The following is a 143,851-nucleotide window of genomic DNA, read 5'->3' on the forward strand; positions in this document are numbered from 1 at the left end:
GTCCTGTTTTTTTCTTTCGACAATCCCGTTTTGTTCGGGTGTGTAAAGAGTCGTTGTTTTGTGAACTATACCATTCTGTTCACAAAACGCCTTAAGAGTGTTAGGGTCATACTCACCACCCCTATCACTCCTAAGTCTCTTGATTTTCCTGTCTAGCTGATTTTCAACTTCAGCCTTGTACTACTTAAGGAACATCTCCTCAGCCTCATCCTTTGACATGAGAAGATAAGCCATGGTAAATCGAGAGCACTCATCAACAAAAAGTAATATAATATCTTTTACCACCCCTGCTCTCATAATTTCTAAAATCCCCAAAGTCACTATGAACAAGTTCTAGTACTTCTGTCTGTTTGTCTATTGATTTAAATGGTTTCTTTCCAAATTTTTGTTCAACGCATACTTCACACTTTGAAAAGTCAGTTTTAGAAAAACTCGGAATCATATTTAAGTGTTCAAGTCTTTTAATTGAAGCAATATTAACATGACCCAATCTAGCATGCCATAAATCAATAGACTCAACAATATAACCAGAAGAAGTACTAGCTTTCTTATTCATAATTTCAATTGAAACATCAAGAGTAAGCAACCCCCCGTTACAAAAGCCATTTTCCACAAATTCCCCATTGTGAGTAATAACTAGTCTATCAGAATCAAAGGAAAGCTTCAAACCAGCCTTCATGAGTAAGCTACCAGAAACCAGGTTCCTACACATTTCTGGAACATGCAAACATATTGGTTAGAGTAAGAGTTTTTGCAGAAGTGAGAGTGAGAATGATCTTCCCTTTGCCTTGGACAGTTGCGAAAGCAGAGTTACCCATGAAGACATTTTCACCATCAATCTTCTCATAGGCAGTGAACATGTCTTTGTTGGTGCAAATGTCCTTAGTTGCTCCCGTAACAACGATCCATTCAGCAACATCAAATCTCAGGTTAGCTTCAGAAACAACAACAACAAAATTGTTAGGATCAAGAACAATTCAACAAGGTTGGATTGGTTCTGATCGGGCTTCTTCTTGACCCTGCAATCCCTTGACTTGTGGCTAGCCTTCCCACATTCAAAACAATTTCCCCTAAACTTATACTTCTGAATTTTCCCTTGAGGCTTGAACTGATTACCCTTCCCCTTAAACCTACCAGAACTGAAATTACTCTTAGGTTCAACAAGATTAGCTTTAGCAGAACCTGAAAACATAAATTGACCCTTATCCTTAACTTTACCATGTCATTTTGGAGGGTGCGAGGTGGGGTGAGTTTATGAAATTATTTGTTTAATAGGATGGTGGGTCATAGGGTAAATTAGATGTATTATAATTAGATGGTGGTGTTGATAGGTTACTAAAATGACAAGTGTATCTCTTAAATAAATACGGCCGAAAAAGGCAAGTGTATCTCTTATATAAACACGGAGAGAGCAATACCCCCGTTCATCTTTACTCGCAACGTTGTCACTTTCACGCATTCCAAATTTCCAATGCACAACTTTGAACATTAATATCTGTAATTCTCTTTAAGCAAAAATTAGATCATTAATATTTTTAAATCTCTTTAAGCAAAAATTATAAAAATTTAATATTTTGAAAATACACATTAAGAGGAATCTAACAAGATCCCATGATTATGTTTAATATTACGTACAATATACATCATTAACAATGGTCAAAGTATAATACGGAGTATGTAAATAGTTTAGAAATCAGAAACGTTGCGACGTTGCGAGTATGAAAAATTGTACTCCCTCCGTTCCAAAATGTTTGTTACGTATTCCTTTTAGGTTGTTTCAAAATGTTTGTTACATGGAGAATCTTTCCTTTTATAAACTTATTATAATATTATTTTTTGTGCCAACTTTTAATTTTAATTGGTCCAATTTTTTCAACTCATTAAATTTCTTTACAATTTCCCAAGTATGTTAAGTTAACAATCTTTGCGCTTTTAATTTCCATTATTGGTTCATTTTGATAAATAAAACAATCTTATTGGTTGTTGTAATTATTAGTGGATTGGGGTTTTACTTGGTTTATTTTTTTAATAAAATCAAAAGAATCTTTATTATACGTTAATAAACGTGCAAAAGTCCAAACGTAACAAACATTTTTGAACGGAGGTGTAGAAAGTATTAATTGTTTTTTTTTTTATAACGAAATTACCATCCTCTACACTTTCCTAGTGAACTGCGAAAATCCCTTTACACGCAGTTTGTTCTTCGGTTCCCCTCTTCATCCACCTGAAGCTGCCTTCTCTCTCTCCGCTGAAGTGAGGTCAATCAAATCCCAAATACCCAATTAGGTATTAATTCCCTTCCCAAAATCCCCAACTATTTCTTCACCATTTCACCATTTTTCTTCCTAAATTTCTGCGATTTGTTGTAATGGGGTTCCTTCTAATTTTTTATTTCTGGGTTTTCGTGTGTGTATGTTCAAATTCAGATGGCAGCAAATGCATCAACTGTGGAGCCGATTCCCACATCGGCGGTTTTAATGGCGGCATCAAAGCACATAGCAACAAGATGTCGCGATGAAAACGTCGCTTTTTTGAAGTGCAAGAAGAAAGACTCTAATCCTGAGAAATGCCTCGACAAGGGTCAACAAGTCACTCGTTGTGTCTTTACCCTGTAAGTTTCTCTCTATTTCATATCATGGGTTTTTATTTTTTTATTTTTTGCAGTTGGTATTAATACTTTTTTGTCAGTTAATATATTGTTTTGAGATTAATGGTGGTCGGTTTATTATTTGATTGAGGAATTATTTCACTTTTTATGATTTAGGGTTAGTTAGGAAATTTTGATTTGTGGGTTATAGGGTAAATTTAATTTGTTGGGTTTATGAAAATGCTCAAGTTGTAAGATAAGGAATGTTGAATACGAGGGTGAGTACTATGACCAGCAGACCAGGAGCTTTAGTGTTACAAATCGTTGTGTTAAATGGGAATTTGGGTGATTTCAAAAGATGATAGCTTTGCTGCTCAGAATGTGGTCGTTTGGAATTTGGAAATGTGTATTGGAGCATTTTGTTTCTTAAGCTTAATGATTTCACGCTGGATTCGGAGAGCTCTTAATGTTGTGGGAAAACGGTTAAGCATTTAGTTGTGCTGTATTGATGTATGTTGAATCAGTTCACATGGGAGTAGTTTGTATCCGGGTTTCAGCCTTTCCGGAGTGCGAGTTTTAGGTAAAATCTTTGTTGCAGTAGTTGCTTAAGGAAGCTAACCGCTCCACGTCTTCCTCATGTAGTGGGAAGCAAGCTTACACATTTCCCCAAAGTGTTGACATTTGCTTGAGGAATGCAGGTGGACAGGGTTAATGAGGCGGATTCCGTGTTTTAGATGAGGTTTTACTTGGAAACGGAGAGTGTGATGTATCATGATGGATGCTATTTTTAAAGGGGTAGTTGTGTGTAGATCAGCCCCATGCTAGATGTAGAGATCGTCCTGGCAATACTTTGTAGTCTGTATCAGAATGAGCTGGAATATCAAAATAAATATGTATAATGCAGTGAGTAAAAGTATTGCAGTTGTGTTTTATTTTGGTAATTTCTTAAGGTTCCGGTACTTGTCACTGCTAGTATACTGTTGAATAATGGAATAAGATTGACTTCTTTCTGTCCCAGTGATCTTTTACCACTATTAAGGCCAGTTTAAGTCTGTGATTTCGACCTTATATCTCCTTGGATCCAAATTAAATTTCTCATTATCCTGGGACAAATACTGAGGAAATCGAAGAAATGTGAGTATATGGATGGGTGAGTGGGCCCAACTTTTGTCTAAAGTAAAGACTGTCCAGGTGTTTGGAATTTATTTTGGGACATCCTTATTTGGTATAGGGTAACTTATCAACTTATGTTTTGGACTGATGGAGGAGAAGATAAGTGCTTATTCGCTTTGTGGGCTTCAAGAGAGCTGTTTTACAGTTATAGGATCTTTATTGTCTTGATTTGATGAGCTGCTAGCATAGGAGTTCAAGTTAAGAGAATGGTCATTTTATGGAGGTGATGATCTACAGGGTAGATGCATTAAAAGTTTTGCTTTTTTTTTTTGGTTTTAATCTCTAATATTACGTTTTTACCTGTAGAGGTCTCAGATGATCAATTTTGTGTAATTGTGTGTGAGTGAGCTCAGAGCTACAAATGAGAGTGCATCTCTTTTTCCGTGTGCTATGTGGAGTGTTACTTGATTTTGGATGGCGATTATGCTGTATAAGATGTGTTGGTCATTGCTAGTATGCCGTGCGTATTAGATATGATTTGAAACGTGGATGAAAAACACCTCTGTCAATAGCTATAACTATAACACGAGTCTCAAGTCTCTCAAGTCTCCGAATTCAGCTGATATGCTTTCCTGCTTTATCTTTACATAGAAATGTAATTATCGACCACTTGAAACATGTTTACCCTTGTCAATGCTTCTTGTCACTGCTCCTTGGTAATGCATTGCTCAAGTGCCCTTTGAAATTTTTAGCACATGGGATCTGTTTGTATCACTCCGGACAACCAACTAAATCCCGAGAAGCTTTCAATTGGTTTTGGAAGTTTAAGGCCATTCAGTTAATTGATTGACAGTGAAAAACTCTTGTTAGCGTTTATTCTTAATATATTATATTGGATGGTCTTATCGCACTGGATTAATGTTTAACAATACACCGTTCTTTAATGAATTTTAAGGAATTTAAAGAACTATGCCAGCTAGTTAGTATCAAGGGAGTCCAATGAATGCAATGCAATGCCTGTGCAAACTTAAAGAGGTAACTATCATCATAAGAAACTGTCTTTTACAGGACAATGTTAAGGTCTCAGTGAATTATTGGATGAGTTCTGGGTAATTATTCTGTGAATAACTACATGAACATTTTGACTTTTGCTAAGGTTTCATAGATTTATTGGGTAGTATATCAAGACCTATCTAAAGCATCTTCTGTTAACTATCAGGTGTACTCTCTAAAGAATTTGAATTGGAATTTGGGGTTGAGTAATATGACCACGAGATTTGGTGTTGCCAATGATTGAATCAGTGGGAGATCGGGCGATTTCGAAAGAGGATAGGTTTGCTGCTTTAATGTGGTGTCTTAGCTAAGGTATCTGGAGCACATAGTTCTTTTATCGAGTTTTACCTCTTCTTCCTCATTAAGTGAAAGTGAGGAAAACAGACGAACAGGGGAAATTGTGCGCATTCCGTGTTTTTGATTGGATTTTACCCTTGGAAACTGGGAATGTGCTATATGATGTTGATAAGCCTTTAACATAGTCTGTTACTTATTTCCCACTGTAAGAGGGATATTTGAGTTTGGATCAGCCCCATGCTACTTTTATATGTCCCAACATTAGTATCTAGTCGTAGTCTGCTCTAGAACAAATTTCAATATGACATTGGTCATGTATAATCTGGATAGGAAACAAGAGATTGTCTGAGTTTTTCCCCTGTTTTCTTTTACCCCTATTAGCCCCAGTTGAAGTCTGTGATTTTGACCTTATACTCCCCCTGTCCTAAGTTTAAGGTCCCGTTCACTTTTGGCACAAATATAATGGTAAGAAAAGAGATGTGAGTAGATAAACGGGTGAGTGAGCCCAACTTATGTCTAAAGTAGAGAGGAAAAAGGTAAAATGGTACTTAATTTTGGGACATGCTTTTGTGGTATATGGAAATCTAATATAGACCGAAATTAGTAGAAGACAAGTGTGCTGTTATGCTTTGCAGGCTTCAAGATTCTTCTTGCTTAGTTATTTGAATCTTACTTGAAATGTCTTGGTTTGACTAGCTCCAGGCGTAGATGTTTAAGATGAGAAAATGTTCCTTTGAAAGAAATGGTCCATTGAGGGGGTGAGGTTCACCAGAAATATGCTCTTGTGTCCCTGATATTAAATTTTCTGTCTGTAGTCCTGTAGAGGACAGGTTTCAGATGCTATATAATTTTTTAATAGTGACCTTACAGAGCTATAAATGAGAGAGCTTCTCATATTTTCGCTTGGCTGGTGGCCTTGTGAGTGCTGCTTATTTTCAGGGCAACGATTTTCAGCCTAAGTTGTGTTGGTCAGTGCTAATATGCTATGGGTATTAGATTTGATTTGGAAAGGTGGCTGAGTAAATACATCTATTGATATGTGATAGCTATCAGATACTTAGATGACTCTCAGGCTTTCGGTTGATTCTGCTTTGCTAATTAGTTTTTACATAGGCATGTAATCAGTGCTTAACCACCTCAGAGGCTCAGACATCTTTGCAAATTTTCATTCTTCTTGTCACTGCTTTCCTTGGGAATGTATTGTTTGACAAGTACCCCTCGAGCGTTTTTTTAATATAGAATGATCACACTGGCATACTGGACAACCTATAAGATATCGAGAAACTTCTAAATGGTTTTTGTCTTTCGAAAGTGTAGGGCCATTCAGGTTGACATGCTACTAACCTCGCTAGCATTTATCTTAGTAAACACTATTCAAAATGGTCTTATCCCATTGCAATAGTGTGTAAAAGATACAACGTTCTGCAGTGTATTGGAAGGACTATAAGAAGTAAAAGCTCAAGCTAGCTTAGTATCCTGGAGTCCAATGGATGCAATTCTATGCCAGTGTAAACTTAGAAATAAATTCCATCTTAAGAAGTTGCCTCCTTATGTAAAAGGTTTTTGTGAAATGTTGGATGAGTTATTGGTAGTTCTTCCATGAAAAACTACATGAAAACTTTTTGACTTTTCAAAGATTCTGTGAAATATGTTGAGTAGTATATCAGGACCTATCTGAAACATCTTCTGTTAGTTATTACTCCCTTGTACACTCTAAACAACATGAGGTCCATATGGATGCTTATCCTGCTTCTGCTATAGGACTTCATAAACTACATGAACTTTTTGACTTCTCTAAGATTCTGTGAAATATGTTTAGTATATCAGGACCTATCTGAAGCATCTTCTGTTAATTAGTACTCCGGTGTATACTCTAACAACATGGGGTGAATGCCTATCCTGCTTCTGCTATAGGACTTCAAATTTTAGATGTAGGTAATGTGAAAGAAAATATGGTGTAGGGTTGATTGGGGTGGACCGGTGGAGGAAAGAAACTCAGTGCGAAAAATGCTCAACTGTGATGTAATATCCCCTTTATTGACTCTGGTTAAAAATTAGATGCTTTAGGATATCTTTTATTTTTCTGGCTCATACTTTTTACTTGCTGCACTTGAATAACGTCTAGGGAGATTTGAAGCTCCCGCTTGTAACTTGAAAAGTCATATCTGACTTGCATAGTTGATATTTCTTTATTTCGAGATTGTGTGATGATTTGTTTTGCCTTCCCTCTTCTAGTCCCTGTGTAATTTATTTATTTTGATAATAGGTTAGCTTTTATTAACAACAGGAGGAAGTTTTTGCAGGCAACAACCCCCTCTAAGAAAGGGGAAAATCTGTACTCCTCCTTGGAGGGGACTTCCTAATGGAAGCATTTCATTTGATCTTCAAAAGAAGATGACAACCCCATTGTTCGAAGTAAACCTCCACCTACAACATTGTTTCCATCTACCTAAGGCCTCAAATTACCTGAAAACACTAAACAAATTACAACTGTTTAAACCAATACCTATTACTATTCACTTGTATAACACTTGTTAGGTAATAGAGTATTAATACACTTTCAAAGTTTCAAATACCTTCCCTGATTCTCTGGATTACATTATCAGGAGCCTCCACTTTCCAGTAAGCACAGTTCTGAATTTCCAGATCTCATATACAGCAGCAGCTTAATGAACCTTCTTCTGGAAACAGCCGTCTTGATTTCATATACCATTTCCAAATAACTTGTATATGTGAGCTTGTGCAGGCAACATCCAACCAAGTAAAAATATCAGATAAAATTCTACTACTATAATCACTCTGATGAAAGAGACGAATGATTGACTCATTTTTAGTACTTCTGATTGAGGACCAGCACCTACCCCATATGACTGGAGAATCATGGTAGTCCTCAGTTTTTCCTTGCATAACCAATGAACCTATGCTTAGTGTTAGAATCCAACCTTCCTTTACTTGTATTTCTCCTTTCTATTGCTTTCTAGGATCTTTCTAATAGTTTTCTAGGCTTTAGGAAGAATTATTATGTTACTGTAATTCCAGTGTTCACTGGGCAGATTTAGCTAATTCAAAATAAACCTCTATGAGGGGTATGGACCAATACCTCTCACCAGAAGTTGCCTTTGCTTAATTCATGTGTTGTTGCTAGCCTTTATAGATATTGTGCTGTCGCATGCTTTTAAGCTTTCCAAGACCCATCAAAATCCCTTGCAAAACAGATACACTCTCGTCGTCGGTCCCGCTTGTGCCTGCTGTGCGCACACAAGCGCCCCGATCGACCCTCGACCCTCGCTCTTGTCGCCAATAGGCAAGAGTGCCCATTCTAAAGCAGACCTCCGCTCGTGCCCCGAGCCTTGAGATTCACTTTCCGCACAAGGCTTGCGCCCTTGCCGTCCCATAGGCAAGAGCGCGCCGCACGGATCCGGTGTCAAAACACTCGGACCGTGACAGTTGGTATCAGAGCCAAGGTTCAAACCTAGGCATCGAGAGACCCAAGCAAGCAATTTGAGATGGAAACGATCGAAGAAAGACTAGCCTGGCTAGAAGGCAAGTCTGAGAGCTGGACCCGACTCGAGGAAATTGTGATTGGCCAAGCCAAAGAGATAGAAAGACTCGAGGGTGCGGTCGATGAGCTCATGCAAGAGAAAGAAGCGCTTCAGGAACAACTCAACTTTGTCCAGAAGCAAGCTGAAGATGCCCAAGACAAATGCGCGACACTGATGCGCGCTGCAAGGACTGACTCGAGTGGGGGTGGTGCGATGAAGATCAAACCTCCAAAACCTCGAGACTATAGTGGGGCTAGAGACTCGAAGGAAGTTGATAACTTCCTCTTCGACATGGAGCAGTATTTCAGAATTTTTCAACTGAGTGACAATCTAAAGGTGGATACCGCGACCATGCACTTGTCGGATGATGCGAAGCTGTGGTGGCGCACCAAGCACGCCGACATCGAAAAAGGGGAAATAAAGATAGACACCTGGGAGGAGTTCAAGAAGGAACTCAAAGATCAATTCTACCCCGAGAACACCGAGTTTGTTGCAAGAATGAAGCTACAGGAGATCCGCCACAAGGGCTCCATACGCGACTATGTGAAGGAATACTCGGCCTGCATGTTGGACATCCGAGACGTGAATGAGAAAGATCGGTTGTTCAACTTTGTTCACGGGCTGCAAGAATGGGCGCAGCGCGAAGTATTGAGGGCGAAAGTGGACACGCTTTCGGCCGCTATGACTGCTGCAGAGCGATTGATGGACTACTCCGCGGGAAGGGGTCATCGCTCGGAAGAAGGAACAAGGGGGACGCCTACAAGCTCGGAGGGCCCGACTCCAAGCTCACCCAAGAGTGTGAGAAGTGACTCAAGGGTGTCGTCCAGCTCAGTCGGAGGATTCAAGAAAGGAAATGGGGGAGGAGATTCACAGAAATCCTGGTCATCACCTTCCGTATCAACAAAGGAATCCAAGATCAGCACGCCCTCGGGAAACATCAGTAGACTCAACTGCTTGCTATGTCGAGGCCCACACAAATGGTGGGAGTGCAAACACAAAGGGGAGATCGACAACCTACAGAGGAAGTTGTCGGCCATGTCCGTGGAGGAAACCCCAAAAGAGACAGAAGAAGAAGCATGCCATGAGGACGAAGAACCCCGCAGGATGAGTTCCGTCTATATGATGTATGCAATGGGGAAAGAGGGCCCGAAGACAAGAGAGGAATCCACAAACATGATGTACGTGGACCTCGTGGTAAATGGGAGGAATGCTCGAGCCATGGTAGACACCGGCGCCTCTCACAACTTTGTGACCGAAGCAGAAGCCCGAAGATTGGGGTTAGTGCTCAAGAAAGGAGGCGGTAGCATGAAATCCGTCAACTCTAAAGCCAAGCCGATCCTCGGTGTGGCAGAACAGGTGGAAGCAAAGTTGGGAGACTGGGAAGGAAAAATGAACTTCACTGCCGTCAACATGGACGACTTCAACCTTGTGCTTGGATTGGAGTTCCTCCGCACCAGCAAAGCAGTTGTAATGCCTCACTTGAATTCTTTGCTTGTAGCAGGTGGACAAACTTGTCTAGTTCGAAGTACAGGTACTCCCACAAAGACAAAAGAGAAGGGCCGATACCTTTCGGCAATGCGAGTGATGGAGCCACTCAGAAAGGCGACATCTCAGATACCCCCTCGCATCAGAAACAAGAGACAAGATGCAAGCTCAAGCCAAGCCGCTCCGAGCCAGAAACCAAAAACAAGGAAGACTTGGATTCACAAGACTCACCAGCCTATCAAGACACAACAAGATTCAAGAAGACTCCAGCAACCGCCATCAACCACCGGCGCAGAGAGGACTACAGAGTTTAGAATAGGAGCTTTTTCTTTCATCTTTTGTAACTTAAGTGGGGGAGGATGTTAGAATCCAACCTTCCTTTACTTGTATTTCTCCTTTCTATTGCTTTCTAGGATCTTTCTAATAGTTTTCTAGGCTTTAGGAAGAATTATTATGTTACTGTAATTCCAGTGTTCACTGGGCAGATTTAGCTAATTCAAAATAAACCTCTATGAGGGGTATGAACCAATACCTCTCACCAGAAGTTGCCTTTGCTTAATTCATGTGTTGTTGCTAGCCTTTATAGATATTGTGCTGTCGCATGCTTTTAAGCTTTCCAAGACCCATCAAAATCCCTTGCAAAACAGATACACTCTCGTCGTCGGTCCCGCTTGTGCCTGCTGTGCGCACACAAGCGCCCCGATCGACCCTCGACCCTCGCTCTTGTCGCCAATAGGCAAGAGTGCCCATTCTAAAGCAGACCTCCGCTCGTGCCCCGAGCCTTGAGATTCACTTTCCGCACAAGGCTTGCGCCCTTGCCGTCCCATAGGCAAGAGCGCGCCGCACGGATCCGGTGTCAAAACACTCGGACCGTGACACTTAGGCACACTTAGCTTATTCATACCCATCTATACCAAGAAACTCTAGGAGCGGTACCTTAAAGCCAATTGTAACTCATTTTGGATGAAATAAACACCTTTAGCACTTGGGATCCACTAGAATAGCCATCTCTGAGCCTGTCCTTGATTTTTCCGATTGTCTTCCATTACCAACTGGGGTACTTCCATACACAATTATGGATATCCAAACTCTCTTCTTCCTTGGATCTACATAAAGTATCGCAAGCTACAGAAAGCATTCTACTACTCTGTTTATCTTGTTCAAGCTGGATATCTGTAAAAGACTGTTTTGTCCTGATTGAGCTTAGTGGTGTTAAGAATTTAGGAAAGTCATTTGGCTACGAGGTATGATAATTGTTGTTTATTGCTAATTATTGTATCGTGAAATAGTTGGTTACCAAAACTGTTCTTAGAAAGTGAAAGTTGAAACCTGGTGGCACTTGAGAGAACATAGTTACACATCAACTCTAGATGGATTGGTTAGTCAATGATCTCTCCTCTCTCCAAATCTAAGAATTAGTCAATTATGTTTACCCAAGGACAACAACCACGGTAGTAGTTGCGGAACTACTGGGCCGGGTCTTTCCATCTTCATGTTAAGAGAGAAGTTAGCGGAAGATGAACAATTGGAAAATGATGTCTAATTGCCTAGCGTATGACACCTTTGCTTGACTGTGTTATTTACCAGGTAATAAGTAAAGCACTTATCTGGTTTAGCTTAACAATCAACATTACAAAATCAAAGGAAAAAGAAAAAAGGACTTCAATAGAGAAAACTTCGGATTGCGAACGAGTTTTTAATTCTGTGATTGCATCATTTATCTGGTGGTTGTCGTATGGTAACATTCGTGGCGCTATGCCTTCTTTATTTGTGTATCACTATCTACAAGTTTGTAAATTAATATCTTATGTTGGATTTGACATAATTAATTTCATTTTATTGCTATCCTGGTGCATCTCATCTTGCTTCAATGCACATCGTTGACCTGTGTCTTGCTCTGTTTTTTTTTTTCTGTCGAGTTGATTCCTTATGAGTTTTGTTATTATGTGAAGCTATGTGCGGATCAGAGTACAATTGTACAAAGCATTCAGTTCTTTGTCAGCTAAATTTCGTTTTGGAGTTATTGTTGAGGATAGGAGCAAATGCTAGTTATTCTCGAACAAAATCATCAAAAAGAATTTCTGAGTTATTCTCAGACAAAATCATCAAAAAGAGTATCTCAGATGCCCTGAAATCATCAAAAAGAATTTCTGAGTTATTCTCAGACAAAATCATCAAAAAGAGTATCTCAGATGCCCTGAAACATCTGTTTTTACCATACAATATATTTTCAAGGCGAAGCAAAGGGTAGTTGAACAACTAGCAGCCAATTAATTTCAGTTTTGACATTGTTGATATTTATTAACTAGCCTTGACGCAGCACCATCTTCTGACATGACCAAATCTACTGTTCCCCTGTTTGCTAATAAGTGAAAAACATTAGGATTTGGAACACAAACTGAGGAGACCTATGTGATAAGCAAGACGATACAGATATGGACGAAAGTGTCCATGTGATGTGAAAAGGGAGGGAGAGAGAAACAATAGACCTAAAAGAAGAAATGTTTCATTCGTTTCAAAATAGCAATAAAACAGAAGTGTTCCACGTATTGACAAACAGATGAGTAATAGTTTTGATTGTGTTTTGCTATTTTCATTGAGAAGCATGCTCCCAAGTATCTTTAAGCCTTTCTGTGCCACAAGAAATTTGTCCTCGGGGATCTTATTGTATTTCAAACTTGCATTTAATTGAGAAAGCTTTTATGATTCCCCTGTCATCTGTATATCAAAGAGTGCAACCTTTGGTGGCTTGTAGAGTTGTAGGCATCCTTTAGAAGAGCCATCAGTTGAGATAAACCTATTCACAACCGCGGGGAAGGGATACCAATTTGATAAAATATCCCATTATCTTCATTTCCTCATTGCAAGCTTCTGCTGTTTCCTCTTTCATGTCCATAAAATCTGTAGCTCTTGCTAGTAAAAGTCGTGTCTTTTTTCCAGGATGGTATGATCGGTGGCCTCTAGTGGCCATTTTGTTCTTTGCTACTGCAAACACAGTCATGTTTCCCAAGGGGTTATTTGCTGACAATTCATTTTTGTACTATAGGTTGGTCACAGTACACTCAGCCAAATAGAGAAGCATATCCTAGGATTTGTGTGCTCTCCAGTACTGCTTCTCTCTTTCTACACGTGTGATTGTTTTCCAATAATAGTAGATCTGTATATACAAAGCTTGTTGAGCACAAAGAATCCAGTTATCCAGGTTAAGTTGCTTATTGTAGTGTAAAGAACTACTATGAAACGTTAGGTTGTTGTTTCCCGAGGTGTAGTGTCGTCTTCTCATGCAAATCATTGCTGCTGGTTGTCATCCTTATATTTCGTAATATAAAAGAACATTTTCCATGGTCCGAAGTGATCGCTGACTTACAGTCAAAGTCCTTGCCAGACTTTGTCATACTTGAATATTTCTGTTCTCAATATCCTGAAGTGCTAACAATTTTGGGGAAATCTCAAATCCTTTTGCCTTCTCTCCATTCATGCAGATGGAAATTGGAAAGGGGAAGAGGAGTTGACAATATTTACATAAAGTTCTGTTTCTATTCTATCGTTCAGTGTGTGCACATATATTCGTTGTGATGGATGGATTGTGCAATTTATCATCAATTTGATAATATTTTATTTGTATTTTAGTTGCTGTGTTGCTTATCAAACTTATTTGACCCTTCAGATTTTGTGTTTGATATGTTGTAGACCCATAAAAGGGCAATTGTGGGAGTATATGATCTTTATATTATTGGGTATGCAGGCTGAAAGACCTTCACCAGAAGTGCACAAAGGAGATGGATGCATATGGAAATTGCATGTATTACCACACAAATGAATTTGAGCTGTGCCGCAAAGAGCAGGAAGCATTTGAGAAAGTATGCCCTCTGGAATGATAGAGATAAGCTTTTTTATAAAGATAAGCTGATTCCTGCTAGACTGCTATAAGCTCTGTTTCTGTTGTTCATCATGAAAAGAAGTTGATGCATCTATTCTCCAAGGAGAAGTGCAGAACTAATAAATATTGTGGTGTTTTTTCTCTAAATCATGAAAAATAGTGGTGCCTTTTGAATCATCCATCATGTGTTGATTGTGGAGAATACAAAAATTGTATGGTTCTTTGACATTGATTGTAAGCATGAGATATCCTACCCTTTGCAATTAATTAGTGAAGGTATCGGCATTCATTAATAAATGTGTAATCATTGGGTTCTTGCGTATCTGTTTGTTTGTTTGTTTGTTTGTTTGTTTGTTTGTTTGTGTGGTGTTTGTTGAAGAATGCTTGAAACAATTAGACATTGAACATCCAACATTGGCCTCAAACACACAACTCATTTGGAATATGTGAAGCACTAATATTGCAGGCTGACTGCGTCTGCTGTGCAATGCCCTCGCAATTCATTTGCTATAATGGCGTTATTTGTTCAAGTAATGGTTTTACAAACTCCATTCGTTCACCCAGAACTATGCGCGTTGTTCTTTGTTCTTCTTCGGTTATCATGCTCACTTTTGACGCTCCCTCTAATTCTTAGTGTTGTGCTTGCATACCCTAATTGACTAAGAGAAGAACCGTAAGAAATTTGGAAACATAGTAAAATTTTATCTCTCTTCATTTCCAAACAGCCACCAGCTTCAACATCTTCATCAGTTGCTAGTTTGCTACAGCTGCCTCGGCATGACCCTCACCCTTACCCTCTCCGTCTTCAACACCATCAATCAACGTTTCACCATCACTCAATCCAGCTACAACGGCCTCATATTCTTCAGAATTATTACTATAATCTTGTTCATAATTATCACCCTTTTGTTTTTAACTGAAACTAGGATGTTAGTTTCTAGGGCATGCAGTAGACTTAGTTCGATACTTCGATGTACTGGGGTTGATGCAGTTTGTTCTAGTGGGGAATTTTGGTATTACGGTGGAGTTCTTTTTTTTTTTTTTTTTGGACATATACGGTGGAGTTCATTGGATATTAGTTGTGTGTTTAGCTCCCCTAATTTTGTAATGTGTAATATAGTTGAAGTTAATGGAATAATATCGTATGTAATGTTCTTTTATGGAGCTCCTCTTCTAAGTGATAGAAAAGAGGTTTAGGATTACATGTTATATTTGCTTAATTTGTACCCAAAATGTTTAGTGATAGGAGATTTCAATCAATTAGAAAAGTATGAGCATAAATTAGGGGTTCTAATTTGATTCAAGGATGGGACGACATGAATTGGCGGTAAAAAATCACCTTATTGAAGTTCCTTTTTCGGGACCAAAATTTACTTGGACATATAAGAGGGATAAACAGAATTAATTCAGAACGTTTAGATCAGGCAAATGATTGGTTTCATTCGTTCCTGGGTAGTAAATTGTTTAATCAACCCTTTATTGCTTCAGATCATGCAACAATAATTTTTGATAATAGTGTTGTTAAAAGGTCGAGACCTTATCAAATTGAAAATCGGTGTCTTCAATTTGTTGATGTTTGTAAATTAGTTGATGAAGTTTGGAGGACTTATAATCAAGGCTCAACAATGTTCTCTCGAGGAAATTAGTGTCCCTTCAAATTAGGATTCGTAAAAGGTGCCTCCAAAACAAAAATTATGGAAATAAATTGGAGGGATTTACATGACACGTTATCTTTGGTTGGTACAAACGTTATGAACTTATCTCAAGGTGCGGAATACATTGATAAGGTGAATGATGAGATTTCCCAAACCTCTATTAAACTCTAGTACTGGAAACAAATAATGAAGGAATGATGGGTAGCGGAAAGAGATCTACCAACAACACTTCTTTATTCCAGAGTTTAACTTCGGAAAAAAAGGAATGAAATTATAACCTTGAAGGATCAAAGCGGAATATAGATTGAAGGTCAAGAGCAAGTGCATGGATTAATGGTAAACTCACTAAAAAAATATTTTTTGTTGAAATGAAATTCTAAACACAACGAGGATGTGGAAATGGTGTTACAATAACTAGACCTTCCTCAAATCTCAAGTGCCAATTTGACCTTGTTAAATAGCCCTTTTATAGTTGTTGATATCTAATGGGCAAATCAAAATCTCCAGGTCCAAATGGGTTAACTGTAGGTTTCTTCAAAAAACATTGGGATAGGGTCGAAGATTCAATCTGTAAAGTCGTTAGGAGTTTTTTTAACTACGGGTTACTTGCTTAGGGAATGGAATTACTCCTTATTTGTTATGACTCCCAAACGGGATGTGCCTCAAGAAATTGGAGATTTAAGACCAATCAGCCTATGCTATACGGTGTAAAAATGTGCCTCCAAGTGCTTGGTTTCTAGAATGAAAGGTATGCTCCTAGGTATTATTTCTCTTTCTCAACACACTTTTATTTCGGGAAGATTCATGGCGGAAATGTTTTGTCATTTCATGAACTTGTTGAGAAAATTAATACTAGGCGAAGGGAAAGTGGTTATTTGACGTCACTCAAAATTGATATGAGTAAAGCTTATGATTATGTTCACTGGGATTTCCTCCTCCGGGTGCTTAGGGAATATGGTTTCTCAGGGCATTGGATTCAACTAATAAACCAGTGTGTTTTTATGGTGTCATATAAGGTTCTTTTAAGTGGTAATACTTCAGAGCAATTTCGACCATACCGTGGAATTCGACAAGGAGATCCTTTAGGTCCTTTTTTTTTCTTTTCTGCATGGATATTTTATCAAGAATGCTGCAACTTGAAAGTGATATGCATCTCTTTAAAGTTATTAATATGTGTCGGGGGTGTCCCATACATCGCACCTCTTTTTCGCGGATGATTCTCTCCTCTTCTTTACTGCTGCCAGAGATAGTTGCACTCAAGTTTCTCACATTATCAGCTGATTTTGTGCTATTTCTGGCCAGCAACTGAACTTACAGAAATCGTATTTTAAGGTTAGTCCTAATGCACACGAGGAAATGATGCTTTTAAGGAAATTTTGTAAATGCAACTGGTTCCATTTTAGGTTTCCATCTTGGAGTTCCGATTGACTTGGTAGGGAAGAAATATCTGAACTTCCAATTTCTTATTGAGGAGGGGGCTGTGAAAGAATCAGCATGGACCTCTTGTTATTTATCACAACCCTAGAAGCTGATCCTCATCAATTATGTACTTATTACAATGCATCGCATGCTCTCAGCTGTATGGAGGTTCCTCTTTCCATTTCTTTGAAATTGGATTCTATTGACCAGATTCTTCTCGGCATGGAAAAATAAAACGGGGATGCACTGGGTAAACAGGAAAACAATCCAAATTCCCTATGGATTAAAAGGTTTAGGAATTAGGGGTACAAAATGTTTAAATAAAGATTTACTGATGAAGCAGGTTTGACGACTGTACAATAACCCACATTCAATGCTGGCTGGGGTCGTAAGTCATAACTTTCATATGCCTCTAACAACAGGTATCCTAGCAGTGCATATAGGGAGGAACATTTCTTGGGGTATGCGTGGTATATGTAAAGTGTAACATAATTCTAGGGGTGTGAATGGAAGGTGGGAAATGAGAATCGTATTGTTGCTGGAAGGGATAAGTAGGTTGAAGGGGAAACTCCGCTTTTCGGTTCTCATGTAACTTTGAGGGAAGCCAAGGATTGGAAAGTGCACCACTTCATTCTACCAATGGGTAGGGGGTGGAATCATGAAAAGACCCATTCATGCTTTGATTTTAAGGATGCTTAGAGAATATTTAGTATGGAACTTCCGTCATCATATACTGAAGATTTCCTTTACTAGAAGTTCCGTAAATCGGGGAACCTTACAGTGAAATTTTCTTATGCTTCATTGGCAGCTAAAGATATGACCAGCACATGTAGATTCTGGTAGAGAATTCTACAAAACACTATGGTCAATGCGTATTCTTCCTAAATAGAAGCTTTTCCTTTGGAAGCTCCTTCAATTCATAACGAGATTTGGACAAAATTATATCTTGAGCGACGAAGAATGAAAATCCCAACATCTTGTGATCTATGTGAAAGCCAGGATGAGGACATCCAACATATTTTTAGATTATGTGAACTTACGCAACATATTAGGAGGGGTGAAGCACTTCAAATCCACTCAAAATACAATGAAGCTAATCTCTATGTCCTTTACAGAACACCTTCTTTTTTATATCCGACAATTTAATAGCCAGGGTGGTAATGACAGCCCAAGAAATGTATACTTTATTAGTACACTATGGGCTCTTTGGTTGACTAGGAACAATCGAGTTTTCAAGGATGAAGCCACAACCTTGTCTGCAGTTAAAGCCGAATTTATTAGGCTCAACAACAACATTACACTATGAAATAGGATTTTCAACCGCACCTGCAGTTTCTTCATCCACCGGAAAAGGAACTTCCTTATCCTTCGATTTTCTATAGGGATGAGATATAACATATATAATGGTAGATGGATCCTGGCACAAGGATACTAGGAATGCAGGAATGGGTTGGTACTTGTACGGACAACCAACGGGAACACCGATAATCTTGGGGGGTGGGGGGGGGGGTGCACAAACTGGTTCAACTGCCTCTACTCTACAAACGGAAGCCAATGTGTTCCTTGTTGGTCTTCAATGGGCTTCGCAAGGGCAATACCAAAGAGTAACAATCCTTACAGATTCAAACATGCTTATTGATTTGCTCCAGCGAGAGGAAGTTTTAGATATGCAGCTAAAATAGACGCTTCAGAAGATCAAAAAAATTGGCATGACCATTGATTGGTGCTGTATCATATCAATAACGTTGACCGTGACATAGTTCACCAAGCACTTTTCCTAGCAAGAGCATTTTCAACTTTATTTATTTATTTTAATAATTTTCCTTAGTTTTGTTTCTACAAGCTTATGTCAAAGAAATAAAGCTGACCCAAAAACTACTCATCTAGAACTATGGAAGATATTCAGTTCTTTCGGTTTATATTGAACTACATGTTATGCTATCAATATAAGCCTTGCAGAAACTTACAACTATGCCGATTGGGCGGGAATCTATATTTTATAAGGAGGTTGTGCACATAACATGTTTATTTGCAATCAATAATAGATCATTTGGTTAACCTGCTTCATTTGTCATCTAGGGATACTTTAAAATGAATTTTGATTAGAATTCATTGCAACATTATGACTAAAATTTCTTTTAAAGGCTATTAGTAAAACTTTGATATTTTTGAAAAACTTATTGAAACGAATTAAACAATACTTTACATGATTATAGTTTTTTTCAAAAGTATTCTTAATAAACATAAATTACAAACTTTAGGATCCTCATTAACATGGGAATACGACATCAATTGTATGGACCCTTACTAACCCCCCAATGTAATTTTTTTTTTTTTTTGGTGTGCTTGAATTAAGGAATCTTAAGAATTAAAATTATCGCCCAACAAGACAACTCATTGAGAAATGTATTTGACTTATCTAGTCTACCAACTTTAATCGACTATATGCATCTTTCGGAATATATTATTCACGATTTATGGGTTGAAATGTTCTCAATTTATCGCCTTCTATATCAAAAGGTGTTATATCACTTCCCTATCACAAAGGGAGCAATGTAAAGTATAGTTATTCTAGATGTACTCCCCCGTTTTCTGAAAAAATGCATTACTTTGGCATAGTTTTACATTATTTATATATGCTGAATTTGACTTAGTTTTTTTTTTTCTTTTTTTTCTTTTTTTTTAAAAAAAAAAAGAAAAAAAAGAAAAAACATATGTTAGCATATACTATGTTGTTGGACTAGTCACGATATATTTATATAATACGAACTCTTTTAACAATAGACATTTAGAGATATAGTGATAAAGTTGCATTGACAAGTATGTCAATCAAACAGGTGAAATTATTTGGAAACAAAGGGAGTATAATTCAAGCAGCCAAATCAAGACATCATTTCTTATGCAGGTGTAACATCATTTACGGCATAAATCACGACAAAAATGTAACAACTAGCAAAAAGTCAAAGATAAAAAAGGGGAAGAACAATTAAAATATAAATACTTACTACAATTAAAAAACTTAAATCTTACTATAAAATAGCAATAAAACCGTAAATTTCTTCCACCATTATTACGGTCACGCTCTCCCTACCTCCTCTCTTTTCACTTCAATTCTTATTGAATTATGAATTCATTTCTTTTGTTTAGCACAACACCAGTCTATCTCCACAATAAAACCCGGCATACTTCACATTCTAGGTGTAAAATTAAGCATATCCTATTGCACATAGGCTCATCATAAGAAAAACAACCAAATATCTCCATTAAATTGCCCACACATAAGAAAAAAATATTGATACAATAAGAATTCAAGATAACAACATTACACAAAACACCACAAATTGACACTTCAAAATGACACAATAGAGAGAACCATTAAATGTCAACAAACAGGGATGGGAGATAGGTGGTTTTACTGTTAATATACGGCTAAACAGACCGACAGAAGATCAAAGGCGGCGGCGGAGGCTGTTGCTGCTGATAAAAGCAATGATTATAAAGCTGATTGGGGTTAGGTTTAGAATTACCAGGAACTGATTTGGATTGAGATTGCGATTCAATAACAACAAACAAGCGTCCATGAAGACAAGAGGCACAAACGCCAATTGTACTACTAAAATCCGATAAGTGTTTCTTAAGAGAGTCGAAGAGCTGAGAGAAAGAGAGAAGAATGTGGAATGTGTTAGAATATTTACTTTGAAAATATATTCTCTTATGCTAGCTATCTACTTTGACTAACGTATGCTTCGTATAAATATATTCTCTTATTTTATTTCCTTTGATTAACGTATAGTAATATTTTACAACTAAGAGAATACAGAGTATATTCTAATAGGGATAATTTTTTCTTTAAGGTAACAAGATAATTTTTGATAAGAGCGTCAAGGGTCTTTTAGTGCTCTTTGAACCTTGGGTACCTTAAATTAGTTTTGGGCCTTGATTAAAGAGAGTTATCGAATCGGATAATGCGGGTATGATCATATCGTACTTTAGAATAGATATTTTAATAAGGAAATTTGGTTATGTAATTTGAAATGAAATAATATTAAAAAGGTTATAATAATATCTAATTTAATTTTTTTTAATAATATAATTAATAAAATAATATGTGTAGCTTTATATTTTGTAATGGACAAAAAACGAATGTTAGCTATGTGTTACAAATCCATTAGACGAAGGAGTGCACGTTGTTAGGCAAATAATTGCGAGCAAAATAAAAAATAAAACACACTATTTTATATGTTCATTTTCTTCATCATGTAAGACAATGAGTCCATTTTTTCCCCCACTATTTAGATGTTTAAATAGAGACGATGTCAATTACTTAGTCGCTCTCCCATCCTCTCTCCCTCTCTTATTTTCTAGGTTTTATTTTCTTGGGCGCCGTAGGCCGGAAATAGTCTAATTTCTTCGGAAATTAGACTATTTTCGACCATTTTCCTTCATTTAATTCAGTTATTGTCTCCTAAATTCAATAAATTTTCACCATATGCGCGGAGTCCGTCCCTGTTCGTTAGTCTCCCTATGGTGGAGTTAGTATTAGTATGTTTGGTTTGTCGTTCAGTGGATTTATGTAGAATTGGTTCGTTGTTAAAGTTTTATTCGGGATCGCAACATATATCAATATTTCGAGTACCTTCAGATGAATCAAGTGGAAACCATACTCGCGGCTACAACAAATCGTTAGACCCTCTCTCTGAAAAGGCTGCATGTTCCAGCGTTATATACGGGAGACGTTCTACAGTGCAAGATTCATTCAACGACCGTAGTTTTTATGAAGGAAACCTTTATTTGATTCAATTTGTCATGTATTTGTTAAATCTATATTTCTCTTGTAGATGTCGTATGACTTTTTATTAATGAATTAATTTTCCTTTCAATAAAATAAAATAAAAATAGAGACGATTTGTTTTTAAATGACTTGTCCAAAATAAATAGGAACAAACTAAATTTGATGTTTTATGCATTCAATAATTATAAAGAACCTTCCTATTTTCTTCTCAATGTTTTAATGATTTTTGTATAGATTGACTCCCTATTTGTTTGTGGTCGACCTGCTGCTAACTTCCTAATGAAGTTATGACACTCTTCTTTCACCTTAAACCCAAAATAAATACCCAAAAATTAAATAAAATAAAAAAACAAAAAAAAAATTACGAGAAGAAGAAACTTTCAAGTCACCTCCGCTTTCTCTCTCATCAAAATCCTAATATTTTCTCTTCACAATCTTCGCCTTTCTCTAAATTCTCTGTTATTAATCCATTCTATTGAATTTATTTTTTCTGCATTTACAATTTTCGTCTGCTAATTCAGGTTTGTTCATTTTTGAAATTGATCGATATTCTTTTGGATTTCTTAATTTTGTTAGGGTTTAATGGTTTCTTGAATTTTTTGTTTGATGATTTTTGATTTGAATTCGTTGTGCTGATTTGGTTTCAGGGGGAAATTAAAATGTCGTCAAATATGTTTTCAAGACTATTTGGTGCAAAATCTCGGGAGGTAGCTACTACTGAGAGTACTTTGTTGACGTTGGCAAAATTGGATGAGGTTTGTATTTTCTAATTTTAAATTTAATCTTTGTTTTTAATTTTGTGTTTGTTGAGATTGTCAATTATGCTGAAAAGGGTGAATTCGTCTGATCAAATATGGAATTAATTATATGATTTACTGTTGAATTTGAAAGGAAAAATTGTTAATTACTCCGTAGGTGATAAACTGTGTTGAAACAGAGGGTTTAAGTTGCATTGTGGGTGTTGAAATTAAGAAGTTCAGAACTGATTAATTGTGTTCCTGTCAAATTAATGGTTGATTTGCGTTTGATACTCAGTGAAGGCATTGGATCGAGGTGATAAGGCCAATTTTTATCTCATTTCTTAGCTCGAGTAATCGAATTGTGATTATGCTTCTTTTATGATGATATTCATATAAAGGAAATATGATAGATTGATAGGGTAGGGAGAGTGAGGGAAGGAGATTCGAAGTGTTTCGAATTCCTTGGAACTGAACAAGTGAATTTCTAAAAACATGTAGACATTGATAAGAATAGCATTCGTCTTGGGACATCTTTGTATCTTCTGGTTGACTTATGATCACTTCAATTGCCTTGAATGAACTGCTAGAGACGCTTGTACTGTTGGTTAATTGTTATAGCCTTATATTCTATTTTTGTTACATTTCCCTTTTGTTTTTATTTTTTTATTTTTTATGAATGAGAAGCACGATAAAGAGAGGTGGAATGAAGGCGTGGTGTCATCTATACTCCAAGAAGGGTAGAACTTAGCTCGTACACTCTGGTTCTTTCTCCTACTGTTTCAATGGACGGTCGGTGATGAGGGAGCTCGAAGGGATGGGGAACTGTGCAGGATTTGTTCATTACTTTCGAAGTACTAACCTTTCCAACAAAGAATTAACTCCCTGTGAAAAGTGTAATCAGATGATTGTTTTCCCCTGCTCGTTTCCTATCATCACCAGTCTCAGTATCAACTTCTGTCAACCTAGACGTTTCCCTTGATTGGAATAGATAGGTGTTACCTTTTGGTTTGCTTATGAGCTCCCATCTTGACTCTCTCTCACTCTCGCTTACACACATACACTCACGCAGAGAAAACAGTAATTCAAGGGTTTGTACATGGGCACTCTTCCTAATAGTATCCATCTGGAAATAATTGTCTGTCATTCTATTTTGGGGTGTCATTAAACAACTCTCATATTCATGCTACATCATTTTACTTGTTAATTCATGGCTTCGTGCTGTATTTTATCACAACCTTATGTAAAAAGTGTACTTTAACAAATATAATTAGTTTGCTATTGGGGGTCAGACCAGCAGAGCATTTAAGACTTCTTGTTATCTTGTATTAGTTTCCTTATATAGCTCAAGGGGGGCTTCCTTTTCCTTATGCTGTGAAAACATCTTTAGTAAGACAAATGAGTATGCTACTATGCTGGTTTACAAACATTGAAGCTGGATAATCTCAGAGTACTGTTCAATGGAAGTGTGGATCATGTTATTTCACAGAGGTGGTTGAGCAATGAGTTCATTTACACCATTTACTAGAAAAGAACTCAAAGAGAAGAAAGACCTGATGTGTTGGGAACTGACTGGCTTAAATATAATATCACATGTTGTAGCTGCTATAGGACAAAAGCTCATTTTTGAAGTGATCAGATGTAATATTTAGTAATTAATTAACAGATTTGATGGCGCTTAGTCCATTTGCAAGATATTTCTAGTCAATGTTTCCTCGTGCTCTCTCTGTTGCAACTTGAAAGATTTTGGTTCAGCATGCTCAACTTAAAAAATTTGTTCTTGCATGCTACAATGGAAATGGGACTTGCAGTTTGCACGAGTTGCTAGTTGAACGAGGATTTCTATTTCCTTGGTATTGCTATATGCGCCCACTGATCTGCAATGAAGTTTTCTTTATTACAAGTACTATTTTGTTTTGCCCCAAAATGAAGTTTTCCCTTCAACTCTTCCTTTTAAAGTCAAAGATCACAATTTTATTTTCCACTTTCTCCTCTCATCACATCAACCCTGTTGGCTATTTCTATCCGTCTTCATAACTTTTCTTACCTCTTTTGTGCTTTCTATCCACTTTCACTATTTTTTATTTTATTTTTAATTAAAAAATAACTCTTTCAATCAGCGGCTAAGTTAACTAGGAAATTTGCCGTCACTTATAGCAAAGGGACATAAAACTTTTCACATTATTTAGTGCGCTATACGTAGCCCTTACCTCTTTGTTTGCTTAGGAAGTCTCCTACGAATATTGGAAAAGCATGCTACCTCTGAATTTTGAGGCAATATGATTGTGATTGCTTTGAGTTAAATGTTTGTTTCTCATTGTTGCTTGCATGTCTTATTTAATATCATGTATTTTAATAATTAATAGCCAGTAATTGTGTAAATATCATGTATTGTAATAATTAATAGCCAATTATTGTTTAAATATCATGTATTGAAACATTGATCTCTGTTTGCCCCTTTACCACTTTGGTTGATTGTTTCGATTGTCATATGGTCTGCAGACACTTGAAATGCTAGTGAAGAAAGAGCAGGTCTTAGAGAAAAGAGCTGCTGCAGAAGTTCAAAAGGCAAAAGAGTTCACAAAAGCGAAGAACAAACGCGGTATGTTCCTGGAATCTTAGTACTTTTCAAGATTGAAATATTACATGTCTTCTATTAGTTATTGCAGGGTTCTGACTGTATAATTGCATTTCTATATTTTCTAACTACATGGTTGCATATTGGTATTTATGCAGAGTCAGAACTCTATTATTTTATCATTGAAACTTTGGCTAAGCATAAATCTAGAGGTGGCTCTTATTTATCGGAATTTTTATGGCCAGTGGTTAGTCTGATTAATTGGAGATTTGAGCATAATGCTATACCTTTGAATTTGGAAACTTGAACTTTAGGATTTAGTTTTAATAAATATTCTGTTTACAGTTCTGCATGCATTGTTGGTTATGTGATAACTAAAGCAAGGCATCTCTGCCCAATGAGTATGGACTTTGACTCTGCATTTTTGTATCTGACTTTGTTGCTTCATTCCTGTGAAGCTGCGATACAATGTTTAAAGAGGAAGAGGTTGTATGAACAGCAAGCAGAGCAGGTTGGAAATTTTCAGCTGCGAATCCATGATCAGGTTAGTACTTGACTATGTTCTCAAGTATAGTAGTTTTTGCGTTCTTATCCACTGCTTTGTGAAATACTCTTAAATAGATTTGTGTTGCGTCTAGATGTGGATGCTATTTTGGGGGTTCTTGTGCTGCTCTTTTCCTACATGAGCTTTGTGTTTTAATTGTTCATATAACTTCTTTGAGATGCATGTTTTAACAAGTACATAACCTTGAATATTTTTGCTGGTTTGTTGGCTCGCAGATCATAATGCTCGATTCTGCAAAGGCAACGACAGAGACAGTTGCTGCCTTAAGATCTGGTGCTAATGCTATGAAGGCCATGCAGAAAGCAACGTAAGTTTGAGCTCCTTCAATTTCGAATCTATGATTCCAGGGTTTGTTGTATGTTCATTAGGAAGTCTGATGACCCTAAATGCTTAATGTGGATTGGACAACAGTCCTAGGAAAGGTCATTACAAGTGTGATCTTTGACTTCCTTAGTATCTAACTACCCCTTCTGAGATGAATGTTTTAGCCCTAGTTAGAAGTGTTGACCTAGAGGTTTGTTTCGCTTGACATAAGTCCATAAGCATTTCAACATTTCTAGGTATGTGCATATAGCCCTCCATTGGGAAGGCGTAGGCATGTCTGGCTTAGTCCAAGCTAGACCAGATCTGCTTTTGGCGAATTTGGCCAAGGCGTCTTAGATTTTGATTGGCGCATCTTGTATGCATGACCAGGATGGCTGGTCAGCCTGGCAGCTGGATCGTGTCTAACTGGTTCCATCTGGCCGGGTGGATTCAGGCTTTCATTGCTTCCTGTTTGACTCCTTTTCTCCACCCCCCCCTCAAAAAGATCTGGGAAAAGAACCCAGAAACAGCTGATCCTTTCTATCTTCTATAGATATTGCTGTCCTATATTTTTTTTTGGAGGACCCTGATTTTACTGACTTTGTGAACATTTAGGGCCTTTTAGGCTGGTTTGGAAGAATAAGAGGTAAAACAGCTGACCATGTGTCTTCACCAAGACCGGCTAAGAATGAGCTAGCCTGTGTCTTCAACAACCTTTTTCATTTATATTCATGAAGCTCAGTTGCAATCCTATCCATTGGGGTGTGTCTAAAGTCTAAACCTGACTGTGTGTCAATTTTTTTGGGTCCTTGTAATTTTTCCTGCTTGGTGGGATCAAAATGCCACTGGGCCACTGAGCCTCCTTTACCACAATAACAGGGTTTTGGACTATGAATTTTCATGGATATCCCTGTGAACATGTCATGTGATGATTACAGATATCCCTGTGAACCTCTCATGTGATGATTACAGATAAATTAAGCACCGATGCGCAGATAAGTCATGGCTAAGACTCCCCTCTGATTGCTCTCTTTAGCCCTGCTAAATTTGCTAAATTGCCCCAGGGATAGATTTTCTTATATGCACTACAGTTTGGCATTAAATGATGGGATAATGAAGAACAAGCTCGTTTCCTATTAAAAAGAGCAGGAAATCGATAAAGAATGGAAGAAGTTGATGTAAAATAGATATACCCCGAAATATCAGAGGCTTAAGAGTTAAGAACTTAAGACTGCCTTAAATTCAGCTCCCAATCCCCCATTTGTAGATTAGATAATTGCTGTAGGGTTTGAGGCACTCGTATTTTCATGAAATACGAGACAGCTTATTTTTTGTTACACTTGTTATTGTCATTAAATTGATCTTCTGTCTCTAGGCAATGGCTCAATGGAGTCAGTGGAAACTGGAAACTGAAGATTCTTCTGAGCATTTTGAGAGGGAAAGAGGGTGTACCTATATGTCTTTACTGTGCCTTGGCAGTCCAATTTGTTTTTATCAATAGTTCAGTAATTTTACCAGAAAGCATGCATTACCTATGATATGATCGTTATTGCTTGATTTACTTGGATAATCAAGGGAATGTCTCCTGTCTCAAACAGGTCACTGTTGCTGTCAATATATCCTATAATTATAACGTGCTTCCATATCTAAATGTAGTACGTATAGGGGCAATTTTCTAAAATGATTAGTGTCTGTATTTTTTCTGGTGATGCTTTATTCCCTAATTTAAAAATAGATCACTAGTTATAATCCTGTCAAAAATGAACTTAAACCAAATTAGAACAAGTAGCTAGTGTTGGTTCTCAACTGAAACTAGCTAGTGTTCAACTGCAATGTTCATCTCTTAATTTGGTACTGGTTATGAGAAAGTTGCTCATTTTTACATTACAGGAATATTGATGACGTGGACAAGACAATGGATGAGATCAACGAGCAGACCGATAATTTAAGACAGATACAGGAGGCACTAGCTTCTCCTATTGGTGGTGCAGCTGATTTTGACGAGGTACGTAAGGGTTTTAGAAAAAAAGTGTAGCTCTACAAATGCATCACTTATGTACTACTCCTTAACTTTTTTTCTCTGTTTATTGTTGGTATAAAAGGATGAATTGGAAGCCGAGCTTGAAGAACTTGAAGGAGCTGAGTTGGAAGAACAACTTCTGCAGCCAGCTACGACTGCCCCTATAGCACCAATTCATGCTCCAGTGATGAATCCACCAAGGCCGACGCCTCAAAAGAACACCGATGAAGATGAACTCGCTGCATTACAAGCAGAGTTGGCTCTTTAAACACTTCTTCTTTTTTCATGTTTATAAATCTTGTGCCAGAAAAGAAAATGGCCGAAAAAGGGGAAAGAAAAACAATTCCTTATTGATTGATGGTGGTATATTAAAAAAATGAGTGTTGATAGCATCTCGTTGTCGTGTGTACTATATGACCTCATATTTCTTGCTAATGTTACTGTTTAATTCCTTCGGCGAGAAACTTTTGGTGATAGATTTAAGTTAAGAATCCATAACTTATTTTTTACATTCACAGCAATATTCTATGTACAATGAGTTGTAAGTTGTAACCTCTTATTCCGTAACTTAGTTGAAAGTTGCAGGGTACAGCTAGTTGTATAGCGAGAAGATTTTGGTGGCAGTTGCTGTACAAAGATTTTGTGTTGCGGTTGAGGTGTTGGTCAACAGACCATTTCAGACTGTCAGAAATGCAAATGGTTTTATTTATACAAGTGGTGAACTCGCAGTTCATTGTCGTATTGTAAAATCTCAGCCAAATGACATACTGTGATACTGGAGCTAGCTTGATATTCTTCTTAAATTTTATTCCCGCCAACTTGATCCGTTTCTCAACTTGCTTATTTACATGGGGGTTGTACGTTAAATATTGCACACCAAAGCTAAAATTGACGTAAAATGTTTAAAAGTTATTTACTCCTCCGTTCCTTATTGTTCTTTCCATTTGGAATCTTGACATTATTCATTATGAAAGAGAATCTTTTGAATTATGTTTAATACTTCATCCGTTCCGGAAATATCGCATCATGGTTGACTTTTATTCTTTTAACCATTACTTTGACTCTTAATATCTCTAATCCTGTGCAAGTAAAAATAATAAAAAATTAATATTTAGAAAACATTTATCGATACGAATCTAACATGACTCCACATGACTAAAATTTCAATACGTACGAATCACAAAAAATGGGCAAAGTCGTAGTGTGAATAGTGTAAAAAATAAATGATTTCGGAACGGAGGAAGTATATAAGAAAAATCATAGTCATATGGGGTCTTGTTTGATTCGTCTCAATGAGTACTTTAACAATATGTAAATTTTATAATTTTTAATAACACGTAGTTAGAGATATTAACGATGTAAAATTTGCATTGGCTAGTGTGCCAAAGGGAAATGAGAAGAACATTTAGGGACGGAGGGAGTATTATTTAGTGATAAATTTTTTTATTTTAATAAAACATATTTTTACAAAATCACTAATAATGTATTAAATTAACATTTAACACTTTAAAATGTTTATATGTCAACTTTTTTATAATAATATAAAAGTTAGAGAAAATAAGGTAAAAGTTAGATAAAACTAGGTAAAAGTTATGTTGGTGTACAACACCTTGTGCATGCAAGACCTTTTGAATTACTCCCTCCGTCCCGGAATACTTGACCTGTTTTCCTTATCGGGTCGTCCCTTAATACTTGACCTGTTTCTAAAAATAGAAATATTCTAACAATATTATATTATTTCTCACTCCACCCCTATTAACCCACCTACCCCCTACTCCATACAAAAAATAATTAAAAATTCAACACCTACTCTCCCCCAACCCCACCCCTTTACACATTTTCCACTAACTACATTAAAATAATACCACACTATCAACTACTACCTATTAAATTAAATAAGTCAATTCAAGTCCCTTAAAATATGTGCCGGTCAAACCGGATCGAGTATTCCGGGACGGAGGGAGTATAAATAAGTCCTCTCCTGTTAACTTTTACACCCACTTGTTTTTATTTTTTTAATTACTCCACTTGCATCATTGTTATATTAAATATAATTCAACTATGTTTTCTTAGTATTTATGCCGGTCGACATGTAACTTAAAAAAAATTACAGAGGGAGTACTCTGTAAATACAAGTAAAAATGTCGTTAACTTATCTTGTACAAGATTGTCAGTTAATCCATATGCTATTATGATTTACGAGAATAGTAGATTATGAAAAGTTCAGATAAATGAAATTAGGTGAATAAAACGAACTCTTAATTTATCAAAAATTCATTAAAATTATGCTTATCTTGATCATATTATTTTGAAAGGGTAAGTAAAGCAAAAGGCAAACATCTGGTTTCAAATTGGGGGGAGTATGACAAATTGAGAATCACATCATCACATGGTTCTATCTGAGTGTGGCACAGAGGCACATGCTACGACCCAAGAAAGACAGTGAAGTTGATTAGTCAATCAGCCATAGATTGAGCGGCTTGAATGCCAATCACTACAGTAGGCAATATATACCAAGTTACCAATGAACAATTTTGTATTGCTGTCAAAAACAAAACAACAACAACAACAAAACAATTTTGTATTAATTTGTTTAGTAGCTACAAATTCGTAATCAAGATTGAGGAATGGAGTTTAGGAGATGCATTAGATTTTGCATATTCTAGTAAAAACAATTTGATGAGTTTGTTCATGGGTTAGATAGGTAAAATTGTGCATAATTGAAGTAGCATGATGCATCACTACGTGCCGATCTGTTAATTAAGGTAAAAGATTTCTGGAATAAGTACTCGTATTAAGTTGGAATATATCACATAGTGATATTCTATATACACAATTTTATACTTTTAACTTCTTACAGACTAAATTTAATTATTGGTTCTACTATAAATTAGAAAGACGTATATCCAAACTTCTTAGTCCGTAATTAAAGCTTATTTAAATTTGTTGTCACAATTTAGTTATGGATAAAGTTATATTGACCTAAACAGTGGACAAATTATATTTAGCAATCCGGAATTCGGGTTAAATAAGTTCGAGCTACTTTTATTTTTTTAAGAATATCTTTTTTTCGACATAAAGAAAAGTACAAAAGTATGACTTAAGAAAATCTTAAACTAAAATAAAATCGAGAGTGATTGATGCAAGTTAACTGCGTTTGCGATGGCTTGTGAGTCATGCATGTAATGAGCCCGCCTTACACTTTCGTAATAACCTTATTGTAAACCATACACTTGTTAAAAGGTTTTTCATGTGAAGAATGGAAGCAAATCAGTATGACCCTTACCCGTTGAATATTAAATTTAAATCCTTTTTCAAATCCATGAACATTTTTTAAAATAAGAATGTCAACTTTGTACAAAATAGTACAATTGGGCTAGGATCTCACAACTTATGTTACTCCCTTTGTACTTTAATTTTCATTGTATAACTTGAATGGGGGATATGATTTCAAGACATGACTCAACACAAGTATCTTTTAATCCTATAAGTCAAAATTTAGAAAAAGATCGGTAATAATTAGTAATTAATAATTAATAATTAATAATTAGTAATTAGTAATTAATTATTAGTAATTAATAATTAATAATTAACAATTAACAATTAATAATTAAAATTAATACTACTCCATATATTAATTTATTTTTAATTTATAGTTTATTTGTTTGTTATTACGCTTTACTCCGTAGATAATATGGAGTATTTATTAATAAATGAATAAAAGCCATCAAATGTCCTTAAATGTCATTTTACATTGCTGCACCCAAAAGCGAATGATTTTACCATACATATATTTAAACAATCAATAGTCAAATAGCCAACAAAAGCAGCCAACTTAAACAGCCAGTCAAACCAGCGAAATAAAACAGCCGACAACCAACAGCCTACAACCAATTGCCAAACAGGGCCATAACAACGTTAGTTCCACGACCGACCCAAAGAACAACAAATTACGTGGACCCATCCCATGCAAATGAAGACTGTCTGTCCTCCAGGCTCCAGCCTAGCCAAAGGCAACAAATCCTAGGCATAGGCAAAGGAATCCCACTATTTTACTTTTTACCAACGGCTCCTCTTATGGTGGACCCACCTAAGTAACCGTTGTCAAAGGGGGACCACAGTATTATTCCGTTTTCAAATTATATAACCGTTACATCCCCCATTCTCCCTCTTTCCTCCAACTCAAAACCCCTTCATTTTTTTCTCCAAACATACCCAAAAATTTTATACCCTTCAATTTTGAAGTTTAATTTTTCAAATATCAACAACATGACTGTTGAGGTTTCATCAGTCGAACAAACCCAGAAAGAAGAGGTTGTGATTTCTGAAAGTGATGCTAAATTGGTCAATGAAGAGTCCCAAAATGTTGAGGAAAACACCCAAAATGTAGAGGATGAGCCTAAGCCAAAATTGGTTGAAAAAAGCTCTTCCTACAGAGAGGAGAGCAATTACCTCTCCGATCTAAAGGACGGCGAAAAAAAGGCGTTATCTGAGCTGAAATCGAAGGTCGAAGAAGCAATTTCGACGAATACCCTCTTTAAATCAGAGGAGAAGAAGGAAAAGGAAAACCAGACAGACGAGAAGAAGGAAAAATCAGAGGAAACACCGGAGGAAGGCGAAAACCCAGCTGAGGAATCTAGCAAAGAAGAGGAATTAGAGAATAAAATTGAGGATATTTCCATTTGGGGAGTGCCCTTATTGCCTAACAAAGGGTCAGAAGGTACTGATGTTATTTTGCTCAAGTTTTTAAGAGCTAGGGAGTTTAAGGTCAATGAGGCATTTGAGATGCTTAAGAAAACCCTTGTTTGGAGGAAGGATTCCAAGATTGAATCCATTTTAGAGGAGGATTTAGGGGAAGATCTTGCAAATGCAGCCTATATGAAGGGCAAAGACCGCGAAAACCATCCGGTTTGCTACAATATTTTTGGGGTGTTTGGCAATGAAGAGCTTTATCAGAAGACTTTCGGGACCGAGGCGAAAAGGGAGCAATTCTTAAGGTCAAGGTTTCAATTCATGGAGAAAGGTATCGAAAAGCTCGATTTTAGGCCTGGGGGTGTTACTTCAATTCTTCAAGTTTATGATCTCAAGAATTGCCCTGGACCTTCTAAGAAGGAAATTAGAAGTGCTACTTTCAAGGCTGTTGGACTTCTTCAGGATAATTACCCTGAATTAGTTGCTAGAAATGTGAGTCTTTCTTAATTAATTGTATATATTATATGTGATTATATTGTGTAAGTTTGCTAATGTTCTATGGCTTTTTTTGTGTGTGACAGGTATTCATTAATGTGCCATTTTGGTACTATGCTTTTTATTCCCTTATTTCACCTTTCTTGACACAAAGAAGCAAGAGCAAATTAGTTGTTGCTAGGCCAGCTAAAGTTACTGAAACTCTTCTGAAGTAAGTCATTTTTTTTATGACAGTTGATCTTTAATTTGTGTAGCAATACTTAATTGTACAAAATTGTTTTATAGGTATATCCCATTGGAAGAAATTCCAACACAGTATGGTGGGTTCAAGCGCGAAAGCGATTTCGAGTTTAATTCAGAAGATGGTGGAGGAGTTACCGAAATCTGCTTGAAACCAGGATCAACAGAAATAATTGAGATCCCAGAAGCTGATGTATGAGCCCCAAAAATAAAAATCACAAGTTTTGATTGATTTGAGTATTGTATTGTGATATGTAGTTGGGTTTAATGAAGGTAATTTGAATTGCTGTAACAGGGTGGAGCAACATTAATATGGGACATGGCTGTTTTGGGATGGGAAGTGAGCTACAAGGAGGAATTTATTCCAACAGATGAGGGATCTTACACCATCATAATCCACAAGGAGAAGAAGATGGATTCGGTTGAAGAGCCTGTTCGAAACTCATTCAGAAACAATGAGCCTGGGAAGGTTGTGCTTACAATTAAGAACCATTCCAAGAAGAAGAAGCGCGCCTTTTATCGATACATGAATCAGAAGAGCTGTTCTGTGTGAGATAATTAAAGGCTGGCTAATGGAGGGTTTGTGTTTATATGTTCATTTTGTTGCTGGTTTAGAGGAAATTATAGCTTTCTGTTGTGGAGAAAATTCTTTTAGGATGATTCTTGTCTCATTCTTTTTAGGTGAAATTTGATGTATTCATTGTTCTGATTAATTAAATTCTTCAAAGCGAAAATGTGAATCCTTTTTTCTAATGTGTCCTTTGTTAAAATCTTTCTATTTCTTGTTCAATGAAAAATGCAAGTAATGAATACAAAATTCGATCAAAACGACAGAAAATATATGCAATTCACATAAGAATCAAGTCATTAAGTACCAAGCATCAACTTTTCTCATGATTGCTGTTTTGCCTGTGATTAACTCCAAAAGAACAACTGTATTACATCACTTTTCTCTGTCAGTTGTTGTGTTATATGATACCTAAACAAAAGGAACATATGTGTCATGTTAGTTGGTAAAATGTATGCAATTCTCAGTAATACAATGTGTACAATATGTACTAATTTACTTACTCAGGGATCAAGATAACTTGTTGTGCCAATGAGTCTTGTTGATACGTATGATGTTTGGAGTCTTCACATCTCTATGGACTATGGATGGTCTGCAACCATTGTGCAAGTAGTCTACTCCTATACATACAGTTGAATTATGATACTCGAGCTTAGGTTTATAAAACTTAGTCGGGAATGCTGTAACATTGATTGCTAACCTTGTGCAGCTTATTTTGCTATTTGTACTCAAACACCCTGAAGCTGCATTTTCGTATCATTTTTTACCATTAAAAAACGATTAATCATTCTGCTCAAAATACAATACTACAGAAAGTAAAGCAATTGACGTGAGTAATACCTGGGATAAAAGTTTGCAAGTAAAGCATGGGTTTTCCCGGCCTCCTGCCCTGTTAAAATATTAATCTAGAAAATCTAGATAATATGTTTGTAAAAATTTAGTAGTGAAATGTATTGTGTAGAAAAATCTAGAAATATGATTGTAAATTATAATCTAGAATAAACTTAGAAAATGTATAGAATTATCCTAAGAAAAATCTAGATGAGTTGTATTTGCATAAGTTTAGGATGGGCTAATCAAGGAGCTCCCACAAAATATGAAGGGTAGAAACAAGTGTTCTACCAAAACAAATAGTGTTGTACATTTGTTATTAATGTAATCAATGATAACAATGTAAATTTGTTATATTATTCGGGTCCATCAAAACTTCCGCGTGCGTCCTCAAATTTTTATCACGCCTTTAGTAGAAGATATACTATATTTTTTCAAAATTTCATCATCCAAATTGGAACTTTTACAAGTTTATTCTTATTCGAGTGAGGTTAGTATCTATTACCATCAAACTGTTAGCACAATAGGTTTCAAGTTTCAAGTAGAATTGTTTGTCTAAAGTTCCTAGTTACAGGACAGACCTTGAACCAAGCTCAAATAGTTGTTATGATCTTAGATGTTTGGCCTAGTAACTAGTGAGTAGTAACGGAGGTAATTGCTTATGAGAATGGATTTTCTCCATGTATCTTGTTCTTTGTCGCAGAATCAGGAGTTGATAAAAGTGGCAGCACCTTTTCGCTGAGAAAATCTACATTATGTCATTTCTGTAACACCTATAATATCTGAATCAAGTGTTGCAAAACTGGTATGAATTTTTTTCTTCTGATAACACATACTCCGTAAAAAAGAACAAAAACTGTTCCCTTCTTTCTTAGATAACCAGACAAGGCGAGTGTAGACTTTAGGGCCACAGAGTCACAGACCCTTAGGGGAATGGTGCATCCTCTATGTCGTCTCTACCCCAAATTATGTACAGAATTTGCATAGGAAATTGAATTCATAATTCAACATCAACTCCATTACATCTACCTTAATCTAAAAACCATGTCAGAGTACTAGAGAATAGGAACAAAATGACTTTCAGTTCCCATGTCAGTTGTTCCAATTTTCTAAACAAATGAACTAGCATTTGTATATTTGCAATTGGCGCCTCATATCATGAGTTAAGAATGGTAACCGAAAATAGTATTGATTATGGTTCACACAAAAGAATAAAGATACCCAAATTGAATACAGACCTTTATAATGAATTTAAGTGCATGTGCATGCATACCATGTAGTGTGATTATTGAAATAGAAAAGCCAAGGTCTACAGACTGTAGTAAAGCAAAAGAGTTAATTATCTTGGTTCTGGAGCCATTTGTGTGGTGGAGGTGACTAGGCACATTTCAGCTAAATCATCAGGAAGTGATGCTGCTTGCTCTGTTTGTATGACCATACCTAAGCACTCTTTCAATCCTGCAACAATCAGACTCATTGTTGGCCTTTCGTTTGCAGTTGGCTTCACACATGCCATAGCTGTATCTATTACTCTCCATACAGAATTTGAGTTCTCAACACTCTGCTGCAACCTTTCATCTAGGATAAGATTTATATCCCCTGTTTCAACAATGGGGATGGCCCATTGAACCAAATAACCAGTCCGCTCACCCATTTTCACTGTTGCTGCTTTGCCTGTGATCAACTCCAGAAGGACCACACCAAAACTGTACACATCACTTTTCTCATTCAGACGTTCTGTTTGATGATACCTAAACCATAAATAATTGTTAATAAATATCACTCTCAATATTTCCTAAGCTACCACTAGCAATAGCTAGATAAGATTAGAATTACAACACATTCGAACTTTTGTGTATGTTACATAATGAATGTCATGAGTGTGCTTACTGAGGATCGAGATAACCCGGTGTGCCCATCACCCTTGTTAACACATGGGTTCTACTTTCATCTGGGAAGATTTTGGACAAACCAAAATCTGCTATTTTTGCCTCAAGATTTTTATTTAACAAGATATTTGCGGTTTTTACATCCCTGTGGACTACAGGTGGCCTGCAACCATTGTGCAAATATTCCAGTCCTACAATTAAGATTATGTGTAAACAATTTAATGATCCTTCATCATATAACTTCAAGTCTCAAAACATAATATTTAAGTGTTTTGATACTACTTAGCTAGCTTGCTAACCTTGTGCAGCATCAATTGCTATCTGGAGTCTCGATTTCCAACTCAATGAATTTGAAGCTGGTAGAAAATATAATGAGAAGCCCTAACAGAATAACGTACAATTGTTATAAGAAATCAAACGCAGCACTGCATACCTAAGAGATTAGTTTTCAGGTTACCACCAGCCATATACTCGTAAACTAGAGCTAAGGTTGGTCCTTGTTCACAGTATCCAACTAGAGAAACCAAGTTCTTGTGACGAATATCCATTAAGAGTTCAACCTGTCATTCAAAATAAAATATCAAGTAATTACCATAAACATTTGAATTTCAACTATATCTGATCAAACCTCTGTAGTGAATTGTTCAGAAGCCTCCACAGTTCCAGACAACATTTTGACAGCCACTTCCATGCCATCTTTTAGGCAACCATAGTAAACTACTCCAAATCCGCCTTTCCCCAGCTCTCTTTGGAAGCTTTTGGTCATGCTTGTTAACTCAGAATAAGAAAACCGTGTGAATTCACCCTTCCTTCTGCCATTTCCAGATCTATGGTGGTATGGACTTGGTCTTCCATACATTCTGTGAACAAATTAAGACTTGCTTATTGACTAATGAATCCGAAATGCATCATGATTTATACCACGCCATTATTGTGCAATATGTTGAAAATGAGTAACATATATGGAATCATACCTAGTAGTTTTTTTCTTGTGTATACAAAAAATGATGAAACCTGCTACAATTAGAACCAGTACAGCGGAAAATGCAGCTATATGAGCAAGGAGTGTTTTGCTTATCTTCTTCTTCGAAGTACAGGAGTTGCTCGAACATAGATCTGAATTGTTTTGCATGCTTTACTCGGAAACATAAGAAAGTCAGACAACATGTTTTAGAGAAGGTGAATTCTCAAAGACAGAAAACTATAGGATCTTGAATATTTGTTGATACAAGTACCTTAAAGAGAGTGATCCTGCAGCAGATTTTTCTAACAGAAGTTTAGGAACTGAACCAGTGAAGTTGTTTACTGAAAGGTTTCTGCAAACATTTAACATTGTTGTGTTAATACTTGACAGACCTTTAACATTTACAGTACCACGGTCTGGATTTAGTTGTCACTTTGCTAGCTAATTACGCCATCACACGCAGTAACAATTAATTCCAGCTGAAAAGGGAACAAAACAAAGGAATGAATGAAAACAAAGGAATGAATGAAAAGGGAACTGACAAGGTTTTTAAGAATGGCAAGTCTGTCAGAAGCTCGGGTATCTGCCCACTGAGGTTATTGTTTGACAAATCCCTGAAATAAATGATAATAAAGGTCAGAATCTTTGAAATGAGTCATGCAGACCTTAAATCAAAACCCTTTTTGCTTAAAAACATTACAAGATTTGTACTGCTGTAAGATCTGCAAATGAAGCCGCAATATGTCCAGTAAGCCCCTTGGAACTAAGATTCCTGATCACAAAAAAGATTAATTAACTTGAGAATTCTTTAAGAGATACTAAAAATAGGATGTAGAAGCTTACAGTGATATTATTCTGGTTGAGTTGGAACTGTCATAGTTGCAGTCCACGCCAGACCACGAGTAACCCTTTGGAAAGCATGGATCTCCTTGCCAGTCCTTCATCCGCTTATAGAATGACTTGATATTGTTGATAGCAAGAACTAATTCAAGTAAAACAATATTTACTCGATGGAATTCAACACGTACAACTGAAAGATGATCGATATAGTTGAGAACTTACTATCTGCCTCATCGGTTGATAATTCTGAAATATTTTTAACTTTATACAACTCCATGGCATTCAGTATGGGAGGAAGGGTGGAATTCATGGTTTTATGGATAGTAATATTAAGATAGGAGTCAGTAATTGGTTCCTGGTTAAAAATGGTTGTAGTTTGTAAGTAAAGTGGATTAAAGATTTTTGATTGTTTGACGCCATTAATTGAGATATTGAATTCCCTGAGTTGTCCTGCACGAAGGCTTAAAATCTCAGCCACATGGAGGAAGAAGTAAAAGGTTGTGCTTTTATCAGTTGCTTGCTGGTAGATTTGAATAGATTGACCAAGAGATTTCGGTACAAGTGCTGCTTTCATAACTGATGATGGCAATGAAAAATCGTTGCTTGAGCCAACCTCCGACATTGTCTCAATGGAGCTCCCAGAAATTGGGACTGCAGGGTTCCACATGCGATCAAAGGCATCATCCTTGTATCTAAAATATTAAAACAATGCATAATGACTATCTAATTAATAATCTAATACGGAAGTAATTCATAATAATTGGGAAGTTATTACCTAACAACCGAGTTGACAAATGTTGAGGAAGTGTAATATCGATAGAGAAGATGAAGCGAGCCAAAGCTCCTTTTATAGATAGAGTCAGTTAGAAGCCTTAGTTCTAATCCTGATATAAAAGGTGTTCCTGAATCTGTATTGGCGAGGCAGACATACAAGTTATCAGTGGATGGTGTATGTATGATTTCCTTGATCACAATATGAGATGAATTATCTAACTTGACCGTGTCCCATACGTCCACTCCAAGCAGTAGATCGAAAGTTGGGGGTTCATTAAGGGAATCGTAGTTTCCATACATAAAATAAGCTCGGATTAAATAGTTTCTGCGTTTCCCTTGACCTGGTCTTAGACTGTAGCAGTTCTTGTTTCCCTCAGGAAAGCTTCTGACATTTATGAGCTGCTGCATTGTTGTTTCTGATTTATATTCTGGGAGAATGTCCATGTTCATGCCGCTCTCAATATATGCTTCATCTGGTGTGTAATTTAATCTTGTTGTTTCGTCTGTGTAGCTTGTATTCATCCCACAATCAATGCTTATGAATCCTGTTACCAATCACCACTTAAATGATCAACAATCAACAATCAACAATCAACAATGGGTTCCACTCTTACAAATGCGCTTGCTTTCATCTTTTTTTTGGGTGATGATAAAGGTCGCAAGTTGACAACATTTAGTTGTCGCAATCTCACGTGTCGGAGTTTAATTGGTACATATAGGCGCCACGTATGCTATGAGTCATCGTAATATTTTTACTAAAATTTTTAATTTTTTACTATGGAAACATGTGAATAAGGTAATCGATATAAAAAAAGAAACAAATTAGAATATTAAGATTTTCCTACCTTTATTTTAAACATGTATAATAGGATATATAAATTAAATATTTTATATTCCAATTTAAATCATGACACATAAGCATGCCATGTCATCATTGTGACACGTCTTAAAGGTCGCATGTTGCGACCTTTATCATTTTCGCTTTTTTTTTCTTCCTTTTTCTCCGGTGTAAAGAGCCACAAAAGACAGTGATGTAAACAAGATTTGATCAACATATTAGACAAGTTCACATAAAAACAAAACTTAAGGGTTCATTTCGCATCACTATCACTTCCCACCTTTTTTTGTTTTTCATTGTTTTTTAGTTTTGAATTCATATGATTTAGATTGAATCATGAACAAACAAAATAGTCATACTTATAGTAATCATGTTGATTTTAAAAACGAACAAAAACAAAAGAAATACTAAGTCGGTCCTGCTCATATTCACAACTCACAATTAGCAACCTTATAAAGAGACGTAAGATTTTGGGTGCTACCAACTGAGTTAGAGGCTTAGAGCTTACTAGGGAAAAGGTTAAGGGATCCCAAAACCCTAAAGCATACACCACGGTAGTTTGTTATCTAAAGTGTAAGAGATTTTTCATTTCGGCTCCGTTTGTTTAAACGACTTTTCCAAAATATCATTTTCCCTTTTTCTTTTTGTTTTGGTAATTAAGCATGGAAAACAAATTTTCAAAGGCAGAAAACAGGGAAAACAACTATTCCTATGAAGAAGCCAACTTTCCTTTCGAAAAGAAAGAAACAAAGTAACATTTTCTAATCTAGTACTTGATACAAAGCGTCTCTTGTGTGACTAGTCACACTATCAATTTGAGGGTGTAATGTACACACAACTACTATAGAGAAGATTATTGACTGATGTTACTTGACTTTCTATGTTAGTGTTACTTATACATTGTATGTATTCGCTATTACATTTCTTGTTTTGCTGTACTTTTTTAATTTTATTTTAGAGTTTCCTTGTATAAACTTATGTTACTTTATTTTTTATGCTAGTGTTACTTATACATTGTATTCGCTATTACTTTTCTTGTTTTATTGCAATTTCATGTTAGAGATTCTTTGTATAGTTTGGTGTTACTTGACTTTCTATGCTGATGTTACTTATACATTGTATTCACTATTACTTTTCTTGTTTTATTGTAGTTTATTCAATTTCATGTTAGAGATTCCTTGTATAGACTGGTGTTACTTGACTTTTTATGTTGGTGTTACTTATATTATATATTTCTTGTTACTTTTCTTGTTTTATTGCAGGTTATTTAATTTCAGGTTAAAGGTTACTGGTATAGACTGGTATCACTTGATTTTCTATGATGGTGTTACTTTTAGTTATTGCAGTTCTTTCAAATTCATCTTAGAGATTCCCTACCTAAACTGGCGTTACTTAACTTTCTATGCTGATGTTACTTATACATTGTATTCTTCGTTACTTTTCTTGTTTTAGTTTCATGTTAGAGGTTCCTTGTATATACTTGTGTTACTTTATTTTCAATGTTGGTGTTACTTTTATATTACGTTAACTAATGCGCCGAGCTTTAAACGCGTTGTGCTTCTGGTCACATATAAGACTTGAGCTAGATCGATACTACACAACTTTGACTATACTATGTGATTCAAAGTTACTTCCCGATTCCTAAAATATTACCCATTCGACATTGCACGGTGTTCAATACACGACTTAAAACGTAAATATCTTTACAGGCCCAAAAGTAATAAAACGTTGATATTCCAAAAATTTACTTTGAACCGAATCTAATAAGATTCCGCATAACTATATTATTTCTTATGGGCTAATGAGAATCCACAGTCAAATTAAAAGTGAAACTGATGCATCAATCCAGAAATGAAGAAGATATATACCAAGTGAGAGTTATAAAAGTAAGAATGATGGCAATAAAATGAAAAAGGAATAAGTTACCGGTTGTGTCTCCTGCATCAGCTAGGCGCCTCCCTTGACGTTGGCCGTGAATGTGTTGTGCTTTGGTAAAGGTGATATTGGTAATAATGGTAGTACCAAGAAATACTATAGTAATAATGAGTTGCAAAAATCCCATTTAGATCACAGAAGTTAGTCTAAACAAACGCTGAATTTGTAAAACCAATCTGCTAAATAATGAGCTAGCTAGAACATGCATTTGGCCATTTGGGTTTTAATTGGCTGAACAAAAACGCGGAATTCATATACTTTTGGCTGAACTGTATTGTCTTGTTATCGTCGAGCCGTAGACTTAGTGACTTACGATAGACGACTTAGGTTTGGTGGCAGAGAAGTCGTAAACTGTTGTTATCCTCTCTACCTAGATGAAGACGACCAAGACTTGTGATTTTTTGTTTTAGGATGGCCGGGCAGAGTTGTCGTTGACCACTAGTTGAGCAACTTGAACAATAGTGTGTTTTTGTTTTTGTTTTTGTTTCAAGTAAACTTGGAGGAAATAGGCCGTCCTACCTTACTTGAATACTCCCTCGTGGCCCCGTCCCTTCTTGATTGCCACATCGCTAAATATTTTAATAGGTGTAAATCGTGTACCTGGATTGATAAAGTAGGTCAACAAAAAAGAGATAAGTGGAATAAGTGGGAAAACTTTCTATTTAAGGTATGAAACAATTTTAAAAAGACACCCTCAAGTGGCCTGGAATATAGGGCGAACAAAAAGGAACAAAGAAAGTACTATTTAAAGTATAAATTGATCTCAAATAGACATCTCAAGAATGAATATGAGTCAATCAAATAGAGACGCAGAGAGCAAATAATACATACTGCATAGTGTTAATTTTATACTCCGTAAAACTAATTGACGTGGGTGTACTTAGTAACATTATTGAATCCAATGTCCACAAAACATTATTTAACCCAAAAACCGTCATCGAAGGAACATCCTAGAAAATCATTCTAAGTTTTCCTTTCATTTTTGAATGAGGTCACTTCTTAGATTCCTTCCATATTAGAATGCATGTTGTTTAACGTATTGTCTTCATTTCACTCAATTGTACTCTTTAATCTCTTTACGAAGTCATATACATTTCAAAGGTCACTTCTTAATTCCTAACATTGTGTTCACAAAATTTAATTTTTTAAAATTATATAGCCCATACAACTAATTTTAGGTAGGTACAAAAGTGAAATTCACAAACAATGATATTATCTATGTAATTGAAATTAAACGAGGGAGAAACTCACAAATGATATAGCTAAATCATTAAAGAGTTGAAAAAAGGCAAAATTAAAATCAATAAATAGTTAAACGGTGAAAAAACTATTAAGTGCTAAACAATGAGAAAGTAAAACATTAAGGAATAAATGGGAAAAAAAAAGTGGTGAAAAATAAGAGTTATCAGGATTCAAACTCTGTATCTCTTTGCTCCAACATAATGAGGCTAAACACTCAACCAACTGAGACAAACGCATTTATGTAATACAAAATAGGGAATTTCAAATATATACAAAAAACATGTTACTGTTATATATTTTTCCGCGGATCTAGGGAATGGGGGGGGGGAAACAATACCCCTTTTACCCCCCTAAATCAGCCACTAACCATGCTGCCCTAGCCATCAAGCCACCACTTCATAGCATTGCAGCAACATTACAACATTACATCATAGTCAGCAATGAGTCAGCACTAAAGCTTCTGAACTTGTAACAACCTTCTCCTTGAATTCAGGGAGGTTGTTAGCCCCTTCAGTTGTATGTAATAGATTGGATGCAGCCTAGGTGTACAACTCAAGCACTCTGATTGGCTCCTATCTCCTAGCTTACTTATGATTGGTTGTAACACATCATAGGTGATGTAGTAATTTAAGCTAGCTTCTCTGCAATAACTTATCATCAATAATCATTCAATAATAATTCGTTTGATTCTATTCAAACTCTCTCTCTCTCTCTCTCTCTCTCTCTCTCTCTCTCTCTCTCTCTCTCTCTCAATGCTTTATCATCTTATTTTCTCTGAAGTTCTTCATGCTAGATCATGAACATTAACATGGTATCAGAGATTCCTGTCAAAACTAACATCTGTAGATTCCTGCCAAATTTTCGCAAATTTCTTCAGTTTTCCTTCTCAATTCAACTAAAGTTCTTGTTGATTTCACAATTTACTAGTTGAAATTCTTTAGAATTTCACCACAAAGTCCAACAAAATGCCTGTTGATCTAGTTGATCCTTCTCTTAATCCAAATTATGCTTACTACTTAAGTAATAATGATCTAAATGCTTCAAAAATGGGTAACATTGTCTTTGATGGCAAGTGTTTCAATGGCTGGAAACGTTCCATGATATTACATTATCAGCAAGGAACAAGGTGTGCTTTGTTGATGGAAGCCTCAATCAACCAGCTGCAAATTCTTCTAACTACAGAATCTGGTGCAGATGCAATGATCTGGTAATATCTTAGATGTTAGCATCTCTTCAACCTTCAATTTCAAGAAGTGTCTTATATCTAAGAACAACAAGAGAAATCTGGCTTGATCTAGAAGAAAGGTTTTGTCAATCATCTGGACCTCAATTTTTCTCCATACAACAACAACTGTATAATCTGAATCAAGCTGATGATGAAGAGGTTTCAAGTTTCTTTACCAAAATCAAGCTTCTATGGGATCAACTTGATGGTCTGGATCCTTTTCCTTCTCGCAGTTGTACTCTCACTCAAAAGCTTCTCAGGTCAAAGCAAAACCAGAGGTTAAAACAATTTCTGATGAAATTAAATCAGAAGTATGATCATCCTAATAGCACAATCCTGACGATGAATCCATTGTCAACTATATCAAAAGCATATGGTTTATTGCTTCAAGAAGAGCAATAGAAGGAGGTATGTAACAACATAAATCAACTGAATTCGGAATCTCTTATGTTCACTGCTAGGAAGTTTGCTGACACTAAGCACAAAGCTCATTACACTGCTGGTCCTAGCACACAAAGTTCTTATTCTAGAGGTCAGTCAAGAAGCAATACCTACACTAGGAATAATCTATTTTGTGAACATTGCAGGAAGAAGAATCACACAATTGATAAGTGCTGGAAACTGCATGGATATCCTGGAGATTTTAAAGGCAAAGGTAAAAGAATAGCAGTTGCAGCTTAATTGGAAGAATGTATTGCACCTAATAAACCAAATGATGAAAACACTGGATTGTTTCATGCTACATTCACTGAGGAGCAATACAATCAGTTACTGAAGCATCTCAACAACACCTAGGTTGCTACTCAAGTTGAGAATCATAGCTCTAACTCATTTGGTCTAGCAACAAGCTCTGTGATGAGAGGTACTTTCTGTCTTCTATCTAAATCTTTAACCTTTAAAAGTGGGAGAAGACTACTGTAGCTTATCTACATTAACATGAAACGATTAATTTCCTCTTATTTTCCCACTACACTGCTCGTTTCTCTCTCTCCTCTCAATCAACTTCATCTGATTTCTTCCGCCCTCGCTATTCTCTCACCTCGAATCATCCGTCATCCATGGGAGATTGATTCATCCATGGATTCAAGCAACGTACGACTATTAATTTCTCGATCTTCCTTTTAATAGATTGATTAATGTTTTGGTAAATCTGATCGTCTCTCTCCTCCTTCGCTCCTTCACTTTCATCTATCACCTGGTTTTCTCCGCCCTCATTGTTCACCATGTTTTCCAGGGAGACGACTGCCATTTTTCTTCATTATCACTCGCCAGACATGTCTCTCTCCTCAGGTAATTCTTTTTTTTAAACGAAGGATTAAACATCAATCTTAGTTTCTTAATAATTGATTTCAATTGACTAAAATTTATTGCATTTATCTTTCATTTTCATTATTCCAATTAATGGATTATATATGCTATTTCAAATATTATAAAACCGTTTGCTAGGGATCTCGGTTCTTTGATTTGTTGATTTCAATGTGGAAATGCGTGAGTCAGGTTTCTACGCATGGGTTTATGAAATTGGAGAATAATTAAATATTTGTGTGACATATTATGGGGAGATGGAGATGTAGTATGAGTAATAACAGAAGTAGTTTTGGATTCTATTTGTTCTTGTTCAATTTCCAAGCTACTTATAAATACCACCAACAATTGATTTGGAACTTCATGGTGTTTTATGAGATTTATTATTGCACTCTAGGTGTTTGACGAAATGTCTCGGAAAAGAACCCAAACCGATTCTTCTTCTACTTCTGGTTTTGATAAGGGAAATTGAGAGGGTTTTCATATTCTTGATGAAAAGTAGTGTTCCTCTTTTAGAAAGTAAAATTTTGTTTATTTTGGAGTTTTTTATTGTGTTTGTTTTGATGGTGAATTTGCTTGTTTTGGTGTTTTCTTAGGGTGGAATTGGGGAGTGGGTGTGGATAATATTGATTTTTAGTGGAAAGACTGTACTCCCATGCTAATCAAATGACTATGTGTAATATATTCCTGGTTTTCCGGGTTGTCCGTTTATCAGGATCCCATGAAAGCTTCTCATACCAAATCATCTAAACTGGAATGGTGCATCTGGTGCTTATTTTATTAAATCCAAAACAAATTTATTATTTGAATCGGGAATTTTAGTGGGTCGTGTTTTTAAATGGTTTGAACTAATTCTAAGCCCAACTCATTCCACTAGTTGAGCCCAACTGAGTTTCTAAGCTTCAATTTCTAATACAAACCCAATTGCTTAAATGTGCAAAGCCCAATGCTAAGTTCCTAAGCCTTAGCCCATTAGGGATTGGGGAACCTATAAATAGAACCCACTTCATTAATTGATCCCCACATCCCCTCATTATTTTCTCTCTCATCCTCCCTTGCACCCGACTCCCTCTCCTCTCTTTTTCTCTCGCCCGTCTCCTTGCCCGAGCACGCACACACGTCGCTGCTCGTGCCTCGCCCTCGCCTCTCACTCTCTCGTGCTCGTTGCTGCCTCTCGCACAGCACACGCCCTCACACACTCCCTCGCCTCTCACTTTCTCTTGTCGCACAACACAGCCTCGTGTGCAATGTTGCGTGTTGCTGTTATTGCTTGTCGTTGTTGTTGCTGCATGTGGCCTCGTCGCCCAGCCCACACACTCACTCCCCTCGCTCTCTCTCTCACTCGTTCTCGTGCGAGCACCCCTGCTGATGCCCCTGCTTCTTGTCGCACGTTGTCGTGCTGCTGCTCCCTGCCTTCGTTGCTTCGCACGCACCACACGCACACACACACCAACCGCGGGTTGTGTGTACTATACTTTGTTCCGTTAATTCCTTTTGCGCCCAATCACATTCAAATCGTGATTGTACAGTGTTATAGGCGGGTTTGACATAATTCTCTTCTTCCTTATCTATTCTATTTCAATTCCGAATTTTAAAATTATATTATTATTATTGATTTTGGATTATTAAACTGCTGGGAACGGTTATGAACACCGTATTGTGATGTTTTATGTGTCTGGATTGATGAGGAATATTTTAAATCAAAGAACTATAATTCAATTATTTACTAAAGTTTTAATTTTTAATATTTTAAAGTGATTTTTATGGTTAATTAGGGTTAGGGAATTAATCCCAATTTAATGAGTGATTGATTTACATAATTTAATGTTACTTTTAATTGTGGAAATCAAATGTAATTTTCAGATTTAATACAATGCCTAAAAGTGTTGATTTTTGATGATTTTAAAGGTGAAAATTTAATATTTTCATACTAGAACTTTAGTTTTTCAATTGAGACTATTATTTTAATTATGAGCAATTAATTTCTAACTAAATCAAGGGTTTAAAATTTATAAAAATTGCTGGAAATTTAGTAAGCATGGATAATAAAAAAGTTTTATTATTTTAATTATAGGAGGTGATTTCTAGCCTTGAGTCGTGATTCGCAAAGTGGCCCCCGTACTTAGATATTCGAGGTACGTACATGTCTAGGGTGAGCACCAATTACATGAGGACTATGTGATACTTTATTATTGTGAATCATGTGACTTGGATTAATATTGGATTCATGTTTGATGTTGTGAACAAACATGTTATTGATTATTATGGAAATTATGAATCCTATGTGAAAAATCATGTTGTGATCGTTGAATTTAATGTCAAGCATGTTGTTCAAGTTTTATATGCATGTATGGGTGTTTCACATGCAAGGATTATGTTTATGCTATTTACGTAATGTCTAGCCTACTTTGAGCCGCAAGTATTCGTGCCTCGTTGCACTATTTATTCTACCCCGATTGTAGGGTATGTTTTGGAAGTCTATGTGAATTGAACTAAGGATTTTTCGTGCCTTGTGCACACCCCGCTTGTTAACTGACAATGTTGGGTTATCTCAGTAGTATATTGAGAAGGAACAATGGGAGTAATATCACTTGAGTCCTGTGTTTTGATAACAAGTCCTAAAGGATTAAAATGAAGTGTCATTGTTTGGTTGCTTGTATTTTATGTCTTGCTGATTGTGTCTTGAGTTACCTTGTACACAAAATATTAATTAACGTAAAGTGCAACCAGAACAAGCATCAAAACTATTGGAACGTATATACCTTGAGTATGAACAATGGGGGAGTCTTGCCGGAAAACTTGTACTCCTACGAACGATACAAGACGTTGTTTCATTCTTCTTTTTATGCGCTGAAATTCCATTGGTATGGTCCGACCTTGGTTATGTTCCGATATTTACTTTATTATTATTTGGTGTTTGGTGGGCTCCCAACACCCCTCCTTTTATGGATATTTTCTTTTAGCCCGTTCGAAATTTATTCTTAATTAATCTGCGAGTCAAGAGTCTTGTCGAGTGTCGAGTCTTGTCTCCATGATTACTTGTTTATTAAATGGCTTTTGGATGTGGATTATTATGTTGTTGAGTGAAGCATGTTAGACTAGGATTTCATTCTAGCTTGTTCGTACTCAGCTTTCGCTGACTTCGTGCTTCATGTTTCCTTTGTTCATGGCCTTTGCTTTAATGACCCTATGATGATCCACCATTACTTTTGCGTTGTTGGGGAGTAGATTTTTAATCACAAGTTTGTAGAGATAACTTGCGGGAGAAGTTATCAAGCATGAGATTGAATTTGAGAGATGTTTTCTCTTCCGCATTTATAAACTCTATTATTATTATTATTATTATAGTCATGATTACGTAAACTATTTAAACTATTTAATTGCTAGTTAATGGATTTTAAACGTTTTGATTTTGGGCAATAACAGTTCTGATTTGTATGGGAGGCCATTAACTCCCTTTGTGTTTTTTTGCTCAAGTAGAACCACTTTTCATCAATATGCACAAAATCAAACATTGGTTGGTATTGCCTCTTTGTTTGTGGATTGTCCCCTTCTAGTAAATCTAGGACTCACTTGACCCTTTGTAGCATGTTGGGGTCTTGCAAACTCAGATGTAGAGGATTTGTGTGTGGCCTAACATCACCCCTTTTTATCATTCTCCAAAGTGTTGTTGCTCCAATATCTAGCATCTTTGCTAAATCCCTTATGCATGTTCTGTCCCCCATGGTTAGACTTGTGATTGTGTCTTGTTCAACTTGAATGCGTTTTCTGCCACAATTTCTTGCCTTTGTTGCCATGTTGTATCTTTGGAGTGCCTCTTTTTGTGCCCTTGCTTGCTTCCAAATTCTTCTGACTGTTCTTGGATGCACATTGTACATTTGAGCAACATGTTTAAATGCTCCATAATATGGTTTGTCTTTGTCCCTTTTGCGGTGGTTGTTCAACAACCACATCAGAATTTGCAACCTTGTGTCACAGCTGAGCCTTGGCTTCTTCTTGCGTTGATGACCCCAGTTTCCTACTTGTTGTTGTTGCTGCAAATTGTGTTGATGCTGCTCTGGTGTCTCATCGAGATCAAATGGAAACACTATGTGTTCCATGTCCCCTGTTTCTTCTGCTGGTTCATTCAAGTCGAAAAAAGTCCCCTCATCATCAATGTGGTCACCATCCTCATCTGATTCTGGTATCCAAGCATCATTAATGTTCCAGGCAGCATCTTCCCATTCAGCATCATTTATTTCCTCCATTTTGTCTGAGCAGAAGAAGCCAAAAGCAATGAAGCTTTCTGCCCCTGTTTTGAAGAAATTCTCTGTCTTTGTGTAGTTTTTGGTTTCTTTTTTGCCAATTTTTTCTCTCTCCTGGTGTATATGCAAATATTGGAGGGAAAAGTCCCCTTTTTGCCAAAATTTTTCCACTAAAAGTGAGAAGTCGCCACTAACTTTGGTTGATTCGTGTACTTTACTTCCTGCTTTCCTATTGGCTTTTGGATATTGTTGCATGAATTATATTGGTTACTTTTTGAGTTAATGGATTGATGACTTGTCGTTTGTGTACTTTTCAGAATTTCCCTCCTCTTTTCTCAGATTCTGTTTTGTACTTTAATCAATAAACAATTATCTACTTTTTCCCATACCCAAAAAAAACATTTCCAATTATTACCTTTTACACACTATTCAATTTTATTGATTCCCGTAAAAATGTCCAAAGTGAACACTTAAATAGTAACCATGGGAGTATTATTTATTATTTACGGTTCCATTCAGTTCATTTTTTGAAGTTCCACTCATTTAGGTTCAGAAAAAAAAAAAATAATAATAATAGTCAGCGTAACGGAGAAATAGAGTCGTCCACGAAAATGAACGAGTGATTCCCAAAAATCGAATATTTTCTAAAACAAAGTGAGGCTTCAGCTTAATTCAGTGATAATGGAGAGAGAGTGAGGAGGCACTCTCCTCAGTCCTCACTCTGTCACTCAACATTCACCAACCCCAGCTCCAAGTCTCCAACTCCAACTCCAACTCCATCTCCATCCTTGTTAATTTGTTATTTTCTCTCTCCTCAATTTCTGATGCTAATAATTTCAACTAACACACAAAATGAAGCACAGGATTGAATCCATTCGTCATAATCGTCAGAGTTCAACCATTACCAAACATGTTTTACTTGGATTAATCCTATTTCTTGGGTTGTTTTGTCTGTATTTTGGGTATTTTGTAATTCCCAATTCTCCAACGCTTTACCATAATCATTCCGTCGTTGATAATGGCGTCGATCCCGTTGTCGGTAGTATTCTTATCAATCAAGATAGCTTCAATCACAAGCTTCATCTTCAACACCTTCATTCTATTCCAGTATGTTCTCTTTTTCCCTTTTTTCAATTTTATTTTAATTATAGATTTATTTATTATAATTGTGATTTATTCTGTAATTGGGCTTTTTTGGTATTATAATTATGATTTCTTTTATTAACTGGGCTTTTTTGGTATTAAAATTATGAATTTCCTTCATGAACTGGGCCTTTTGTTTTTAGCTGTGTTACTGATGCTACAATTTCATGATTTTTTTTTTTTTTGCTGAGAGTGATAACTCAGTTGGTTAGAGCTTTCCTCCAGTTTCAGGCAGGGATCGATTCTCATCTCCGCACTTGTGTCAAATGATTTTCTTTTTTCTTTTTTGGGTCTGAATGAGTTACAATAGCGATGGGGGTGGAGCATTCGAACATGTGACCTGTCATTTTGCGAATTTGTGCTAGATTTATAGTGTGTTATTTTTAGGAGGTGTTCTTGGTTTTTGAGTTATTCCACTCATTTGAATTGGGTCATCTGATGTTAATTTATAGAGATGATCAGGGTATCTATTTTTTCATCATCTCAATTGAATACAAGTATAAGTCAATTGTGCCTTCCATCCTTGTAAGTTGTATGCTCGTTTGGTTAGGAAAGCTGATTTTAGGATAGTCAAGGAACGATTCAGATCACTTGCATCCAATAAAAATGTGTCAACTTCCACCCTCCTGTTGATTCTTTCGGGTTATTTCATTGCCCGCCTTGTGCTTGATAGAACTATGGGGTATGTTTGGTTAGGGGCATTGGAATGGAAACTGAATCCCGAGAGGTACGGATTGAGATTTGAGAACGCCTTGTCTAATCAAGATATACTTGGCTTAATCTTGGAGTGGGTTTGTATCCTTTTCCTAGTGTTTGATTCATGCTTGTAAAGAAATAAATCTTTTGACAGAAAATTCGACATAAATGATTTATTTTCGCCAATGTTGAAGCAAGGCATTTACCATTACAAGCATAGTACTTTTACAGGGAACATGGATTTATTTAATTACACAAAACTTGATAGCTGTCTCTATAGAAATTCCTTTTTTATGAGCTTATTATGCTACATTGTTACAAGTTTCAGTATCTCCACCGGCACTATATAGCTATGTTTCTAAGGCAAAAAAATTTCCTGGTTTGATCTGAAAAAGTCATTTGGGACAAATGATACTTGCACAGTAGTTGTACATTTGAATGAAAATTACTTGCACATCAATTTTTAGGTTTAGAAAAAGCACTCTTGCACAACTGATATGTAAGAAGCACATTCTATTGCCGGTCATGCTGTCTAAATTCTCTAAAGGATGAGCTTATGATCAAAGGAATGCTAGTTTCAATGGATGTTAAACCAAAAGAATCTAAGCAATTAATTCTCTACTGTCAAACATGCAACATATTCGTAGAATCATAGACCAGAACTTTCAAAGCTGAAAAAGGAAATTGCATGATTTTGTCAAAAAAGTGTGGCAAAACCAGCAAAGAAGAGAGGAGTGCTCAAGCCTCACATAAAATATCTGGTGAAGTGTAGCAGCTATTGTCGTATACTCGTATCTCTCTCTAGGAAAGATAGGAGCTCAATTCTTTGTGGATTTGGAGCTGGAATCTTTGAGGATAGGCAAGGTTAAGGTTCAGGGGGTTTGTTAACATTTTGATGCGTATTTCATCCAAATACAGTAAAGAAATCCACCCCATTCCATTTCGTTCCAAATAACCTAACCAAACACCCCTTTAAAAACGTTCCTATTCTTCGGATATGAGGCTAGGAGAGCTGCAAGCTCAAACATCCAAATAATTTTTTCAAACCTCGTTGCATGAAATATTGTGTTATCTAAAATTATTTTTCTTAATGGTATATTATTAAGTTCTTTTGCTGAAGCGGCTGTTCAGATTGCAACATTTTAAACCAAAAATTGTGCTTACGCAATTGCAACCGTGTCGAAGTGTTTTATGATCCATCTTTCGGGTGGTCAAAAGATAAAATACACATTTCTATTTGGGCTACGAGTGCAAGTCCGTGTGTGATATTTCCAACTTTGAGCTTTGCAGATGGGTGCAAGCGCGGAAAGTTTGTTAGATATTGGTGGGACTTTCGACAAAATATCCTAGTTGAATACATCAATGTAACAAATAAAAGAGTGTAGTTTATCCCTAGAAAAAAAAGAGTGTAGTTTGGATTAACATTAGAACTTAATTAAAAGATACTTTTGATGATAAGTGCTAAAGAGACCTCTAAGGCTCTGTTTTGTTCACCTTATTTCTGGAAAAATAAGTTCAGTTATGTTCAGATAAGTTCAAATAAGATAAGTTCAGGAAAAATAAGGTTGACCAAGTATAATTTATAACTAAAATTAGTTTTGATAAGTTCTTATAAGTTCAGAAAGTTCATTTAAGTTCAGATGAGATAAGTTCAAAAAAAAGTTCAGAAAAAATAAGTGAAAATCAGGTGAATAGAACGCCCTCTAGTGAGCACAAGAGGACAAGAGGCTTCTTTGATTATTAAAACTACTCGCAAAGAATGTTGTGTACGTACAATTTCACACAACTAGACTAGAATATTTTTAATTGCACTGAAGAGAGTTCTTCCCTTTCTGTTGGTGTTAGCGCCAATATCAGTTAACTGTTTTATGGATTTTGCTTAAAAGTTGGAATTAGTTGTAAGCTGTGCATGAGCTTTGTAAGCTGATGTTCAATGTTGATAGTTCTATATAGCAGCTCAAATCGCAATTACAACTATACGGAACATAATCAAATTCCTCTTTTCTCTCTATTTCTCTTTCTATCTCTCTTTCTTTCTTATATCAATTCTAGCTTCTATGTCTTTCTTCTTCTACTTTCTATCCTGTTCTCGAGCAATTGTTAGCGAGGATCCTTTGATCCTGCATTATGCACTTGCCAAGGGTGAACACACAAAACATCTAGCAATCAATGCGTAAAATCCTCATAAACAATAAAATAAAGTATATTCAAGCTAGATAGCCAGATAGGGTAGGTTTTAAGTTTTTAACATCCTTTTCCACTTATCCTATCAATGTTCTTGTCAACTTTCTATAACAAAACAAAACCTTAATTTTATCTAAGGATTTTTCATTATTATTGCGAATTGTGACTTTTCAGCTCTTTTTAAAGTTAATAGGAAAGTTGTAGAAACTAGAAAAGTAGTTTCCTTTTTCAGAATTAACTTGCTTTTCATCCTATCCATTGATTGATGAGTAACAAGAATGTGAGTTTTGTACGTAGCCTTTCTTGTTCCCTGTTTCTTTCTTACAATTTTTGTACAACTAAAAACACCTAACACAAGAAAATTACTTATTTCTCTTTCTTTCTTTCTTATCCAATTCTATTGTACCAAGTAGGGGGGAGGGGTTGTAGAATATACATGCAGCTTTCAGTAGACTGTTGATATTGCGAAGGTCTGTTTTCCCCTGAATTAATTGTTATGGTCATCTGAGGTAACTTTTTGGGTTTTATCTTGGTTACAGATATGTGACATTAAATTGTCAGAGTTGATACCGTGCTTGGATAGAAATTTAATTTACCAATTGAGGTTAAAGGTAAATCTTACGTTAATGGAGCACTATGAACGCCACTGCCCACCTCATGGGCGACGTTACAACTGTCTTATTCCGCCGCCAAATGGTTACAAGGTTTGTGAATAATTTCATTTAAGGAGGGACTAAGTTTACTTAGCTTTTTACCACTTCTTTTTATTTATTTTTCCTGATTCCAACAAGTTTGTTGCTAGTAAGTCAGATACCTGTCAGATGGCCTGCTAGCAGAGATGAAGTGTGGAAAGCAAACATACCTCACACGCACCTTGCACAAGAGAAATCTGACCAACATTGGATGGTTGTGAATGGTGAGAAGATAAATTTTCCTGGTGGTGGAACCCATTTTCATGACGGTGCTGATAAGTACATTATTGCTCTCGCTAGGGTATGTAGCTCTTTATTTATGAATAAATATTGCAAAATATTACTGGTTATGCTAGTAACTCCTATATTCATGCAGATGCTTAAGTTTCCAAGTGAAAAGCTTAGCAATGGTGGGAATATAAGAACCGTTCTTGATGTGGGATGTGGAGTGGCAAGTTTTGGTGCATATCTTCTTTCCCATGATATTATGGCCATGTCATTAGCACCTAATGATGTACATGAAAATCAAATTCAGTTTGCACTGGAGAGAGGAATTCCATCTACTCTTGGTGTTTTGGGAACAAAAAGACTTCCGTACCCCAGCAGGTCTTTCGAACTGGCCCATTGCTCTAGATGTAGGATTGATTGGCTTCAGCGAGATGGGATTCTTTTGTTGGAGCTAGATAGAATACTGAGACCAGGTGGATATTTTGTTTACTCCTCTCCTGAAGCATATGCTCAAGATTCAGAAAATAGAAGAATATGGAATTCAATGTATAGCCTATTAAGGAGGATGTGCTGGAGAGTTGTTTCAAAGAAAGACCAAAGTGTTATATGGGCAAAGCCACTGAGCAACAGCTGTTATTTGAAGAGGGAACCTGGAACCAGACCTCCATTATGTAGTGTAGATGATAGTCCGGATGAATCTTGGAATATTTCGATGAAAACATGCATTACTCCTTATTCAGCAAGTAAGTGTCCTTGTTGTCAGCAGACTAGTAATTAATTTATTCCTTCTCAAAATATATTCCATTCATCCTGCTTGTTTGACCTCCTAGAAATTTTTCTTGCAATTACCTAATTTCTCATATTTTATTAAACATCATTACTATTTCTTCTTTTTCATGGAGGTGGTACCTTAAAAAATATTTTTTTTTCATCCTTCTGCTTATAAAAATATACCTTGCTGCCTGTGCACAAGCTTAATTCAGGGTATAATTGGCACTCAAATTTTCTTGTGGGCATTATCTTAAGTCTAGCCCTTCTTTTGTACTCCTTCCGTCCCAGTTTAGTGTGACAAGTGACAACTTCCCACATTTTATGGCACATAATTTATGGTGACAAGTTGATGTTTGGTTATCACAAATGCTATTTTAATAAAGAAGTGGATGTAATAGGAGTAGTGGGGTATTACTATTTATTGAATTAGAGAGAGTGAGACCCAAACTTTTAGGTGTGGGAAGAGAAAAGTAAAATAAAATTGTGGGCCTTGCCAATTTTATAAAATGGGAAAACTAAATTTTGTAAATTTTTATTATAATATATACATGGTTCTTCAAAGAAAAGCACAAAGGGGAGTCTCTCAGTAGAAGACCTTATGAGGTGCTCTTCATAGTACCAGTGTACCACTTCTCATTGTAAATAGATCTCAAATAATGCGTTATAATAATCAGGAGAATAGTGGTTTAGTCATTCTATGATTTATAATTGTAATTCTCTTCTGAATCATCTAGTAGGTTGTGCATTCCTGATCCTGCTTAGTGTTGAAAAAGCTAAGGTGCACTAAGGCAAGAGGATCCTAGAGCCAAGGCGCAAAGCCTATGTGTCAGCCTGTCAGGTGCATGCCTCATTGAAGTGAGGCGAATTTCTATGTGTGTAACTGTGTAAGAGAGTTTGCAAATAGTGGATTCTGGTAGACTGGTAGTCTGGTGAAATTAATGCTGCCACTCAATTCTGGTTAATTTTTGGTGTATATGGTATGGTTGTCTGACTTGAGTAGAAGAATTTCAGCATGAAGAAATGAAAACAAATGACGATAGGTCTTCTTCCTTTGGGCTTGGGCTCTAACACCTTGGCATACAGTATCTACACACCTTTTCAAATATTTGTCTCGCATGTTATTTTGCAGAAATTTTTCAAAACAATATGGAACAGTTTAATTTTCCACAAGCACAATTCCACTTTTTATGGAAGTTCTTTTGTGGGGTGAGAACCATTGCCTTTATTCTGGTATTATCTTTATATGTAACTTGTTACATGTGTTCTACAGAGATGCACAAGGGAAAAGGGAGCGGTTTGCTTCCTTGGCCACAAAGGCTTACTGCGTCTCCACCTCGCTTGGAGGATTTTGGCATCAGTGTAGAGGAATTCCAAGCTGACACTGTAAGATACCAACATTTGTTATTTTTGTTGTTGTCCAAACCATGCTGTGCTTTCTTCTTAAATATTTAGGTTTTAAGTTGACCGACTGTGAGTACCCATGTATCTATTACAGAGCACATGGAGTTTTAGAGTGAGTGAGTATTGGAACCTAATGAGACCTGCTTTACAAAAGTACACACCGCGTAATGTCATGGACATGAACTCCAATCTTGGAGGATTTTCTGCTGCTTTGAATGATAAAGAAGTCTGGGTCATGAATGTTGCCCCTATTCATTCTGCATCGAAGCTGAAGATCATCTATGACAGAGGCCTCATTGGAACTGTGCATGACTGGTAAGAAGCTTTGTCTCTCATTAATTGTTTTTTAAATTTTCAGTCACTGTTAACTCAAAATTCTGTCTCAAAGTGTCATGAACTGTTTTATGCTTAAAGACGGGAAGTCTCCCTTCCTCATTGCCTTATCTACGACAGAGGTCCCATTGTAACTGTAATGACTGATATTGTCTGCTAATGTATGCGGTATGTGGAGAGATGATATAATCTTTGCTTTCTTTTCTCTCACTATTTGACCTGCCGAGTTTTATGGCGATAGTTCAAAAATATAGTTCTGAAGTCACATCTTCAAAACTTTACCTTTCTGGCGGCCATTTGTTTGTTTTTCCTTTTCAATTAACCAATGGAAGCAATGTAAGTTTGAAGCACGTGTTATTGTAGGTGTGAAGCATTTTCTACATATCCACGCACCTATGATCTACTGCATGCCTGGGCGGTATTTTCAGATATTTTAGAAAGGGGCTGCAGCTCGGAAGATCTTTTGATTGAAATGGATAGAATTCTTAGACCAGAGGGCTTCGTAATCATCAGAGATCATCCTTCAGTCATAAACTACTTACATAAATATTTAATTGCCTTGCGTTGGGATGGATGGGTTTTGGAGGTGGAACCGACGGTGGATATTTTGTCAAGTAATGAAGAAAGGCTCCTAATTGCACGTAAGAAGCTCTGGAGATATGGTGATACGGCCAGCTGAAAGGAGCTCTAAGAAGGTACGTATATATCCTAAATGCTTACATAGTTACATGGCTGGGGTGCCACATAGCCTGAATATAGACTTGTCTTCAAGTGTGCAAAAAAGGCCAGCTAAGGGCCAATGACTACTTTTTAAAGTTTCATCTAGTGATAAAAGTTGGACACAGAAAGTATTGGCTATAATGTCTTTTTTTTTATGGTGTCTCTGGGATTTGAAGAGCTGCCTCAGTAGATAAGGTGATAATTATGAAATGAAAATACACATGTTTTCTTAAGTATGGAAATTTTACTTAGAAGATACACTCTTTGCATCAGAAAAAATGACCAACACTTTCTATGTTAACAAAAACTTGTATACAATAGGCTTAGTGACCCCCAAATTCAAGATACGTCACCGGTCATAAATGACAAGAAATTCGCCCTGAATTTCATAAATGTCACCCCAAATCACATGAAGTTGACTTTGAAAAGGGATGACGCGTCTCTGTTGTATGTGATTTGAAGTGCCTACGCGCATTGTGTACATGACCTATTGTTCTGTGTTAGGTGGTTTTAAAATAAATGTTCTTTTATAAATAGGAATAATACACTCTTTGTTCAGTGGAGTGGAGTATCTTTGCTACGTCCTGTGAGCCAGGCCCCAAAACAGAAAATCTGGCAGTAAATTCTTAGTTCCGCCCTCCCTAAAAGTTGAGTAACATTGTATAAACCCCATACTATATGTATTGCCTAATTCTTCTATTCGATAGTAATTGCTTGTCTGAATTAAAAGTATCACTTTCTGTCTCGATTAAATTACCAATAATGAAAATTGAATCATGAAAGCAGATAACTAAAAATCCTCAAGGGTTACTCCTTTGCAAAAGAAAATTCCCTTCAAACTTAAGCGAAGATGCTTCAGTTGCAAATGTTGGTGAGCTGTGCCTACCCTTGCTCTTTCTAGAGCCTTTAGTTTGCTTCATAGGGGCAATTGTGTTAGATATATAGCCTTCAGACGTAGTATTAACTTGTATGTATGTGGAATATGAAGAAATTGAGTAAATATTTTGTTGCTAGATTACTTTGTTTAGATTCCAAAAACATTTGACTGAGTTTTCCCTCTCTTGAAGGTGTGCTTATGATTGTGAAGAATCCATGATCGGCCTTGTGAAAGAAAATCATATCATGGTTAGCAATTTTGTCAAGTTACCTCATCGTCTGTAAACTGCAATGGTCGTATGAGAACTACTTCTATTTTGCGGAGATGAACTACTTCTATAAAACAAACCAAAGGTTTGTAATTTTTATGCCCCATTTTTTGTGCTTAATTGAATAATTGTCTTTCAAAAGAATTTGTTTAGTTTATTCTTCATGTGGAACTTTTGACAACTTTATCAATAGTGACTACTATTTGACAATTTTCAATTTTGTTTTTTGTTTGTTTGTTTGTTTGTTTGTTTGTTTGTTTGTTTGTGTGTTGATTATAAAAGCCACTGGTAGGACTTTGTTGCAGTTTTACTGCACTCGTATGGCATAGCTTTTCAAGGAAAACAAATTGCTTATTATTAGACGAACCATTATTTCAGGATACGAAATGCAATAAGGCGCTCTGGATTTAGGGTACGGAAGTTTGATGCTAAGAATTTCTTAAAATGTGGAGTATCTTAAATGGGAATCGTTGGAACTGATTCTAAGAAAGTTAGACATGATGACAAGATAAATAAAATGCAGGCATCAGTTAACAGAGATTACTGGTAAGTGGTAATACAAGAAAATCCAGGTTGAACTGCAAAATGTGACCATCTAGAATTCTTGTTCTTTCACAAGTTCTAAAAGAGGGTGACAGACAGGAAGGAAGACTAGGGTTGGATATTGGTTTGGTTATTTTCTTCTACAACTTCCTGAAGCTGCAACCCCGACTTGAGCGAAACCATACTTTCCATGTACGCAATAACTCCGTGACATGTCCGGTCATACTGAAATTCAAGATCCTTTAGCTCATTTGATTCATCTTCATCTTCATCTTCATCTTCATCTTCAGCTGCTGTTGTACTAAAAACCTTTGATAACAACCACCTTGTAGTCTCTACTTAGAGGATCAATCCCAAAACCCTAATTCTCCCACTTCTGAGGTTCTGTATTAGACGGTAGATTGGGTTTGCTAATCAATGGAGGCAAGACTTTGTCACTTTGAGTTCATTGATGGCTGGGTTCCACAAAGCACGATCACTAAATCCATACTCATAAAGATAATATAATCCATCACAAGGACCGCAGACAAATGAGCTGTGTAATGGGGAGGAACTTAGCACTTGAGTTGAGAAGTTAAAGCACGAGGGGTTTCATCCATAAACAACTCAATCAACAAAAGTACGCCGTGGCCAACATAATATTGAACAAGGAGACAATTGCGCCAACTATCGTTCTTCTTATAATAGTTATTCAGATGTTTGGATATGAAATTAGGAGTTGAAATAATAGAATACCATGATTTGCACACACTTTTGTGCCGTAACAAATCTTTTACAGGCACCCATGTCAGAATCTCAATGATGAGACTTTCCGGTAAATCTATGTTTTCTGCTGTAATTGTCAATGTGATTCACCTCTCTTTTTCATTTTTACACCTAAAAAATCAGCACACAAGAAAAAGGCCATCCCTTTAAAGAGCAATTTTGATGGTGCATGCGGGTGCACGTAGCTCTAGATGCACCGGGACCAAAACAACCAACATTAAACACAAAACGCGTGTTTTCATTAAATTCCCAGAAAAAAGAACAATGCCCTTGAACAAAAGAACAATTCCCCTTAACAAAAGAACATTAAAGGCTCTGCTCTTTTCAACTATGTTTATCGCGTTTTTATTTGATTCGTTGTTATTTTTGCGATATTCTTCTGGGTTTGATGTTTTGAATTCAAACTGTGAAGAAGAGAGAGAAAGTGTGAACTAGGTTTTCTTAAATGGGTTTTAGAGAGAGAAATTAATGAAAATCCCCAAAAATTCGTTGATTTTTCTGCTTCAACATCAAATTAAATTGATTCTTCTTCTTCAAATCTTAATTCTGCAGCTGATAATCAGATTTTGGGAGGTAATTTTTCAATTTTGTAATAATAAATGGTATGTTTTGATGATTTTGATTTTGTAAAGTTGTGTTTTTGATGATTTTGATGATTTTGATTTTGTAATAATCGTGTTTTGATGAATTGATGATTTTAATGAATCAAATTATGTAATAACACGCTGATTTCGTTGTAATCGTTGATTTTGAAGATTTTGATTAAGTAATTACGGTTTTTTTTCTAGAAAAGAACAATTTTACGTATTAAAAGAACATATGCCCGTATTAAAAGAATAGTTTCATTATGCTCGTATTAAAAGAACAGTTTCATTATAGTAGAAAAATAGACCATTTGCGTTTCATAATTTGTTCTTTTATTTTATTGTGTTCTTCTTTTTTATTATTTTCAATTTCATTTGCTTTTCATAACTTGTTCTTTTTATTTTACTGTGTCATTTTTCTTGTTACTTTTTATTTATCCTTTGTTCTTTTGATTGCGTTCTTTTTCTTGTTTTTATACATGTTAACCTTTTTTTTTTCCAGATATTATGAATAATGTGCTTGATAATTTATAACAGAATGATGAAAATGATGATTCCGAATCATATGTTATTGTGGGACAAAGTACTTGACTTGTTCTTTTAGTCTCTATATTTGTTCTCTTAGTCTTTTCATTTGTTCTTTTTATAATACTCTGTTAAAAGAACAAAACAAAAACACGTGCACGGTTCTCATTATGCACTCTTTAACAATTTTTACTTTCTCCTTCTCTGTTCTTCAGTTCTTTTATTCTACTTCCTATTTGTTCATTTTCTATTTTTCAGCAACTATATATATAATAGTTGTACTTATGAGTCATAACCATTAGTCATTTTAGAAATACATTTTAGAGAGAGAAAGAGGAGAGGATTTATATTCTCTCAACATAAGTGAGATTTTTTGAGAGAGAAAGAGTGAGATGGTGAGTGAAAGAGTAAAATAAAATACATTTTCTCCTTCTTCTCTCTCTAAAATTCCTTCTGAATGTTTCTCGTTTGTTGAAAATAAGTGAATTAAGAAAAACACTAGTTCAATTTGGCTAGTTTTCGAAGCAAGAGAATCTCTGGAGAGCATGATATTTTCCGAGGATTGAGATCAGTTTTTGAAGATTTATTAAAAGATATTGATGCTCCTGATAAATGTTGATCAAGGGTTTAAGGTACGTTTCCTTGTTCTTTCCTCTAATGTTCTTTTCAAATTGTTATGTTCTTTTCACAACTTTACTTTTACTGTATCATCAACATAGTTTGTTCTTTTAAATCAACATAGTTTGTTCTTTTATATCAACGTACATAGATTGTTAAAAAAGAATATATAATGGTTTGAAAAGAACAAATAACACTTAAAAAAGAACATAGTCTGATTCGTGGTAAAAGAACAAAAATATAGATTTTTTTAAAATATAGATTTAGTTTTAAGTGCATCAAAAATCGTCGTGACGTCTTTTTAATTAGAACATAAAATCGTTTGAGTAGAACAAATAACACTTAATAAAAGAACATAGATTTGTTGTTCTTTTCGTCCATTTCATTCTGTTCTTTTGTTTGATAAGAAAAAAGAAAATGTTGTTATTTTTTATGTGTTTTGTTCTTTCTTTTGTTGTCGTTTTTTTTTTTTTTTAAAAAAAAAATTTTGACTTTTTGTTTTTTTTTTCTTTTTCTTTTTCTTTTGTTCTTTGTGTTTTGTAAAAAATTTGTTGTTCTTTTTTTAATTATTTTGTGTTCTTTTTAACTTTTTTTACTGTTTTTTAATATTTAATAATATTATCGATAATATGTAGTGTTTGTGGACAAATTTAAATCGTGCGACAAAACTAGTTCCCTTCATACTTGAACAAATTCATGTCTCCGGTTATATCTTTCACCAAGGTAACCTTCCAAGGTTCTCCTTTTGCATCTACAAGATCTAACTCGGAAGACAATCTTCCGTTGTTTGATTTTCTGATTTCCTTAGTTATTGATTGCCACTTCCCCTCTAACTTCAAAGCCTTGGGATAAGAGTTATAAAATTGGGTAAAACTTTTCAGAACCATGTTCTGGATATATTTGAAGCGTGCGGCTTTAGATATCATATGGACAACAACTAACATTAACTTGGCTTCTCTTTTTACATCAAGGTTCTTCCCGAATACTTGATCTATCAATTTGTTTAGTGGCTTAATACCAAGGCTCACTTTGTTTATATTACTCAGCGTTGCTATATATGTGCCAGCAAGCTTGTCAAGATATCTTAGAACGTACGTACAAATTGTTCTTACTCACACCAACTGTAATTGTCCCTCCCTCCGATGCCTTAAGATTGACTAATAGATACTTTACAGGGTTTGAAGGTGCTCCCATAACAGGTACATTGACTTTACCATATTTAAGTTTCATGTCCTTCACATTGTCACGCACTTCGCTTAGCAATTTCGAGTACATACTCATCGTAGCACTAGCTACGTCTAAACTTACATTTGTTGCCAAACCTGGTGAAAGGATCTCCAATGCTAATACCACGGCATCAACATAGACCCTCGTCATATTCTTCATCATTCGATCTACAGTATGCCAAAAATCAATGTACGTGACAAAAAATTTAAGCCTTTGATCAAAAAGCACCAAAGACCAGGCATGACCAACAGTTGATAGCCTTAAGAGTACGTACGTAGAGTGAGCTCCTGTTGCAAAAAGTGTTTCGTTATAGCGCGCTATACATATTTAGGAATTTCCCAAATTAAAGGACATGAATTCGAATCCGCCCCTTACATATTGAAATTAATCAAAATATCTCACTTTTGTACTAGCTAATTAATTAAATAAAACATAATGGTAACTCACAAAAGATACAATATACTTCGTATCTATTAAACATTATATATTATGGTATCAAGTCTAACCAAGACGTGAACCCTGACCTCTTTCATAATCTACCTAAAAAGGTGTTTAAACAAAATGTATTGTTAAAAATTTGCATTCGCTAAATTTTATGAATACCATTATGTTGTATCGTGCTTATTCTATATGACTTGTTAAGCTAGTGAAGTAGACAATTACACCAATTGGTTAGCTTAGCAAGTCATATTCGTGGACCCTCTTTCAATTCATAAGTGACAAAACAAACTAGTGAGTTGAAGTAGAAAATCACCCCTTACTATACTTGCATTGGCTTGTTGAAGGAACAAAATGTATAACTAAATTGTGAAGTGAATGAGATATTTGGATGCTTTTTTCTTAACACAACGTCCTCTTTATATAGGGAATGAGATGGAGAAAAGAAACACAAGATAGACTATACTAGAACTAGTATAAAAAATGAGAAGCTAACATTGTTCTGTTGAACATAATTCTAATAGTTGTCAGTGAGGAAATGACATAAATCTGATGAACAATGTTGGTAATGCCATAGCATGTGAGTTCAATATAATCTACCAATTTTAGAGTTACATTGTTACATATGTCAATCAATGTACCAATACAATATATATGTTTAATTTTTTAAAATATGTGTGTAATATTTGTGTAATATATGTGCAATATGTGTATCCTCCCTCCGTCCCTTAAAGGAGTCTATTAATACTCGCCCCATTTCTATGAATAACATACTTACAAATATTATATCATTTCTCTCACTTAACCATGGACTCACATATATTCCTACTTCCTAAAAAAACATTAATAAAATCAAACCCCCCAACCCCCATCCCTTTATTTGATCATTTCCCTTTAACTATATTTTAAAAAAAAAAACATCACTATCAACTACCACCTAATAAATTAATAAGTCACTATCACCTACCACCTAATAAATTAATATTAATTAAATTCCCTAAAGAAAAGAGTGCAAAAGAGGAAAAATGTCCCACGTTTGTAGAATATCAACTTCTTCCTTTATTTATATACTAGTCTTTTATGCACGCGATGTGTGTGTGGATTTTATAATGCATGTATGTTTACATCAAGAAATTAAAAATTATTAACGTAGCATGACTACTTTTTCTTCTTCAAATTGTATCTTAACCAATGGTTTAATACCAATTTAAATATTTCATTGCAAATGAATGATTAAAAAGTTAAGATAATGTTAAAAAGATATGTAGCAATCCATTGTGTGATTTTTTTCGTCGAAAATGATAAATCTCTATAACGCAATTTATGTTTTTATTTTCTTAATTTGTGCATGGATATGGAAGAAGAAATATATATATATATATATATATATATATATATATATATATATATATATATATATATATATATATATATATATATATATATATATATATATATATATATATATATATATATATATATATATATGGCCGACTTCAAGAGAAACGTTGATGGATTTTTTGGGATAAACTCGTGTGGTTGATTTACTCTTTTTTCATAGAATTACTTAGACTCTTATTTCTTTTACAGTTAATCAAATGGCAAAAATGATTTGAATAATTTTAGTTGTAAATATATAGAATAGAGATTTTGGCAATTATAATAAATTTATAATATTATTTGACTTTTTCTTTGTCTTCTTTTGACTTCAATTGACATATTTTATTGTTTTCGTGAAAGAAAATGAGATATTACAGGGTTGATTTCCATAATATTTTACTTCCTTACTTGCTTTTATGTTTATTGGAGAAATTATTTATTTCTCTGTTGACTTTTTGTTATCAAATTGCCAATAAAGAAGATTTTATACATGATATTATTTGGTTTTCCAAATTTGCTAATTTGCATTAAATACTAAAGTTTTAAAATTACTAAGTTAATTAGCTTTTAAATTGTGAATTGTCGAGGGTATTTTAGTCTATTCCATATGCGAACACCAAAAGGTCATTTATGAAAATGACCTCATGAGTTCCCTTATAGAATAGAGATTGGTGGTTGAGTGTATTATTTGTTTGAAGAAGTGAGAAGATGGGTATGGTGCACAAACACAAGCGTGCGCAGACCGGGTCGGATTGGGCTCGGGACTTGGAACTTGGGATGCGCGGGCGTGGGTTTGGTTGTGATCCCATTTTTTTGGAAGCTAGCCGTTTGCTCAATTCCTTGTTACGAAAATCTTCCCTTGATTACGTAACGGTCAGAATTAATCAAGCTTAATGGGCATAGATATTGTTTTAATTATGTAGTTGTTTTATGGTTGTTGTAATTCCGAATCCTGGTTATATTATCTTGCTCTTCCGTTTTTCCTAAACACAATCTCAAGGAAACAGAAAACTAAATTCATATTCTCTCAAACTCTCTTCCGTTTTTTTGGGGCAAAATTTTTGTCTCCAATCGAACCCTGGAGGACAACAACGCGACGACTGTTCTACTTCACAAGGGTAGCGCAAAATTTTTCTTTTAGAGCAGTGGTTCGCTCACGACACGACAATTATTCAGTTCGTCAATATAATTGCAACATCGGGATAAGTTTTTCTAATTGTTTAAATTAGTAACAATTTACTCCCCCCGTCCCTTTTTATTCTTTACGTTTTCCATTTCTAGTGTCCCATTTTGATTCTTTCCTTTTATATCATATCATATATGTCCTTAATATTCTCTCAAAAATCGTGCAATTGATTATTTAAACTAATAAGATCGTTGGGACACTAAACTTTTGATATTTTCTCATTTCACATTTTTCTAATTTGATATTTTGGATAAAAGTGAAAACATTATCAATAAACAGAATTTGTATTGTGTAAATAAAATAAAAGGGAGGAATCTTTATCAACATTAATCTATAATCTATAATATATATTAAAAATCGTTTATAAGAAAGCTTACGTGACACGTGACGCTCTGCTTATGAGTCTTTCAATTCATATAATGTTTATATACATTAAAATAAATGTCAAACATGGTTTGCTTAAGGTTTGAACCCTTGACCTTGAGTTTAAACAATAAACCTTTACCGCTATGATGTTAGATGTTTCATATTATCATTGCAAAAACAATTATATAAGTAAAAATGTTATTAATGTAGTAACTCGATGTATTGCCCAGACCCAAAAACTAGGTAGTTGTTAATCGCGTGCATGATACCAAACATAAATAATAATAAGGGACGGAGCGAGTAAAAGACAATATTATGGCTTCGAAATTCTTGTCCCAAGTTAGAACATCTTGATGGCAAGAATTATAAACGTTGGGTTGTTAGAATGTGGTTTTATTTAGAACAAATTGATCTTGCTTATGTGATTGGTGATGTTGATAAATCTGAATTTCTTGATTTCGAGTCGAAATTTGCTAAGGATTCCTCGTGTAAGTAGTTCAATTCTAAAACTAAGAAGTGAAAAGAACCCCAAGGTCCCCAACCGTCCACATATTCTGAGTTGTCGTATGCAAAATTGCAGATATTTGATTCAGATTTCGACGTCGTTTTCGTTAATTTGCTAATCTTCATCCAAATTTTGCACTTCACTATCTATGTTTAGTGGACTAATGAGGTCTATTAGTCTACATTATTATTATATAACTAATGTGTGGCTCGGGTGATGCCCCGGTTTCTACATTGAATAGTTAAAATATTTGACAAAAATACTTGTATTTCATAGAGTAAAAAATACCCATTAAGTTCGTCAACTACACAGACACAAGTCACAACCATGTAATTTTCAATTAGATCATCTTATAATTTGTATAATTTGTTTTCTCGTGGAACTAAGTGCGTCAAATTAATAAACACCAAATTAGATATATATGCATCTATGAAGGGCAATGATATAGTTGATGCTTATGAGACTTATGACATAATTTTTCTTCATGGTTGTCATAATGCTTTAATTTTTTTTTCCAAATTAGTCCATAGAAATTAAAAAGTCACATAAAAATTTAGTTGCTTTAGACTTCATGTTAACATTTATTTAAATAATGTGAAGAGATAAACCACAATTGGTGGTTGGTTAAGATGGTAATAAGAGTTATCATCCACACTCGAGGTTGGTGTTTGAACCTCATTGTATTGATTTTTTGTTGTCCATAATCTGGCGTAATGGGCAGAGTACTACGTGGAACATAAACATTTTTCACAACGTCTTTTAATGTATTAACTAGCATGTAGTCCCGGCGAAGCCTCATGTTATTATGTGAATAACAACTAATTATTATACTTTTTAATGAAATTGTGTTTATATTTTATTCACAAGATAATATTCTATATTATATTAATATTAATTTTGTAAAAATAACATATAAAGGTTATAGCTCAATTAGATAACCCTCTAGTGTTGAAATTGTAGGTCGCAAGTTCAAATATTATGTAAAACATATTTCTCATCTATATAATTAAAGTGAATTGATAAGATGAACTTATGGAATGAAGGACATCGTCATGTGGCATATAGACGTTTGTAGAAACGCCTTTTAATATATAGTACTTCCTCCGATTTTTAATACTCGCAACGTTTGTGATTTTACACTATCCACATATTATACTTTGACCATTGTAGGTGATTTATACGTAAGATAAAACATATTCATGTGAGAACTTGTTAGATTCGTCTTAATGTGTATTGTCAAAATATGAACTTTTTACAATTTTTGCTTCAAGAGAATTAAAGATATTAATGTTCAAAGTTGTGCATTGACATGCGTGAAATTGACAAACGTTGCGAGTAAAAATGATCGGAGGAAGTATATAATAGTATTGGCCCGGGAGCGCAATGTCCCTGGTTACTACTTTAAATGAGCGATTTTCGGCAATATTGCTAGAGGATATTAAAATTCCCAAAATACACTCCATTTTAGGTTAATTCCCATACTACTGTCCACGTAAGAAAAAAAAAACTATCTATTTTATTTATTAGTCTGCATAAAACCGCCAATTGAAATAGCGGTTATATTATATAAACCGCTAACTGAATTGGCGGTTTATATAATAAATCACTACATCAATTAGAGGTGTAGTATGCTTTCTCACAAATTATTAGGTACACCCGGTTGTACGTAGATCTACATGTTACAAGATCGTTTTGTATTTTTTAATCCCTCAAAAAAAGCACATTGTTTAGTTTAAAATCACATTTTCAGTTTAAAAGCACATTTTTACAATTTTAATGCACATATGTTTTTCAAATATTATGATATTGAATATCTTCTTCCAATTGGGAAAAAAACTGAACTTAAAAGGTGAGCAACCAACATCAGTTTACAACTTTACATATCCTCTCAAATTCTTCGCGCTCATATGTTCTTTTTTTACTAACAATGTATTCTTTTGAAATGTATCTGCTTTTAAGCTATAAAAATGTACTTTAACCTGTAAAAATGTGCTTTAAAGTATAAAATTGTGCTTTTTGAGGAGTTAAAAACCAAAACTACCTGGTTGCATGTAGAGCTACGTACAACCGGGTGTACCTTTTACCATTCTTTCTTCTCCCCTTAATTCGCTACAGGAAACTCACAACACACTAATACTTAGGGCATGCTTGGATTGAGGGTAATGTAATAAAGGGGTAATAAAAGTCAAACTAAGGTAATTGAATGTGATGATGAGGGGATGAAGTGATGGCAAAGGGAACAAGCTAGTGTTGGCAAGAAGAAAATAAAAGGGAAGGGGGAACAAATACCCTCATCATGGGGGGAATAGTTACCCACCATCCCACTAGGGTGATTATTACCCTCATTTTGGCCTTTTGGGGTAATTACTTCCCCCCTTCCTCCTTTCTTCTCACAACACCACCACTACCCCAACTTCTCATCACAATACCACCACACCACCCTCCTTGCAACCACCTCAATTCACCTTCATTGTCCTTTTATTATGGTGGTTTGACTTTTATTACCTCCATAATCCATTACACCCAATCCAAGCGTGCCCTTAGGAAAAAAGTCTGCTCCAGAAATTTAACAAAACTCCTATGCAACACAATTATTACTTCTCCATATTCTTCTTCCTCCTCTACTCAAACTCTCTACAGAGTTGATTACTTCACCTTATGTCAATTTGTTAAATCAATTGTGTCATTTACCTTTAGTTTCGAACCCTCTTTTCCCACAACGGAACACCTAAGGAGAATATTCGGAGGGAGCGGCGCGTAGTGTCGGAGAACATGAAGAAGGTGATGAACCGAAGAAGAACATGAAAATAAGGCCAAGAAAAATGCAGGACCAAAACGTGAGATTAGCAATGAATTCCATCTTAGACGATGGTGATGATGAATGTAGGTTGGTTTTCCCAGCTTGAACTTTCCTAGTGTTGATGGGGTGTTGTCTAAATAAGGCATTTTCTCAACACCCAAACACCCCAAACAACAACAACAAAAATTAAAGAGAAACAAAATTAATTTCTCCCAGAAAAATTAGTAATTGTCCAAGAAATTAAATTGTGGGTTTTGCTTGGAATTGAGTTTTGGAATCTGGGTTTTGCTCATATGTGGAATTTCTGATCGGTTTTCCGATTCAATGGAGCTGAGAATATATTTACCTTCCGTCGATTTTGCTGCAGTGTTTTTTGGGAAGATTTGGATAGTAAACCGCTAATTCAAATGACAGTTTAATTTAAAACAAAATCGCCATTTGAATTGGCAGTTCTTTATTAAACCAGGGGAAAAATATATATTTTTATATTAAGGTTGCTTACATTGACGGTGGAATGGGAAATTAATATGGACCATATTTTGGGAATTTTAGTATCTTCCAGCATTATTATCGGAACTCCATTTTCCCTCCATTTTATACACTCCATATGTGTTAAATACGGGTCTGGGCCGCACCCGTCATCAAGAGAGAGAGTCTACTTAACAAGTCCAAAGCAGGTTGCACCTTAAAACCATATGGCAATAAGGGGAGTAGCCTATTGGCCTTATTAAATGTTTAACTCTATTCTCTTTTATCAATGTGGGACTCCACACGTGATATTTCATGGGTCTGATCTTAACACTTCCTATCACGTGTGAGTTCCCTTTTCAATATGGGTCACATGTCGGTCAACGTCAATAGTCAACGCCGGAAAATTGACGTTGACCACCGGAAATAAGCTTTGGTCCTTATTTACAACAAAAATTATAAATTGGGTCCTATATTACAACTTTTTTTTTTCTAAAGATCATTTGTCACCATTTTTGGATTTTAAAAGGTCATTTCTGACAAATTTTATTTTAATTTATGTGTACAAAACTAGAATATGTGGTTAGCTAAGATGACAAATATTCCACATGATCATCTTGTCGTCTGTCTCCCGTGAATTCCTGGAAAATAGGTAATTTTTCTCTGTGCTTTTCTGCTTAATACAAGGAGTTTTTACTTCATTTACCTCTACTGTGAATTTAATTATAATTCAGAATTTTAAATTTTGATGATTATTTGAATTGAATGATTCTGGGAATTAGTTCAAGAAAAGTTAAAAATCACTTGTATGGTAAATGATGATAAGGGTATTGTGGTTTATCTTTTTGTGTAGGAAACAAGCCTGCAAATTGGTTTGAGCTTACTGCAAGGTTGGTACAAAACTTAATTTAATTTCATTTAAGATCGAATTCAATTGGGCAATTATTTAGAAAAGGGAAGAATTTAGACTGCATTCGTGTAAAATGGTGGCAATGTTTCGTGTTTTGTTAATTGGATAACTGATGCATCTTGGTAGTAAAGGGTGAATTTGTTAATAATATACGGGCAATTTTAGGTACTAGCCGAGTCATGCCCGATTTTGATTGTTATAATTGTACGAAAAATGGATGGAAATTTTGGGCCTTGATTAAGGTCGGTGCAACTTGAGAGTGATTTCCGATGAATTAGTAAGATATTGGACCAAATAAACAACAACTATCGAATGAGTTGGAGAAAAAGACAAGTAACATATGTTTATGAGAGGATTGTGCAATTTTTGGGAGGGAAAACCTGTAATAGTGGCAACTTCTGTAGTTTAATAGTCTGTAAAGATATAGTAGGCAGAAAATCAACGACGAGACACAGTTTCTGATGGATCATTTTTTTCCGTTATTGCCAAATGATGGGTAGGATTCTATATATTTTAGAAAACAGCACAATCCATTTCAATTCTCCTTGGATTACTATTAAGAATCATCAATTTTGTATTAATTGAAGTCTCCCACCTTAATTCGTTGTATAATATGATTGATGACAGTAAGATCTTTACAGTTTATAGTTGAAACTTTACTCAGTTTTTTGCAGCAAATCCATTTGCTATTTTGTTAGTTCATATGAAGGAGGAGGTGACAGAAGAGAGAAGGTGTGGGTGGCAAAGTGTGAAACTAACCCCATTTCTTGTTTACGACATTTCCACTACCATTTTTCTCTTAGAAAGTTTGATAGTCTTGTGGTTCTGAATTAGGCCCCTGTGATCTTGTGAGCTGCAACATACTGCATCCTACCACTCATTGATACTCTGGTTTGATTTTGTGCCATTTTACCTACATGAAGTAGTATTTATCTACTTAAAATCAGCATACTATCATTTTCTTATTGCAATTAAAAATATGGTCTAGTTCTACGGAAGCTATTCATAGCATCAAAATTGCTTTAATGCCGCTGTGAAATAATAAACCTAAAATATAGTGTCTTTTGTGGATGTTTAATAGTACATTGTCATTCTGAACAAGTAAAAGCTATTGTGTGCTAACAGAGGTTGGACGTTTGGACCCCTAAGGAAATTTATACAAGAAAGAAAAAGAGGAGAAATTTATGCAGTTCTAGTTATCCATAGTGTCGTCGCCTCTGAGTAGGAAGAGGATTCAAATTTTGAACAAGGGTGTAATTATTGACTGCCAGTTGACTCATTATTGACTGTGGAAGTCATATCTAAGTTGACTTACATGAAGGTGAATGTTGAAAATTTGCTAGCTTAGTATCTTGGCTTCTTGGCTTCTTTTGTGTATCTTAGTGAGTTGGTGTATTGCAAATTCTGCTCTGGGACTTCTACGTATATCTTTTGTGTATCTTAGTAAAACATTGCTCATAGTAAGTAGATAAGGCCATTTAGACAATTACCAGGAGTATTATTCTTCTTCAATGTCTATTTTCCGGTCTGGTGAAAGGTGTTAAATTGAGGTTACATAACACTGATGATCTTCTTTGTAGTTTTAAATACGGAGTACAATGACCTATGTGAATGTCCAAGGTAATGAGTCTTCACCCCCAGAATTTCTATAGAATTACTATGGATATTCACATAGGAAATCCAATTCAAATGTCACAATAACTCTTGACAATTACATCCCATTATGACCTTGTACCTAATGGGGCTATAAGCCTGTAACCTGTAAGAGTATGAGAGATGAAACATAGACTGATCGACTCTAGTAGTTCAGTCATAGTCCTAAAGTGCTCCTTTTGAATTGGACAGTAACCAGATAAGTAGAGGTGCCATAACAATATGGTAAAACAATAGTAAAATCATGCTTTTTATTAAGCATTATATCACTTATTTATGTACATCATCTATTACAACTTTTGTTAGTGCCTTTACTTCTCGAAGTTTGTCTTTGAATGATGAGTATGGTAGATTCATGATAACACGGATACCCCTTGGTTTGTTTCTTAGTTTGAGGAGAGATTGTTTTTCTTTGAATTATGAGCCTAATTTGGTGTAATTGTTTTTCAGTAGGGAAGTAAATATTTGGGTGTGCTGAATAGTGAACAAGAGATAGCCATGAATTAGGTGAACTGGATAAATCAAAAAGCTTCAGCAAAGGAACTGTTGGAACTATGTGGATGTGCTGATGCTGAAGAACGGTTTTTCAAACATTCACAGCCACATTCATTAGTAAGCTATGACTCTATGAGGAAGTCGTGTTGGATGTTAGTGGATCTTACACTATTAGAATCCAAAGGAGGAGAAGATGGTATCTATTGTTATACCAGCTTTTATATCTTCCAGAAAGAATAAGGTAATGGATTATTAAGCATTATTGTGATTCACATGTATGCATCCGCTTTTGTTTCTGGAGAAGATTTTCCAAGGAAATATTTACAAATTCGCAAGTCAATTTTATGTTTTTTATTTAAAGAAATATTGTTGTAACTACATTTTACTTGGTAGCAGACGTAGATACTTCCTTGGATACATCTTTACCCTTTTGATCATCATTTGGGACTTGCATGCTTGCTGTGATTTTATTCCACTGTGAAGATGTAATCTGTGTTTAAGTAGTGTTTAACCTTCTGGGGCTCTTATTTTTCTAGTTGTAGAACATGTTGAGGTTATTCAGTAAAAAAAAAAAAAGTCAGCACCATATTTCCTGTTTTAACTTAATGAAGTTGTCCACCAGAAAGGACTTTGAAAATTGTGAATGCTGAATATAATATTAAAAAGATGACCATGTGGTAACGTTGACTCATCTTTAGCATTATCGCTTGCTTTTTTTGAAGGGCAGAGGCCCACATTCCACAACATGCAAGATTGCAATATATTTCCAACTACATAAACTGATAAAAATATAATGATGCTCAGCAGTGGGTCCGTTTTAAAGTCCAAAATTCAATATGTTTGTAGTACAGTTGCATTATTTATATGCTGATAATACAACTTGCAGAATGGTTAAACATGTTTGAAAAGCTCAATTATTGCCACAATTATTTTGCTGACTTTAGTAGTTAAGGTGGTTCATTTGTGAAAACAGATAAGACTAATACTATTTAAATACGGCATTGATTTAGTCGCTTTGAGAGATCTTTGGCTTAACAACTGTGTTTGTAATTTGATTTGTTTTGAGTTTACATACTATTTGAATGAAGTGGGTGGGGTTAATGGCTTAATGCTATATATGTTTGCAACCCCTGAATAAAGTAATTCTACTTTCTGCAAACAAAGTTGTGGAAGATGACAGCAGCTTCGTATGGCTTTTTTCTTCTTCGGTTGTGGACAGTCTTGTCTTCCATGGTAACTACCTCCATTGCTCGGGACATTATTACTGCGACCGAATCTCTCCGTGATGGGGAGACATTAGTTTCTGCAAGTGGGAACTTTGAGCTAGGATTCTTCAGTCCTGGTAGCAGCACAAGAAGATATGTAGGAATCTGGTTTAAGAAAATCCCAGTTCAGACTGTTGTATGGGTTGCTAATCGAAACTCTCCAATTTATGATTCTTCTGGTGTTCTTCAATTCAACAATAATTCTGTTCTGGCTCTTGTCAATGGCACGGGAGTATTTGTATGGTCTACCAACTCGTCAAGATCAGTACCGAATCCAGTCGCACAGCTTTTGGATTCAGGAAACCTTGTTATCAGAAATGGTAAAGATGATACTGTCTTGTGGCAGAGTTTTGATTATCCATGTGATTCCCAGCTACCAGGAATGAAGTTGGGAAGAGATATTGTTTCTGGGTTTGATCGGTTCCTTACTTCTTGGAAAAGCAGTGATGATCCTTCCATGGGTAGCTATACATATCGGATTGACCCCCGAGGATACCCACAACCGTTCCTTATGAAAGATGATGTTGTGCAGTTTCGTGATGGGCCATGGAATGGTGTATGGTTTTCTGGTACTGCAAGGTTACCAACTGATTCTACTCAGGAATACAAGTTTGTTTACAATAATAAGGAGATTTCATATGTCTATGAGCTTATCAACATCTCAGTCATCACTAACAGAATTGTGAATCCCTATGGAAACATACAACGTCAAGAATGGAATAATCATACGCAAGGTTGGGCAACATTCTATTCCAAACCAATTGATAACTGTGACACTTATGGGGTATGTGGTGTATTCAGCAGTTGTAACCTTGTAAAGAATCCTCAATGTCAATGCATGAAAGGATTTGTTCCAAACTCTTCCACGGATTGGAATGCAGGGGATTGGATTGGTGGGTGCGTTCGTAGTGCTCCATTGAACTGCAGTGTCAAAGATGGGTTTATCAAGTATGCCAATGTTAAGTTGCCTGACACAAGATATTCCTGGTATAACATCACGATGACACTTGATGAATGCAGGACCAAATGCTTGCATAACTGTTCTTGCGTGGCTTATGCTAATTCAAATGTAACCCATGGCGGAAGTGGCTGTTTGTTGTGGATTGATTCCGTGATTGATGTCAAAGTTATTGCTGGTTCTGGACAAGATCTCTATGTCAAGGTGCCTGCTTCCGAGTTGGGTAAGAACCTTTTTTTGTTTTGCTACTTTTACATAAAACCATAATTTTAATTGCTACTTTAGTTCCTCTATCTGATGAATTTCTAATTCTACAGCCTTATTATTAACCTTCATTATATCAGATTCTTTAACACTTGACTGTCATGGATATTAAACATGTTTTGCACTATGACTTGAGCAATGGAAGAACTAACTTAAAACCTTACTTCTTTATGCATGTATAGGAGGTGATGGAAAAAAACGAGTATGGATTGCTATAGGTTCCACTTTATCTGCTGTTATGTTTCTCTGTGTAGTTGCAATTTTTATTGCATGGAGGAGAAGGCGGAAGAGAGAAGGTATGATTAAATCCTTTTGAAATTTCAACTGCTGTTATTCCTTTCTTTCTGGCTAACTAAACTATGGATTAGTCAGTGTTTTAGGGATGGGAAGATAACTCTTTCTATCTTGTTGCTTGTAGTTCACAAAAATAACAACAATGAAGGAGAATCTGACCTGCCAATATATGCTTTTGATGTGATTGCTCAAGCTACAAACTATTTTTCCTTGTCTAACAAACTTGGAGAGGGTGGCTTTGGACCGGTATACAAGGTATTTTTCTTTCAAGGCTTACATTAACTTGCATTGGTGCACTGTTAGAAAAATCATCTTTCAAAATCAGTTTAGAGATAAAGTCAATATGGCTGACTGTCTGAAAGTAGTAGCAGTGCTTTCTCAGTGTCCCAACGGCATTAATTGTCATGTTATTAGCATTAATCACAAAAACAATGAGGTTCATTCTAGGAAGTTTCTGATTGTTAATAATTGGTAGGGAGTGTTGAGTGATGGACAAGAAGTAGCTGTGAAAAGGCTCTCTAAGGATTCAAGACAAGGACTAGACGAATTCAAGAATGAGGTCATATTCATTGCAAAGCTTCAGCATCGGAACCTGGTGAAGCTTATGGGATGTTGCATTGAAGCAGAAGAGCGGTTGCTCATCTATGAGTATATGCCCAAGAAAAGCTTGGACAACTATCTATTTGGTACGTCTTACTTTTTATATTTCATATCTACAGGAGTAGGACTGCATTTCTGTTCTTCTGCATGTTTCCATATTTATTGGACATATTGGGAATTGACTATTGATTTATGAATGATGAGTCTTTCAACGTAGTGATGCAGACTAGTATTGAAACTAATTCAAATATATATTCCTTGTCTGTAGTTGACCTCTTCAATGAAAACTTTATACATAAATGTATCCTGACCAAATTAAAAGAAAGCTTAATTACAGTCATAAATTGTGGGCATGCAGATCCAAGAAGCATTGACTTACTAGACTGGCCAAAGCGCTTAGAGATCATCATGGGAATAGCTCGTGGACTTCTATATCTTCATCAAGATTCGAGACTGAGGATTGTTCACCGAGACCTCAAAGCGAGCAATATTCTACTAGATTTTCATATGAATCCGAAAATTTCTGATTTTGGCTTGGCCAGATCTTTCAATGGAAATGAAGACGAGGGGCAGACAAAGCGAGTAGTTGGAACATAGTAATATTTTGATCTCGATCATTTGTTCGATCTTCTTCTGCCTCAGTGTCCTGATATTTTGTTTATGTTTTTATGCAGTGGCTACATGTCTCCAGAGTACACTATCGATGGACTCTTTTCAGTGAAGTCTGATGTCTTCAGCTTCGGAGTATTACTACTTGAGATAGTGAGCGGCAAGAAAAATAGAGGATTCAATCATCCAGACCATCACCACACCCTTCTTGGACATGTAAAAAACCTCGTTCTTCCATTGTAAATTAAGTCAAGTTGTATATATAGCATGATACTAGTGAAAATAGCCTAAAGATATGGAAGGAATTTCATATATTCAATGGGCCTGATAAGTGATAATTATAAAATATTGTATAGGCATGGATGCTTTTTAAAGAAGGTGTGGCTTTGGATGTAGTAGATCCTTTGATCAGGAACTCCAGTTATTTATCCGAAATGCAGAGATCAATTCACATTGGGTTGTTATGTGCTCAGCAACATCCAGAAGATAGGCCAAGCATGTCACTCGTTACTGTCATGCTAAGCAGTGACTCTGAATTACCTCAACCTAAAGAGCCCGGCTTCTATGTGGAAAGGTATTTGCCACAAGAATCAGTTTCGGGTAACACCCAATCTAGCTCCAATAGTGATTCTGTAACGTTGTTAGTTGGCCGGTAAATAGAGTTTCAGCTTGGCTTCAAACAAGTATCCACAGAAACTACTAAGATTGCAGCAGCTGAAGTAAGTTAGTTCTCTGTTTCTTGAGAAAAAAAGAGCTTTGGTAAAATTTATTCAGGTTTCAGAAACTTCTTTGGAATTGTTACAGGAATGCTGCGTACAACAAGTCACCCTAGGTGGGAACCTTATTGGGGATTGTCACATTGGTATGTCATGGATCTTTTACTCTTGTGAACCACATGCATTTGGAATTTGGTTATTTTTTAAATTGGAAGGGAGAGCTGTATCAAGGATTTTACCCCAGTATTTTACTAGTAGAAGAAGAAATAGATTTAGTTAAATTTTCTTTTGTGTATAAGATTATTGTGCTTAGAATTAAGAAGAGGAAATAGGCATTTCACAGTTTAGTGTACAAGAACCAGGAAAGTTCTTCCCAATCGGAAATTTAAGCTTATTTCTTTATATATACCAAGTTTAAGTTGACAATTCATTCATTGCTTCACTGTACAAGAACCAGGAAAGTTATCGCCGTGATGTAAAAATGATGATGTTTAACAGTAAATAATACCAATATTTGATCTTATACCTTGATTTTCCCCCCTTATTTACTCCGTATTTAGCAGTATTCCTGTTGATTTCAAGTTTTTCACTTCACATTTTTTTATCTAAAAACAATTCTCTCCTTTCCCGGCTATCTGTCTATCTCCTGTTTTCGCGTACCTGTAAAAATTTTATGAACCTTGTCAGAGTTCCAGTATAATTATTCTAAAATTTCTAGAGGTCTTTTGGATTTATGAAAAAAAATATAAATTACTTTTATAAACTATTTGGTGGTTGAGAAATGTTTGGTTGTTCCACATGGGATTTACAACTATTGTATTATAACAAAATTTCTAGAATCCAGGATATTTATCCTCTTCCAAAAAAAACCAGCAACTTTTCATAATGTTGGTTTCATTGGCCAGAATCTGTGTTTTGTCTTTTGATTTCAGTGAAATGCATCATCCATATAAGATAGAAGACTTGATTTTCATCTCAACCATGTTCTTTTAATACATTTAAGTCGAATGTGTAAGAGAATCAGTCTAAATTATTTTTCTTTTACTTCATGATGTTGACAGAAATAGTAAGAGAAACGTTTGCTTCGAATGTTTGCGCGGGCTTACAGAGCTTATTCAAAAAAAGCGGCTCTAAAAACTGATCAAATTGACATTTTGATGATTTTATATACTGTTGACTACCCCATTAGACTCATTCTTTAATCGCATGTTCTTGCTCTTTCTTGGGGGACCTACGTTGAAGTATCTAATAGACTGTTGTTTGTTGGAAATCTTGATTGTGCTGGTCATTGTCAACTTAATCATACTAGACTATTCTTCTTCAGATTTCAGAGGGTCACAACAATAGAAATATCAAGTACTGCGTAGTTTTATTTGCATTCATACTTATATGCATGTCTGATGTTTATTGAACTGATTTGGATATAAAGTTTGCTGAGTATTGGATCGAAAAATATATAGGAGTTATAAGTTTGGAGAAGGAATTTGAGAATCCTGATTATATTTTTAGTCTGATTTTCAATAGCATAATTAAGCATTCTTTGTTATTTCTCTACATTCACCATGTATTTGAATTGAGTGATTTAAGTCTTCTCTATGCAGCGTGTAAGTTTTAAGCAACATGAAAGCAACTTATTCACATGTTCTTTTGTGGTTACTCCTGTCTGTAGTTACTACTTGTGGAGGTCGAGACACGATAAGTGTAACTCAATCAGTTGGAGAAGGGGAGAGCTTGGTGTCTTCTGGTGGAGACTTTGAGTTGGGATTCTTCACCCTAGGCAGTGATGGGAGAAAATATATTGGTATCTGGTTCAAAAAAGTCCAAGGTCGAAATGTTGTTTGGGTTGCAAATCGTGAAAGACCACTTGTTAATTCTTTTGGTGATCTTCAGCTAACCAACACCTCCCTTCTGGTACTTGTCAACAGCACAGGAAGTGTAATGTGGTCTACCAATTCTTCAAGATCAGTGCAGAGTCCAATTGCACAACTTCTTGACTCAGGAAACCTTGTTGTAAGAGATGAGAATGATAACAATCCAGATAACTATTTGTGGCAAAGTTTTGACTATCCATGTGATTCCCAGCTTCCTGGAATGAAGCTAGGAAGGAACTTTGTTACTGGTGTAGATAGGTATTTAACTTCCTGGAAAAGCTATGATGATCCTTCCCCGGGGAGCTATACCTATCGGTTTAATCCCCAAGGCTATCCACAACCAATCCTTTACAGAGATTCTGTTGAGCAGTACCGAGATGGTCCATGGAATGGCTTTTGGTTTTCAGGGAACTCCTTGTTAAACCCAAATCCTTCAGAGTTATACCAGTTTGTTTTTAATCAAAGGGAACTTTACTATGTCTATGAGCTTATCAATTTTTCACTTGTCACCAATAGATTTCTCAACACACTTGGGTCTCTGCAGCGTGTTGAGTGGAACAATCGTAAACAAGGATGGGACACATATTTATCAAAACCTACAGATAGTTGTGACATGTACGCACTTTGTGGCTCGTATGGTATTTGTAATAATGTGAATTTTCCTCGTTGTCAGTGTGTAAAAGGATTTGTGCCTAAATCTCCAATAGATTGGAATGACGGAGTTTGTTCAGATGGGTGTGTTCTGAGTACACCGTTTAATTGTAGCATCAACAATGGGTTCATCAAATATTCCAATGTCAAACTGCCTGACACAAGATCTTCTTGGTACAATACAACCATGACTCTTGAGGAATGCAAGAACAAGTGTTTGAAAAAATGCTCTTGTGTTGCTTATGCAAATTTGGATGTCACTGATGGAGGAACGGGATGTTTGCTTTGGTTTGATAATTTGATTGACGTCAGGGTTCTCTCTGGTGTTGGACAAGATCTTTACGTAAGGGTATCATCGTCTGGGTCAGGTCAGAAGCTAATCTCGGATCTTTTCAGTTTTTAAAAAAAAAATTAAATTGGAGAATGTGCTTATATTTTGTCGAACCATCTGGTTTATTGCTTTAGGCTGTCTTTTCATTTGTTTTCCTTGTCAATTGAGAAAGAACTTTTGATTGTTCTGTGTAGGTGGTGATGGGAAAATACGGATATGGGTTGCTGTAGGCTCCAGTTTGTTATTGATTGTGATCCTAAGTTGTGTTGTTATCTTCATTCGATGGAGAAAATGGAGGCCGAATATTGTTGGTAATCAATGAACCTTTTCTTCTTGTTCTGTTGCCGTCCGTAATCCATATATTATTACTACAGCAATTAGACAGTTCAATATTCAGTAGTCTGGGTCTCTTATACCATTCTTTTATTCTATCATTTCTCTGTCCCAAGAAATTTGCAGAAAACATAAATAATATTTTCGTATTTGTTAAATGGTGGTTTTTCTTTATATGCAGAGAAATATTTTGCTAGTAGGGGAGGTAGTGGCATCAACAAGAACAAAAAGGAAGAGAAAGAGCTGCCTATATATCCCTTCAACGTGATAACTCGAGCTACCAACTACTTTTCGCTGAGCAACAAGGTTGGAGAGGGAGGCTTTGGATGTGTCTATAAGGTACTAGTTTCGTTAATTTCCTATACTAACTTATTGTTGAAGAAGGTACGTACAGCCGTACAGGTTCTCTATAAATGAAAATACCACAACTACCATCATGTCAATCATAACTTGAGGCCCACTCATGCTAACACCCCTCTTTCCCCTTGAAAAAACTTTTTGAGGGAGTCAGGGTAAACTGTTATCTCACAGAGATTGGCTGTGATATGAAGAATTCGATCTTTCAATATGAATGTTATATGCCGTATTTTTCAGTTGAGTTTGGGAAGGATTTCTGCCAAACTTGAGAGGTTTACCCAGAGGTAAACATTAGAGGAAATAAGATTAACCATCTTAAGCCTTATTTTGTCAAATGATATTATGGCATCTTAAACCATATTAGAGACTTATGCTATCAATTATTTGTAAAGAATGTGATACTTGTAAGCCAATGAAGTGTTTGTGATCCATTTATTCAAGTGTACATCATTGGCACAAGTGTCAAGGTCTCTTTCTTAATTAGTTATCGTTTGGCCAGACCTTTGTCATTTTATTCTTTCATATTCCATTCTTTGTCAAAAAGTTTTTGATTTCTCTTGTTATACTAATTCAATTCCCAGGGCGTGTTGAATGATGGGCAAGAGATAGCTGTGAAGAGGCTTTCGAAGAATTCAAAACAAGGACTGGATGAGTTTAAAAATGAGGCTCTATTTATTGCAAAGCTTCAGCATCGCAACCTTGTTAGACTTATTGGATGTTGTGTGAAAGCAGAAGAACAGATATTGATTTACGAATACATGCCCAATAATAGCTTGGACCGCGTCTTATTTGGTAACACTTTCCTTGCACTTTTCATCTATGATCTGCAATTACACTACCATGTTCTTCTAATTCAATGTAGAGGGTTATTGGTTAGGAACTGATCGAGTAGTTCTCACTGGATTGTCTACATTTTTGAATTTGATGTCAGTATATGTATATATATAAACCTCCATAACAAAGGAAATTAACTTATGGTGCTGAATGTCTCCAGATAAAACAAGCAGTGGCTTATTGGATTGGCCAAAGCGTTTTGAGATAATCAATGGGATTGCTCGTGGGCTACTATATCTTCATCAGGATTCAAGATTGAGAATAGTTCACAGAGATCTAAAGGCAAGCAATGTCTTACTTGATAAAGAGATGAACCCCAAAATTTCAGACTTTGGCATGGCCAGAAGTTTTACTGAAAGTGAAGATGAAGCTAAGACAAAGAGGGTGGTTGGGACATAGTAAGTAATATTCTCTTGTTAATTTAATTTGCACTTATTCTCTTGTAATATATGGTAACGCTTTATGGTTTTGCTACAGCGGCTACATGCCTCCTGAATATACAATAGATGGGCTATTTTCAGTAAAATCTGATGTCTACAGCTTTGGAGTAATAGTGCTCGAGATTGTCTGTGGCAAGAAAAACAGAGGATTCAACCATCCAGACCACCATCACAGCCTACTTGGACATGTAAGACTACTCTTCCTATCTATCTCTCTAAATGCGGCTTCTTCGTCTTCCTCACTGCTTTAATGATTAGATTATTAGATATGATGGAAAAGAGGATGATTTAGCATGATTTAGGACTTCAAATTATCTTAATATATTAAATTACCAAGCAACTTTTAGATGCTAATAACCCCAAAATGGAGGTGAATTTAACAAGATAACTTGTTTGGTCTCTCTGTTTGAACCCTGTGGCTGACTGCTAAATATTGTGTATATAGGCATGGATGCATTTCAAAGATGGTGCTACATTGGATATTGTGGATGAATCAATACTGAAGATGAGTTATGCATCGGAAATTCAAAGATCGATTCAGATAGGTTTGTTGTGTGTTCAGCAGAATCCAGAAGATAGACCAAGCATGTCACAAGTCTCTGTCATGTTAAGTGGTGATACTGAATTGGCTATACCAACAGAACCTGGATTCTTCGTTCAAAGGTATATGCCCCAAGAGTCACACTCAGGAGCCACGCAATCTAGTTCCAATGAGGTTACTGTAACATTACTTTCTGGAAGATGAAGTCTACATACTGTCCTAATTGTATCCATCTTATTTTCATACTCATTCTCACTATTAATTATTCTTTTCTTTTTTATGTGCATCTGCGTTTTGGGTTTTCATGCTCATTGTGAACCTTGTTCATAGTCTATGAATTGAATCCGGCTAATACCGATGCTATATTTTCTAACCATTGATATATGGAGTACTCAATTTGTATAATTATTTTATTTTGTGGGGAAAAGTTTTCACTGGTAAATTTCTCTAACTTCTCAGAAGCTCAGAATGAGTGAAATCTTTGATCATGATTCAAATCTGAGGTATACTTTGTATTAGAGTTTATTTTCAGCATTGGTATGCTGGATTAAACTGAAGTTGAGAAGAAAATAATGCAGTGAGAAAAAGGCCTAATCTTTGGATGCTGCAGAGATTCAGTCGTAATGCACATTTTTTTGACAATTATATCCATCTGTTGTTGGGATGACCTTTCAAGTGGTGAACTTTGAAAAACCGAAGCAATATTAGCCAAGGAAATTTTGGATAGACTTTTCCACTTTGAAATCTAAGAAGAAGTTAACATGCAGTGAGTTCTTTCTCAAAAGAATCGCTGTACTTATTTTCTGGAGGTAGCTATATATCTCAGCTTCAGAAAATAATAATATACTCTATGACATGATTTTCAAAACTAGAGTTCTACCACTTTTTTTTCTTTTAATTCTTTGAGTTTGCTGCAAATTTAAACAAAGAGTCTAACTGGGTTAATTTGATTTGTTATAGTCATATTAGGTAGTATTAGGTTTAGTTGGTTGCACATTTTTCAAATTTTATTTCTTGCTCCTTGAACAAGGAATAAAATCAAAATGATAGCAACGTCATCTGGTGTAGTTATTTTATGGTCACTAATGTCCCTGTTTATTACTTGTATAGCTCTAGATACAATCCCTCTAGGTAAATCCATTCGAGATGGAACTATCTCGGAGACCTTAGTATCTGCTAATGGAGATTTTGAGCTGGGTTTTTTCAGTCCAGGCAATAGTGGGAGGAGATATGTCGGAATTTGGTTCAAAAAAATCCCAGTTCCGACTGTTGTTTGGGTTGCCAATCGAGAAGATCCACTTGTTGATTCTTCTGGTGTTCTGCAGCTCAACAACAATTCTCTTGTACTTTACAGTAGCACAAGACATGTGTTGTGGTATAGCAATTCAACAATAAAAATGCAGAATCCAGTTGCACAGCTTTTGGACAGTGGAAACCTTGTTGTCAGAGATGAGGATGAGAATAACCCTGACAATTTCTTATGGCAAAGTTTCGACTATCCATGTGATACCCTACTACCTGGAATGAAGTTGGGAAGGGACCTTGTTACGGGGATTGATCGGTTTCTAACATCATGGAAAAGCAGTGATGATCCTTCACCAGGTAGCTATACTTATCAAATGGATTCTCATGGATACCCACAGCCATTTGTTTTTAGGGACAATTCTGTTGAGCTATTCCGTGATGGTCCATGGAACGGTGTCTGGTTCTCTGGGACTGCTATGTTACCAGATGATTCATTGGTTGAGTTTGTTTTAAACAATAAGGAGATGTATTATACGTATGAAATGGGTAACATCCCAACTAGGAGGACTTTGACTATAGATGGGAATATTCAACGTCTGAATTGGAACGATGATACTAAAAGTTGGACATTACTGTATACAAAACCAAATGATAAATGTGATAGTTTTGCGCCCTGTGGGTCATTTGGTATTTGCAGTGTTACAAATCTTGAATGTGAGTGTCTGAAAGGATTTGTGCCAAAGTCCCTAACAGATTGGAATGAAAGGGAGCAGTACAGGGATGGGTGCGTTAGAAATGGCCCATTTAACTGCAGTATTGACAATGGGTTCATAAAGTATCCTAATGTGAAATTGCCAGACACAAGATCTTGTTGGTATAATACAACCATGACTCTAAAGGAATGCAAGAACAAATGCTTGCAGAACTGCTCCTGTACAGCTTATGCAAATGTAAACGTAAAGGATAAAGGAAGTGGTTGTTTGCTTTGGTTTGGTGCTTTACTGGATGTTAAGGATCTTACTGGTCCTGGACAAGATCTTTTCGTAAGGGTGTCTTCCGACTCTGGTGGGTATCTGATGCAATTTTTGTTAACTTTCTGTTTTGATTCTCTTTGTTCAAAGTGTATAATAGATTTTAGTTTCTGACAAGAATCCTACCATATATTGTTGCAAATATTTAATTTCTGTCAAGTTGAGAGTTTAAATATATTTTTATTTTTGTAGGTGGTGGGAAGAAAGGAGTCTGGATGGGAGTAGGCTCCAGTTTGTCGGGTGTCCTGCTCATATGTGGTGCTACTATCTTCGTTCTACGGCAGAAAAGGAGGAAAGGAAGTCAGTATGAAATTAAAAAAGTTGAAGAAAGTATTATAAGTAACAACGACAAGGAGTCGGAGCTGCCAATATTTGCCTTGAATGTAGTAGAGCAAGCTACCAGTTACTTTTCAGACAGCAACAAGCTTGGAGAAGGCGGCTTTGGCCCTGTCTACAAGGTTACAAATTCACATCTTCCATAATTTTGATTTCTTAACAAGTGGTGGATAAAGCTTGTACGTACATAACTGTTGTTTGATAATAATTTACAGGGATTATTGAATAATGGGGTGGAGATAGCAGTGAAAAGACTTTCTAGAGATTCAAGACAAGGATTGGAGGAATTTAAGAATGAGGTTTTATTTATCGCAAGACTTCAGCATCGCAATCTTGTGAGACTTGTAGGATGTTGCATAGAAGCTGAAGAAAGGATGTTAATCTATGAATACATGCCCAATAAAAGCTTGGACCGCTTCATTTTTGGTAATTTGATTTCTCGACTTCACATCCACATGATCCATATATGTCTATTGGAAGTTTAATTTTTGATGGTATTTGCAGATGAGATGTGCAGATCCATATTGGATTGGACAACGCGTTTAGAGATAATCAAGGGGATTGCTCGAGGTTTACTTTATCTTCATGAAGACTCAAGATTGAAAATTGTCCACCGAGATCTTAAGGCAAGCAATATATTACTTGACTCAGAGATGCACCCCAGAATTTCAGATTTTGGGCTAGCAAGATGTTTTGATGCAAATGAACACGAGGCAATGACTACGAGGGTGGTCGGAACATAGTAATATTCTTACCTCCATCGGTCTATAAGAGAGACGTACTCTCATGTTGTTATTTCTTGTCTGTTAACATATCTGAACGCTGGTTTGTGACAGCGGCTATATGCCTCCTGAATACACTATTGACGGAGTCTTTTCAGTAAAATCTGATGTTTATAGCTTTGGAGTATTGGTGCTGGAAATTCTCTCTGGCAAGAAAAATAGAGGGTTCCTACATGCAGATCATCAACACAACCTTCTTGGACATGTAAATGCCTTTCTCTGAATGCAACTTTGCAGCTCTTTTCTATATATTTTTCCAACATGAAACATATATATTTGTACAAGATGAAACACATATATATTTGTACAAGATGAAAAGAACTGTTGTTAAAACTTGATATTGTCTATGTTTTGCAGACATGGAAGCTTTTCAAAGATGGCAATTCTTTGGACATTGTAGAACCATCAATGAAGAACCCGAGCTACGAATTTGAAATGCAAAGATCAATTCACTTGGGTTTATTGTGCGTTCAACAGTATCCAGAAGATAGACCAACTATGTCGTTTGTTAACGCCATGTTATGTGGTGATAGCATATTGCCAGAACCTAAAGAACCTGGCTTTTATTTTCAAAGGAATATGCCGCTTCATTCACTCTCAAATAACACTCATTCAACTTCCAATAACGAAATTACTGTTACTCTGATTTCAGGAAGGTAGACTTATTAATCATCACATCGTTAAGCTGCAATTACCATGTTAAACACGTCTACTTTTTTGGAAAATTTTCAATTAACTACCTTCTGTATACCGAGTTATTCTAGAATACTTGCTTCTGTAAAACTTAAAATTATTTTGTACATACTCTTTGTCACATAACCATAAATTTACACCTCTTTTGCATACACTTCTAAACCAGTAAAGCCCTAATTGGATTCAATCCAGACGAGCTCGAGAATTTCCACTCAAATATCAAAAGCCAATCCAATTCATACAAATTTTCAATTATCTTGCATAAAACAAGAAATTTAAAGACATAATGGAAAGATACAAGATACACTGGAATGGTATTGTATTGTATACATGACATGCACTATAGCAAATTAAACAAATTTCCCTGGATTGAACAACTTTTTTCACTAGCCAAATTCTTTAATAACCCCAAATAAGAACTTTCTTGTAGCATATATAGTCTTCGTCAGTAATATGCTTTCCGCGGGTTGTTCTACAAAAAAAACAATATATACCATAAGTAACGTGAAAGAAAAATATCACCAACAAAGGTATATTCTGGTTAAAGATATTGTTGGAAGGGTTATTTGATAAATCAATCACTGGAACAAAAATAAGAAAGAGAGGAATACCAGAGGGTTTGGTCTGTGACGATATCCAAGCATCATGCGCTTCTTGTACTGCTCATAAATATCATCTTCTGGAGTAACCTCACCAGGTTGCTGGGCACCAACACCAAGATGGTCTTTCTTTACATTACCTGCCGCAATTGGATCAGCAATGCCTTTCCTAGAACTTCCCAGGCCTTCACCTGCAAAATATAAATCAAGGATTGAAACTCACAGCTACTTACCAAGTCATTTTATTATTATGTTGGTAAATCGACTCTATTAACAAATAATCAGGTATCTACAAATGCAAAGGCTGCAAATTAGAAACTGCAAGAGACACCTAACAGATGGTTGCGAGTAGAAATGCAAAATGCTCAATATTCCTGAGCAATTTTTCACCATTTAGACTCATGTGTTGTTCAAGAAGAAAAATAAATTCCTACAAGAACAGTCAGCTGGAAAAAAAAAAAGACCAATACTGAGAGTTAACTGCCAGGATTTAGATTTCATTGTCCAAGAAAGGTCTAAAATACTACTCAATGTAGTGAAGTTTTGAATAAAAACATATACGAAGTACAAAGATTTGCTAACTCAAACAATTGCAGGAAAAAAAAAAGGGCATGTGCAAATAACATTCATTTAACCAAATAGGCTTTAAGCAGGTCAAGGGCTGTGAAAGCTGCCAGAGCACCAGTATAAATTAGCATAAGATCAATCATTTCAACACTACAATAACTATTCAAGTTAGAATTCAATTGTTAGAGAAGCTCTTGAAAGGTCCAGAAATAAGCCATCTGGAACATTTCATTTCAAATAAGAAAAGTAACACATTAACCAAATTTTCAAGTGAATGGACCTCAGAAATTCAAATATGCATGGGATAGAGACAGGGTAGGAAACACACCTTCTTTCCAACCCATTTTCGACAAAAGCTTATGCCCAACGTTATCGGCTTGTATTTTTGCCTTATCAGCAGCCTCTTTGGATGCTTTTTGTGCAGCTGCATCATTACATTTTGCCATAAAACCCTCTAGCTCTTCAAGTGGTATGTAGTCTCCCATGTGATGACCTCTCTTTCCAGAAGCTGTCATAGAAATTTCAAATATGAGTCAGATGTATTTGATTGAACATGCTTCTTAACATGCTCGAGCGGGAAATATCAGAGGAAAGGGGAAATAAAGTTCCACTCCCCCCCCCCCTCCCCCCACACACACACACAGCAAAAAAATGAAGATTTGATGCATCGGGGTGAAACTTGAAGGTGCAAACAGCAACCAACAGTACTCAATATGGAAGCTATCAAAAGCATCTCTAGGAAAACGCCAACATCAGATAAATATTACGGAGAACCCAATTTCTATTTTCCTTCCAAAAAGTTAGATATTAACCTTGCACTTGAAGGGAAGCTGGGGGAGGCATTTCATCTCGTGATTGTTTAGGTGGTCTTTTCCTCTCTTCCGCTGCTGCTTTCTTCATGTAATACTCCATCATGGCTATAGGATCTGATCCAGAAGCTGATGAACCAGATTCTGCTGCATATATAGATGTTATAAATACTATAATCCTCAATCAAGAAGAAACAGAAGTTCCATGGACATGCAAACATTCATGAATCAAGGAAGACAAGTCAACAAAATCATCAGAAAAATAGAAGACCACCAAGTTCAATCATTAACATCCATGAAAGAGAAATCATATCAATTGGTAGTACTAATTAAGACTAATAATACAACAGAAAGATGAGCAAGCATGAGACCACAAAGTAGGAGAGTATATCATGGAAGATATTTTTAGCAAATCATCACAGAAAGGCCAACATCACATGTAGTTCCGTAGAAAGTAGTTTGCTACAGCTTAATTCAAAACCACGTCCACAACTATTGGACACTACTTGCTGCGGTAATCAATCAAACTTTCCGTTTAATATTGACATGAATAATGCAGAGAAAATCAAAGGACATGTGGACACATATTTTCTCACCACTTCTTGAAGATGTGGTCTCAACAGAACTGGCTTCATTTACGTCATACAAAACATAAGCTGGTGTGTGATAATTTAACTGTGGATTATTTTCCCTTCGAGGAACAATGCTTGCTGAAGCGATCTTATCACCTGCAGATCAAATTTAGAGTAAATACTAGTTCCACAGAGAATGCAAACAATTCTACTCGAACCACAATGCGACATCAACACATCATGGCATAAAACTGTCAATAGAGCAGTGAACAAAACATTGATGATAAAAAGTAAAAATCTTCTTTATGGATGTTATAGCTAGAAAACTATTCTATTGAATATGGAAACTTGCATTTATATGAAGCATAAATATCTGCTGGATTTCCCTAGTTACGTAGTATCTCCAGTTACCCAATGCAAAATTAAAGTTTCCCATACAAGCTCGAAATTCCTCTAAATATTGGAACCACGACTACCAATCTACCATGTACTCCCTTTATCCCTAAATATCTCCATGCCTATTATGGGATGTCCCAGAAAAAAGATCCTGAATGAAATTAAAATAACATGTATTCTCAAATAAATCCCATTCAATTATGTTTGTTCGAAGGTAAATGTGTAAATTCAAAGAACAGTAAAGGAGACATGCTTCACTCCAAAAAACTAAGCCTACCCTGCTGAGAAACGTTTTCTAGTGTGATAAAAAAGTTATATAAAAAGGGACACCAAGGAAGTTTCAACAGTTTACACTTTAAATCTAGGAATGTATACTAAAAACCAGCTTAGAGGAAAGTATATTAGCAACGAGCCATCTTATAGTCTATGCTGAAATTGACGAAGAACTGTCTTCTAAGTAACTGAAATATGTTTTTTTTTTTAAAAGACACCAATAAGGGTGTCAACCCCTTTACAAAACTGAAGCCTCCCCTACTCACTTAGAAGTCTCATAGGAAAAAAAATTAGGCCCTCAATCTGTCCACTCATACATAGTCTTTGTCCAGGAAAACAAGGAAAGACCAGGGACCTTCTTGCTCAAGATCTTCATAATATAGACCTTATGCGCTTTGCTGTGACAAGGCTTCCATACTGTAATGCACTTGTCTTTCAACCTCCTCTTCTATACTTCCGGGGCATCACTCAATTTACTCTAGTTGACCCAAAAATTTTCCAAATAATAACACTCAAGCGCCCCAAAGAAAGTACCAAAAGTTAGAAGAGTGAGACAGCATAGACTGACTCTTCACCAAGTTCCAAATACTACATCTGCTAGTGATGCTGAAATTACTTCATTTGAATTCTCTTTATATCCTTCATTAATGAGAACTTCTTTCTGGAACAAAAACGAATATTTTTACATCCTAGCCACAAGATCTATGCAATATACCCAACAAAAAATAGACAACCTGGACCCTCTATCCTCAACAGACTGTTTTTTTGGTGTTAGCACCCAGTTCACCCTTAGGGCTAAACCGGATTCGGGGCGAGTTCTGGGTAGATAGGTTCCATTCCCCTCCCAATGGTTGTTGTGGGGGATCGAACAAGAGTCCTCCCTAGCAATTTTAGCCTCAATCACCACTAAACCAACAGACAATTGGTTATCCTCAACAGACTGTGACAATGTGTAACACACATCCACATCACTGTTAGCTTTACAAAAGCCAAGCATTAGAAAACGGATTGCAAGCTATTAATTTCGCATTTTGCATGGTGGGGGTGTTAAGACACAAACAGAAGTCTATGCCTACATAATTCATAACAGAGAGATATTAGGCACAGATGAGAACGTCTAAATAGTAATAAAATTACCCTACTAATTCAAAATAAGAATGATACGTTCCTTGGTACCATATAGCATGAATTCTACAATCTCAAATACATTTCTTTGGTTTTTTTTTGTAACAGGATGTAAGAGGGGAAAAGAAGTTGGTTATTTAAATAAAAAAATAAAAACCAACCACTATGTGTAGTCTGTAAGTCCTTGTTCAGTGCTAGTGATTTCTCCTCCTCCTGAATACGATACTCATAATACTTGTATTCAGTACAGTCTCCATCAAACAGAAATCTGCAGAATAAACAAACAAGATGTTCAGGAATAAGATGAACCAGATAACCAACAAGTATAACTCGGACATCTGAATGCAGGAAGCATATACAACGTCCCATATTAAGATCTAGAATTCTAGATATGATCAACAAAAGAAGCTAACATTCAGAAAAAAAATAATAGACAGAAAAGGCCCCATAAGACAGATCAACACACCAGAAACTTTAAAGTTTATGCAACAAAAACTGATGGACCATATCAAGATATAACATATTATTCCTCCTTAGAAGTACCATGGAACTTCTAGCATTCAGTTACATTGCTAAACGACATTACTCAACCGCAACATTATACATGTATACTGTCACAATGAAACCTACTATATGTTAAGATTTTCATGAATATAGGATCCTAATGCAGACACAATACACGGCAAAAGTGAGAAGGGGAAACAAGAGGGATTCTATTATGCACTGATCATTTTTGCGGTAAAAGCCAAGGGTCCTTAACTACTTATTGTCATACTAACCATAACACTTTGTTTGAATAGCAATATAGAAGAGAAAGAGGAAGAAGAGGAGTGGAAAGAAAGGGAGGGAGAAGGTTGAGCTCTGTTTCCCTCCAAATCTCTTCAATTGGAGGGATCGTGTTTATTAAAGATGGAGGAAAACCAGTCCATCCCTCTCCCTCACCTTCCTTCCCCAACCCCTTATCCAAATAGAGGAACTTGTTCCCCACCCTTTCCCTCCCTTTCTCTCTATTTCCTCTCATACAAACAAAGTATAAATATGTACAAAGATTAAGAAATTTCTAAAGAGTATTTCACTTCAGCAACGATGAAGGCAAACAATAGCTAAAAGTTACATTGTGAATTAATATTCTCATAACCCTTCACCTCTAACGTCAATGTCAAAATGCATGGATAACATGAAACACCACAAACAACCTTGAAACGTAGCTGCTACTATGACAAGATAAATGCATACGTATATTTTATTTAAATTGTCAACTGATTGCAATCAGATCCATTACCCAAGGGGCACACCCCAGGTTTAACTATTGTTTTGAGGAGGGGTGTTGCTGTCAATGGCCTAGGTCCCACTAGAAAAGAATCATGCTAAAGATGGGTACTTGTGCGTTCATTACATAAAACACATGAGTCGCTTCAACAAAGAAGAGTTTACATACTACATACCTAAAAGGAGTATTTCCAGGGTTTTTCTGGCGAGTAATATCCTCAATTTGCCTTCCATTTTTAGCCACAAAACTTGCTAGTCTGTCTGCAGCTTTCTTCACTGCAGGATCACTTGGGGAAGGAGGTGCTGCATGTCACTTAAAGAACTGATTAATACCGAGAGCATGAACAACGCAATGCAAATTACTCTTGTAGCAGGCGTGTGCCACATTTCCAAATCGTTCATTGAACATCTTTTCCCCCATGGTTGAAAGAGACATAAGATGTAAGCTGCATTCATGAGACAACACATTTGATAATGAATAGTCCTACGTATTTGCTACCACAAACAGAGAAGGTTATCCATGACTTCCTTGGGAACAATTTACATGATAAAGAGGGGGGCAAAAGTCATAGGCGTGACAATAGTAACAGAAAAAAACAGGTGAATAAATTAAGATTTGGCCTTGTTCTTGACCTGTTTCTTTCCTTATACGCCTCATCCTCTTTCATGTGTCTTTTCTACTTAATAAAATCATAGTGAATGTAGTAGGTAATGCACTCTCCCTGTTGCTATCCCTTTCACCAGTCATGCCCACGTGAAATTTTTTGAACTCGTAACTTGAATTAGATGCCATCACCAAAACAAGGCAGACCTTATGTTATATCTTCTTTCAAACCAATAAATAATAGTGATGCATCTTTTTTATTATATCAATATATATAAATATATATGGTAACAACCTCTTGTACAACCTGGCCCCTAAAGAGGAAGCTGATACATATAAAAACCTCTACTAGACAACACTACAAGATATTGCTGAATGGATGAAAACTATGAAAATTAGGTTAAACAATCCCCAAGGTTATATACCACAAATCACCTACCCAGCCATTGGTGCACCTCAGAAATTTAACTATAGATAAGAAGTCTACATACTTCAACAAAAGAAGTCAACACAGATTTTATAAGGCAGTTGGAAACATGTTAAGCACGAAACTATAGAACCACCATGCAGCAAAGCAACATAGTTAAAGTAAAACTCCAGTTGACCTTGAGGTAGATCAGCCTGGAGAACCAATAAATAGAATAAACACAAACATAAATAGCAGTACAGCACACACAAAAAAGAATTAGAAAAGAGGAATGGTGCCCACCCATTGAAAACATTAGCTGCTACGGAGTACTAAATAAACTAAACATGATATATCTATATAGACAGACATTACCAACGTCAATTTTCCTGGATGACACAACGGAAGCATCTGGTTGACCCAATTTCTGTCGTTTCACAGAATCTCCATCTGATCCGTTTCCTGCCCCTGCATCATCTTCATCATCATCTTCACTCAACTTTACAGAAGGAACCACAAGTTTTGATTTCTGTTTCAAGCTAAATGCAAGCTTGCCACCTGGAGCAACTGTAGTAGTTTTCCGCTGGTTGACATGCTTAATTTCCATTCCAATTTTAATACTACTGGGACTAGGAGTTGAGTTCCTTGGTACATTTGTTTTTGGTCCACAATCCTCAATTGCAGCACCCTTTTCCTTATCTTGATGAAGCTGTTTAAACTTCTCCATAAACGAGCCATCATTGACAAATAAGGTAGGAGGCACTCCTTTATCCATTAAAAATCCCACTTGACTTTAAGCTGTTAGAGATTTTCAACCATTCGATGAGTTAATTCAAGTTATTCAGACATTTAAGCCAATTCAAGGGAGAAACTTTGGCAATGTAAAGAGAGCATCTGGTTTCACTACACAAAAGAAACACTTGCTAAGATTTTCTTCTCATGTAAACCAAACTAAGGTTCCAGAGAACAATCATATCAAAATATTTAATACCCCCCTCACTCCCTCAAAAAAAAAGTGACTTTTTGCAAAGAGTAGCGAAGGCGAAATAACCCACTACTCTTTCCAATCATCAATTTGTCTCCTGCAGGCCCGTCCCTTAGCCAAGGCAGGAGGGGTGCCCGCCCTGGGCCAGGGGAGAAAAGGGATAATATGATTTTCTAGTACAATTATGGATTGGCGTAGACTAATTTAGACAAGAAACAACACCAGAACAAAGACAACAAAAAAAACACAACAGAACAAATTTAACAAGAAGATTTCATCATTTGAAACATCATATCAGGCAACAAAAATCCCAACAAAACATATTTAACAAGAAGATTTCAACATTTGAAACGTCTTATTGGACAAAATCCATCATCCCCACAAGAGAAGAAGAAAAACACTTTTTGGATCTATAAAAAAAATACAAATAAAATCAACAGGAAATATGAGGAAAAGAAGATATACTGTCGTCCACGGCGATAATAGCAGCGGCAGAGAAGGAGAGGTGGTTGGAAATCCCCCAAATTGAAAATCCACAACGCCGACCAGAGGTGAGGATGCAACCAGAAGATGGTGGTTTTGTTGGAGGAGATTAGTTAGGGTTTTAAGAGGAGGAAGAGGAGCAATCAGAAATCCGGAGGCGGGAGGAGGAGGCAATCAGAACTCCGGAAGCGGGAGGAAGAGGAAGGAGATGAACAGCAGATGTGAGTTGGAGTTTGCTGAGAGAGAAAATTCATTTGATTTGAGGAGCTTCGATTTCGATTAGCCTTATGGTTGGTTGAAAGTTTGAAACCAGGTTTCTAGTGAAGCTGACCCGAACACAAAATTACCCAGAGAAAACAAAAACTTTGCGCGACACAAACTTAACCCATACACGACCTGTTTAAATTAACGGAAATTTCATGAAATACCCTTGAGTTTTACCTTAATTCACTAAATGCCCATCAAGTTTCAATAATTCACCAAATACCCCTTACAAATGACTTAATACCCCAAATACCCCTCCATGACGTCATCATCCTCATAATCAACCAATTACGATCTCATTACCCGCCTAATCCTTAATTAACCCCCTAATTCCTAATTACCCACCCAATTTCCCACTAACCCACACATTTCTTTTTCTTTTCTCTCTCCTTCCCTTCTTCCATTAACCCACCTTCCTTCTTCCTTGACCTTTCTCTCTCCCCCGTCCTTCTTCCATTAAATGGTTATGATACAACTTCGAAAGAGTAGGCACAGAAATGGAGGCGGCGGCTGCTCTCACTGTTCCCACTATGGGTGGTTTCTCTTCGTCATCGTCCACATCCTCATTTTCCGGCAACAGTGGGCTCTTCCTCCACCGTCGTTTCCACCTACCGAAGAACAATATCAAAGTTAAGTCACCGGCGACATTCTCTATTCACGCCACCCCTTTCTCTTCCTCACCACCATCACACACAACCACCGACATTGAGGAAGAAGGGAAGGGAGAACACCGGCAACGTGCGTGGGTAAGTCTGGGTGAGCGTCGGCGCGGGGGACTGGGTTAGCGCTGGCGGCGCGCGACCGGCTAACCCGGATCTACATCATGTGGGCAAGTCGACGCCCTCTCTCCTCCTTCCTTCCTTCTCCCTCTGCTCGCCGCCCTCCTTCTCTTCCCCTTCCCCTGAATATTACGGCTTGAATATTGAAGTTTAGGTCCGATGATAGTGGTGGCGATTGAGGTTTTCCTTTGATTTGAAACTTCAATTTGATTTCTGCAATGGCGATTAAGGCCTGATTTTAAGGGCTGTTGAAACTTCAATATGATTTTTCCTTTGAATTGAAGAACTTGCGATGTATCGAACTGACGAACTAGTAGAATGAATTTCTGGGAATGTTTTAGGGGTTTTGATTTTTGCAATGGCGAGGGTGTGGCGGTGGTTGCGGAGGAAAGGGAGAGCATTTGGAGGAAAGTTCAGGGAAGAAAGAAGGGGGAGCGAGGAAAGAAAAAAAGGAAAAAGGAAAAAATGGGTTAATGGGAAATAGGCATGGGTGGGTTAATGGGTTAAAAAGGTGGGTTAATGGGTTAATTGAGTTGATTAAGAGTTGATGACGTCATCAAGGGGTATTTGGGGTATTAAGTCATTTGTAAGGGGTATTTGGTGAATTATTGAAACTTGATGGGCATTTGGTGATCGAATTATTGAAACTTGATGGTCATTTGGTGAATTAAGGCAAAACTCTGGGGTATTTCATGAAATATACGTTAAATCAATTTCATCATTATATACCACTAGATTTGTAGCCCGTGCAATGCACGGATTCTATTAATTGTTAACTTAAAATAACACTCTTATACATACCAACTGCTATATTTATACAATTGATTAGATTAGTTTTTGATTTTCGATTGAATTTCATTTTGGATTTATTTTTTAATTATTGGAGTATTTGATGTTGGATGAAGTTGTATATTAAATTAGTGTTTGACTTTGGATAGATTTTTATTTTAGATTGGTGTTTGATTTTAGATGAATTTTATTTTAGATTTATTTTTTGATTATTTAAGTGTTTGATTTTGGATGGAGTTGTATATATTAGTAATTAATTAATTAAAATATCTACATGGCACCTAATTAATTATCTACGTATAGGTGGCGCTCTAATATTTCAGCAAATATGCCTCCTATAAATATATATATATATATATATATATATATATATATATATATATATATATATATATATATAGGTTCCTATAAGAACCATCTTATGGTGAGAACTCCCATCATCACCGTTCATTGTGTGAAATCTCGACCGTTAATTTATTTTAGATTATATCACTGCATCACGCGTTCATTTAACAAATCAAATTAAGAAACCTTTCATCCTTTTCCTTCCTCACGACATTTTCTTCCTCGCACCATTGCAGCAAATCGATGACCCGTATAGGATTTTAAGTTGGAATCAAAACTCTCTTCGCTGGTATACTCACTTCTCTCTCATCTAAATACTTCAAAGATTTTGCAGTTATACAATTTGATTCCATGGGATGAGGGCGGTGGCGAACAATTTCGATTTTGGATGGTCTCCGATGAATAATCCGTCGGCAGTGGTGAGTTTTCGGGCGAAAAATTAACTACAAATTCAGAGGAGCGACAAGGAGGTTGAGATGAATGATAAGCCAAAATCAATTCTGCTGATCTTCAAGAATTTGTATCCTTTTGGGTATTATTAATTAAAGCTTGTATTTCCTAAGTTAATTCTCAATAAAGTCGCTGTTAGGAAATAAGCTAAGCAAATTGAAATTACAAAGGTATAGCCATGATGAGATGATTGATTGTGGGGTTTAGTGGGTTGACTCGGTATTTGGTTTGAAGAAGAAAAAATAATTAAATGCGAATTATAATTTTAAAACTAAATGTGCATATTTTTTTAAATATAATGTGCATATTTTTTGAACTAAATGTACATATTTTTTACTCGTACATTTTTTGACCAGAATGTGCATTTTTTAATTCGTTTACCACGAAAAAATCGGTGCACAATTAGCTTAAAAGTTATGCACATGTAGTTTTAAAAATACGCACATATAGTTCGAATAATACGCATAGAGGTTCTCACGATAATAATAGTTCTCACCCTAAGAGGGTTCTCACAGAAACCTCACCATATATATATATATATATATATATATATATATATATATATATATATTAGATTTTGTTGTATTTTTATAGTTTTTAGTAAATTGATAAATAAAACGAAATAATCACGAAACTTTACACGAACACAACTTCTAATTTTGACTCACCATATGTTGACTATGGTCAACCAAAACTAAGTTTCAACCCTGCGATTTGGACGATTTTTTTCCAATTTTCTTCGGAATAAAATAATACTATTATTGAAGCCCGTGCGATGCACGTGTTTGTAAATTTTCGTACATTTTTGTCTTATTATATCATCGTATATAAATAGGTGTTTTATAAATTATATCTATAATAGAAAGGTAAAATAAATTTCTTTTCAAGTTGGAGTATAAATATGTTCTTAATATTTAAAATGTCTATGCATAAGACACTCATAGAAAAACCGAGTTATAAAATGGTTAGTTCGATAATAGAAAAACTCGAGTTAGTTATTTATGATATAAAATTGATCCAAATATCAGAGGTTTAATGTAAATAACACTCTCTTACATACTTGATAATTATCTAAAAATATAAATTAATCGTATACTTAATTACTAATACAATATTTAGTACTCCGTATACGGTTGTAGGAGATTGGTGTGATAACATTGTATTGGTTGGATTAAGTTAGTTGACCATATTTTTTTAACTCTAAAAAAATGTTATTTAGTTAAGTAGGAATTTATTTACTTAATTACGTCTAATATAATATTTTAGAATATGGTTTTATTATTTGGTTATTTAGTTTAAGTAGGACTTACCAGCTTTGAAACCTATTATATGTATGTTATGAGTATGTTATGCGGTTAAGTAGGATATATTAATCGTATATTACGCGTATGTTATTGTGTAGAATGAACATATATACTATCAATTTGACTATTCTATCTATTTTTCTTCTTTGACTATTCTATCCAATTTACCAATTCTATGTTACTTTTTTAAAGGGGATAATTGTATATTTATCTCTTATTATCTTTTACCTAGTACTCCGTACTTATTTATCTTTCTTATTCCTAGCAAAAATTTATCTCTTATTATCTTTATTGGGTAGAAAGATCTACCCTCACGTAACTCATTTTGTTTTCAATTATATCTTATTTTTTAAAAGGGGATAATTGTATTTTTATATCTTATTATCTTTTACTTAGTACTTACTTATATTTTGCTTAGTACTTATTTATCTTCCTTATTCCTAGCAAAATTTATCTATTACTATCTCTATTGGGTGCTTATTTGTCTATTTTTATTTTTAAAACCTGAATAATATTAGTTACATATTTATAGTAATAAGGATTCATTAGACAAAAAAAGAAATTTAAGCGATTGTTGGCTTTGTGTTCAAGCCTAGAGTGAAGTTATCTTTTGAATTTTAGCCAGCTGCTTAAAGTTTTGTAGCTTAGTAAAAAATATGGAAACCAACAACTTTTAATTAAATTTCCACTTACCCATTTAAAGATAACTCAATTTTTAGGGGTTTAAAATTAAAATTACAAAATCGATAACTTTTAATTAAATTTTCATTCACCCATTTAAAGATAACTCAATGTTTAGGGGATTAAAATTAAAATTACACTTCTAAATTTTTCGATCGGGTAGGCAAACTAACTTAATCATGAAGGCAGGGTTGCAACACTACTGAAACTCGTACTCCCTCAATTTGCAGTCGTGTCTCATGTGCATACGGAGTACTATTTTAGCCGTTTAGAAATTAGAATGTTCGAGTATGTTATAGTGACGTACACTCTAGGGTTACGGAAATTGATCGGTGAAGTGAGAATGAGGACAACACAACTATTGTCATGGATGTTTATACGATGTCACAGGTGTTTTCGAGTAATTTGGAGAAAATTAAAATGGTGGGTAATTTTGTATAAACAGTTGTGCATATATCAGGTTTCAGAATTTCAAAAGATATGCCGAAGCATTAATGAGTTAACACAAATTCTTATTTACAATGGGTGTACAATAAATATTGTATACCGGAGTAAAAGTTAACTCAAAATGCTTAAAAGTTAAGCTTATATATGTAAAAGTTATGTATTTTTTAGTGATAATTTTTTTAATTTTAGTAAAACTTATTTCTTTAAAATGACAAATAATGTATAAAATTAATCATTTAACCTTTTAAAAAGTTTATCTGTCAACTTTTTTATTATTAATATAAAAGTTAATCAAAACTAGGTTAAAGTTACAAAAAATTGGGTAAAAGTTATCTTGGTGTACAATAAATTTATTGTACACCTAGTGCGCGCAAGACCTTTTGATGAGTTAATGAACAATAAATGGGACCCATATCATACATCCATCAAGTTGTGACTTTGATATGCAAAGAACATATTATTATCTCACTGCCTCAAAGCTTCCATCACAATCGCTAGCATAAGATATGTTGCCTATGTAACCTACAACAGTGGGCTTATTGCCAAAAACTTGCTTCCCACCTAGAGCTGTTAAAAATTGACCCGACCCGAAAAATCGACCTGAATCGACCTGTATTTTTAAGGACCGGACCCGACCCGAGACCCGGAATTTTGTTAAAATAGGAAACCCGTAACCCGACCGTATCAAACCCGTTAAAACCGACGACCGATTTCGACCCGTTAATGCATGACCCGGACCCGAACCTGACACCCGACCGAAATATAACCGATAACAAAACTGAGTCAGCTTACCCGACCGAAAAATGACCCGAACCCGATTCAACTCCCGACCCGATGTCAACCCGAACCCGATTATAACCCGATGAAACTTGTTATTGACTCAATTCGTGACAAGCCATTACCTGAATTTACGCGACCTCTTGACAACCCGATTTGTCATTGACCTAACTAAATAATAACTTAAATCAAGTTAATATTATTTTTTATAATTACATAATCTAGAACAAGTGAAAAACGTTAAACCAAATTTAACTAAATTTATAAAAGTTAATTATAAGGTTAAAACTTGACTAGACCTGATAGCTATCGTACCCGGTCTTAACCCGTTTCTGATGGTGAACCTGACCTGAATTTTAACCGACCCGATAATTATCCGATCCGAACTTGACCCGACTCGTTAAGACCCGAACCCGTAATTGTACCCGACTAGAAAAAGACCCGAACCGAACCCGACCTATACCGAAATGGAAAAATAACCCGACATGACCCGACAAATTTTCAACCTGACCGAACCCAACCTGAACCCGGTGATAAAATGACCCGACACGACCCGACCAGATCTTGACCCGTGACCCGAGATGACCAGACCCGGACCCGACTCGAGTAACCGTTTTGACAGCTCTATTCCCACCCCAAAAACAAACCATAACTACTTACTTTAATAACTACCCAAAATACACAAAATACACCAAAAAGAAACTCCTAGCTTTACTTAGATTCTTCTTTGCCTTCAACATCCAAGCTGGAGAGTGTAGTCTACCTGCTAGCCTAGTCTGCTTGATCCTAGACATTATTATCCATACGCTCCTTTCCCGAGCTACCCTTCTTCTTAATATTTGAAACTGAAGTAGTCACTGTGGTAGGAATGGTTTCGAACATTATTTTGGTAGTGTTTGGGCTCCCAATTGATATTCAATTGGGCTACTAAGTCCAAAGCCCAATGGCTCTAAACAACAGCATCAAACCCTACCACTATGGCTATTCAGCCATCCATTAAGGCCCAAGGCCCAATAGCAATAAATGACCTATGGGCATTTATTATGCAAACACTATAAATAGGCCACCAAGGCTCACACCTCAAGGTACGTCCAATTTATCGCCTTAAGACTACTCTTCTAGAGAACTTCTCTCTAGAATCCGAACATCGTTCTTACTTAGGCATCGGAGGGGCTTTCCTCGGAAACACCCCCGAGGCTAGTGACTTTGCTCTTGTGCAGGTGAATTCGGACTCGACTCATTCAAGCAAGCAAGATCTTCAACACATACGAAAAGGGCCTTCATTCGAAGCCCATTGTTTCCATCTTTACAACACCGGAACAATTTGGCGCCGTCTGTGGGGATCAACACTTCAAAGCCTTTGAAAGACATTAACCACCTCTTCCTACAAAATGGTTAATGATGTTATCAACAACAATGATGACGAGATGATAGTGCGGTCAGATTCGGAATCTGACGAAGAGGAGCACCCTCAATCGGTAGCGAGGTCACAGCCAAGCAGAGCTACGACCGCCACAAACGCAGGACCTCCGATTCCAACTAGGGAAGAGCTCACTGCGGCCATGACCATCATGCAAAACTTCCTCTTCAACGAGAAGCAGCAAGGATTGGCAAAAGACCGCAGAGAAGAGAGGAGGACCAGGCGAAGGCTGAACGAGCCACCCAGTGTAGAAGTGTCCAGACCCGAACGAGAGCTCCTTCCCTTGACAGGAACACACTTGACGTCGAGGTGGATGGAAAGCACGTGGGACACCCAAAAAAGGGCACAACAACAACCAGATTGGTTTGCGAGACCATCGCCTACTCCAACAGCTCTCCAAAGCGAATCGACTACTCATAACACTCGGATCCGAAGCTCGGTGCTCAGAAGGTTGAGGCCCTCGGTCCACTCAACGTTAAGACCCTCGATCCATACGAGACTCGGGGTAGGCGAATCAAGCAGATCTGGCGAACGACCCGAGGTCAGTAGCCGAGAAAGAAGAAGAGACAGGAGGCATGATCGAACCCCTAGCCCCCATCGTACGCCCGAACGTTCTAATCACAGAACCTCGGCGAACGAAGGCATCAGGGCTAGACTCGGGAAAAGAATCATGACTCCCACGTCATCCCCTTTCTCGGACGAGCTGATCATGGAAGAAATACCGAAGGTAAGACTGCCAGCACACCTGACATATAGCGGAATCACAGATCCGAGGGATCATGTCATCTCCTACGAGCAGCAAATGTTCTTGAGTCCCTACTTCGAAGCATGTTGGTGCAAATATTTCCCAACCACGCTAACCGGAGTGGCGGGAGAGTGGTTTAGATCGCTGCCGAAGGGATCGATCAAGAGCTGGAAAAAGCTGAAAAAGAGATTCTGCACACAGTTCGTGAGCAACAATCGCCCCGAGCAAACCACATCAGAACTGACCTCAATCCAACAAGAAAGAGACGAAAGTCTAAGAGAGTTCATGGCCAGATTCATGAAGGAATCAACAAACATACCAAACTTGCAGCCAGACGTGGCCATCTTCGCCTTGAAGCACGCGCTCCAGGAAGGGAAATTCCGTGACAAGCTCTCGATGAAAAACCCCTCCAAAATAGCCGACGTGCTCCAAATGGCTGATGCGTTCATCAGAACCGAAGAGTTCAACAAAGCCGCTGCAAGGTTGAAGGGATCGTCGGATCTGAGAGACACAAAAAATGCCCAGAGCAAGCCCGAGGGCGGCTCAAGGAAAGGGAAGGAGAAAGTAGGAGTTAGAGAGATGAGCCCGAAGAAAGACGGGAGAAGGGGTGAACTTCAACCCAAATTCACTAACTACACTCCACTAACTCTGCCCCGAAAAGAAATCTTTAGCCTCAACAGAAATGATGAAAAGTGGAAACTACTTGGGAAACTCAAGTCCAACCCAGCTCGGAGAAACAATAACAAATGGTGCGAGTTTCATGATGACTTCGGTCACCACACCGAAGAATGCAACTCGCTGAAAGACAACATTGAGGACCTCGTTCGCCGAGGTTACCTGAAACAATACTTGTTAGACTGAAGGGAGGAAAAAGAAAAGGCCGCAAGTGGCAAACAACACGAGCAACCCCAGAAAAGGGTCTACGAAGCAACAGGGCACAAGAAGAATGACATCCTAGTGGTGTTCGGGGGACAGAGGTCTGGCCAGGCCAGCAAGAAACACCTAAGAGCTCTCACCCATCGAGTCAACTTCAGCGCAGTGGGAGACAACCAACCACACCCCCCGAACATGACCTTCACTGCCGATGATTGCTTCGGAGTCCAGTACAAACATGACGATCCTCTAGTCATTTCCATGGACCTCAATAACCACAACGTACACCGAGTGTTGGTCGACGGAGGAAGTGCCGTCAACATCATCTTCAGAAACTGCTTCGAGCAACTGATCCTCGAAGAGTCAGAGGAAGCATTGACGAAAGTCAGTTACCCCCTGATCGGATTCAACGGATCCGCAGCTATCCCTCGAGGAAAGATCACCCTGCCAGTCACAGTGGGCGAAGGCCAAGCAGCAAAAACCCTTCGGGACGAATTTTTGGTGATGGAATGCGACTCCGTATACAACGTAATCATGGGAAGAACCATGATTCACAAGATGAAAGCAGTCCCCTCCACCTACCATCAGCTGATGATATACGTCTCGGACGCAGGATTCGCCGAACGAATTAGAGGCGATCAAGAGGTTGCAAGAAGAACCTGCCACACCGCCGTCCGAAAGCCCAAATTAGGAGACGGTTCCGAGGCGGAGAAAGATATGGCAGGAGAGGAGAGCGAGGCAAAAAGGAGAAAAGCAGGCACGAGCAGCTTATCTCCCGCAGAGGTCGATGCCCGCCCCGAAACCCTATCTCCCGAACCAGATCAGGAAATGGAGGATATCTTCCTCGAAGAGGGTTCAGACAGGAGCGTCCGAATAGGCAAGGGCCTAAGCTCGGGGCTCCGAATCGATTTGATCCAACTGCTCAGGGATCACAAAGACATTTTTGCATGGTCAGCAGCAGATATGCCAGGGATAAATCTGAAGCTGATTTGTCACAAGCTGGACGTCAACGCTGAAGCTCGGCCAATCAAACAAAAGAAGAGGAATTACTCCTCGGAGAAAAACAGAGCCATCGCCGAAGAGGTAAAAAAGTTGCAGGAAGCCGGATTCATCGAACCATGCATGTACCCAAAATGGCTGGCCAACGCGGTGATGGTCAAGAAAGCGAACGGCTCTTGGCGAATGTGCGTGGATTTCACAGATCTGAACCGAGCCTGCCCCAAAGACTGCTATCCCTTGCCGAGGATAGATCAATTGGTTGACTCCACCAGCGGCCATGCACTGCTCAGCTTCATGGATGCCTTTTCAGGTTACCATCAAGTGTTCATGCACCCCGACGACATGGCGAAGACAGCATTCATCACGAGCGCAGGAGTGTTCAACTACAAAATGATGCCCTCCGGCTTGAAAAATGCCGGCGCTACCTACCAGAGGCTAGTTGATCACGTCTTCGCCAACCAGAAAGGGAGGAACGTCGAGGTCTATGTGGATGACTCCATCGTAAAAAGCATTAAGGAGGAAGACCATGTCAAGGACTTGGCAGAGACCTTCGGAAACCTGAGGAAATACAGCATGAAGCTGAACCCAAAAAAATGTGTCTTCGGGGTGAAGTCGGGGAAATTCCTCGGATTCATGGTGAGCGAAAGAGGAATCGATGCGAACCCGGACAAATTCCAAGCAGCGTTGGATCTACCCGAGCCGAGGACCAAGAGAGACGTGCAGAGGCTAACCGGCAGGTTAGCCGCACTAACAAGGTTCATATCAAAATCCTCGGACAAGGGAGCCCCTTTCTTCAAAGCACTAAAACCAAAGAGCCTCCCCGGGGGAGAAGCAGAACCAGTCAAGAAAAAGGGGGTCCCGAGGAAGGTGGACCCCGAGCTGACATGGGAGCAGGAGCAAAAAGAGGCTTTTCAGCAACTCAGAGCCCACCTAGCTCAACTGCCGACACTAGCCAGACCAAAGGAGGGGGAAACCCTGTACCTATATGTCGCAGTCAGCCCTGGAACCGTCAGCGCAGTGCTTCTTCGGGAAGAAGAGAAGAAGCAACAGCAAACTACTTCACCAGCCGAACACTCACAGGGGCCGAAACTCGGTACCCGCTCATCGAGAAAGTCGCATATGCAGTGGTGGTAGCTGCACGAAAACTGAGGCCATACTTCGACTCCAAGGAGAAAGCAACAACCAACTTCTGTCTGAAGCTCTCGACCTACTAGACGAAGCTCGGAACGATGCAAGGACACTCAACGCAACTTATTTGCAGAGGGTCAACAAGCATTACAATCGAAGAGTCAACGCCAGACCCCTAAAAGTCGGTGATCTAGTACTCAGAAACGCCGCCTCAGTTCAGAAAGGACGGATCCATGGCAAACTCTCAGCCACCTGGGAAGGACCATACATCATCCATTCCGAAAAAAGGCCAGGCACATTTATGCTGAAACAGTTAGATGGAACAATCTTGAAGAACCATTGGAATACCGATGTTCTCAAGAAATATTTTGTATGATCCCTGTTTGTAAACCAAGTAAGTTGTTTAATGAGAAGAGGAAAGCCGTTCGACACCATGTGTTTCATTAAACCTATCTCTATATTTCAAATTCATTGTCCCTTTATATATACATGCAGCCTCGGATCTGATCAATCCGAGACTAAAAGCAGGTTGACTTTGCCCATTCCTTGATAAAATGCAAGAAATGACCAAATCATACACTTCGGGGAATCGTCCAGAATCCTCGGATTCGCGATACCCAGATAAACCTTGTTCGCAACAAACAGTCGCCCGAATTAAGTTAAAAAACTTCGGCTCAGATCCACGGATCGCCAAAGTCATAACTAAGAGGCAGACTAGCGATCTCTTGCCCAGGTTTCCGAACCACAAGAGATCGGAAGAACAATTCAGACCTCTGAGCAGATCGACGGATTTGAAGAGTCTGGAAATTAAAGAGTCTCTTAGCAGATCTACGGATTTGAAGAACTCGCAAAATTAAAGAGTCTCTTAGCAAATCTACGGATTTGAAGAACTCGCAAAATTAAAGAGTCTCTTAGCAGATCTACGGATTTGAAGAACTCGCAAAATTAAAGAGTCTCTTAGCAGATCTACGGATTTGAAGAGCTCGCAAAATCAAAGGGTTTCTTAGCAAGTCTGCAAAAAAGAAGAGCTCGAAAATCTACGGATTCAAAGGCAAAGACTTAAAACTTCGAAAGTGCAAAAAATTGAAAAGAGGCAGCCAAGTAACAAACATTCATTTTTCATTCAATATTCGGGGGAAGTACAAATACATCAAACAGCTCGGTGCATACCCGAGGACCCTCAAAAATTGAAAACAAAATGAAACAGTTAAAATCGGCAGCCATCAACAGACAATACCGGCCTACCGAAGTACTAAGAAAGCAAAAAGAAACAAGTACAACGCAGCGCCGAGGCAAAAGGGGGAAAGGCAAGCACACATTCGGAAGTCCTCAACTGGAACCAACCGACTCTGAAGAAGACGACTGCCCGAATCCCTAACTCTTGGGAGTCTCAGGAGCAGCCCCTAGGGGAGCATCCTTCAAAGAACCCCCAGCAGTAGTGTCACCTTCGGAATTCGCCTTTTGGACCCGAGCCTCTGCAAGAGCAGCTTGGCGTTCAGCTTCAGCTTCGTCTCGATCAGCCTGGCACTCCACCAAGTGATCCTGGGCCCGCATCCAGAGAGGAACTTTCTCATTCCAAGGGAAATGAGGCATATGCTTCGCAAACATGCGCCGAGCACCCAGGATGCCATTCCAATACTGCTCTCTACACTGATCAGCAGTGTAGAGGTCAACTCGCTCTTGCTCCAACTTCCGAATGGCCGCATCCTTCTCTCGGATCTTCAGCTGGAGAACAGGCACCTTGTCAGCTTGGTTCTGAATCATCTCCCGATGCTTGACAAACTGATGAAGCCTCGCCTCCGCATCCTGGCTCTGCTTATCGGCCGCCTCAAATTTAGACGTCATCTCCTTGAGAAGTCTGTCTTTTTCTTCAAGTTCGCTCGCAAACTTGGCGGCCATATCTTTCCTCTCCTTGTCGATCTTCGACTTGGAAGGTGAGCTTTCCAACTTCGGCCCCGATCTGCTCAGCAGAAGCTCTAGCCTCACGACTGTACTGAAGGTACAGCTGCTTGACCTCCACAAGCTCGGAAAAGAGCTGCCCAGCCTTCTGGTCCAAGATAGGAATATCACGATCATAAGCCTCCTGATATCTCCTCAGTTGTCTCTCCTCAACCGAGCTGCACTCGGAAGCGAACGAGGACCAGAAAACAGCCTGGGAGCGAAGGAAAGATGAGCAAAAGTAGGAAAAACATAAAACAAAAACACAACTCAAAGAGAAAATCCAACACTTACCTCATTCAGGTAGTACTGGGCCATCATAGCCGGGTTCCTCTCTTCAGCTCCAGGAACCCTCCACTGCGGGTTGGCCCGAAGAAGATTCTCCCGAGCAGCTTCGGGACCCACCAAAGATCCCACGTGAGCCATGGGATTCTCTCCCAAAACCGGAGCCCTAGCATATCGAGCCATCGCCTCCCTTACTTCCTCGGGGATCCGTTTCAGCGGAACATCCGAGCAAGGGTCAGCATGGATCAATCTATCCAGGGCCGAGGTCGAAGTAGAACCCAAAGTCGAGTGACGCCTCTTCCTCGTCAGACCCTGTTCGGGCTGCTCCTCCTCAGCAGAGGGAACATCCTTCTCAGCCTCGGGAACCTCAACATTGGGGCCTGTGAGATCCACCATCTCCTTATCTGGACTTCTCTCTCTTTCGAGAGAAACGTAAGCAGATTCCTTCTTCTCCTCGGCCACGATAGGGACATCCGAGCCAGGAACAAAGTCGGCCTCAATCGCCTCCATCACCTTGGTGATATCCTGGATCTCGATCCCTAAAGCAGTAGACGGCTTCAGCGGAGAGGGGATGGTATCTTCCTCGGCCAACGGTTGATCCACGGGCGGCGGTTCCGCAACCACCACACTCTTTAACTTCTGCCCTGGCAAGGGCATGAAGTGAAGAAGATTCTTGGGAGGAGGCATGTCTTCCCAAACCGTTTCCTACAAAACAAGCGTTCAAAGATCAGCTTCGAGAAAGGGAAAGACGGACTACAAGAAAACTCCCAAGTCAGAGCAAATACCTTCTCCGAGGACTGAGAAACCTTCGCCTTCTTCGGATGCGCGGAAGACCTCAGAAGAGTGCTACCCTTCCTTTTCCTTTGATCCTAAAAAGGGAGACCAAAGATCAATAAATTTAGAGGAAGACAAAAGAGGAAATAAAGAAAAAAGGTGAAGTACCCGGTTCCTAGATAAAGAGATATCTATCCGAGCCGGAGATGAAACCGAAGGAACGACACGCGGCACAGCGTCAGTCCCAGGACCCTAGAAAGATGGTCCAGGACCAAGACGTTAGCCGACGGCCAACCAAAGAGAAAGAAAAGACAAACAAAAACCGAGCCTATAGAAACACTCACCGAATCTGAAGTTGTCCTCAAAACAGGAAGCACGACCTTCACTGGAACAGCTTCGGGAGAGGAGGCAGAATCCCACGGATCAGCTCGAACTTCGGATATCCGGGCAACACCCGAAGGAGACAACACGTAATCCTTCAGGCGAGGATTACGAGGATTCTCTTTCCCGAACTTGTAATCAGGAGCCGAGTCGTGAATAGTCTTCAGATCCAAAGAGATGCCCAAAATCGCAGGATCAAGGCAGCTAAAGCCGTACTCTGCAAAAACAAAGCACAAAAACGAGTCAGTAAAACGAGGGAAGAAAGAGGAGGACAAACTCACTGAAACACGGTCCCAGCCGAAAGACACCTACCCCTGTCAAAAATCCTGCTGAGACCGGCGACAGCAAGAATGTCCTCCCGCAGGATGTAGTTAAGGTTCGGGAGCCAGCTAGACGGCAGTTTATAATTATCCTCCCGAGCCAAGAACCACTGGAGGAGATCCACGTAGTGGTGATGGTTCCGATCCGGAGTAGCCACGCCCCCCATATCAGGATCAGGAGTCACAAACCACTTTGGAGGGCGATAAAAATTGGGGTGCTTCGGATCCGTCGGCACGCGAACAAGCAACCACTCCGTCTTCCAATTATGGTCAGAACTAAGGTAAGGGTATGCCGTAATATAGTTCGGCTCCCCTCTCCTTCGGGACTTTTTGTTGATGATGGTCCACCAACCATACCCATCACCCTTGGAAGCATGGTTGAAAGACAGATCGTGGAGATCCCGAAAAACGGCGACAGAGCATGGAAAGTTAACGAAGTCGCACATGAAGGAAATAATGCCCTTGGTCCAAGTATGCATTCTATGTTAAGTCTAATAAATGCGGTTCAGTATTTATTAACAAGTTAATAATTCAGTGAGATCAAGTGAGCTGAATGCCTAGCTAGAGGCCGCTTCAGTTCAAGTGGAATTAATGATATTAATCCACAGCTTACTCTTGACTGAACCCGTAGGGTCACACAAATAGTACGTAAACGGATCAAGTATTTAATGGCATTAAATACTCCATCTATGAATATTCGGAACCGACGGATCTTGGTTTCAGTGGGAGCTAAGATCGTCACAGGCAAGAAATGAATACTCCGGAAACGATGATATTGCCGGAAACGGAAATATGGATCGTATCGGAAATATGAATATTATCCAAGTCGTAGATGTTGCCGGAAACGGAAACATGGTACGTATCGGAAAATATTGTTGGAAATGGAAATATTACCAGAATCGGAAATATTGCCGGAAACGGAAATATTGTCAGAATCGGAAATATTACCGGAATCGGAAAATAATTCCGGAAACGGAAATATTAAATATTTGTTCGAAACGGAAATTAATTCCGGAATCGGAAATATTAAATATTGTTCGTATCAGAAATAGATTCCGGAAATGGAAATTTAATCGGAAGCGTATCGTACGAATTAGCATCGGACGAGGCCTGCCGGACGAAGGCCCAGCACGAAGCCAGGCCATCGCCCAGCAAGCACGCACGCCACAGCCCAGCGCGCACAAGGCCGCGCATGCGTGGGCCGCGCTGCGTGGGCTGCTGCTCGCATGCGTGGGCAGCCCTTGTGGCTGCCGTGTGTGTGTGAGTTTGTGCTCATGCGTGATTCCTGAATCTGCAAGAGTCAGTATATGATTAAATGTCTATTCCTAATTGGATAAATTAATTAAATAGAATTCATGTAGGATTCTAATTCCAATTAATTCGCATCCTACTAGGATTACGATTCCTTTTCCATAACTCTATAAATAAAGGCCTAGGGGTCATAATTTATACACAAGTTTCAAAGTATTCAAAAGTGAGTTTTTGAGAGAAAATTCAAACACCCATCTTGCCCCAAAAGTGCCGAATTTTCTGAGTACCTTAAGGGCGATTCTAGTTGGTCAATCTTAAGGCGGATCCGGACGTGCTGTGGACTTTCTACGGAGGGACGACACTTGGAGTCCTAAAAGACTTGTTCTTGTTCGGTTCGGGCGCAGCTAGGGAAGGCACGCAACAAAGAGTATGCATCTAAACTATGCTAAATGATTATGTGTAAATAATATGTTTCCTGGGTTAATGGTTGTTTCCGCATGATTTATGTAAATGTCATATGTATCATAACCTAACAGTGGTATCACGAGCCCCTTATTATTTTCATAATCTAAATTGCATGAACATGGTTAAATATTACAAATTTGCAAGAATTAAAAGGGGTGATTAATTTTCGTAATTGTTAATTAATTGCAAATTGCGTTTATTTAATTATATGTACGCAGTTTTTCGGCAGTTTCTTCATTACTCATCCGAATTGAGTGATTTTTGTGTCAATTCCGCATGTAAAAGGCATTCTAAAATTTTGACAAAAATAGTATTTTTCTGCCGAACCCAGAATTCTCAAATTCGAAGCCTAACTATGACTTTTCGAAGGTTTTAGTTTTTCGGATGCAAAATTTCGTAAATTTAAGATGTTAAATTAAATATTTGCGATTCTTGTTGATAAATCTTGAATTTTTGATTGACCTACTGCATATGTTTAACAAGTTTGAATGCCTAGTCTTGTTAATTATGCAATCTAATTTGTAATTATGATTAATTTGTTGAAAATTAGAATAATTTAGAATTAATTTGATTTTCATAATTAATTGTAATTTAATTAGAAACCTATGATTAAAAACCACCATAAAAATTGTAAATTTACGATAAATTTTAAATTTTTATGACCTAGACTTGAATCCATATCAATCGGAAATCAATTGGATAATAAATTTTCGATTTTTCGCCCTAAAATTATGAAATTAATATTATTTATTAATTTGTCATTAATTTTAAATATAAATTTTAAATTTTTATGCGATTCGTTCAAATAACTTGCACGCACGAAGCAATGGACGCTTCGTGTTACCCTTAAGGGGTGTTGTATAATGCGGGCATGCGACGACGAGCAAGGGAGCTCGTCGCCCGTGCGGCACGAATGCAATGAGCAAGGGCGTAGTGCACGAGCGCAAGGCAGCAGCCCTGCCTTGTGTCGTGTGCCACGAGCAATGAACGGATGGGCATGGGCGAGGGGCGAGCCAAGGCAGTCGCGTGTGGGCAGCAAGCGAGCTGCGCCACAGCGCGCGCTGCCTCGCACAACAGCGCGCAACCTCGTGCGCAGCGAGCGCAAGCTCGCGTGCCACGAGCGCTGCGCACAGCATCACTCGCGCGCACAGCGCGCGACGTCGCCCGCCCAGCGAGCGATGTCGCGCACCAGCGAGCGATGGCTCGCGCGCGCGCAGCGAGCGATCTCGCGCGCCAGCGAGCGATGGCTCGCGCGCACCAACGAGCGATGCAGCGCCCCAGCGAGCGATGGCTCGCGCGCACCAGCGAGCGATCTCGCGCACCAGCGAGCGCGGTAACGCGCGCGCGCTGCGAGCGATAGCTCGCGTGCGGTGGGCGCTGTGCGGAGGCTTGCGTATGGGACAGCAGCAGCTATGCAACGAGCGCATGGGCTGCGCGCACATGGCCAGCAATGGCTGTGTGCGTACAGCCCATGGGCGTGCAACGCATAGGATGTTTGCGTTTCGATTAGATCGTTTTTGAATGTTTAATTTGAAAATTTCAGTTCACGTAATTTTAATTGATTTTAAAATTAATAATTTGAATTAATTTCTTGGATTTTAATTTTGAATATTATAATTATAATAAATGGCATTTATTCTAATTATTTTACTAAAATTAAAATCATAAATTAATTTAAATGTGACTGAAATTAAAATTAAATTTTTGGATTCAATTATAAATTTATATGAGCTTTAAATTTTAATTAAATTTGTATGTTTCCGGTTAGACTAGAAATACAATTTTATGTTTAAAATTAGTAAAGCATATGAATTTATTGGTTTGAGTGGGAGTGCTTTTAGTCATAAACTCTTGATTAGGTCTACAAATCCTTAAGGTTAAAACAACTCGATTAGAATTAATAAGGACTGAATAATTGGTAGATTATTGGTGACCTTGATTAATTGCTGCAAATGTTTACGTGATGCATAATGTGTTTTAACTAACCAGCTATGTGGGCCATTCATGATAATGAATGGGTGAATGGTATATATTGTATATGTACTGTTTTGCAGGTTATGAAGTGACTAGTATGGCCCAAATAGGATAGAAAATATGGTCTGCGTACCATTAATTTGAATGTAATTGGTCTAAAGCACCAAAGTTATTTTTCAATTCAAATATGGTCTGCGTACCATCAAATAGTTGTAATTAGTTATAACTTATCCTATTTGAAGAAAATGGTGCCTCCCACGGAGATTTTCAAGACGGACTTTGAAGTCAAAGCTTCAAGATGAAGTCGGGCCATACTAGATCACAAATATCTTATGCATGTTTTAAGTTATTTATTGCTTTAAATATGTCTTAAAATGCATGAGATCAAAAGCTTGATTATGTTGCATGATTAAGGATTTTAGTTCACTTAAAATCTAACCAACATAGTAAGAGCCTTAAGTTCCAAACTTAAAAATTGAGTTAAAAGGTGCCATGCCAAAATATACACTTGCTTGGATATCCTTTACATCAATCTAGTAATAGTTTTCGCTCAGCGAGGTGTTACTTATTGGTCCTAAAGGGGCAAGGTACACAAATAATTGTGAGTACATGTTAGTTTTGGTGAAACTCAACGATATAAGTAAGGAGTCCTTTTATGTCGTGGCAAATTCGATAGGTTTACCTAATAAGTTCTTAGACGTACCTATCAACCAAGAATAGTTTCTAGACTATTAGCAAAAGGCTTTTGCTTACCTAAGATGTTCTAGGATTAAGTCGACAAACTGTGCTTAGTTCTTCAATGATTTTAGGATCTTGGAATCATTTTATTCACACCTGCCGGAACACATAACTTGAATAAAATGCTTAATAAACATTGAATTATGCATGAATGCTAGAATTTAAGTTTATTAAGAGAAACTGTGAATGGTTATTTATTTGTTTATTCTTTTCAATTGTAGTTTTTAATATGGCAAACAACAATTCATTCAACATTCGATCAATTCTCGAAAAGGAGAAGTTGAACGGGAAAAACTTCCTTGACTGGCAAAGGAACTTGCAAATAGTTCTTATGCAGGAAGAAAAGGAGTATGTCCTAGATGAGGCGATGCCCGAAGCTCCAGGCGACGGGATCACTCAGGCAGCCCTCAATCGTTGGATTGATGCCAACAAGGATGTGAAATGTCTAATGCTCGCCACCATGAGTGCGGATCTGCAGAAAACGTTCATCAACTCAGATGCTTTCACAATCATCAGTGAGTTGAAGAACATGTTCCAAGATCTGGCTCGAGTCGAAAGATTCGAGACTCATAGGCAAATTCTTGAGACCAAGCTTAAGAGAGGCGAGCCCGTAAGTCCACATGTTCTCAAAATGATTGGACTCATTGAGAATATGAGTCGGCTGGATCAGCAATTTTCTCAGGAAATGGCTATAGACACCATCCTCCATTCTCTTCATAGCGGGTATGATCAGTTCAAACTGAACTACAGTATGAATAGTCTGGACAAAACGCTCACTGAGCTTCACGGTATGCTGAAGACCGCTGAAAAGACGCTCAAAAGTGATAAGCAGGATGTGCTTATGGTGCGTGGGGGCAAGTTCAAGAAATCTGGAAAGAAGAGGAATGCTAAGAAAGGTGGCAACAAGGCCAGCCCAACTAAGCATACTGGCGCCAAATCTGCAAAGAGGAAGGTCAGTCAACCCACTTCTGAATCCGAATGCTTCTACTGCAAGAAGAAGGGGCATTGGAAGAGAGATTGCTTGAAGCTAAAGGAAGATCAGAAGAACGGAACAGTCGTTCCATCTTCAGGTATTTTCGTTATAGACTGTATACTTGCTAATTCAACTTCTTGGGTATTAGATACAGGTTGTGGCTCACACTTATGTTCCAATCCACAGGGACTAAGAAGAAGTAGAAAGTTAAGCAAGGGAGAAGTCGACCTACGAGTGGGAAATGGAGCACGGATTGCTGCATTAGCCGTAGGAACTTACTATTTGTCGTTGCCCTCCGGGCTAGTTTTGGAACTGGAAGAATGTTTCCATGTTCCAAGTCTTACTAAAAACATCATTTCAGTTTCTTGCTTAGATGCTAAGGGATTTTCCTTTATAATAAAAGACAATAGTTGTTCGTTTTATTTTAAAGAGATGTTTTATGGATCTGCTAGATTAGTCAATGGACTTTATTTATTAGATCACGACAAACAAGTATATAACATAAATACCAAAAAGGCCAAAAAGGATGATTCAGATCTCACCTATCTGTGGCATTGTCGATTAGGCCATATAAACTTGAAACGCTTAGAAAGACTTCAAAGGGAAGGAATTCTAGAACCATTTGACTTAGAGGATTATGGTAAATGCGAATCATGTTTACTTGGCAAAATGACAAAGCAACCTTTCTCTAAAGTTGGAGAAAGAGCAAATGAACTATTGGGTTTAATCCATACAGATGTATGTGGACCAATGAGTACAAATGCTAGAGGTGGTTTCAGCTACTTTATCACTTTCACTGATGACTTCAGTAGGTATGGTTATGTCTACCTAATGAAGCATAAGTCTGAATCCTTTGACAAATTCAAGGAATTTCAGAGTGAAGTAGAGAATCAATTAGGCAAGAAGATCAAGGCACTGCGGTCTGATAGAGGCGGTGAATATCTGAGCTATGAATTTGATGACCATCTGAAAGAATGTGGAATTCTATCAGAATTGACTCCTCCTGGAACACCACAATGGAACGGTGTGTCAGAACGGAGGAACAGAACCTTGCTAGACATGGTCAGGTCAATGATGGGTCAGGCCGAACTTCCATTAGAATTTTGGGGACATGCACTAAATACAGCTGCACTCACTATAAATAGAGCTCCGTCTAAAGCTGTCGAAAAGACTCCATACGAATTATGGTTTGGAAAGCCTCCAAATGTGTCTTTTCTTAAGATTTGGGGATGTGAAGTATACGTCAAACGATTAATTTCAGACAAACTTCATCCAAAATCTGACAAATGTATCCTTGTGGGCTATCCAAAGGAAACAAAGGGGTATTACTTCTACAATACATCTGAGAACAAAGTGTTTGTTGCTCGAGATGGTGTCTTTTTGGAGAAAGATCACATTTCCAAAATGACAAGTGGGAGAAAAGTAGACCTCGAAGAAATTCGAGTCGAACAACAAACTCTAGAGAATGCTCAAGATGACATTCAGGATGAAACTCAGAGATCTTTAGAAGAATCTGGTGAGAATCATGGTCAATCTAGAAATGTTACCCCGCGTAGATCGCAAAGATATAGATCTCAACCGGAAAGGTACTTAGGTATTTTGACGAACGAGAGCTATGACGTTCTATTACTTGAAAGTGATGAACCTGCGACTTACAAGCAAGCTATGACGAGCCCTAGCTCCAAGCAGTGGCAAGAAGCCATGCAATCTGAATTAGACTCCATGTCTGAAAACCAAGTATGGGATTTGGTCGATTTGCCAGATGGCTACCAAGCCATTGGAAGCAAATGGGTTTTCAAACTGAAAAAGGACAAGGATGGGAAACTTGAAGTTTTCAAAGCTAGATTGGTTGCGAAAGGTTACAGGCAAGTCCACGGTGTGGATTACGATGAAACCTTTTCACCAGTTGCAATGCTAAAGTCTATTCGAATAATATTAGCAATCGCTGCATATTACGATTACGAAATATGGCAGATGGATGTCAAAACTGCTTTCTTAAACGGCGTTTTAACAGAAACTGTGTTTATGACACAGCCTGAAGGTTTTGAGGATCCAAAGAATGCTAAAAAGGTATGCAAGCTAAAGAAGTCAATCTACGGATTGAAGCAGGCATCCAGGAGCTGGAATATACGTTTTGATGAAGCAGTCAGTGACTTTGGTTTCATCAAGAACGCGGACGAATCTTGTGTATACAAGAAGGTCAGTGGGAGCAAAATTGCTTTCCTAGTATTATATGTCGACGACATATTGCTTATCGGAAATGACATTCCTATGTTGAACTCTGTCAAGATTTGGCTTGGGAAATGTTTTTCGATGAAGGATCTAGGAGAAGCACAGTACATATTGGGCATCAAGATTTACAGAGATAGATCTAAAAAGATGATTGGACTTAGTCAAAGCACTTATATCAATAAGGTGCTTGATAGGTTCAAGATGGCGGACTCCAAGCGAGGCTACCTACCCATGTCTCATGGAATGACTCTAAACAAGACTCAGTGCCCAAAAACACTTGATGAGCGTAGACGAATGAATGGGATTCCATATGCATCATTGATTGGTTCAATAATGTATGCTATGATATGTACACGCCCGGATGTTGCGTACGCACTCAGTGCTACGAGCAGATACCAGTCAGACCCAGGAGAGGCGCATTGGACTGCTGCCAAGAATATTCTGAAGTACCTGAAAAGGCACAAAGATGACTTCCTGGTCTATGGTGGAGATGATGAATTAATTGTTAAAGGCTATACGGACGCAAGTTTCCAAACCGACAAAGATGATTTCAGATCACAGTCTGGGTTTGTCTTCTGCCTCAACGGAGGAGCAGTAAGCTGGAAAAGTGCTAAGCAAAGCACCATTGCGGATTCTACAACTGAAGCGGAGTACATTGCTGCACATGAAGCAGCAAAGGAAGCTATATGGCTAAGGAAGTTCATAGGAGAACTTGGTGTAGTCCCCTCCATTAAAGGACCAATAGCCCTGTATTGTGATAATAACGGAGCTATTGCACAGGCAAAAGAGCCTAGACACCACCAGAGAGTCAAGCATGTACTTCGTAGATTTCACCTTCTACGAGAGTTCGTTGAAAGAAAAGAAGTCGAGATAAGCAAAATTGGAACTGATGACAACATATCAGATCCATTAACTAAACCTCTGCCGCAAGCGAAGCACAACTCGCACACTGCAGCTATGGGAATCAAGCATATTGGAGAATGGCTTTGATGTCTCTGTTTAATGTTTTAAAGTTTTAGAGTTTAAATCTTTGTAAAACATTATTGGTTAATCATTCACAATAAATGAAAGGAATTCATTTTTCCATTTAATTTGTGGTTTATTAAATGATGAGTCCCTTCAACTTGACGATATATTCAAGATGGACTGTCAGGACCAGTCCTGTGACTAAGAAATGTCTATCAAGTGAACTTGAATGTCAAAGGTTGAAAATGGTCCCTAGTCGGAGTTTTCTATAAAATTGGACGCATAGAAAACGTTAGACGATTAGAATGCAAGATGACTAGTAGTTCTGTTTCTTGAACTATGTGGACATGGCAATGTCATAATCATTTGCATAGATACTTACTTTGGGAAGACTAGTATCGGACAAGACCTATGAAACTTTACTGTAAGAGATGAAAGTCTGTCATAAGTAAATTTCATTAAATTATTAGACACTAAATCCTCAATACCTGAGTGATTTGAGATTACTTGTTTGAGAACTGGTTGCTTTGACGTTGACCAACCGTCGCACCGTAAAAGGAGGCTATAAAGGCAACGCTCAGGTAATCACCTATCAAACGAAGTCTAATCTCAAGATCGCAAGATTGGGATTGTCCTCCCATAAATCGGGATGAGATGCTTAAAAGTTGTACAAGGCCACTCGGAGAGCTAGAAACTGTGAAATGCATGGCCGTGCTCGGATGAATCATAGGCTATGATTATCTGTTTATTTGATCAGTTGAACTCTGAAACCGAGGAACACCTCTGGACATAATAAGGATGACAACTCTTACCTTATGTTCAAGAGCAAGCATCGAGCGACAAAGGAATTAGGAAATGCACACTTGTCCCTAAGGACAAGTGGGAGACTGAAGGAAATAATGCCCTTGGTCCAAGTATGCATTCTATGTTAAGTCTAATAAATGCGGTTCAGTATTTATTAACAAGTTAATAATTCAGTGAGATCAAGTGAGCTGAATGCCTAGCTAGAGGCCGCTTCAGTTCAAGTGGAATTAATGATATTAATCCACAGCTTACTCTTGACTGAACCCGTAGGGTCACACAAATAGTACGTAAACGGATCAAGTATTTAATGGCATTAAATACTCCATCTATGAATATTCGGAACCGACGGATCTTGGTTTCAGTGGGAGCTAAGATCGTCACAGGCAAGAAATGAATACTCCGGAAACGATGATATTGCCGGAAACGGAAATATGGATCGTATCGGAAATATGAATATTATCCAAGTCGTAGATGTTGCCGGAAACGGAAACATGGTACGTATCGGAAAATATTGTTGGAAATGGAAATATTACCAGAATCGGAAATATTGCCGGAAACGGAAATATTGTCAGAATCGGAAATATTACCGGAATCGGAAAATAATTCCGGAAACGGAAATATTAAATATTTGTTCGAAACGGAAATTAATTCCGGAATCGGAAATATTAAATATTGTTCGTATCAGAAATAGATTCCGGAAATGGAAATTTAATCGGAAGCGTATCGTACGAATTAGCATCGGACGAGGCCTGCCGGACGAAGGCCCAGCACGAAGCCAGGCCATCGCCCAGCAAGCACGCACGCCACAGCCCAGCGCGCACAAGGCCGCGCATGCGTGGGCCGCGCTGCGTGGGCTGCTGCTCGCATGCGTGGGCAGCCCTTGTGGCTGCCGTGTGTGTGTGAGTTTGTGCTCATGCGTGATTCCTGAATCTGCAAGAGTCAGTATATGATTAAATGTCTATTCCTAATTGGATAAATTAATTAAATAGAATTCATGTAGGATTCTAATTCCAATTAATTCGCATCCTACTAGGATTACGATTCCTTTTCCATAACTCTATAAATAAAGGCCTAGGGGTCATAATTTATACACAAGTTTCAAAGTATTCAAAAGTGAGTTTTTGAGAGAAAATTCAAACACCCATCTTGCCCCAAAAGTGCCGAATTTTCTGAGTACCTTAAGGGCGATTCTAGTTGGTCAATCTTAAGGCGGATCCGGACGTGCTGTGGACTTTCTACGGAGGGACGACACTTGGAGTCCTAAAAGACTTGTTCTTGTTCGGTTCGGGCGCAGCTAGGGAAGGCACGCAACAAAGAGTATGCATCTAAACTATGCTAAATGATTATGTGTAAATAATATGTTTCCTGGGTTAATGGTTGTTTCCGCATGATTTATGTAAATGTCATATGTATCATAACCTAACAGCACACCCATCTAAATCCGATGATGTGCCTCATAGACTTGGGTGTAAGTTGGGCCAAACTGATGTTGTACGACACCAGGAGCTCGGAAATGAATGGATCCAAGGGAAAACGGAGACCGTTCTCCAAGTGATGAGTGTACACAGAGATGAACCCCCTCGGCGGATGAGTCACCCGAGGACGCTCCTGATCGGGAAGCTCACACCAGTACCCCAAGGCGTGCTGGATTCCGTATAGCTCCTCGGCCCTCCGATGGTAGTTCCCCAGCTTCGCCTCCACTAACCAGTCACCACTGACCGATTTCTCCAACGGACCATCGATCTTGGTGGTCTCATGCAAGATCGGGGCATACTTGCCCTTCGGATCAGCTTCAGTCCAATGAACTGGAAACTCAGGGTAAGGACGGCGTACACCCGAAGAACCAGCTTTCTTACCAGAAGTAGCACGTTCAGACACACCAGACCCGCCAACAGCACCATCTTTGGAAGCATCCCAACCAGTCGAACGTTTCTCCACCGGCCTCTCCGAGGGTCCACCCCTTGAATTCTTCTGTACCCTTCCCGAGGGCACATCCTCCCTCTCACTAGAAGAACCAACGACGAACTTACTTTTTCCCTTATTCTTTGCCATGGTCGCGAATTCTCGGTCTAGGGTTTAGATTGAGGAGTAGAGGAAAGAGCGAAAAAGTAAGGAAAATTCAGAAACAAGTTACCTTTTTCCGAAGCGGAATTCGCCGACAAAGCGAACGACACAAGTTCCCGAAGTCTAGAACTAACCGAATTCCGTAGATCTGAAGAAACTCGAAAACTGCGATCGCCAGAAAAAGAGAGGAAATGTGTTTGAAAGAGAGAGAAAGTAAAAGTTTGAAGAGAGCTAAGCGCCCAGTATTTATAGAAAAAAAGAGGCGCATCAACTTATTTTCAAACCCACGATCTCCACGACACAATACAAGTCCCAACACTTGTCATCAATGCAAATCATCCCTTTTCAAAAAAAGAGAGGGAACTTTTGGACTTCTGACAACTGGAAACCCACCCATTTAATTCTAAATGGACCGGGTCTGGGGGGCATGTTGTTTGGGCTCCCAATTGATATTCAATTGGGCCACTAAGTCCAAAGCCCAATGGCTCTAAACAACAGCATCAAACCCTACCACTATGGCTATTCAGCCATCCATTAAGGCCCAAGGCCCAATAGCAATAAATGACCTATGGGCATTTATTATGCAAACACTATAAATAGGCCACCAAGGCTCACACCTCAAGGTACGTCCAATTTATCGCCTTAATACTACTCTTCTAGAGAACTTCTCTCTAGAATCCGAGCATCGTTCTTACTTAGGCATCGGAGGGGCTTTCCTCGGAAACACCCCCGAGGCTAGTGACTTTGCTCTTGTGCAGGTGAATTCGGACTCAACTCATTCAAGCAAGCAAGATCTTCAACACATACGAAAAGGGCCTTCATTCGAAGCCCATTGTTTCCATCTTTACAACACCGGAACAGGTAGTAACTATTTGCAGTGAAGTTGGTGATGAAGAGCTTGCCTCCAAATCTATCACTATTGTCTCATCATGATGTTGAATTGAACTCTCTACTAGATTCTCCCTTGCATTCATTATGTGTTTGTCTTCCTGGTACGCAACTCTTGTGAAGAGGGGGGATTCAAGAACATCTTGTGGTCAACTGCCACACTTATGGCATATTGAGCAAGGCAATGGGTCACCTTGTTACTTTCACGGGGAATATATATACTTGATAACCAACGAATTAAACCTAGTCATTAGGAAGGCAACGTTATTATGACAGGTGAAGGCTCATGGTGATATGTACTATCCACTGATCCCAACATAGTTACCAGAGACTGAACACCCGTTTCCAATTCAAGATTCTTAATGTCATAATATACCGCCATCATTTGTCCTTCATGCACCGCTCTGTGGCTAGGGGGTAATGGCGTTGAACTTGCTAGCAAACCCATGTACTCCTCCGTATTTATTTAAGAGATACACTTGCCTTTTCCGGCCGTATTTATTTAAGAGATACACTTGCTATTTTTAGTAACTTATCAACCCCACCATCTAATTAAATAATCTATTTAAATATATCTTATGTCCCAACACCCTATTAAACAATAATTTCAGAACTACACCCCACCTCCCACTCCAAAAAATATCATGGTCCCCACTTGTTTTACTTATTAAAATATCTACCCAACCCTACTTGTTTTATTAATTTATTTCATTCAATTCTTCTTCGTAAAACCCGTGCCCAACCAAGTGTATCTCTTAAATAAATACGGAGAGAGTACCAGTTAGTACAAGATACACCTCTGGAACACTTACCCTTCAAAATGGTCTTTTATTGGCCATTCATCTATTAAAATGTTTTTTTTATTAGAATGAGATAACCTTACCTTATTAATAATTTGTAGGGAAAATATTGTTGTTCTTGTAAGATACTTGCTTATATATGGATGACGTGAAGAACCTACTACTACATTTTGACTCGGTCCACTCTTAACATGAACGAGAAGATGAGAATCTATCCACACTATGTCCAGGCCCGGCCCTAGGGGATAGGCGAGGGGTGTGAAAGGGGCTCAAAATAATAGTATGTCCAGTAACTTCGTATCAGTAATAATAATCGACGCATTAAATACACATGTTATTTACTTAACTTATTAGTAGTATTAAAGCTTTGATACCTATCAGAGGTCTAGTGTTTGACTCCCCTTACTCTTTTATTTTCTTTTTTAAACTTTGTCATTATTTTTATTTTATTATTTTACGTTGAGTTTTTCTTTTTAAAACTTTGTCAATATTTTTATTTTTGTGTTTTACGTTGAGTTTATGTACGTAGTATTTGACTTTTAGTACTCAGTTCTAATTGATGTAACTATATGTAGTCTAAAAAAGTGTTTATTTGATGGACTATGGGTTTATAAGTTTTAAAATAGATGTCAAATTTTAAATAAGACAAAATTAACTGATACTTTTATATACTCAAAATTAACCTTTATTTTCAAAAAAAAAGATTATGAAATATTTCAAGAGATCGACTAGAGGAGGATTCTGAAATTCTAGGATCCTGCAAAGGAGATATAGTTATTTTTTTATTGATTTGAATTCAACAATATAATGGATTTAACAAAAAAAATGATATTATTTCAGTTAAAGTCTTAAAGACGTATCATTTCGAAAGGGGCCCTGATCCCTTATTTCGCCGAGGGCCCTCAAAATGTCAAGACCGGGGCTGACTATGTCATTGTCATTCACTGGGTTATGGCATATTTTATACGAAGTACTATCTCCGTTTCATAATACTTGCATCATTTCTTTTTTCACGTATTCCATCATGTTTCTATGAACATTAATATCTCTAAGTGCGTGTAAATAAAAACTATAAAAACTTGATATTTGGAAACTCGCATTGATATGAATTTAACAAGATCTCACTTGACTATGTTTATTCTTACGTAATGTGAAATAATGATTGTCAAAGTTGTTTGGTGAATAGTGCCCAAATGAGAAACAATGCATCTATTGCGGAACAGATGTAGAACTATCTTTTTCAAACAAAATATAATAAATGATAATAAAAGATAGGATAAGTGTCATGATAAAAATATGGTTCAATTATGAATTATTTTTTTATTGCAAAAGACATAATTGCTATCCAAGTAACCATCCGAGACTAAAAGCTACTCCCTCCGTCCCGAAATTCTCGCCCTGATTTGACCGATATGGAGTTTAAGGCAATTTAATTGACTTATCTATCTCTATTATATAAGTGAAGAAAGGAGGGGTATTTCGGTAACATCCCTTTTGATGTCCCCTTAGTATAAGACTAAATTATCCTCTAAAATTTCACAATTAAATTCAATTAAAAAGCTAATTATTTATTGATTTAAAATTTAATTATTTATTGATTTTAAAAACCGAAAATCAATAACAAATCAGGAAAGTTTGTTGGTGTCTGCATTATGGGTTAATCCTCATACGTGTAAAATTTATTGGTCTAATATTTGGAGATCTTTGACTTTCTATAAAATTATGAAACTATTATGGCGTTTATTTTTCATAAGAATGGTTAGATATGATTATGTAGAAAAGACTATAAGAGTATATATAGTTTCACGTAGTATGTATAAGATCTTTGCTTACGCTCATACATCAATATTAAGTAAAAATACAATTTTAAGTTTTTAATAATTTAACATGCATCGCGTGCATATAAGATATATATATCTATTTTATAATGAAATTCATGATGTCATTTTAGTAAATGACCTTTTAATGTCCCCCTATGAAATAGACTATAATATCCTTAATAAGTTTTAATTTTATTTAATTACTTCGTATAATAATTCTAAAAACTGATAATTAATGTCATATTGTAAAAAAATGAAATTTCAATGCACGTGACAACCAAAAGTCAACAATAATTTAATTTAATTCCTATATCAAACGTGAAAGCAATTATTAATTAAGGCAGTTAAAAAAATGGAATTCATCTCTTCAATCTTACTTTTTTTTATTACAAAATTAAACTTAGTCTTACTCTTAATCATACCTTAATTTTATATGGTTATACAGTTTTTAGGCCGGAAATAGTCAAATTTCTCCGAAAATTTAGCTATTTCCGGCCCTTTTGGTTTAATTATTCATGTGTTTGTCTTCAGATTCAATAAAAGTACATTGTTTGAGTGTAGTAAGTTCCCCTATGGTGGGATTAGTGAGTGTAGTAAGTTCCCCTATGGTGGGATTAGTTGAGTATTTGGGTCTTAGTATTAGTATAGTTTTGGTGGAGTATCTTCGTGAATTCGTTTCGTTGATAAAGAATTATACGAGATTGAACCAGTTATCAAAATTTCAAATTGACTTAGATGAATCGGATGGAAACCGTCCTCGCGGCTACAACAAATCGTTAGACCGTCTCTCCGAAAAGGTTGTATGTTCCAGCGATATGTGCGAGAGATGTCCCACAGTGCAAGATCTTCCCAACGATGGTAGTTTTGATGAAGGAATACATCTTTTTGATTCAATATGTCATGTATTTGTTAAATTCGATTTATGTTGTAAATGTCGTATGACTTTCTATTAATGAATTGATTTTACATTAAAAAAAATAAAAAATACAAGCACTTCGCGGCAAAAAACGCAAAAAAAATGAACAAGTAAAAACACAATCTTTTACATTTATTTTAGTTAATTTGTTATTGCATTAATTCCTAAATAGATTTTATTACATATAAATATGTAAATTTGTTTTCTTTAGTTTTAAATAAATTTCTTACTCCCTCCGTTCTTAAATATTAGTCTTGTTTTTGACTTTTCAACTCGTTCCAACTCAATATTTAAACGTAAATATCGACAAATACGTATATTAAAAAATATAAAAAACTGATATTGTTAAACTACATATTAAGACGAACAAAATAAGATCTCACATGAATATGTTTTGAAGTACGTATTGGAAAGAATTTAGAAGATTCTCTTCAGTTGTGAATAGTGTCAAGATTCCAAATGGAACTAATATTAGGGAGTACATGTTTTAGAAAATGTACATACTTTTAAGAATGTGTAGCGTGTATATAGGACTATGTTTTAATTAACAAATCAAAGAAGAAAGTCATTGAAGCATTATTTTAGTTCATTACGATCAAACTTTAGTTTAATAACTTAGCACTTAGGTGTCCACATAAGATATCGATAATACACTAATAAAAATTGTTAAAAAATTTATAAAATATTAGAACATACTTGCGTTTATATCAAATCAGATTTTTAAAAATATTTGCACGCATTGCGTGCTAGAATACTATGAAGGAAATAATGCCCTTGGTCCAAGTATGCATTCTATGTTAAGTCTAATAAATGCGGTTCAGTATTAATTAACAAGTTAATAATTCAGTGAGATCAAGTGAGCTGAATGCCTAGCTAGAGGCCGCTTCAGTTCAAGTGGAATTAATGATATTAATCCACAGCTTACTCTTGACTGAACCCGTAGGGTCACACAAATAGTACGTAAACGGATCAAGTATTTAATGGCATTAAATACTCCATCTATGAATATTCGGAACCGACGGATCTTGGTTTCAGTGGGAGCTAAGATCGTCACAGGCAAGAAATGAATACTCCGGAAACGATGATATTGCCGGAAACGGAAATATGGATCGTATCGGAAATATGAATATTATCCAAGTCGTAGATGTTGCCGGAAACGGAAACATGGTACGTATCGGAAAATATTGTTGGAAATGGAAATATTACCAGAATCGGAAATATTGCCGGAAACGGAAATATTGTCAGAATCGGAAATATTACCGGAATCGGAAAATAATTCCGGAAACGGAAATATTAAATATTTGTTCGAAACGGAAATTAATTCCGGAATCGGAAATATTAAATATTGTTCGTATCGGAAATAGATTCCGGAAATGGAAATTTAATCGGAAGCGTATCGTACGAATTAGCATCGGACGAGGCCTGCCGGACGAAGGCCCAGCACGAAGCCAGGCCATCGCCCAGCAAGCACGCACGCCACAGCCCAGCGCGCACAAGGCCGCGCATGCGTGGGCCGCGCTGCGTGGGCTGCTGCTCGCATGCGTGGGCAGCCCTTGTGGCTGCCGTGTGTGTGTGAGTTTGAGCTCATGCGAGATTCCTGAATCTGCAAGAGTCAGTGTATGATTAAATGTCTATTCCTATTGGATAAATTGATTAAGTAGAATTCATGTAGAATTCTAATTCCAATTAATTCGCATCCTACTAGGATTACGATTCCTTTTCCATAACTCTATAAATAAAGGCCTAGGGGTCATAATTTATATACAAGTTTCAAAGTATTCAAAAGTGAGTTTTTGAGAGAAAATTCAAACACCCATCTTGCCCCAAAAGTGCCGAATTTTCTGAGTACCTTAAGGGCGATTCTAGTTGGTCAATCTTAAGGCGGATCCGGACGTGCTGTGGACTTTCTACGGAGGGACGACACTTGGAGTCCTAAAAGACTTGTTCTTGTTCGGTTCGGGCGCAGCTAGGGAAGGCACGCAACAAAGAGTATGCATCTAAACTATGCTAAATGATTATGTGTAAATAATATGTTTCCTGGGTTAATGGTTGTTTCCGCATGATTTATGTAAATGTCATATGTATCATAACCTAACAGTGGTATCACGAGCCCCTTATTATTTTCATAATCTAAATTGCATGAACATGGTTAAATATTACAAATTTGCAAGAATTAAAAGGGGTGATTAATTTTCGTAATTGTTAATTAATTGAAAATTGCGTTTATTTAATTATATGTACGCAGTTTTTCGGCAGTTTCTTCATTACTCATCCGAATTGAGTGATTTTTGTGTCAATTCCGCATGTAAAAGGCATTCTAAAATTTTGACAAAAATAGAATTTTTCTGCCGAACCCAGAATTCTCAAATTCGAAGCCTAACTATGACTTTTCGAAGGTTTTAGTTTTTCGGATGCAAAATTTCGTAAATTTAAGATGTTAAATTAAATATTTGCGATTCTTGTTGATAAATCTTGAATTTTTGATTGACCTACTGCATATGTTTAACAAGTTTGAATGCCTAGTCTTGTTAATTATGCAATCTAATTTGTAATTATGATTAATTTGTTGAAAATTAGAATAATTTAGAATTAATTTGATTTTCATAATTAATTGTAATTTAATTAGAAACCTATGATTAAAAACCACCATAAAAATTGTAAATTTACGATAAATTTTAAATTTTTATGACCTAGACTTGAATCCATATCAATCGGAAATCAATTGGATAATAAATTTTCGATTTTTCGCCCTAAAATTATGAAATTAATATTATTTATTAATTTGTCATTAATTTTAAATATAAATTTTAAATTTTTATGCGATTCGTTCAAATAACTTGCACGCACGAAGCAATGGACGCTTCGTGTTACCCTTAAGGGGTGTTGTATAATGCGGGCATGCGACGACGAGCAAGGGAGCTCGTCGCCCGTGCGGCACGAATGCAATGAGCAAGGGCGTAGTGCACGAGCGCAAGGCAGCAGCCCTGCCTTGTGTCGTGTGCCACGAGCAATGAACGGATGGGCATGGGCGAGGGGCGAGCCAAGGCAGTCGCGTGTGGGCAGCAAGCGAGCTGCGCCACAGCGCGCGCTGCCTCGCACAACAGCGCGCAACCTCGTGCGCAGCGAGCGCAAGCTCGCGTGCCACGAGCGCTGCGCACAGCATCACTCGCGCGCACAGCGCGCGACGTCGCCCGCCCAGCGAGCGATGTCGCGCACCAGCGAGCGATGGCTCGCGCGCGCGCAGCGAGCGATCTCGCGCGCCAGCGAGCGATGGCTCGCGCGCACCAGCGAGTGATGCAGCGCCCCAGCGAGCGATGGCTCGCGCGCACCAGCGAGCGATCTCGCGCACCAGCGAGCGCGGTAACGCGCGCGCGCTGCGAGCGATAGCTCGCGTGCGGTGGGCGCTGTGCGGAGGCTTGCGTATGGGACAGCAGCAGCTATGCAACGAGCACATGGGCTGCGCGCACATGGCCAGCAATGGCTGTGTGCGTACAGCCCATGGGCGTGCAACGCGTAGGATGTTTGCGTTTCGATTAGATCGTTTTTGAATGTTTAATTTGAAAATTTCAGTTCACGTAATTTTAATTGATTTTAAAATTAATAATTTGAATTAAATTTCTTGGATTTTAATTTTGAATATTATAATTATAATAAATGGCATTTATTCTAATTATTTTACTAAAATTAAAATCATAAATTAATTTAAATGTGACTGAAATTAAAATTAAATTTTTGGATTCAATTATAAATTTATATGAGCTTTAAATTTTAATTAAATTTGTATGTTTCCGGTTAGACTAGAAATACAATTTTATGTTTAAAATTAGTAAAGCATATGAATTTATTGGTTTGAGTGGGAGTGCTTTTAGTCATAAACTCTTGATTAGGTCTACAAATCCTTAAGGTTAAAACAACTCGATTAGAATTAATAAGGACTGAATAATTGGTAGATTATTGGTGACCTTGATTAATTGCTGCAAATGTTTACGTGATGCATAATGTGTTTTAACTAACCAGCTATGTGGGCCATTCATGATAATGAATGGGTGAATGGTATATATTGTATATGTACTGTTTTGCAGGTTATGAAGTGACTAGTATGGCCCAAATAGGATAGAAAATATGGTCTGCGTACCATTAATTTGAATGTAATTGGTCTAAAGCACCAAAGTTATTTTTCAATTCAAATATGGTCTGCGTACCATCAAATAGTTGTAATTAGTTATAACTTATCCTATTTGAAGAAAATGGTGCCTCCCACGGAGATTTTCAAGACGGACTTTGAAGTCAAAGCTTCAAGATGAAGTCGGGCCATACTAGATCACAAATATCTTATGCATGTTTTAAGTTATTTATTGCTTTAAATATGTCTTAAAATGCATGAGATCAAAAGCTTGATTATGTTGCATGATTAAGGATTTTAGTTCACTTAAAATCTAACCAACATAGTAAGAGCCTTAAGTTCCAAACTTAAAAATTGAGTTAAAAGGTGCCATGCCAAAATATACACTTGCTTGGATATCCTTTACATCAATCTAGTAATAGTTTTCGCTCAGCGAGGTGTTACTTATTGGTCCTAAAGGGGCAAGGTACACAAATAATTGTGAGTACATGTTAGTTTTGGTGAAACTCAACGATATAAGTAAGGAGTCCTTTTATGTCGTGGCAAATTCGATAGGTTTACCTAATAAGTTCTTAGACGTACCTATCAACCAAGAATAGTTTCTAGACTATTAGCAAAAGGCTTTTGCTTACCTAAGATGTTCTAGGATTAAGTCGACAAACTGTGCTTAGTTCTTCAATGATTTTAGGATCTTGGAATCATTTTATTCACACCTGCCGGAACACATAACTTGAATAAAATGCTTAATAAACATTGAATTATGCATGAATGCTAGAATTTAAGTTTATTAAGAGAAACTGTGAATGGTTATTTATTTGTTTATTCTTTTCAATTGTAGTTTTTAATATGGCAAACAACAATTCATTCAACATTCGATCAATTCTCGAAAAGGAGAAGTTGAACGGGAAAAACTTCCTTGACTGGCAAAGGAACTTGCAAATAGTTCTTATGCAGGAAGAAAAGGAGTATGTCCTAGATGAGGCGATGCCCGAAGCTCCAGGCGACGGGATCACTCAGGCAGCCCTCAATCGTTGGATTGATGCCAACAAGGATGTGAAATGTCTAATGCTCGCCACCATGAGTGCGGATCTGCAGAAAACGTTCATCAACTCAGATGCTTTCACAATCATCAGTGAGTTGAAGAACATGTTCCAAGATCTGGCTCGAGTCGAAAGATTCGAGACTCATAGGCAAATTCTTGAGACCAAGCTTAAGAGAGGCGAGCCCGTAAGTCCACATGTTCTCAAAATGATTGGACTCATTGAGAATATGAGTCGGCTGGATCAGCAATTTTCTCAGGAAATGGCTATAGACACCATCCTCCATTCTCTTCATAGCGGGTATGATCAGTTCAAACTGAACTACAGTATGAATAGTCTGGACAAAACGCTCACTGAGCTTCACGGTATGCTGAAGACCGCTGAAAAGACGCTCAAAAGTGATAAGCAGGATGTGCTTATGGTGCGTGGGGGCAAGTTCAAGAAATCTGGAAAGAAGAGGAATGCTAAGAAAGGTGGCAACAAGGCCAGCCCAACTAAGCATACTGGCGCCAAATCTGCAAAGAGGAAGGTCAGTCAACCCACTTCTGAATCCGAATGCTTCTACTGCAAGAAGAAGGGGCATTGGAAGAGAGATTGCTTGAAGCTAAAGGAAGATCAGAAGAACGGAACAGTCGTTCCATCTTCAGGTATTTTCGTTATAGACTGTATACTTGCTAATTCAACTTCTTGGGTATTAGATACAGGTTGTGGCTCACACTTATGTTCCAATCCACAGGGACTAAGAAGAAGTAGAAAGTTAAGCAAGGGAGAAGTCGACCTACGAGTGGGAAATGGAGCACGGATTGCTGCATTAGCCGTAGGAACTTACTATTTGTCGTTGCCCTCCGGGCTAGTTTTGGAACTGGAAGAATGTTTCCATGTTCCAAGTCTTACTAAAAACATCATTTCAGTTTCTTGCTTAGATGCTAAGGGATTTTCCTTTATAATAAAAGACAATAGTTGTTCGTTTTATTTTAAAGAGATGTTTTATGGATCTGCTAGATTAGTCAATGGACTTTATTTATTAGATCACGACAAACAAGTATATAACATAAATACCAAAAAGGCCAAAAAGGATGATTCAGATCTCACCTATCTGTGGCATTGTCGATTAGGCCATATAAACTTGAAACGCTTAGAAAGACTTCAAAGGGAAGGAATTCTAGAACCATTTGACTTAGAGGATTATGGTAAATGCGAATCATGTTTACTTGGCAAAATGACAAAGCAACCTTTCTCTAAAGTTGGAGAAAGAGCAAATGAACTATTGGGTTTAATCCATACAGATGTATGTGGACCAATGAGTACAAATGCTAGAGGTGGTTTCAGCTACTTTATCACTTTCACTGATGACTTCAGTAGGTATGGTTATGTCTACCTAATGAAGCATAAGTCTGAATCCTTTGACAAATTCAAGGAATTTCAGAGTGAAGTAGAGAATCAATTAGGCAAGAAGATCAAGGCACTGCGGTCTGATAGAGGCGGTGAATATCTGAGCTATGAATTTGATGACCATCTGAAAGAATGTGGAATTCTATCAGAATTGACTCCTCCTGGAACACCACAATGGAACGGTGTGTCAGAACGGAGGAACAGAACCTTGCTAGACATGGTCAGGTCAATGATGGGTCAGGCCGAACTTCCATTAGAATTTTGGGGACATGCACTAAATACAGCTGCACTCACTATAAATAGAGCTCCGTCTAAAGCTGTCGAAAAGACTCCATACGAATTATGGTTTGGAAAGCCTCCAAATGTGTCTTTTCTTAAGATTTGGGGATGTGAAGTATACGTCAAACGATTAATTTCAGACAAACTTCATCCAAAATCTGACAAATGTATCCTTGTGGGCTATCCAAAGGAAACAAAGGGGTATTACTTCTACAATACATCTGAGAACAAAGTGTTTGTTGCTCGAGATGGTGTCTTTTTGGAGAAAGATCACATTTCCAAAATGACAAGTGGGAGAAAAGTAGACCTCGAAGAAATTCGAGTCGAACAACAAACTCTAGAGAATGCTCAAGATGACATTCAGGATGAAACTCAGAGATCTTTAGAAGAATCTGGTGAGAATCATGGTCAATCTAGAAATGTTACCCCGCGTAGATCGCAAAGATATAGATCTCAACCGGAAAGGTACTTAGGTATTTTGACGAACGAGAGCTATGACGTTCTATTACTTGAAAGTGATGAACCTGCGACTTACAAGCAAGCTATGACGAGCCCTAGCTCCAAGCAGTGGCAAGAAGCCATGCAATCTGAATTAGACTCCATGTCTGAAAACCAAGTATGGGATTTGGTCGATTTGCCAGATGGCTACCAAGCCATTGGAAGCAAATGGGTTTTCAAACTGAAAAAGGACAAGGATGGGAAACTTGAAGTTTTCAAAGCTAGATTGGTTGCGAAAGGTTACAGGCAAGTCCACGGTGTGGATTACGATGAAACCTTTTCACCAGTTGCAATGCTAAAGTCTATTCGAATAATATTAGCAATCGCTGCATATTACGATTACGAAATATGGCAGATGGATGTCAAAACTGCTTTCTTAAACGGCGTTTTAACAGAAACTGTGTTTATGACACAGCCTGAAGGTTTTGAGGATCCAAAGAATGCTAAAAAGGTATGCAAGCTAAAGAAGTCAATCTACGGATTGAAGCAGGCATCCAGGAGCTGGAATATACGTTTTGATGAAGCAGTCAGTGACTTTGGTTTCATCAAGAACGCGGACGAATATTGTGTATACAAGAAGGTCAGTGGGAGCAAAATTGCTTTCCTAGTATTATATGTCGACGACATATTGCTTATCGGAAATGACATTCCTATGTTGAACTCTGTCAAGATTTGGCTTGGGAAATGTTTTTCGATGAAGGATCTAGGAGAAGCACAGTACATATTGGGCATCAAGATTTACAGAGATAGATCTAAAAAGATGATTGGACTTAGTCAAAGCACTTATATCAATAAGGTGCTTGATAGGTTCAAGATGGCGGACTCCAAGCGAGGCTACCTACCCATGTCTCATGGAATGACTCTAAACAAGACTCAGTGCCCAAAAACACTTGATGAGCGTAGACGAATGAATGGGATTCCATATGCATCATTGATTGGTTCAATAATGTATGCTATGATATGTACACGCCCGGATGTTGCGTACGCACTCAGTGCTACGAGCAGATACCAGTCAGACCCAGGAGAGGCGCATTGGACTGCTGCCAAGAATATTCTGAAGTACCTGAAAAGGCACAAAGATGACTTCCTGGTCTATGGTGGAGATGATGAATTAATTGTTAAAGGCTATACGGACGCAAGTTTCCAAACCGACAAAGATGATTTCAGATCACAGTCTGGGTTTGTCTTCTGCCTCAACGGAGGAGCAGTAAGCTGGAAAAGTGCTAAGCAAAGCACCATTGCGGATTCTACAACTGAAGCGGAGTACATTGCTGCACATGAAGCAGCAAAGGAAGCTATATGGCTAAGGAAGTTCATAGGAGAACTTGGTGTAGTCCCCTCCATTAAAGGACCAATAGCCCTGTATTGTGATAATAACGGAGCTATTGCACAGGCAAAAGAGCCTAGACACCACCAGAGAGTCAAGCATGTACTTCGTAGATTTCACCTTCTACGAGAGTTCGTTGAAAGAAAAGAAGTCGAGATAAGCAAAATTGGAACTGATGACAACATATCAGATCCATTAACTAAACCTCTGCCGCAAGCGAAGCACAACTCGCACACTGCAGCTATGGGAATCAAGCATATTGGAGAATGGCTTTGATGTCTCTGTTTAATGTTTTAAAGTTTTAGAGTTTAAATCTTTGTAAAACATTATTGGTTAATCATTCACAATAAATGAAAGGAATTCATTTTTCCATTTAATTTGTGGTTTATTAAATGATGAGTCCCTTCAACTTGACGATATATTCAAGATAGACTGTCAGGACCAGTCCTGTGACTAAGAAATGTCTATCAAGTGAACTTGAATGTCAAAGGTTGAAAATGGTCCCTAGTCGGAGTTTTCTATAAAATTGGACGCATAGAAAACGTTAGACGATTAGAATGCAAGATGACTAGTAGTTCTGTTTCTTGAACTATGTGGACATGGCAATGTCATAATCATTTGCATAGATACTTACTTTGGGAAGACTAGTATCGGACAAGACCTATGAAACTTTACTGTAAGAGATGAAAGTCTGTCATAAGTAAATTTCATTAAATTATTAGACACTAAATCCTCAATACCTGAGTGATTTGAGATTACTTGTTTGAGAACTGGTTGCTTTGACGTTGACCAACCGTCGCACCGTAAAAGGAGGCTATAAAGGCAACGCTCAGGTAATCACCTATCAAACGAAGTCTAATCTCAAGATCGCAAGATTGGGATTGTCCTCCCATAAATCGGGATGAGATGCTTAAAAGTTGTACAAGGCCACTCGGAGAGCTAGAAACTGTGAAATGCATGGCCGTGCTCGGATGAATCATAGGCTATGATTATCTGTTTATTTGATCAGTTGAACTCTGAAACCGAGGAACACCTCTGGACATAATAAGGATGACAACTCTTACCTTATGTTCAAGAGCAAGCATCGAGCGACAAAGGAATTAGGAAATGCACACTTGTCCCTAAGGACAAGTGGGAGACTGAAGGAAATAATGCCCTTGGTCCAAGTATGCATTCTATGTTAAGTCTAATAAATGCGGTTCAGTATTAATTAACAAGTTAATAATTCAGTGAGATCAAGTGAGCTGAATGCCTAGCTAGAGGCCGCTTCAGTTCAAGTGGAATTAATGATATTAATCCACAGCTTACTCTTGACTGAACCCGTAGGGTCACACAAATAGTACGTAAACGGATCAAGTATTTAATGGCATTAAATACTCCATCTATGAATATTCGGAACCGACGGATCTTGGTTTCAGTGGGAGCTAAGATCGTCACAGGCAAGAAATGAATACTCCGGAAACGATGATATTGCCGGAAACGGAAATATGGATCGTATCGGAAATATGAATATTATCCAAGTCGTAGATGTTGCCGGAAACGGAAACATGGTACGTATCGGAAAATATTGTTGGAAATGGAAATATTACCAGAATCGGAAATATTGCCGGAAACGGAAATATTGTCAGAATCGGAAATATTACCGGAATCGGAAAATAATTCCGGAAACGGAAATATTAAATATTTGTTCGAAACGGAAATTAATTCCGGAATCGGAAATATTAAATATTGTTCGTATCGGAAATAGATTCCGGAAATGGAAATTTAATCGGAAGCGTATCGTACGAATTAGCATCGGACGAGGCCTGCCGGACGAAGGCCCAGCACGAAGCCAGGCCATCGCCCAGCAAGCACGCACGCCACAGCCCAGCGCGCACAAGGCCGCGCATGCGTGGGCCGCGCTGCGTGGGCTGCTGCTCGCATGCGTGGGCAGCCCTTGTGGCTGCCGTGTGTGTGTGAGTTTGAGCTCATGCGAGATTCCTGAATCTGCAAGAGTCAGTGTATGATTAAATGTCTATTCCTATTGGATAAATTGATTAAGTAGAATTCATGTAGAATTCTAATTCCAATTAATTCGCATCCTACTAGGATTACGATTCCTTTTCCATAACTCTATAAATAAAGGCCTAGGGGTCATAATTTATATACAAGTTTCAAAGTATTCAAAAGTGAGTTTTTGAGAGAAAATTCAAACACCCATCTTGCCCCAAAAGTGCCGAATTTTCTGAGTACCTTAAGGGCGATTCTAGTTGGTCAATCTTAAGGCGGATCCGGACGTGCTGTGGACTTTCTACGGAGGGACGACACTTGGAGTCCTAAAAGACTTGTTCTTGTTCGGTTCGGGCGCAGCTAGGGAAGGCACGCAACAAAGAGTATGCATCTAAACTATGCTAAATGATTATGTGTAAATAATATGTTTCCTGGGTTAATGGTTGTTTCCGCATGATTTATGTAAATGTCATATGTATCATAACCTAACAGTGGTATCACGAGCCCCTTATTATTTTCATAATCTAAATTGCATGAACATGGTTAAATATTACAAATTTGCAAGAATTAAAAGGGGTGATTAATTTTCGTAATTGTTAATTAATTGCAAATTGCGTTTATTTAATTATATGTACGCAGTTTTTCGGCAGTTTCTTCATTACTCATCCGAATTGAGTGATTTTTGTGTCAATTCCGCATGTAAAAGGCATTCTAAAATTTTGACAAAAATAGTATTTTTCTGCCGAACCCAGAATTCTCAAATTCGAAGCCTAACTATGACTTTTCGAAGGTTTTAGTTTTTCGGATGCAAAATTTCGTAAATTTAAGATGTTAAATTAAATATTTGCGATTCTTGTTGATAAATCTTGAATTTTTGATTGACCTACTGCATATGTTTAACAAGTTTGAATGCCTAGTCTTGTTAATTATGCAATCTAATTTGTAATTATGATTAATTTGTTGAAAATTAGAATAATTTAGAATTAATTTGATTTTCATAATTAATTGTAATTTAATTAGAAACCTATGATTAAAAACCACCATAAAAATTGTAAATTTACGATAAATTTTAAATTTTTATGACCTAGACTTGAATCCATATCAATCGGAAATCAATTGGATAATAAATTTTCGATTTTTCGCCCTAAAATTGGAGGGGTGCGGTGTTGCCGGCGGCGGATGTTGAAAAGGAACAAGAAAACCCGACCGGTGGCTGGCGAATTTGTTTGTTTGAACAAGAAAACTTCGGCGCCTTTCTCTCTCTTCCGCCCCACCTTTATTTCTCTGTAGACATGAATGACGATTTGACACAAAGTCGAAACACTACAAGTTTACCTATCTCACAAACGCGTGCTATGGCTGGCGAAGGAACAAAGATGAAGAGGAAGGAGCGAGTAGGAAAGATTTGTGTAGAAGGAGCCATGGCTATGGAGATTCGAAAACCTTTCTCTTGAAATTCTAGATCTGTGGTGGTTTGAGAAGATGAGATCGAGAATCGAATATTGCGAAAAATCTTCCTTACAATTGCAGCAAAGTCGACAGGCAAAGGTTGCGAATATTCCGAGTTGCAGCATTCAATACGGCCAGAAGCTGCGATTACTTCGTTTAATTGCAACTTGTACAGTATGCCCGCGCTGTGAAATCCTATTTTTTAAAAAAAATTAGCTTTTTCGCAGTGCTTGGTCACTGAAATTGCTGCGAATAGGTCATTTAAATATTGACCCGCGTTGACCAATGCTCGATTGCAACCCATATGACTTGCGTGAGTTGCAATTGATGAGTTGCAAATGAAGTTTTTTCTACTAGTGTCACTAATTGGTGAACGAGTCCTCGGATAGTGAGTTCCATATTCATTGGTTTGAAAAATTACGAACATACCATTTAGTTTGTTTTAACAATATAGATATGATGCATTAGTACGAGCAATTATTATAACATTATTGAGCATACTGCTAATGAACGTTTTGGTATTGTTGTATAATAAACATTGTAGTTAACATTAATTGACGAATAAGAGATTTGTTATACTTTTTATAGGTTCTCGTGCAATAGCACGAGCACATACTAGTTATTTAATTAAATGGTAGTTGATAGTGAGATTTTTTTTTTTATAGTTAGTAAGAAATGTGTCAATTTTTTTTGGTGGGGGGGATGATGGGGGTAGGGGTGTATGAGACCACAAAAATAAATTGTGAGGGAGAGGTGGGGCCATGGGGGTGGGGGGTTGGGGGTTGATTTTTTAATTTTTTTTATGGGAGGTAGGAATATAGGTGGGTTCATGGTTAAGTGAACAAAATGATATAATATTACTAAAAGTATGTCATTTATAGAAACGAGATGAGTATTGAGAGACAACTTTATAAGAAAAACACACGAATATTAAAGAACGGAGAGAGTAGTTTTCTTTCATTAAAGGATTGTATTTCAAATATTTGGACACCCTTGGCCCTGTTCGGCAAAATTAGCGGTAGCGGATAGCGGTTGAGTAGTGGGTAGCGGTTCGAGTAGCGGGTAGCGGTGAATGGTAGCGGGTAACAGTTAGCTGTCAAAGTAGCGGCTAACTGATATGTCATATGTGTGTTCGGTAAAAGTAGCGGTTGATATTCTAAAATAAAATAAAAGGTAGAATATTATTTAAAACTTTATTATAAATTTGTGAAAAGTTATCTGCTACCATACAAGATACTAATTTTAACGTTTGAAAAAAGCTACCCAAACACTACCTCTACCCCTAACCGCTATCTTGCCAAACACTTGCAAATTTTACAAGTAACGTCTTGACTAGGTCAAAACGCTACCCGCTAACTCAAACGATACTGCCAAACACGCCCTTTATTCTACACAAACCTTTAATCTTAACCGCCAGGTCAAAGATAAAAAATTTATCGGATCACAACGTATGCAAGAATAATCTGAAGTGTGCACGAGTTTGAAATAGAACAATAAAGAAAAGTAGTACCCAAACATGATGAAGATGAGACAGAAAACGAAGACGAAAACAAGAGAGAAGAAGCACCAAAATGTTAACGCTTGCTTTCTTAATTGTTCTTCAAAATTGTTTCCTTATAACAACGGGTTAAGAAAGTGTTGAACACGAGGAAAAATTTATGAATCGAAACTAAACATATATCTAGAAACAGAAGATTGCAAAACAATGAGAATCCATGTACATTTACCTGCTAAGTTATCAAGCTACCAAAAAGCCCTCAGAAAATTCACAGTGAGGGGAATTTTAAAAAAAAAAAACAAAAAAAAAAACTTTAATTTTTCATTTTTTCCCTTTTTACCTCTCCATTTTGTCAATCATGTGGAGAGAAATAGGCATAAGGTACAGTAATCCAGACTATACATCCCAACCATCCTTTCGCTGGTTGAATTTGGATTTTCTGTTAGCCAAACTTCCGTACCACTCTGCAAACATTGAGAGGCAGTCACTTCTTTTCTGGTAATGCACATCAGTGTTTCGACTAATGGCTGCACCGGAAAATTTGGAAGTATCAATTGCCCATGCAGGCTTGACATATTCAACAGTTGCAGATGAACTCGCATTAGCATACAAGTAATTCAGAAGAACATCTTCGCAGTTAAAAAATTTATCCACCATTTGTCTTCCCACCTTAGCTTCTTCACTCCAATACCTCCTAAAAGCAAGTTGGGCATCCATGAAAGCTGCCCCTGTTAATATCATGTTATACCCTTTCTTCTTTCTAGCATGCTTCTCCGCTCGATATTTAAGAGGGTTCCCATCAGCAAGACGTGGATAGAATCCTACTATCCGATCTGGGTGCTCTCTCCATACTTTAAAACCACGCTCTACGTCATTACATGTCATCATGATGTCATCATCAAGCTCAAGAATAGCACGGGTCTTGATCAAGGGATCATCTTTAAACCGATTATTGAGTGAGTTCAATTTTTCTACCCTAATTCTTACAGGTACAGCAGAATCAAATTCACTTGGTTCAGGAGCTTTACCTTTGTTCCAGACCACAACAATTTCCCTTACCGAGGAACACCTTGAGTAATGTTTAACGTACATCTTCAAGTTCCAGAGCCGGGCCTCATATGTCATTGTCAACATAGTGAACTGTGAATATTGACCACTCAATAGGTAAGGCTCCTCTGCTCCATTACCACCATAGATGTATGTGACCCCATTGCACATCAATACCACCCCTGATATAAAGGCTAAGAAAAGAACCAGTTTTCCAGTTAAGGTGTTGGGTCTTATCCAGACCCGTAGGAATGTATGTACTCTATTCAAACGAACAGACAACTGTCTCACTTTGGAAGACAAAGTGTTTGGTCTTTCCCAAGCTGATAAAGAATCACTTCTCTTCCTCAAGTTATTTGGGCACCAATTCAGAGGGATGAAGCTCTTTACCGCTCCCATAAGCACACCCAACAACAAAACAAGTGCAGCAACAGCCAAAACAGAAGCACTGCCAACAACAAACCGGTCAACTGGGTCACCTGAAGGCACACGGTCCCCATCCATAACTCCAATCCACTCTCCAGAACTAAGCTGTTGTACATCAAGGTGATGGTATCGAACTCCATTCCAGACATTGCGGCCCTTTCTGGATTCCTTAAAGCCTGAAGGTACTTCAACCTCTTTGTACTCCTTCTCGGTAAGTACTTCCACCTTAAAAGTACGAATTCGCTTCCCATATGTTTCTTCACAATCTTGGCCAACACGATAGAGGACTCCATCATATAAAAATGGTCTACCTGCATTTCTAGCTCCATAGCTCCTTTCTGTGTTGTGGATAGGGTTTTTCTTGTGGGGTTTCCATGGCCCAAGAGGTGAATCACTATACCATATTTCGAGCCGCCCATTCCTTACAGCACTGAAGCTACTATGATCTGAACCAAAAATCCAATACTTGGCACCATGTTTGACAAGAAAGGAATCAACAAGTGGTTTCTTCATAAGAACTTTCTCCAGTTTCCACTGCAGAGGGAAGCTAATGGCTCGGTAAAGTCGGAGTTCTCCGTTCTCACTACTCTCCGGCATCATGTATATCTGAGGGACAGGAATATACAGTGTGTCATACATATTGACAAAAAAAAAAGATCGAATTGCTTCTAATTCAATCCTAGGTAAGCTCAAATTAAATATAAAAACCTCCTTATAATTACCATGAAGTCAGCATGAAACACATCCATCTAACATCAGAAACATATGGATATGGTTATATATCTATGTGAAATCAGATGGCTCACTTCCTCTAAACGACTGTCGCTCGTGCTGATTAAGTACAGCTCATAAAGACAATAGTAGTTCATATGAAAATTAACCAAAATCAAAAGTTAGAAAATAGATACATAGTATAAGTTTCACAAAAAAGTTTCACCAGCTTTCAAAAATACCACTCTTAACCACATCTATACTAATATTTTAAAACATGATAATTTACATACCATGACCATGATGCCACATGTCCTTCTCTCCTTCTATTTCTATTATTTATTTTCTTTGATTTTTCAAATCATCCCTTCTCCTCTCCCCGCATATTTCACTTCACTTAAACCATCATATCTTTTCATTCACTTTTATTAGTTCCACATTCTGATGTCAATTGAAAAAATTGTATTGAACTCCATGCTCATGCTCTATTGTTGTTTCAACATATTGATTTTTCATTCTTCTTCTCCTTTATTACATGAAAATATGACTATTTTTTTATTTAATAAAAAACTCGTGCATCGCACCGGCTAAAAAGCTAGTTAAACGACAAAGTAGACATTTCAAATTGAAGACCAGACTTTGCGAAGGCAATCAAGCAGAATTAAACCAAACACAAAAAGGAACGGAGATTATTATTGAACATGCAACTGAAACCAAAAGGAACCAGAATAATGAACTTGAACTATCAATCTATCATCCTTCATATCAGTAGAGTTGTTACTTCTGCTCTAACTTTCTTCCTACTTCCACTTACCACCATAAAATTTCTTCACATACACATGGGGGGGGGGGGGGGGGGGGGTGTAATGGAAATGGAGGCAACTCAAGATCTAAGAGCTACTGTAAAGTAAAATGAGATGCAGAGTACTAGCTCCCATATCACAACGATAGGAGGAAAAGAAAACTCTTACTTGACCATTGTAATCGAAGACGTATGGATAAGAAAGATGCCAATTCTCATCCAAAGCTGTACCCAACTGTTCCCATGTCACTCCTTTATCAGTGCTTCTTGAAACACCAATGTCTCCTTGCATTGTTACTGAATTTTTGGTTTCATAGAACAGGTATAACACATCGTCCTGCATCACAAATTTAAAACATGTTAAGAGTGGCATTCAATCTCTCGCATTGATGATAACATTGACAGTAAGCAATATAGCAGAGCACATAGTCACTCAAATCATAGGAAAATAGCGGCCAGCCTCAGAAACTAGGTTATATCGAAACAAATATTAAAAGAATAGCTGCTAGCATCAGCTACATTATTCAGTGTCACAAACAGCAGATAGCAAAATCAAG

General features: G+C 37.3%; 9 protein-coding genes across 19 annotated transcripts in view; 6 read left to right on the top strand and 3 right to left on the bottom strand.

Annotated features, from left to right (window-relative positions):
* The first annotated feature begins 2,128 nt into the window (after positions 1-2,128).
* LOC110781849 (NADH dehydrogenase [ubiquinone] 1 alpha subcomplex subunit 8-A) lies at positions 2,129-14,279 on the top strand. The gene is made up of 3 exons (XM_021985899.2): positions 2,129-2,286; positions 2,427-2,611; positions 13,823-14,279. Exons 2-3 carry the CDS (start codon positions 2,427-2,429, stop codon positions 13,953-13,955), a joined length of 318 nt encoding a protein of 105 aa, XP_021841591.1. The 5' UTR covers positions 2,129-2,286; the 3' UTR covers positions 13,956-14,279.
* A 7,826-nt stretch (positions 14,280-22,105) lies between these two features.
* Positions 22,106-28,578, top strand: LOC110781848 (vacuolar protein sorting-associated protein 32 homolog 2). Its single transcript, XM_021985898.2, has 7 exons — positions 22,106-22,344; positions 22,471-22,578; positions 25,063-25,162; positions 25,597-25,682; positions 25,919-26,010; positions 27,897-28,011; positions 28,109-28,578. The coding sequence occupies exons 2-7, from the start codon at positions 22,483-22,485 to the stop codon at positions 28,292-28,294; spliced, it is 675 nt and encodes a 224-aa protein (XP_021841590.1). The 5' UTR covers positions 22,106-22,344; positions 22,471-22,482; the 3' UTR covers positions 28,295-28,578.
* Positions 28,579-32,199: 3,621 nt separating this feature from the next.
* On the top strand, positions 32,200-34,206 carry LOC110781847 (patellin-4). The gene is made up of 4 exons (XM_021985897.2): positions 32,200-33,210; positions 33,300-33,424; positions 33,499-33,646; positions 33,749-34,206. The coding sequence occupies exons 1-4, from the start codon at positions 32,296-32,298 to the stop codon at positions 34,004-34,006; spliced, it is 1,446 nt and encodes a 481-aa protein (XP_021841589.1). The 5' UTR covers positions 32,200-32,295; the 3' UTR covers positions 34,007-34,206.
* Positions 34,207-35,957: 1,751 nt separating this feature from the next.
* LOC110781846 (probable LRR receptor-like serine/threonine-protein kinase At1g05700) lies at positions 35,958-42,536 on the bottom strand. Its single transcript, XM_021985896.2, has 13 exons — positions 42,084-42,536; positions 39,321-39,864; positions 38,768-39,237; positions 38,549-38,687; positions 38,406-38,477; positions 38,248-38,319; positions 37,977-38,057; positions 37,716-37,874; positions 37,370-37,601; positions 37,175-37,301; positions 37,041-37,097; positions 36,743-36,932; positions 35,958-36,603 (listed from the first exon to the last, which is right to left on the bottom strand). Exons 1-13 carry the CDS (start codon positions 42,217-42,219, stop codon positions 36,192-36,194), a joined length of 2,691 nt encoding a protein of 896 aa, XP_021841588.2. The 5' UTR covers positions 42,220-42,536; the 3' UTR covers positions 35,958-36,191.
* Positions 42,537-50,723: 8,187 nt separating this feature from the next.
* Positions 50,724-60,792, top strand: LOC110781845 (probable methyltransferase PMT9). 3 transcript variants are annotated; one of them, XR_008932531.1, is made up of 9 exons: positions 50,724-51,215; positions 54,671-54,835; positions 54,942-55,124; positions 55,200-55,794; positions 57,093-57,205; positions 57,318-57,538; positions 57,920-58,251; positions 59,344-59,506; positions 59,800-60,792. XR_008932531.1 is itself a non-coding variant. In XM_021985893.2 (8 exons), the coding sequence occupies exons 1-7, from the start codon at positions 50,961-50,963 to the stop codon at positions 58,233-58,235; spliced, it is 1,848 nt and encodes a 615-aa protein (XP_021841585.1). In that variant the 5' UTR covers positions 50,724-50,960; the 3' UTR covers positions 58,236-58,251; positions 59,344-59,631. The 3 variants fall into 3 exon arrangements, 2 of the variants coding, with proteins under 2 accessions (XP_021841585.1, XP_021841587.1); XM_021985893.2 differs by lacking the exon at positions 59,800-60,792 and having other exon boundaries at positions 59,344-59,631; XM_021985895.2 differs by lacking the exon at positions 59,800-60,792 and having other exon boundaries at positions 51,075-51,215; positions 54,938-55,124; positions 59,344-59,631.
* A 10,562-nt stretch (positions 60,793-71,354) lies between these two features.
* On the top strand, positions 71,355-84,228 carry LOC110781842 (G-type lectin S-receptor-like serine/threonine-protein kinase At4g27290). Of its 8 annotated transcripts, none has more exons than XM_056843119.1 (12): positions 71,357-71,478; positions 71,680-71,716; positions 73,840-74,125; positions 75,049-76,330; positions 76,554-76,667; positions 76,790-76,920; positions 77,141-77,351; positions 77,624-77,861; positions 77,940-78,090; positions 78,231-78,593; positions 78,679-78,736; positions 80,260-80,342. In XM_056843119.1, the coding sequence occupies exons 3-10, from the start codon at positions 74,078-74,080 to the stop codon at positions 78,528-78,530; spliced, it is 2,475 nt and encodes an 824-aa protein (XP_056699097.1). In that variant the 5' UTR covers positions 71,357-71,478; positions 71,680-71,716; positions 73,840-74,077; the 3' UTR covers positions 78,531-78,593; positions 78,679-78,736; positions 80,260-80,342. The 8 variants fall into 8 exon arrangements, with proteins under 8 accessions (XP_056699098.1, XP_056699097.1, XP_056699102.1 ...); XM_056843124.1 differs by having other exon boundaries at positions 75,104-76,330; XM_021985888.2 differs by having other exon boundaries at positions 73,843-74,125.
* Positions 84,229-84,391: 163 nt separating this feature from the next.
* On the top strand, positions 84,392-88,134 carry LOC110781800 (G-type lectin S-receptor-like serine/threonine-protein kinase At4g27290). Its single transcript, XM_021985851.2, has 6 exons — positions 84,392-86,258; positions 86,417-86,682; positions 86,776-86,986; positions 87,065-87,302; positions 87,397-87,547; positions 87,700-88,134. Exons 1-6 carry the CDS (start codon positions 84,992-84,994, stop codon positions 88,000-88,002), a joined length of 2,436 nt encoding a protein of 811 aa, XP_021841543.2. The 5' UTR covers positions 84,392-84,991; the 3' UTR covers positions 88,003-88,134.
* Positions 88,135-88,233: 99 nt separating this feature from the next.
* On the bottom strand, positions 88,234-96,464 carry LOC110781844 (SURP and G-patch domain-containing protein 1-like protein). 2 transcript variants are annotated; one of them, XM_021985891.2, is made up of 9 exons: positions 96,106-96,464; positions 95,031-95,453; positions 93,822-93,948; positions 92,538-92,644; positions 90,607-90,738; positions 90,014-90,157; positions 89,530-89,709; positions 88,647-88,825; positions 88,234-88,507 (listed from the first exon to the last, which is right to left on the bottom strand). In XM_021985891.2, the coding sequence occupies exons 2-9, from the start codon at positions 95,428-95,430 to the stop codon at positions 88,481-88,483; spliced, it is 1,296 nt and encodes a 431-aa protein (XP_021841583.1). In that variant the 5' UTR covers positions 95,431-95,453; positions 96,106-96,464; the 3' UTR covers positions 88,234-88,480. The 2 variants fall into 2 exon arrangements, with proteins under 2 accessions (XP_021841583.1, XP_021841584.1); XM_021985892.2 differs by having other exon boundaries at positions 90,014-90,154; positions 96,106-96,439.
* Positions 96,465-140,367: 43,903 nt separating this feature from the next.
* The window catches only part of LOC110781841 (glucosamine inositolphosphorylceramide transferase 1), a 7,768-nt gene continuing 4,284 nt past the window's right edge, over positions 140,368-143,851 (bottom strand). The window contains exons 4-5 of the mRNA XM_021985887.2: positions 143,464-143,631; positions 140,368-142,387 (exon numbers count right to left, since the gene is read on the bottom strand). Coding sequence (XP_021841579.1) covers positions 140,705-142,387; positions 143,464-143,631 — 1,851 coding nt within the window. The 3' untranslated portion in view covers positions 140,368-140,704. The remainder of the gene's footprint in view (positions 142,388-143,463; positions 143,632-143,851) is intronic.

The sequence above is a fragment of the Spinacia oleracea genome, chromosome 4 (genome assembly GCF_020520425.1).
Source record: "Spinacia oleracea cultivar Varoflay chromosome 4, BTI_SOV_V1, whole genome shotgun sequence".
NCBI classification, from domain to species: domain Eukaryota; kingdom Viridiplantae; phylum Streptophyta; class Magnoliopsida; order Caryophyllales; family Amaranthaceae; genus Spinacia; species Spinacia oleracea.

What these genes read in the sequence shown, in the direction of transcription:
- LOC110781849 (XM_021985899.2), top strand. Translation starts at nt 2,427, where the DNA reads ATGGCAGCAAATGCATCAACTGTGGAGCCGATTCCCACATCGGCGGTT. An exon ending in ACTCGTTGTGTCTTTACCCT is followed by an intron (nt 2,612 to 13,822) that starts GTAAGTTTCTCT and finishes TTGGGTATGCAG; the next exon opens with GCTGAAAGACCTTCACCAGA.
- LOC110781848 (XM_021985898.2), top strand. Translation starts at nt 22,483, where the DNA reads ATGTCGTCAAATATGTTTTCAAGACTATTTGGTGCAAAATCTCGGGAG. An exon ending in AAAAGCGAAGAACAAACGCG is followed by an intron (nt 25,163 to 25,596) that starts GTATGTTCCTGG and finishes ATTCCTGTGAAG; the next exon opens with CTGCGATACAATGTTTAAAG. An exon ending in GTGCAGCTGATTTTGACGAG is followed by an intron (nt 28,012 to 28,108) that starts GTACGTAAGGGT and finishes TTGGTATAAAAG; the next exon opens with GATGAATTGGAAGCCGAGCT.
- LOC110781847 (XM_021985897.2), top strand. Translation starts at nt 32,296, where the DNA reads ATGACTGTTGAGGTTTCATCAGTCGAACAAACCCAGAAAGAAGAGGTT. An exon ending in CTGAATTAGTTGCTAGAAAT is followed by an intron (nt 33,211 to 33,299) that starts GTGAGTCTTTCT and finishes TGTGTGTGACAG; the next exon opens with GTATTCATTAATGTGCCATT. An exon ending in GTTACTGAAACTCTTCTGAA is followed by an intron (nt 33,425 to 33,498) that starts GTAAGTCATTTT and finishes ATTGTTTTATAG; the next exon opens with GTATATCCCATTGGAAGAAA.
- LOC110781846 (XM_021985896.2), bottom strand. Translation starts at nt 42,219, where the DNA reads ATGGGATTTTTGCAACTCATTATTACTATAGTATTTCTTGGTACTACC. An exon ending in ATCAACCGATGAGGCAGATA is followed by an intron (nt 38,688 to 38,767) that starts GTAAGTTCTCAA and finishes TACTTGAATTAG; the next exon opens with TTCTTGCTATCAACAATATC. An exon ending in CTTACAGCAGTACAAATCTT is followed by an intron (nt 38,320 to 38,405) that starts GTAATGTTTTTA and finishes CATTTATTTCAG; the next exon opens with GGATTTGTCAAACAATAACC.
- LOC110781845 (XM_021985893.2), top strand. Translation starts at nt 50,961, where the DNA reads ATGAAGCACAGGATTGAATCCATTCGTCATAATCGTCAGAGTTCAACC. An exon ending in CGCCGCCAAATGGTTACAAG is followed by an intron (nt 54,836 to 54,941) that starts GTTTGTGAATAA and finishes CTAGTAAGTCAG; the next exon opens with ATACCTGTCAGATGGCCTGC. An exon ending in ACATTATTGCTCTCGCTAGG is followed by an intron (nt 55,125 to 55,199) that starts GTATGTAGCTCT and finishes ATATTCATGCAG; the next exon opens with ATGCTTAAGTTTCCAAGTGA.
- LOC110781842 (XM_056843120.1), top strand. Translation starts at nt 74,078, where the DNA reads ATGGTATCTATTGTTATACCAGCTTTTATATCTTCCAGAAAGAATAAG. An exon ending in GAGAAGGCGGAAGAGAGAAG is followed by an intron (nt 76,668 to 76,789) that starts GTATGATTAAAT and finishes TGTTGCTTGTAG; the next exon opens with TTCACAAAAATAACAACAAT. An exon ending in CTTGGACAACTATCTATTTG is followed by an intron (nt 77,352 to 77,623) that starts GTACGTCTTACT and finishes GTGGGCATGCAG; the next exon opens with ATCCAAGAAGCATTGACTTA.
- LOC110781800 (XM_021985851.2), top strand. Translation starts at nt 84,992, where the DNA reads ATGATAGCAACGTCATCTGGTGTAGTTATTTTATGGTCACTAATGTCC. An exon ending in AAGGGTGTCTTCCGACTCTG is followed by an intron (nt 86,259 to 86,416) that starts GTGGGTATCTGA and finishes TTATTTTTGTAG; the next exon opens with GTGGTGGGAAGAAAGGAGTC. An exon ending in ACGAGGGTGGTCGGAACATA is followed by an intron (nt 87,303 to 87,396) that starts GTAATATTCTTA and finishes GGTTTGTGACAG; the next exon opens with CGGCTATATGCCTCCTGAAT.
- LOC110781844 (XM_021985891.2), bottom strand. Translation starts at nt 95,430, where the DNA reads ATGGATAAAGGAGTGCCTCCTACCTTATTTGTCAATGATGGCTCGTTT. An exon ending in GACCACATCTTCAAGAAGTG is followed by an intron (nt 90,158 to 90,606) that starts GTGAGAAAATAT and finishes CTATATATGCAG; the next exon opens with CAGAATCTGGTTCATCAGCT. An exon ending in GAAAATGGGTTGGAAAGAAG is followed by an intron (nt 88,826 to 89,529) that starts GTGTGTTTCCTA and finishes TATATTTTGCAG; the next exon opens with GTGAAGGCCTGGGAAGTTCT.